General features: G+C 45.2%; 4 protein-coding genes and 3 long non-coding RNA genes across 9 annotated transcripts; 2 read left to right on the forward strand and 5 right to left on the reverse strand.

Annotated features, from left to right (window-relative positions):
* The first annotated feature begins 260 nt into the window (after nt 1-260).
* asb4 (ankyrin repeat and SOCS box containing 4) lies at nt 261-5,417 on the forward strand. Of its 2 annotated transcripts, none has more exons than XM_048992887.1 (5): nt 261-405; nt 634-903; nt 1,537-1,836; nt 2,725-3,358; nt 3,666-5,417. In XM_048992887.1, the coding sequence occupies exons 2-5, from the start codon at nt 699-701 to the stop codon at nt 3,829-3,831; spliced, it is 1,305 nt and encodes a 434-aa protein (XP_048848844.1). In that variant the 5' UTR covers nt 261-405; nt 634-698; the 3' UTR covers nt 3,832-5,417. The 2 variants fall into 2 exon arrangements, with proteins under 2 accessions (XP_048848844.1, XP_048848845.1); XM_048992888.1 differs by adding an exon at nt 3,410-3,523 and having other exon boundaries at nt 267-903; nt 2,725-3,215.
* Nucleotides 5,418-7,425: 2,008 nt separating this feature from the next.
* pdk4 (pyruvate dehydrogenase kinase, isozyme 4) lies at nt 7,426-16,427 on the reverse strand. The gene is made up of 11 exons (XM_048993183.1): nt 16,078-16,427; nt 15,208-15,349; nt 14,325-14,396; nt 13,514-13,698; nt 12,647-12,736; nt 12,269-12,346; nt 11,150-11,226; nt 10,863-10,961; nt 10,460-10,570; nt 10,219-10,332; nt 7,426-10,075 (listed from the first exon to the last, which is right to left on the reverse strand). Exons 1-11 carry the CDS (start codon nt 16,193-16,195, stop codon nt 9,932-9,934), a joined length of 1,230 nt encoding a protein of 409 aa, XP_048849140.1. The 5' UTR covers nt 16,196-16,427; the 3' UTR covers nt 7,426-9,931.
* An 18-nt stretch (nt 16,428-16,445) lies between these two features.
* LOC125718891 (cytoplasmic dynein 1 intermediate chain 1) lies at nt 16,446-65,178 on the forward strand. Its single transcript, XM_048993184.1, is given in 18 exon segments — nt 16,446-19,285; nt 22,422-22,547; nt 22,768-22,882; nt 24,432-24,522; nt 25,714-25,773; nt 26,213-26,328; nt 40,841-40,930; nt 43,022-43,184; nt 43,807-43,906; nt 44,116-44,241; nt 53,274-53,414; nt 53,416-53,421; nt 53,977-54,090; nt 54,335-54,468; nt 54,677-54,821; nt 58,210-58,350; nt 61,155-61,280; nt 64,253-65,178. Coding segments are annotated over 17 exon segments (1,899 nt in total). The 5' UTR covers nt 16,446-19,285; nt 22,422-22,427; the 3' UTR covers nt 64,364-65,178.
* Nucleotides 65,179-67,587: 2,409 nt separating this feature from the next.
* On the reverse strand, nt 67,588-68,383 carry LOC125718892 (uncharacterized). Its single transcript, XR_007384971.1, has 2 exons — nt 68,318-68,383; nt 67,588-67,929 (listed from the first exon to the last, which is right to left on the reverse strand). It is a non-coding gene; the product is annotated as an uncharacterized LOC125718892 (long non-coding RNA).
* A 1,864-nt stretch (nt 68,384-70,247) lies between these two features.
* On the reverse strand, nt 70,248-82,295 carry LOC125718893 (uncharacterized). 2 transcript variants are annotated; one of them, XR_007384972.1, is made up of 6 exons: nt 82,027-82,295; nt 79,463-79,723; nt 74,721-79,120; nt 72,518-72,593; nt 72,252-72,431; nt 70,248-70,762 (listed from the first exon to the last, which is right to left on the reverse strand). It is a non-coding gene; the product is annotated as an uncharacterized LOC125718893 (long non-coding RNA). The 2 variants fall into 2 exon arrangements; XR_007384973.1 differs by lacking the exon at nt 82,027-82,295 and adding an exon at nt 79,784-79,860 and having other exon boundaries at nt 79,463-79,635.
* Nucleotides 82,296-114,084: 31,789 nt separating this feature from the next.
* Nucleotides 114,085-117,625, reverse strand: sem1 (SEM1 26S proteasome subunit). The gene is made up of 3 exons (XM_048994294.1): nt 117,466-117,625; nt 115,800-115,893; nt 114,085-114,257 (listed from the first exon to the last, which is right to left on the reverse strand). The coding sequence occupies exons 1-3, from the start codon at nt 117,539-117,541 to the stop codon at nt 114,215-114,217; spliced, it is 213 nt and encodes a 70-aa protein (XP_048850251.1). The 5' UTR covers nt 117,542-117,625; the 3' UTR covers nt 114,085-114,214.
* Nucleotides 117,626-129,705: 12,080 nt separating this feature from the next.
* Nucleotides 129,706-134,326, reverse strand: LOC125719158 (uncharacterized). Its single transcript, XR_007385025.1, has 3 exons — nt 134,089-134,326; nt 132,159-132,777; nt 129,706-131,043 (listed from the first exon to the last, which is right to left on the reverse strand). It is a non-coding gene; the product is annotated as an uncharacterized LOC125719158 (long non-coding RNA).
* Nucleotides 134,327-144,179: the final 9,853 nt, after the last annotated feature.

The raw sequence follows: 144,179 nt of genomic DNA on the forward strand, positions 1-144,179 counted from the left end.
AAGCTCACACACGACCTGGCTAAGGTATCGGTTTTGATAGCGCTGCAGGAATGGCGTTGGTGCCCGACTAATCTGTGGTGCACTGATCGCATCCCAGCTTGCCTTTCATCACTTTGTGTTGCGAGCCACCAGTCACATGGATGCTCAGCAGGAACGGCTTCCGCATCTTTCACAAAACCAGGTTTCATTTCCCCTTCAGCTGATATTTTCCCACCGTCTCGCTTTCTGTTCTGTTTCCGATGAGACACACATCAGTTTCGCCACATTATATATATTTTTTCTCTGCTCTGTTTGTCCCGAGAGCTGTGAAGGAACTTCGGTCTATCCATACATTTTCCATTTCTGCTTCTCCAGTGCAAGGCTACAATGAGCTGGGAGGTTTTCCCAAGAAGCACAGCGCGAAAGGTAAACGTTCTGTGCGTTTAGAAAGGTACCGAACTGAATTGCTGATTCGACGGCATTTGCATCTCCTGGCTGGCTGTACCCCCTGTACGAATGTGATTTTGGTATACTGTCACCCCTAGTAATCAGCATTTCACTACCCCTCTCTCAGACATGCCTTACTCCAGCCTCATTCTCTATAAATAGCCAGTCTGTTGGACTCTCCAGTGATCATGTTACCCGCCATCCTAGTCAGCTCTCGCATGTGCCCCGGCCGAAGGAGAGGATTCACACGCGTGGCCTGAGAACACCGCCACATGCCCTCGGGGGCACAAAGAGTGCAAATGATCAAGCCCGACTCCCGAGAGGAGGCAGAGCGAAAGCTCAAGGCCCGATTCCTGCAGGCCCTGCAGTGTGACGACGTGGACGAAGTGCACAGGATTCTGCACAACACCAACATCGACATAGACGGCGTGTTTGACGTGGAGGATCGGAGTATGATCCTGGCTTCCTACAAACAAGGTACAGCACCACACCATCCTGTGGACACTCTACCGGAGGCGTGAAACACAAATCAGGAGTGTCCAGATTGATGTTTTCTCACTCAGAAGGTGTGTCGTGTCTCGGCAGCGTGTCTGTTTACAGTATTGGATGTTCATTCGTGGGTTTGCCTTACGTAAATGAAAACAAAAATGGTTTGGCTAGATGTTGCTATATGTTTACTGTAGGAGCAATTCTATGCTTCACCACTGTGGGGCGCTAAACTTCTTTAAATGAACTACTGTCGTATGTTTACGTTTAGCTAAAGAACTGAGGCTTGCAGAAAATCATTGCACACATTACTGGGTTGACTATTAGCACTTTGTCATCGTAAACGTGCAATTTACGCATTTAGCCCGGTTGTGTTGCAGCAGTTGTCGAGGTTAAGTTCCTCGCTTGGAGGCACAAAACCGTTTCAGCAACATGATTTGCTGACATTCAGGTCACATGTGAAATTCCTCAGCAGCAGGCTGCACACAAAGGTGGGGTCAGCTTCGCAAAGGATGACTTCACCTGCCATTGAAATAAATATGCCTCTAGACCACATGATTATTAATTTTAATTGCTTGTACTTGTTAACCTTGTTATTTTTCATTTGCAAATGATTACTCCTAGGCTACTGGCTGCCGGGTTACAAGCTAGAGTCTTCCTGGGCGACAGGTCTCCATGTGTGTGTGATGTACAACTCTCTGGCCAGCGGCCTGGCGCTGCTAGGGAAAGGGGCCGCCATCAACCGCAAGCCCAACGGGAAGACGCCCCTGCACGTGGCCTGCGAGGTCTCCAACAGCGACTTCGTCACCCTGCTCCTGAGCCACGGCGCCAGGATCAACAGTATCTCCCTGAGCGGCCACACAGCGCTACACTACTGCATAACCAAGGAGTCCGTGGACTGTGCAAAACAGCTCATTCTGAAAGGTGGGATGGTCTGACCTACTGACCCACACTGATCTGCTTCTATCTGCAACATTTCTGTGTTTGTCAGCAGATTGCTTGCATCTTGCTGATATAGCAGAAGGGTACATTCCTCTCTCAGAGTCATATGTTGGCCAGGATATCCCGTCTTTTCTCGACATTGCTATCAGAGAAACGGGATACTGGATACTTCTTTCACATGAAATACCGTGGTTTCCTATTCTTGGGTAAATTCTATGACAGTTATTATTTCTAGGTTGGCTTGTTTTGTTCCCTTTGTAGGGTTAACTCTTTTGGTACACTGTTTACCTGTCTACGGGTAGCTTCTGTGATACAATTTCATGTTGCTGTTGCGGGTTATGTGGCTAGGTTCTACAATACCTGATCTAGTTACTGTACAGGTTCTGTAATACACAGATTTTTATTTTAAGGGCAGGTTTTATAATTTTCTGCTGAGATTCTGTGGTTCAGTTAATCGAAGGATAGGTTTCGCAGTACATCGTTTTGGGAGCAGGTTCTGTAGGCCATCTTCTTCTCTTTCTGTGGTACAGTAGATAGGCGAGTAAGCACTTCTAGTTGTAGGAACACTTTTCTATTTTGAGGGTAGGTTATGGTTGTCTGTTGTGGTTCTGTGGTACTGTTAACCTAAGGTTAGGTTTGGTACATAGTACCTCATTTTGAGGGCAGGTTCCCTAATATCTTCCTGTCCTGGGTGTAGGTTCTGTAGTAAACTTTTTAGGGGCAGATTCCGTAATACTTTCCTGTTCTTGGTGACGCATCTGAAGTCCACCATTTTCTGTGTTGAGGGTCGGTTCTCTAGTTTTCTGCTGAGGGTCTGGGGTACATTCCCCTTGTAGTTCCTAGCTGTAGTTCCCTGCTTCCTGTGTTCAGGTGCTATGGTGGATTGTTGCAGCGAGAACAGCGAGGCCGAGAGACCCCTCCACACAGCGGCCCGGTTCGGCATCCCTGAGCTGGTGGGCCTGTACCTCACCCACGGTGCCAACGTGAACGCCACCAACGTGTACAAGGAAACGCCACTGATCACGGCAACCTACTGGGCGCTGCACATGCGCGATCAGGTCTATAGCGGGCAGCACCACCTGGTGTGCCGGATGCTGCTGGACCACGGGGCCGACGTCAACGCGCAGGAGGTGGACGACAAGGTGGCGCTGCACAAGGCCGCGTGGAACTGCGACCACGTGCTGACGCGCATGCTGCTGGAGGCTGGCGCCAACGCCCGCATCATGGACATCAACGGCTGCTCACCCATCCAATACTTGTTGAAGGTGACCTCAGTGAGACCCGGGGGAATCCCCGAGCTGTGCACCCAGCTTCTGCTCAACCATGGCGCCGTGAGAATATACCCCCCCCAGTTCCACAAGGTGCTCCGCCCCGCCCGCCCCTCACACCGGCGCTCGCATACGTGCCGGAGCATCCGGGAACACAGCCGGCACACTGCCTGCATGCAGCCACATCCAAATCCCTGTGTTTTGCATACTGACCACTTCTCAGGGTATTCATCAGGGTAAGTGACATATTAAAAAAAATATATATATTCATGGTGAGCTCCTCACAGGTGTTGCAGTCCTGTCACGAGTACCCCAGAATGGTGGAGGTAATAGTCAACTCATACGAGCATATCAAGTCCACAAGAAAATGGAAGACTGCCATTCCTGACAACACCTACAAGGTCTTTTTAGAAATAATCTCGCTTGTTCAGATGTAAATTAATGTAATAAAAATAATAAATCAGTAGAAAAACTACGTTGTTTGGACCCCTTAAAGTAATAAATAATAATAATAATAATATCTGCCTTGCTCTGTCCTTACAGCGACACCAGGATTTCTACGACTCGCTGTTCGCGGTGTGCAGCGACAGACCACGCACACTGCAGCACCTGGCCAGGTGTGCCATCCGAGCGCGACTGGGCAGCCGGTGCCACGCCGGGGTCAGGAGCCTGCCCATGCCGTTATCCATGCAGAGGTACCTGCTGCTAGAGCCAGAAGGCATCATTTATTGATTACCCAGAATCCCCCAGGGGCCTGCCTTGAACATACCCATCGAAAAACAAAACGAACAAACAAATTTTTTAAATGGCTGTACCAAAGCACAATATGCTGTAGCCCTCGGCTAGTTGAAGAGTTATGTGGGTCCCAGATGAAGCGTGATATGGAAAAGGAAATGGCTCACCGCTTATAGCCAAACCGAAAATGACTAAAAAGTGATTAAGGGAGCGCTCCCAAGAGGGCGGTTACTGCTGCTGCATCGCTTGCAGGACTTACTGAAAGCTGGACGGCTGCGGTGACGCCCTATCCAGTGACCTACGGTACTTACTGTAGATGGAAGAAGGTTGTTAACTAGCTGCACAATGATGCATCTTCATCCTCAGTGACTGTTACCATTGGAAAGACAGATAGGTGTTTTTTTGGAGCGCATTATATTTCTTGTGCTGGATTTTCCATGAAAGTAGATTAAATGTGCGGCTGCACTAAGACCTCCCACGCTGACCTGAAAAATGACTGACGTGTAGATCACTTAAAAAACACATTTCATTCTCTCAGGGAGGCATGTCCGATGAAACACAATAATGACTAATGACGAAATATTAGATCAAATCAGGATGTTACTGGAGGTTATTTAATTAATTACTTGCAAGTAGCTAGTATTGTGAAATACCTGGGATGTCCGAAGAGGGAAAACCTCCTTCCTAGACCTCTGTTGTTGTTTTTATGATATATTATAGATATGTACAGACGCTCCTCTACCTACGTATGAAATACGTTCCGAACGGCCGTTCGCAATTTGAAATGTTCGTAAGTCGTTATTCAGCATCATTTTAAGGGTACATGCAAGTACTAAGAACTAGGATGCTGGGAGTTCGCACGCTTACGCTGCTGTGCGGCGGGAGTAGCGGCCAGAAGTCGTACTAGGCGGGATTGGCGTGCAGAAAAAAAATTGATGTTGAGGACAGGAAACGGGAGCCCAACGAACACAATTAGGACTTACAGTCCTCTTTGTTCATATGCCCGAAAGTTCGTAAGTTGAAAGCTTGTAAGTAGAGGAGCGTCTGTATATATAACATTAAATGTAATGTTATGCACAAATGTTGCTCAGCAAGCAGCACTATAGTCTCCAGGGGCAAGACTGGCAGTTCTGGGTCCCCTTGTTCAAACAGCTGGCATGATCCTGGGGGGTGTCCACATCTGGACCTCCTGAACCTTTCAGGTTTCCAACTCATTTGCATCACCCTTGTTGCCTGACACCCCCAGGGTTGGGAATTTGAATCATTTTTGCATGTCGTCCTGGTCCTGGGAGTTTCCACTGGGTTCTTTGTCCCCCCCCCACCCCCACCCCCACCCCCCACAGTCCAAAGACATGCAGTTTGATGAACTGGCTTCTCTAAATTGCCCGTATGTGTGTGTGGTCAAGTAATGTGTATAGTACATTGTGGGGACCAAATGTCCCCACAATATTATTTAAAAACCTGTTATTCTGACCTTTTTCAGTCCCTACAAGGAGAAACTGAAGTTTTATAAAAATCTGTAATCGCAATCAAAAAAGTAAAAATGTGAAGTGTCTTGTATTTTGTTTGGTTACTTATGGTTAAGGTCAGGGCTGGGTGGGGGGTTACCATAGTTGGGATTAGGTTTATGCCTATAGGAATAAATGGGAGAGTTCCCGCAAAGATATAGATAACTAATCTGGCTATGTGTGGGGTCAGTATCAGACGTCAGGCGTGTGTGTGTGTGTGTGTGTGTGAGTGAATGTTTGTGTGTGCCCAGTGACAGATCGATACCCTCTCCAGGGTGCTTCCAGGCCACCTGTGACCCTGGTCTGGGAAAGTGGTTGGAAGGCAGAAATTAGAATAATTATTATATGTTGTAGTTACTGTCTGATGATGGAGAGTCATTTTGGGAACCCATGGAAAATTTCTTATTTGCAGTGGCGGCTTGGGGAAAAAAGGGGGTTAGGGCCAGTAATAGGAGGTGAGAGCAGCCTAAAGCACACAGGTGCTAAAAAACAATATCATGAGGTAGAATAATTATAACGAACAATCTGTGGATTACATTCCCCTATTGTTCTGCCGAGAGAGAATTAAATCACAGCAGCCCTGCACCTGGTCATGTTTAGTAACTTCCTGTCAACACGCATTTTTTTGTCTCGAAATTTGGCCGTAAGAAATGACAAAGTATGATAAATTAATTTAAGGCTAGTTCATGCCCTACCAATTTTGCCATGTGGTCATTAAAATGATGTAATAGTTATTGTTTGCTTAGGGATTAGTACATAGTGATACTTGTCATGTCAGCCCTGTTGATGGACGCCAACTCGCGTCGACTCGCGGCAATTGAGCCTTTTCTTTCTGCCCTGACGGTTTCCGACAGGCTGGCTCTGACTGGGCAGAAGGTCCCTTTAAAGCCAGCCCCCCCCACCCACCCACCCCCCAGCTTCCCATTACGGTGCATGATGCCAACGCCAAAGTCTACCAATCATGCTGACAGAAAACATTACGCCTTTGGGAACCAATTGTTCACCTGCCCACAAAGCCTTGTTTGCTGGTGCTGTGGGGCTTATGCACAGCGTGAGAATCGTGGGGGAGCTCATGCATACACCAAGGGGGGGGGCACCTTCAGGGTACACATGTCCAATTGGCGGTAATGAGTCAGGGGGCACAGGCACGGGCGTCACGTAGGACCTGGAAAATAAGCCAGACACATGGGCCTTCCACCCTCCAGAAGGACCTGTTTAATAAATATTACATTTAATCCCGTTCAGACAGTATGAGATGAGATGGTACGTTCTGGCAAAGCACTACTGCCACACCCCGTGCAGGGTGGGGGGGGGACGAGCTGGAAGGCCATAAATATAGCACCCTATAAGGTACCACTGGTGTCAGTCACCAGGCCCCTCGCTGTCAGTAAGGCCAGAACAATATCAGGAGAGTTAAAACAGAACAGGCTGTTCGGAGCGTGGCAGTCTTCCAGGAATAATGCCTGGAGTGGAGCCAAGAACACAGCACTGGGGGTTCAAAACAAGCAAGGGGGGGGGAGGGATAGTCGGGAAAGACGGCCAAGGAGAACACAGCAGGCAGGAAGCGCTGTAACGGGGCAGTTCGTTTTCTTTCAGGTTTGTGTCTCAGTGGCAACCAAAACACGGGATACTGTTTTCGGTCATTGAATGACACTGTAACACTGTGTAACACATACCAGTGACTGTAGGAACACGTTCCAGTCGCATAGTTCCAGCTCCGGTGACCGGGAGCGGTTTGGGTTCTGAGTCCACGGGACCTCCCGCTGACCCCATCGACCATTGGCCCTCTGGACCAGTGCCAGGTGCTACTATTTTAACAGCATGTGTAAATATTTTTCTTATATGCTTTGATAACGGTGGTTGATGTGGTGGAAAAACCAGTTTAGGATTTATCAACCGTGGAGTTAACAAGTTATCGCAGAACTCCCATGGGACCGGGTGGAAAAAGTTAATGGTTGACTTATTTATTATGCAGAATCACAAATTTCTGTGTCTTGTACTTTGGGTTATAATGGGGCAAAAAAAAAAAAAAACACACACACACACACACAGACCAAAAGCTCTTTGTGCAATTGCTTTATTTTCCATATAGTCTTGATGATTTTTTCAAAGGCGACTCCTTCACAAGTTTGCAAGGACGGAACTTTGAAAACATTGGCTAACAAAGGACAAGGCTACTTGGCCAACGCACCAATGCGATTCTTCATCTCACCGCAAAAAAATAAAAAATAAAATACACTCGTCACCCCGCCTCTCTCAAGTGAACTCTACACAGCTTCGACCGTCTGGTAAAAACTCAGTGAAATGTGCAGTCATGCAAGTTGGTTAGGGAACGATGAAATGACTGGACGTGGCGATTATTGCTGAGCGTATCAAAGCGTGAGACAACGGTGTCATGACAGATTTGTCATCCTCTGACTTGAGTGTGGAAGAGAATGGTCAAGGATTATTGGGGGGCATTTCTGGCCAAGGGTGTTGAAAGGGACGTTAGCGCTATACTCCAGACCGACGTTCCAAAGGGTCCATTCGGAAAGTTCAGGAAAGGTCGTTCAAGGTAACGGTAGCACTTGTATATTGGCATTGTGGAATCATCAGGAACGACAGTAGAGATAAGCACCAGCACATTTGTTTGACAACAACGTTAGTAAGGCAGGGTGACATGCAACACATGTGAAAGCTAATGATTGCGTCCCATCGTGCTGAACATGGAGCATGTTCGATAAAAATCAGCCGAAAAACATTTAGCCTTAGCGTCGCTTCATTTATCCACCAGGGAGTTTATTCGGTCCATCCGACCGGCACGGCCCTGAGGTCAGATATACACAAACTCACATGGCACTCATGAGGAGGTGCCACGTTGCCAACACCCTGAGGAGGTGGGGGCACGACCAGCCATGGAAAAGCAGTGCACACACCCACCGTTGAGTCCTCAATCCGGCGCACAAAAATTGCGCAAATGAGGTTAAACACCACATCTTAAAACTGCTAAACTGCTCTTGGAATTTAAGATTGATGTAGCGTTAGGGTGAGTGGGTAAGCACTCTATTCCTGTGGCGGCAAAACTGCGTTCCATCACGGGTACAAAGCAGAGGATTGTGGGTACGCACACCTCCCCCACAGACGCCTGCCAAGCTCATTCTTTCACTGTCAAAAAGAGGTCAAGTAGCACGTCTCTCCCTAAGCAGTGATGTTGTGATTCTGTCCGACTTACAGCAGCCGATATGGTGGGATAAAATACTAATAGTTACTATTCATAATACTATTTATACTGGAGGCCTGTACAGGATATGCTGTACACATAGTAACTGGGAAGATTAAGTACAAGATAAAAAAAAAAATATCAAGTTATGACAGGATATGAAGTTTTAAAAAAACTGCAATAAATCAAAAAGCAAAAGAACGAAACCATCATTTTTAGAGGTTGGAGGATGACGAGCTGAATATTTCATACTCCGTTTACACAGAACTTTATGAAAAGCTTTGTGTTTACAAGAACGTGAATGAGCAACCCAGCTGCAAAATCACTGCGAAACTTAAAAACTAGACACTTGAAGCGAGACGAGAATGGTGTGGATTTGTATCGATTACACCTAAAAACAGACACAACGTACCTCACATCCATTATGTCCACATCTCGGTCACTTTTAAAATAAACGGACAATTTTTCAGCAGAACTTTAATGGTTCCCTGGTACATTCTTGCCTAATAACATCTCAAAAACACTACTGGTATCCAGAATGCATAGAGCAAAAATCAAGGCTGCAAAGTCAATATAAACGAGTGGTCAGCTCGTTTTGTGTCCCAAACTTCAATATTAAAACTTATTGCGGGTTAAAACTCCAAGCCAATTTCAGGATACAGCAAAGCTGTGAAATGAAATTTCTAAGGAGGGTGAGGTAAAATGTTCTACAAACATCTGTTTCTGATAGTAGGTTTTGTGGGATTTGTATTCATTTTATGGATATTAACCTTAAGATTCACAAAAAAATGTCTAGCTGCCAAGGTAACATACATAAAGTATGTTTCGTTTGAAATGACCAACAGGTTAAGGATTTGGGGGCCGATCACAATGGCCGCTCTGGGATATTCAGCGAGGGGCAAACAAGATCTAAGGAACATTCCTTATGTTTACAGGTTGCACTAAGGTCTCTGCTCAGGACGGATACTATACCATCACCTGAACGGAGGGCATACTCCAAAATAAAAACATCATTTCATTAAACTGAAAAGGCACCCCTTCTCAGAAACAAAATAAAATTCGAGCTTCGGCTTTAATACTCCGTGATCACAAAACTGCACCTTCATCCAGCCTAGCGATCGCTATGAAATGTAAAATGAAATGTAAAATTAATTGCCCCCTCAGAAATTCACAAAACTCGGCATTATAAATAAATTCTGAAATTTCTGCGCCAGCCAAACGAGCTGCTAATCACAGAAAGCGTGAGCCACCCCGTGGCAATCCGACGGCCGCCATTAGCGCCCCCCGCCCCCCCTTACCCATAATGCAGTCGACTCACTAGCGTAGCCGCCGTACCTCTGTGCTGCGCATGCAACCACCTCACAGTCCTACACGCTGTACTCAAACTTCCCCAGTTTCTTAGGCTCGCTGCTGGGAATGCACCAGTCGTCGGCCTCTGTGCTCGTCTGGTAATGCCTGAGGGCTGACTTGTTGAAAACTGGCAGCCTCTCCACAGACTCCGAGGACAAGGCCTGTGAATGAGCGGGGAATTGAAGACAGGGTGCAGACAGTACTATCGTCTATGTGATTTTTACAAATTAAGCCTGACCTTCTACTGACCTCCAGTTGGTGGCATGATACACCCACTGAGTTAGATCGCTCCAGTCTTACTTACCTTAAGATAAATAACTGCTGACGTTCCGTATCCTTCCATAGAGTACAGCTGCAGGTCTCCTTGGAAATACTTAGCATAAAGACGGGAAATCGGAAGCCCATAACCGAAGCCAGCCTGAACAACAGACAAAATCGGCAGGCGGGTAGATGATTAGAGAAAGTCCTGCTGCCTCTGTAATCCGCTTTGAGGTTCTGAATTAGGTCACATGATGTGGTCACATGATACGGTTGGGGTTTCTCACCAGCGGGGCGTTGCGGGCATTGCCAGTGACGGGGCTGGGAGCCGTGGTGTACATATAGCTGAACAGGCGCTCAATCTTCCTCAAGGGCACGCCGCCACCCCGGTCTGCCATCTATACACAGCAGGTGATGGGAGAGGTTAAGCCGGATGTGGTCCACATGATGTCATGGAGACGGCGTACTAGCTGCATCCTCTACAGCAGTGTTTCCCAACCCGGTCCCCAGAGACCCTCAGATAGTCCATGTTTTTGCTCCCTCCCAATAGCTTTCCAGGCAGTCCAGCACCAGACAGTCCACATTTTTGCTCCTTCACAGGCAGTCCAAATACATGGTCTGGGGGTCCCGGAGGACCGGACTGGGGAACTCTGCTCAAGAGAAACACTGCTCCCCCTCCCCTCCCTTCACCTTTATTGTGAGGTCTTCACTTCCCAGGGAAACCAGCACTTTGATGGGTGGGAGGGTCAAGCTGGACTCGTGAGCCTCTACAGTGGCTCTCATGGCGTTCTGTGAAGAGAAACCATGGCCTCAGGGAGCCGCAACGCACAACAAGCACCGTACACACATCACAGCAATGCTAACAGCGACGCTCGGGGCATAAGCAGCGAACGCCACCAGCCATTACGCCATATGGTGTTTATCAGAGCAGCCGTATCAGACCGATGACCATAAAACGCAGCAGTTTACTGACGTACCTTAAAAAGTTCAAAAAGCATATGATAGAGGTGGGAGGGGACGTAGACGATGTGCAGAGGAGATCCAGCTGCTTTGGCTGGAAAAAAAACACAGAACCTAACATCAGATCCTGCTGCATAATTCACTGCATATCCACACTACAGCCACAAGATCATACATACTCTCAGGCAACCGCAGCAAGCTGTGTTCACCGTGTAATTTTCCTTACTGGGGAGGTCAGCACCAAGTTCTCTCTGTGGGCCGGCAGGGGTTTTAATGCTACCTAGTTACGAGAGTAAGAAAATGGTATCCTACCAGATAAGTGAAAATGATTTGGTGCAAGAGAGGCTCGGACTGCCTCTACCAACCAGAATAAAGCAAACAGCCAGCACATCATCATCTCATATCTGATACACTGCTATTTCTAAGACACTTGACCCAAAATAAACACTACAGTGTGTGAACAAGCGGCCAAATCACTGCAAATGAAATAACCCATACAAAGAACGTACAATGTCAACAGGTTGCTGAAAAATAGACGTTCGATGGGTTTTTTTTTTTTAAAACATATTCTTATTTAGAGTCGGATTTAAATGGAAAGTTCAGTTCAGTGCTGTAAATGTAAAATACTATTGAATTTTGAGGATGTTTCAGCATGTCATTAAAATGCGCTTGTTTAACATCCATAAGGCTGAGCAATCATCTTTAGGGTTAGCCACTGTTTCAGTAAGGCGTGTTGTTTAATCTGAACCAACATAATTACAGGCCACTAATGATTTAGGGAGGTTCAACAGGGCACTCAGGCAGTATATAAAGGGGACCTTCCTTACAAAGGTAGTTTATCATGTCCAACCGCTGACTGAAGGCAGAAAGAAGGAGAGGGAGTCTCTCCATCTTCACTCACGCCTTACGTCGGCCTCGTCGCCCTGGTATTCGAGCAAAGTTCTGCACGGTGGCGCTTTAAATTTAATTACCATCGACAGCCCAAAAACTGAGCATGTCCGTGTCCTGTGGTACAATAAAAAGGCTCTTACATCAGCCACGTGTCGCCCTGCGGTCAGGAACCACAAGTCAGAAACTAAGATTTTCGTGTCGGCCTCCCAAAGACCCAGGCTCGGTGCTGGCATGGTTCCACTTACAGTTCACTTGCTTGACTTCCACTTCGGGGGACGTCAGGTAATACTGATCACAGAGCATCTTCGAGTTCTCGTAAGCGTCTGGGGGAAATATCGCAGAGGGTTACCAGCTCCCGTATGATTCCGATGGCTTTGGGTAAACATCTGTGTTTCAGGCGCGAATACAACTGAGATGTGCTGTAGAGTTTGTCTAAAGCACCTCTCATAGGCACACATTGTGTTTTTTTTTACTTTTCTTTGACACGCTAACATGCAATTTGTTTCTTCCTGAACACGCTGTCAAAACAGGTTTGAACAGCTATTCCCTTGTGATCATTTGTCATGCAAGATTTACACAAAGACACATAAAGCCAGATTAATGAATGAACAGAGACTTATTACCTTTGATCACCTCGACGACGTCGCAGTTGGGGTCGATGCTCCCAATGTGTTTTGGGTGGGCAGGGTTTGCGCTTCCGCCAAAGATCAGCGCTGCGGAAGGACATATGCTCAAGATCCCTTCAGTGTTAAAAAAAACATTCATATACAGCAGAACAGCTGACTTATGACAAACAGGACTTGTTTTATGTTGAAGATGCAGATTGAGCAAAGGCAAACGTCGGTCCCACAGTAAGTTAAGTACAGGTTTAAAACAATGAATCGTGTTTAAACTCTAGTCCCAAGCAGAAATCATAGTAGCTGATTTTACAAAGAATCTAGCTGACAGCTTAAGACAAACGCTGTTTTCAGAATAACTTATAATGAACTTAAGAAAACCTTAAGATTACCATTTTAACACTCCCACAAAAATAACTTGCCGTTATCTTTAGTACTGCACATTAATATAAATGTTATTATTATTGCAATATTTTTATTTTTTAACCTTTATTTAACCAGGTTTGTCCCATTGAGACCACAGATCTCTTTTGCAAAGGAGACCTGGGCCAAGGTAGCAGAAACATAGTATCAGTAAAAAAAAAAAACGTACATAAAATTAATTAAAAAAAACATACTCAAACTATACACTTGCACACAGACAACCTAGATTCCAGAGTTTTCACCAAACCTTTAAAAATTCATTCAAAGGTATTAAATTTTGCAGACGAAGTTCAGCCTGAAGGCGTCAGGTGCTGAACATCTGAAAACTTTCCCAATTCAGTTCTTACTTTTGAGTATCCAGTGCGAGGATGAAACGCTGTAAAAGTCGTCACTGAAACTACATCAATTTAGATTTCCTCGGAGAAAGGGGGGGGGGACCCGTGTGCTTACTGTGCTGATTCATGAGCATCCGCGTCGATATCCGACTCATGTAGAAGCGGTCAAGGAAGTACTGCACGTTCTGGTTGGTCACAGGATCCACCCCAAAGGCCTCTTTGTACTCTATGACGCCCTGAGCCATAGTGGGAACCACATTGTTGTGTCTATTCCTGATGTTAATCAGCGTTTCTGTGAAACTGAAGAGACAGTTAATTGTACCAAAGAGGTAGTTCAACGTTTTATGCATTTACACTACAGGCAGACCCCTGTGCTTCTGTGAGCAGCTGCCACTTCCAAACATTACACATCATCTTGAAAAACACAAGGCAACATTAGCAGCTTAGTCGCTGACCCCCCACTTAATTTTGGCTCGACTTTGTTATAAACTCAGAGAAACAGTGGTCCAGGCAATAAGAGTTTCTGGCTAGTTAAGCACCTAAAACCTCAGTTTGATGTTAAGACCGATCACAGATGCTTTCTGACTTCAATTCGTATTAATTGCCAAGTTAATAGATGCTCTTTGTGAAAGCTCACTTGACTTCAATCAAAACATCCTTTGGCAGAACTGCTAGCATCGGTTAGTATTTAACGCACGCTTTTGAGCCATGTCACATGAATAACTCATGCTTGAACACTGTCCTGTTAACTAGAACTGCAGAATAAGCATTTTATTTTAAACATGCTTACACTCATTACAGACAGCAGAAGAATTCAATTGTCACAAATGAAACTAAAAAATTACTGATTCTTTTATTATTGTAATAGCCCGTGATATTTGTTTTAAGATATCTCTTCAGCACAATAACATGCCCCCCCAACTTACTTTGATAAGATCTTTTTATCTTCAGGATCTTTCTCCAGGAAATCCACTAATTCCATTAGACTTTGCGCATACCTACGTCAAAGTCAAACTGGTCAGTTTACCGAACACAACGAAAACACGTATTTAAGCTCTAGGTCTAACAACAAACTGGTGCTAAGTACCAAGTCCTGAGATGGGACGGTTTTATCGTCTGAGAAGCACATCACGTTTAAGGTGATGTTTATCAGCAGTTCGGAGTGCTCTAAGCTTGTACAGATAGATGGTTTCATTTGGGTACGTAAACACCCAAGATGGAATCTGTTTATGACTGTGACCATAAACAGCGATTTATGGCACCAAGCCTGGCTTTGTAGATGAATATGGTGCTACATTGGAATAGAGGACCAGGGTTGTCAATTTTGCTTAGCTGGCATCTGATTTTCAATTCGAGACAAGTCTGCAGAGACATTTACATATATGCAACAGTTTTTATAACCTTGTGAATAGTCTGTAGGGTTAAAAACTACCCAATGCTTTTGAAGCAGCTAATTTTAGGTTCATAATGGAATAATACAGATTTGCCACAAGATTTCTTGCGCGAGTATTACAGTCGGAAAATGTCACACCAGATGCGTGACAGTTGACAACCCCTTAGGACCCCTTAGTGCTGGTCAAGGTCAAAGATATTTTTCACCTCATGCTCAGTAATTTTTTAAGTTTAAAATAGACTATACCACTGCGTTGCACACTAAATATGGTGCATAGAGACTCCGGACAAGCAAACTTTGAAGTTATGTTACCACTACACCAAGAGGTGGTCATTGAAAGAAAGCTAACTGGTAATTCGAGATAAATGTCAATGTTTAGTATTATAATCAGGGTGAAAACGGGATCATGCATGTACCAGCTCTGCAGAAGTTGAAGGGAAGGTGTGCCGAGCAGTTTGTCAGGAAGGAAATCGATCTCTTTCATGATATTTGCCAATCTGACCGGGAGTTCCTGGCGCAAAAATACGAAAGAGGTCTTCTCGCATGCATTGGCAGACCCTGCGGAGAAAAAGGCTTGCATTAAAATCGTCCATTCGCAGCTTGTACTTTTCAGTTGTTAATGGGGTTGTAAACAAGGCATCAGGCGCCATTGTTGAAAATCAAAGAATAAGACGTTAAAGCAGAAAGAATCCTGCATTTTTCCGAAAGCATCCAACTTCAAACATTAACACAACAAAAAGGATGTGGTAATGAGCGACCGCGAAGTATTCAAATGCATGCATACGAAAGTGCACGACAGTGTTACTGCGTTTTTTATTCGGTAACCTTTCACCTATATTTTCTAAAGCGAGGCATCGCTAACATGGTAAAAATCGTGGGACCACCAAACCAATAGGCTACCGATGCCATTTACATGAACCATGCACTAAACATGTCGGCCAATAACAAGGCTGATTGCTTGGGTAAAATGAAACCGACAAGAACGTGGCTAGATCTGGCCACAAGTGTCCGAGAAAAAGAAGACAATAAGTTAAAGTTAAACGTAAATATCGCCTGGTCAGAATTACATTGCCAGCTGATGATATTTACGAGATGCGGCCCGGGATACTGACACTGGACAGCGAGGTAACAAGCAAAACTGAGCAGATCATGGCATGGTCTGAGATGCACCAAGCTACCTCTCGTTAAAAAGAAATAATAATTCAGATGTGGTGTAGCTACTAGGGTCGCGATCATGCGTAAGAGCAGCTAAGTCTGGAGATCATGCAGTCAAGGTGAAACATTACCGAAATCTATGAACTGCTTCATTGACAGCGGAGACGGAGAAAATTTCGAAAACCTATCGACTTGTTTCGGTATGTTGCCCATCGCGCTGTTCTTCAGCAGAAACTGTACAAATTTCATCTTGACTTTGAACTTGGATCAAAACCCAACGTCGCCTAGGCTGTTGTTTTTCTGCCGCAGCAATCCGCGAGTCGTCCGTTCGAATCGCCGAACACGTCCACCTAGCAAGTCAGCTATCCAGACTGCTAGTTATGAACAGCGTATTATGAAACGGTTTGTCATAGTGAAATAAATCAGCTTCATGAGAATGGAGCGTCCCTAGCTATACGTGCAGCATTGTCAAAATCTATGTCACCGTGTTACTTCCTCGAGCCCGCCCACACAAGCGGTTGTGATTTGATTGACGTCTAAAATAACGAATAGTGGGACGTGACGGCCGTCATAGGGCAGGGCCAGTTTCGAGCCGCGCGCGACCCCGAAGGCGCGTTGCCGCTCCGCCTAAAAGAAGCGTTTCGGCCATGTTGTGCGGGTGGCTGCGCGGCGCCTTTGTAAACACCAGAAAACGGGGGTGGGGCGGAGCAGTCGAGGGTCCGCCGAAGACACTTTGGCCGGGCGGTCAAGCCACTTATCGCTCCTCTTTGCACTTTAATGCTGCATTCTGTTTTTATGGAATGATATTTTCCTCTTAATATGAGTAATATACAGTTGCGTATGCCCGTGGACGCCACTTAGTTTCCATGGCAACAGTGCAGGGTGCTCTACGTTATCTATAGATAACGTATATTATTATATAACGTACGTATCAGCAGGTTAACAGCAAGCTGTACATGTTTTACATAGGCCATATTGCTGAATCAGTCTGCTGTAAACGGCGTGCTAGCTAACGCAGTAAAAAACTAAAGTAACACAGGCCTACATGGTACGATTTTTAGTGTACTTAAATATAAAACGAAAACTACTACTTTAATAACGATAGATAGATAGATAGATAGATAGATAGATAGATAGATAGATAGATAGATAGATAGATAATTGATTAGTATCACTCGTAGTCATTCGTCAGGTAGGCAAATAATTCCGACGGTTTACAGAATGTTTGAGTATATTGCCCTCTACTGGATACAAATGGAATTGACACTGAATAAAATGTACTTTTTATGATAAGCCTTCGTTAACAAGCTGTCGATTTTGATAATCCACTGTTTTTTCTTATAGTGAAATGTGTAAAGATAATCTTTCTAAACCTTGTTTAGAAAATCAAAAACGCAGAGAATATAAATGACAACCCACAACTTTAGATTTCTCAAATTCCTGAGTGTAAATTAGACAATCATAATGATAATAATCATAATCGTCTAGAAATCTTTAATGTTTATGTAGGACGTGTTATGGCTTAATAAGTTTTACATAAATTAATATACACTATATTGCCAAAAGTATTGGGACACCTTTCTAAATCATTGAATTCAGGTGTTCCAATCACTTCCTTAGACACAAGTGTATAAGATTTAGCACCTAAGCATGCAGACTGCTTCTACAAACATTTGTGATAGAATGGGTTGCTCTCAGGAGCTCATTGAATTCAAGCATGGTACCGCTACTAAATATTCCACGGTCAACTATTAGTGGTATAATAACAAAGTGGAAGCAATTGGAAACAACAGCAACTGAGCTACAAAGTGGTAGGTCACGTAAAATCACAGAGCGGGGACAACGCATGCTGAGGCGCACAGTGTGCCGAGTCAATAGCTACAGACCTCCAAACTTCTTCTGGCCTTCAGATTAGCTCAAGAATCTCAGTGCATAGAAAAGAAGTTCATGGAATGGGTTTCCACGGCCAAGCAGCTGCATCCAAGCCTTACATCACCAAGTGCAATGCAAAGCATCGGATGCAGTGGTATAAAGCACACTGCCACTGGATTGTAGAGCAGCAGAAACTTGTTCTCTAGAGTGATGAATCACGCTTCTATCTGACAATCTGATGGATGAGTCTGGGTTTGGTGATTGCCAGGAGATACATACTTGCCAACTGTAAAGTTTGGTGGAGGGGGATTATGGTGTGGGATTGTTTATCAGGGGTTGGGCTTGGCTCCTTAGTTCCGGTGAAAGGAACTCTTAATGCTGTAGCGTTGTAAGCCATTTTGGACAATTTTATGCTGCCAACTTTGTGGGAACAGTTTGGGGATGGACCCTTCCTGTTCCACCATGACTGCGCACCAGTGCACAAAGCAAGGTCCATAAGGACATGGATGAGCGGGTCTGGTGTGGAGGAACTTGACTGGCCTGCACAGAGCCCTGACCCCAACCCGATAGAACACCTTTGGGATGAATTAGAGTGAAGGCTGTGAGCCAGACCTTCTCGTCCAACATCAGTGCCTGACCTCACAAATGGTCTCCTGGAAGAATGGTCAAAAATTCCCATAAACACCCCCCTAAAGCTTGTGGACAGCCTTCCTAGAAGAGTTGAAGCTGTTATAGCTGCGAAGGGTGGGCCGACTCCATATTAAAGCCTATGTATTAAGAATAGGATGTCATTAAAGATCATGTGTGTGTAAATTCAGGTGTCCCAATACTTTTGGCAATATGGTGTATGTTGCTGATAAACATGCCCAGTTGCATTCATTCCTCTTCCATACAGCTTATAGTGTCCGGTAAGAGGTATTGATTAGCCTGGAGTCTGTCTCAGGAAGGGTGGGGCTCCAACCCGAAACATCGCCGGCAGGCAGGATAAAGACGCCTAATTAAATATTAACGAAATGTTATCAGATTACATTACTACTTGACTACTTATAGAATAAATCTTTAGAGCCTATCAATTAGCTGATGGGGTAAATGGAATTGTGTGAATAAATACTAAATGCCATGCTTTGAATGCATATTAAATATAATTTGTTGCATTTGTTGTGTAATTATGGTAACATTGTACGACTACTTGTATTGTTAGTCTGTTTGTGTCCTATGGGTGGCGGCACTGAGGCGGAGGCCTGAATGGAATAGAGAAGGGGATGCATTGCAGGAGCAGGCAGCGGCATAATAGACGATTTTCGATACATTTCATGCCGTACCGTTCTATTATATTAACGTATCTCTGAATAGCTGCAGATTTTAGTATTATATGCATATTTTAGTCTGCATTATTCTGGAAATGGATGCGTGACAGGATCGCTTCACAGTAATACAGCATCTTTGGAGAAGATACGCCGAAAAAAGGTATCTAGGTTTTCAATAATGACATGCATTTTAGAAGTGCGTGATAGAAACTACAGCAGATTTAATTATAATGTCGACGAATTGATACCCACATTTCGGCACCTTTTGTTGATTGATGTCTTGTTATAGAAGAACATGATTGTTTTATGTATCGTTTGTTCTATCAATACTGAGACTAGGTCGCCAAAAGGAGTGCATTATTGTACACGGCATAATCCGTGAACACATAGCTTATAAAATACGATGAGGTAATACATGGGCCTATGTACCAATTAAATATACTGGAAACGTGATAAAACAATAATCGTTACAAATTATGAAATGATTTACGATACATTATCTCAAAATCAAATATAGAACAAATTATTTAAAAAATAACGGTAAATATTTGCCACTGCTAATTAAAATTAAAGTGAATGATGTATTGTTTAATTATTATTCTAAATATAAAACCGATACGTGTATATAACAGTTTTTTAAAGATATAGCTACTTCAATGTAGATATATACCTGTAATATACTGTGTGTGTGTGTGTGTGTGTGTAGTGTATATTCTGCCAGTAATGGATTTCAACAGAATATAGACGACTGACTTAGCTAGTACTCTTTTTGTTGTTATTGTACACATCCACGACTCACTTGTAACGCACATATTTTATAGTATTTTATTTTATAAAGATAATTACTGTTATAGTCAGCGATGCTTCTATTATTTTTGGTATTTACCTTACACTGAGGAAATGGTTAATTGTTGTAGCTTTTAACTTACAAATGTATAACCATATTTTGAAAACAGAACAAAGACATTTCGAATGTTTGAATTGAGAACTGTTATTGTTTTGTGACAAACATACGCTCAGTTTGAATTTGATGCCGACAACACATTTCAGAGTTGGGACGGGGGCGTGTTTAACGCTGTGCTGCGTCGCCTCTCCTATTAACTTTCTGTAAATGTTTGGGAGCTGAGGAGACCATTTGCTGGAGTTTTGAGAGTGAAATGTTGTCCCATTCTTGCCTGATATTGGATTTAAACTGCTCAACAGTTCATGGTCTCCTTAGTCGTATTTTTTGTTTCATAACGGACCACATGTTTTCAGTGATGACAGCCTGGATGGCCCCTCCCCTCTTTAGTCTGAAGCGCGCAGCATCCATGATTTCTAAAGTGAATCTGAAATTTTGATTCGTAAGACCGCAGGACAATTTTCCATTTTGCCTCAGTCCATCTTGTATGAGTCTCGGTGCCCAAAGAAGTCAGCGGCATTTCTGGGTCACATTTAGATTTGGTTTCTTCTGTGCATATTAGAGTTTCATCTTTGTGGATGCAGCGACGAACTGTGTTCACAGACAATGGATGTCAGAAGTGTCCCTGATACCGTGCAATGCTATAGAATCCTGTCTGTTTTTACTGTAGTGCTGCCTGAGGACTCGAAGATCACGGGTAACTAATATTGGTTTTCGGCCTTGTCCCTTGTGCACAGAAATTTCTCTAGATTCTCTGAATCTTTTAATGATATCACGGTATGTACTGTAGATGGCGAAATTTCCAAATTGAGGAACATTATTCTTAAATTGTTGTACTATTTGCCCACGCAGTCTTTCACAGAGAGGGAAATCTCTCCCCATCTTCACTGCACAGAGACTCTGCCTGTCTGGGAGACTCTGTTTATACTCAATCATCTTACTGACTTGTTGTTGATTAACCTAATTAGTCATGAGATATTCAAGCAGGTGTTTTGTTACAGACTGAGCATACATTTGTCATAAAACAATAAAATTATAGTATCAAGGTTTGAAATATTGTCTTTGTTCTGTTTTCAATTAAATATGAGTTCATATGATTTGCAAATGGGGTTGTATTGTTTTTGCGATGTTTCAGCATTGTCTCTTCACATTGAGCGATATGCAAACATATTGTTATGTTTGTTTGCGTTGTGCATTTTCTGTCTTTTTGCACTTATTTTATCTGTGTTTGTCTCTTTTAAGTGTATTTTTTAATAAAGTTTTATTTGCTCTTTGTCTTGTGACCTGTTTTATTCGTTGGTTTGTGTTTCCATTTTGTCTGATTGTCTCAGCAACATCAATCCTCACTGTTGACACCATGAATGTGTGAAGATGGCAGTGCTATGCTGCCTAGCTGCCCCTGTTAGCTATACCTCTTTAAAACACTGCTAACGTCATCAGCAGCTATTAGATGTCGGACTTAGAAGGTAAGACCTGCCTACACGGGATGTCAGTTTTAATTTATTACTATCATTCTAGACTACAATGTAAAGGTAGTAGGTTCCAAAGACATTATTTACATAAATAGGAACCGTATTTACATTCGGTACAGACTGAATAAAGAAAGAAGAATGTAGACCTATTGCTATAAATGTCAAAAGGCATTGAAGGTAATGCAGTTAGCTGCAAAACTGGTGTCCCCAGGAAATTTTCAAAAGCTAGTAAAAATTTACAGTTATTACAGTATTTAGTATTATCTTTTTATCGGATTTCTCTCATTTGTAAAAATTGCAGTCTATAACTATAATTTAAAATAGGAAAATTGGAATACAGTAATTCATTGTAGCGGTGATACATTGTACCTTGATGTCGTCAGTTTGCTTCTTCCAAGCTTGTAGACTTGTGTATATATCAACATCCATCCATCCATTTTCCAAACCGCTTTATATCAACATCAACATTTTTATTAATAATATGAGGCTTGGTGCAATGCATGTTGTCCGTGATTCGACCAATCAAAGAGTACCTAGGTAATCTGCATCAATAACTCCATCAGTTTAGTCAATTTAGTGCTGAAGAATCTGAAGCAGCGACAATGGTGAGGACGTAGACTGGCACTGCGGCAGACAGCGATTCAGAGCAATAACAAGCAACATATTGTGCTAAAACACTTGCACTAGGCTCTTGCTACAACTGTTCAGATGATTCATTTCTGTTTATTGCTGAGACAATTTGTTTTGTTGTGCTAGACGAGTGAATGGTAAAGTGTAGTAATGTAGCTAACAACGCATTTTCAGTATCCTCACTGAGATGTCAGCTGCAAATGAAACAATCGAAGAAAGTACATTTCGAAAGACTAATTTTTACTTCAAGGGGCCCATTAGACACATAATGTGCCTCTTTTGTTACCTGATAGCAAACAATGGCAGACAAAAGTGACTTAAAAGCTGAGTTGGAGCGAAAGAAGCAGCGACTTGCGGAGATCCGGGAGGAGAAGAAAAGGAAGGAGGAGGAGAGGAAGAAGAGGGATGTAAGAAGTCAAGTAAGTGTAAATATGTCTCTAGGGATTCCCTGACCACATGTACCATCTTCTTCATCATTAGGCTCATTTTGTGGGATTTCCACCCACAGCATTGAGTTTCTGTCAGCATAGTTTTGATGCTGCTTTGACCTCCATTCTTTGGCTATTCATTAGCTGCTCTGTTTCCAGAAGAAATGCAAGCGGTCGCAGAGTGATCAGTATTCGCTGTCTGTGTGTGTAGTCAGAGACGCGGAAGAAATCGGAGGCTGTCTCCCAGGACTCGGATCTGGACCACAAGCGGCGGGAGACTGAGGCCCTGCTGCAAAGTATTGGGATCTCCCCAGAACCGCCACTAGGTATGGACCACACAACCAGTCTTAACCACCATTTAGAACAGACCACACAACCAGCCTTAACCACCATTTTGAACAGACCACACAAACAGCCTTAACCTCCACTCAGTTCAGGCCACATAACAATCCTGAAGCTTCACTCCCGTTAAACACAGAACCCAGAGACAGCCTTACCATCTCATTAGGTGTAGATGACACATCCTTGCCCTGATTATGTACAGACCACATGTCCGGTAAGATAGAGACCATACTCTTTTGTGTACTTCCAAGAGCTGATTGTGGATCTTTGTCCTCTGAGTAGTCAAAACCAATAACAGAGGCATTATTTTACAAGATCTAATGTTGTACCATATGCGTTTTACTTTTTGTAGCCTTTCATAACCGTTACTTATAATCAGTAAAAGTTAATATGTGCTATATTTACAAAAAATATTTGTTAAATTCCAGGATGATGTGTAATGTATGTAAAATAATGCATGATCATGGATGTATCATTGTTGTATTCTATTGTTATTATCATTAAATTACAGAAGGTATGTTTTATTGCATCATTCATTCATTCATTAACTCACTCGTTCATTCTCCATACCCGTTTTTCCTGTTTATTGTGTCATTTAGCCTTTTTTGCAATTCATGTGTCAAGATCTATTGAAATTTAATTACATTTTTGTATATAATTGATACATACCTGCCAACATTTGGCTGTGGAAAAATATGGAGGCTTTCCCCGATGATAAAATTTGCAGAACTGGGGGCGGTCCCAGCAACACAATTTTCATCGCGAAACGTATAACTTAAATACCTGCGGAAAGTGGGGGGTTTATCGGGATAATAGTAAATCGGTAGAAAATCAGCAGAAACACGGGGAGTACTGGCCAGTATGTTGTTAACAACAGATATAGTTGTATAACTTTACTACTGAAATAGCAGTAATTTTTGTAGTCCTTTTAGGAAAGACTATTATCGTAATACATCGCGTAAGACCCGAAGCTCACTCTCGCTGGGGACATCTTGTGGACAAAAAGCAGTAAGACACTCTCTAAATTTGTAATACAGTTAAGTGTTAATGTTTGGTTCGACGTGAATAAAAAAGTGAAAATGAAATGATACTTTGTTTGCCACTTGTACAAGTACCTGAAATGCTATAGGCTTTGCTCAAGGGCCCAACGATGGTGTGACTAGTCTGCGGCACATGAGATTCGAACCAGCGACCTTCCAGTCACATATCGGACCCATAAATAAGAGGGCTTCGGCCTAAAGAAGATATGCAAATCACACCATCACCGAATTTTAGAGATGCCCTAAAATAACTTAAAACTGATTGTTAAAAATGATGGGTAAAATCAAAAATTACCTGAAACACCCCACGTCTGTCTTTCACTTCATGTGTTTTTTTGCGAATAAGAGTAAACTTTCCTGCATTTCTCACGTTTTTTCCTCTTGAATTATCCCGTTTGTTTCCTTTAACCCATTTCCACTCACCCTGTTGGTTCCCAGATGTCACCTCTGCTGCACCTTCTAACATGGGGCCCCTGTCACTGTCCTTGTTCAGTCCCGACCCCTGTGTCTCCTCCGTCGAAGCCGGGGAGCACGGCCAGCGAGGTCGGCAGCCAGGATTCCACTGAGGGAGCAGTGCCAGGAAGGTGGGCAGCCTGTCTGTGCCTCACGTGGCCAAGCAGACCGTCACGTTCCACCAGACCCAGTCATGCTGTTCACCGCCACTCGAACCCCGATGACTACACTAAACATTATATGGACCCATTTCTCAGTTAGGTGATGCTGAAGCAGCACGTTCTGCTAACCTGATAACTAGCGACAATCTTCTCACTGGGGGGGGGGGGGTGTCTAAACCAATGAACAGCTGACTTATCTCTACCATCTGACAGTATGAAATCTCATAATAATAATAATAATAATAATAATAATAATAATAATAATATGTGCTAAAATGGGCTGGTAACATATGTTTGATTTGAGCTGGGAGGGGTTGGGAAGGAGCAAAAATGTGTACTGTCTGGCAGAGGGCTGGGAGGGAGCGAAAACAGGCACCATCTGAAGGGCCCTGAGGACTGGAATGAGAACACTGGCTTGAAGAACAATTGAGCATCTTTTCATGCACTGATGACATCATTAATATACTGTTTACATGCAGTCTGATCTCTATTGTGTTCTCCCCTTTGACACTCTAAACGGGGCCGACAGGTACAGGTGAGGCTCAGAATCAGTGCCTTGTATGTCTTCAGTCTCCATCACTGTCTCCATGGTAATGTGGCACTGTGCCTGTGTGCATGTGCTGCATGACTGCATTTCCATCACTGTATCACCTTCAGACAGTGCAGACAGATGGGCAATGCAACATCTCAACTTTAAGACTGCATTTTCGTTAATGGCTTTTAACAGCGTGAGGAAGTTATTGGCTGATATGATTGATAATAATGGTAACTACTGTATATGGTGACTGATGCACTTTACAGGAATATGAATAAGGCGTATTACAAAGCATGGAATCATTTCAAATTGTCATTTTCAAAATTTATATAGGAAGATTTTATAAAGGATATTGCTTTGTCTGCCAGACACAATAAGATTTGCTTCCTTATATAAAATCCGTATAATTTTTAATTGAGAACTTTTGGATATTATGTTCCTAAGCAATGTTTTAATTACTAAATGTGTTGTGAAATATGCATCATAACCAGGTTAATCTGATTTCTTTTGGTTTTTCTTTAATGCACGGGTCCATTCCTGCTAGCTTTGTTTACAATGCAGTAGCTGATGTCATTCACTTAATCAGGTTCTCCCTCTATTGTGCTGCCCCCTCCTGGCCCCTCAAGGACATTACACTGGGACACTGACCCTTCTGTCCTGCAGCTGCAGTCTGACCCCGAGCTCGGGTGCGTCTCGTCTTCTGCTCTCTTCCTGTTTAGGAGCTGTGTTTAGTCAGTTTACCACCCAGGGCATGTGGAATCCATTCGCTGAGGTTTTTTTTTTTTTTTCCCTTTGTGTTGCTGAACTTTGTGGGTACTTTGAATCAAGGTTTACTATTGGGTGCTTAGCTCATGCACTTAGCAAGATGCAGTTTTTGCACATTTATGCAGCTGATTATTCTGCTGTAACAATTCAGGTTAGGCTCCTCTCAGTCCATGTTGAAATCCACCGCTGCCCTCAGATTAGGTTGGGTCATTATGTTGGCTCTGCACAATGTCTCCCAGGCATGGCAGCTGATGATGAGTTGGGATAGGTCTCAGTGTTATGACCACTGATGACTAACACAGACAGACTGCATGACGATGGACCCCCCAGCGATGCAGTAAAACTGTTTTTAATCTCCAGATCCCGGATGCAGAGACTTGGACCATCAAAAATAACACAGGTGGACTTTCAGCCCAGGGAGCTAGTGACGTACTCCAAAGAAACTCAGACTCCCCTGGCGGTCCTCCAGTCTGAAGGTGCGTTTGAGGGCCGTGTCTGGCCCGTGCAGTTGATGTAATCCAGTGCAGATGCTTTTGATCTTCTGATCAGTGGAGATTCCTCATGCAGTGCCGCTCATTGTTCACTGTCTGAAGGCATCATGCTCAGTCACGCCAACGAGGCGGAGAAGAATCCCAACAAAGTCCTGGACTGTCACTCCATAAAGCCGCTAGTGGATTAATAAATACAGTCAAATACTTCATCTGTATGAACTGAACAAGTAGGTCTTAAACATACATACATACATCCCTGTTCTACTTGCTTATCTAGTGTAGGGTGGCAAGGGCAGCTGGGGTATGTCTGAGGTAACACAAGTGAGGGATAACATGTGCATGTACAGAAAGCCAGCCTCCTTAAACAGAATATAGGCCTATATTTTTCACAGTTTTCACGAGCACTGAAGAACAAACAAGGTTCAATTTAAAACAAATGACAAACCATGCTCACATTACTAAACATGTAATTGCTTTAATTTTGCCGCTCTCGTATGTATATGCCACTGCTGAATTTAGTTCCTTCTGACATAAACCACCCTTAAACGCACACTTTAATTGGGTATTTGACATTATAACCCTGTAAGTAAAAGAAGGCAGAAGTAATGTCACAGTCATTTAATTTTTCCTACCCATCCTTTGATTATTCAATCCTGCGCCAGTTCAGGTCGATTTGCGGGGCCGTTCGTTTCCTGTAAGGTTTGTCAGGAGCGGTTTTTTCGGGAAGGGTACCAGACCGTCGGGGCTTCTGACTCAAATCAGGGGACAGCAAACACATTCGCAAGTGCCGTAAGTGGATACAGACCGGGCGGGCACCAGGGGTGGCGCCTTTCAAAGAGCATCACCTGGAATCGGGCTGGCGCTCTTGTCCCCCGGGGGAGTCCAGGCACCATCCCATCTTTAATGGCTGTAATGGGAGCGGCATGTGTTTCCCCACCTTCTGTCCGATTACGCCTATTTATGCCTATCCACGGAGCCTTGGCTTTCGCCCACATGACGGGGGTCAGCAGTGATGGTCGCTCTCATTCTCCGCGCACCGACCACCGCTTTATCTTTTTCTACAAGAAATATACAAGATTTTTACAATAAAAAAAAATGAAATATGACTTGCAGGACAGGTTCATTAAAAGCAGACGCTTGTTTTTTTTAGATATATAATACAGCGCAGAATGTGACATATTCCTAGCCTTAATTAGATGCCAGTACGGCGATCGGCTACTCGAAGTCCGCTTCTGGGCTATTCTTAACATCTGTATGTTTAATTCCGAGTCCGATCGCGTTTAACGCACTTCAGTTCAATTATTTTTTATTTATGACCATGTAAAGAGAAGCACACACAACACCCGGCTAATTTGGTTGTATCCTCCAGACTTGCAAGCCAAGACCGGTATAAAATACAGATGGTTAGACAGGCGAATTAAGTACCTCCATATGGACCTCTAACAGGGTTACGTAGTATTTGTAGGTAGGCTAAATGTGAAACGTTTGATTTATTATGTTCTCGGTGCCGGTGGGATGTTTTTCATTTTCAAGTTAATGGGAGATGCTGATAATGGAGCATTGTTACATCAAATGTTATCTCATGTCGTCAGTTATGATGCACTTGGCTTTCGCCCTATGCTTTCCTGCATTTTACCCTCTTCTTTAGTCTTCCCCTGCCTCCGTCGCCCTTCTGCTGGCTGCAGCTGCTTGCCATGTGATCCCAGACTTCCTGTCATTATAATTGATGTGTTTTTATTCTTTCCTCTTCCTGAAGCCTGATCAGAATTAAAATAGCAGTTGGAATTTCCTGTCAAAGCGGGTCATTTATTCAGCGAGTGTGCCACTGACAAGCCTTTGATTGGACGTTGCCCTCAGCAATATTCTTTCTACCGTTTTTTTTTTTTTTTTCGTGCCTTTCACTAGGCTGCCCATCTGCCCGGTCCGTGCGCAGGCTTGAGATGGAAGCTCGTGTGTGTGTGTGCTGGGGTGGGGGGGGGGAGCTTGCTCCTACCAAATCCTGCCCACATAGGAAGAGGGTTGGTTTCTAAATATTTAAAACGGCCACCCGGGTTCTGTGTTTGCTCAAGCTGTGCAGGTTGTTCCTGCCGGCTGGACACCTGGTGCTGTTTGGCTGTTCGTCTCTCAGAGGCACGTAGGGCTTGCAGCTGTTCATGGAGCCATGGAACACGTTCAGAGTTTTCGCTCCCTAAATTGTCAAGTTCTATCACTGTAAGGTCTTTGCTGTAACATAGTGGCTCTGTTTCTCTGCACAGAACTGTGGCATGGAGAACTGACCCATTATGTCCATTGGTTTCATGAACCTTGGTGGTTTCTTTGCACCCCATGGGACCCGCTGGGCAAGCTTACACCTGTGCCTACCCCTAGTCTAGAGGTTCCACACAGTCTATTGATTAGTGAATGTGATTAAATATAATTTCTGACACACCATAGCACAATGGGTACGTTCACACTGCCAGCCACATCGCTCAATTCCGATTTTTTTGCTCAGGTCGGATTTGTCTATCTTGACGGTTCACATTCATAACTACAAGTGACCTGTATCTGACTGTAATGTGAACGCATCGGTCCTCCGAAACGTCTCGCATGCTCACATTGATATGTTTTTACACTGGTCAACTGCATCACCAACAACAAAAAACGTCATATGTGTGGGACGACTCGTGGCATTAAAAATGGAGGCGTTAGTAGCTCACACATGTATCACACTTTGCTCTGGAGGACGACAAACAGTGAATCAGCTGTACATGAGCAGGTCGAAAAGGAGAAAAAAAGCCAGGCAGCTAGCTTTTCCTGTTATCGCAGCTCTCCTCCATTTCTACCTTCCCAAACTGCCGGCGCAGGCTGATGATGTCAGCGCATCCGTATAAGCAAAAAGCCACATGAATTCCGATCTGAGCGTTCACATTCAGGTCGCATGGCCGCGAATCGGATACGTATGCGATTTAGTACCACATATGAAAGTGACACAAATCTGATTTGAAAAGATCAGATCTGTGTCACATTAAGGCAAGAAATCCGATTTGAGTCACTTCAGCATGGCAGTGTGAACGTAGCCAAAGTGTCCTCTGCGTTTAGCCCATATGTAACAGCAGAGGGCAGCTATTATTTAGCACCTGGGGAGCAGTATCTTGCTGGTTTGAGATACAAACCAGCCACCTTCCCATGACAAGTACAGATCCCTAACCATTAGGCCACCCCAGTTTGGCTAAATTGCTCTCTGCATTTCCATGCAGTGTGAAAAGCCCATTAGGAAAAGAAAACTGAATGCTTGGAGAGACGCTGTGGAACAAATATTGCTTTATAATAATATTTTTATAGGCATAGGTGACTATTTAGATTTTTAGCCACACCAACACAGGCTAGAGTTTAAGTGGTTTTATGTGTTTTTTTTTCATCCACTATGGACATTCCAGTGTTTTTGAATGGATAAAATTCTGGGTAAATTGGCTGTCGTGAATGTGAATCTCCTCAGTTGATCCCTGAGAGCGACGCTGCCTCATTAGGCCACCGTGTGTGTAAATCCCCCCTGAAACATGAGCCCATCTCCTAAGAGCCAACCACCCCCCCCCCCCCCCGTGGGCTTCGCGGCCGCTGGCTCCGTCTTCCAAAGGAGGTCTTCAAGTAAAAAGCTGTAGCATCAGCTAAAGCCAGGTTCCGGTCTCCCTAACTGTACGATAGTCTCTTTTGTAGGGACCCATTACCTCTGCAATCAAATTATGAGCCTTTCGTTGGCTCCCACCGGTTCGCCTACTAATCATCATTGAATTTTATTGTAGGCTGGAGAATCGCAGGGACACAGTCTCTCCTGTGGAAGGCTGTGCCAGCAGCCCGCTGCCTGTTTGGCTCGAGCGCTCCGCATTTTTTTTTTCCATTGCGTCGAGATTGTTTATCGTCGGGCCCTGAGCGCTTGGGTGTGCCCGCGTGTTTACGCCGGTCCGGGTTGGAAGAAAAGCAAAAAGAGGCCGCAGCTAATCAGATTTCCTCGACCAGGAGGGGCGTGATCCTGCGTGGGATACGGCCATGTTCGACATCAAAGCTGATTTTTAGTTTTGCTTCATCGAACAGAAACAATCATAAAACTGACCAATCCGCTCGCCCGGGAGAAGCATGCTCAGTACCCCGCATACTTTCCACCCGGAGGTAAAGGCCCCACTCCTCGCTGGCCAGACCAACGGCGCTTTGGCTTGTGGGAAAAAAAAGTATTGCTGACACAGCATTAACAGAGTCTCCTACTGATTTCAATCAAGAGATAAATATCAGTTTCAGCCATAAAGCCCCATTGAGCGCCCAGTCGGGTTGGACCGGTCTTGCGCTGGCCCCAGTTCAGACCGACGGCCCGATCCTGCCCTGGCATTGGTCCCGCTCGCTGGAGACTGCACGGTCGTTAATGGGCAGTGCCGCAAAGGACAGAACGGTTCGTCTGTTTCGTCTGGGCCACCGTGGGACTTGTTTGCAATAGTTATGATATTAAAGGCCTAATTGCAGTCAGTGAACCGCGCATGTCCTGCAGCTGTACAGTTTGCTCTGGGTGCTGTTGCTCTGCAAAGCACCTCAACGGAGGGGGTAGGAGTTCAGGGGGTCAAGGAAGCCGTTGTGCCGTTCTCCATCATTTTTCTGGGCCATTACCACTGGAAACCCTTCTGGGAGGGTCCGGCTTGTAAGTCCCGCATTTGGGCCATGAGGCGTCCCTCTTTCTCCAGCGAGAGGCGGGCGCGTAATGGCTCGTAATTGCAAGAAAACACGGTCTTAAGTGCTAATCTGCAAGGAATTATTGAACACTCCCAGAATCGTTACCGCACTTTAATGAAGCTTCTGGAAAACACAGAAAAAGTAAAAACGGGGAATTATCTGGGGCTTTTCCAGCCCATTAATTTGATTCGTTAATTTGGGGTTGGATCGTGTTTTACTACCAAAGCCGTACACTTTCGACTGTAAAACTTGTTTCGTAATCTCTGGGCCGAAGTCGTCGGGTTAGGGCTGAGCATGTGCACATTTCTCAGCCTGTACGTGTTTCGTCGCTCTGCTCATATAAGGAAATGCATCAATCACAGGGCCGGCCGTTCTGATGTAATGGCTCAGCAATGTGCTCTCGGTCGATATATCAGATGTAGAAATTAAACGTCTCTCGGGGCACTAAACCAGACGATCTGATTAAATTGATTTTACTAAAGAAGTTTCAACCGAACGTGTTCCTCGTAATTACTGAGATTTTTGTTTTTTTTTTTTTAAAAAAAAAACAAGAAATCAAACCTAAATCATGACTATAGAACATCAAGGACTGAAAAAGAGGTGGACAGTTCAGGTCAAGAAATTAAAAATCCAGACCAAGATTTTGTTTCAACCAACCAGTTTAGTACACTGTGACTGTGAGTTTTTTTTTACTGAACTACTCACCTCTGGAGGCAGCCTTCTTTGGATGAGCGAGTATTTAACACGCCAAGATCTCTGGGGTCTCAATAACCTCCCATCACTATTTTACTAAATGTTCTCAGTGTTTCTGAGTCCTTTCACTTTCTCCTTAATTTATTTCTTGAATTGATTAATGTATTATTTGCTTTTATTAAAACCTCTTTCTTTGGTAACCTGTACATGTGCTAATAAGTGGGACAGGCTGTATCTCCTCCAGCTGAAATTCCTCTAGCTGCACAGCAGGGGGAAAAAACCAATTCGGTGCCTGGTGTTTACTGGCCGTATTGGAGCTGTTTGGTCTGGCGGGGTTTGTAGGACTAAATACCACATCTAGCTTTTAGTATTAGCATTGCTATATTTTTCACACTTGCTACTAACGTAGGCATGAGATGGGGGCAGGATCCGTAATAGAATATGATTAGTGCTAAACTGTGAGCTAGACAGCTCAAAAGTGCAACACAATGGGAGTCAAAGTGATGAGTTAAAGGCGCTTAATGGTGGTGAGTCAGAGCGGGGAGGTTATCTGTGGCCCCAGGCCGCAGTTTGGCTGATGCTCTACAGGTGATGGCTGCCCTATCTCTCCCACGCATCTGAGCAGCCAGCCACCACACACATGCCCCTCGGAGCCACTGGTGAGTCTGTGTCACTCCTCACTCCTGAGTCAGGGGGGCGGGCACATATGGAAGCGCTTGGGAGCAGCACGATTTCGCAGATCCCCCCCCCCGGTCTACCACACCACAACCGGCTGTAGGTGTCAGCGTTCACCCAACAATGCGAGCCAGACAGGATCCCGTCTCTAAGGCACCGAGAGGCCAAGGACGGCCCCCACCTCCCGTCCCTGAGCCGCGTCCGCTCGCGCCACCCGTTTCACGTCGGCCCCGGGGTCCCGTCACGTCTGGCCCGCCTTTGATCCTGCCATCAGGATTAATCGCTCGCAGTGAGCTTGAGTTTCATTGCTCTCGGAAGGAGAGAGTCAACTCTGATTTCAGGCACAAAGAAAGCCTCCTGCTCCCCAGTGGTTAGGATCGAAATGGGATGTCAGTCAAAACAATGAAAAAAACGATATTGGAAGAAAAAAGTTTCTCGCAGTTGGAAAGCCATGCCGAGTGGGACCCAGATGATTGCAATTTTCCTCTTTTATACCACTGTATAATAAGATACATGCGGCTTTTATTGGCAAATCCATACAGCCCTTAGACTATAATAATATCTGCCATGTGATGTGTGTTGAAAATCAACAGAATACTGTTTCAGTCTTTTTTTTTTTTTTTTGGTTCGATGGTGAACCTGAGGGTTACATGTTCACATTTAGGCCAAACACTTTGAGTGAGTTTGGGCTGTTTGCTTGGGTGGTCTGTCACAGGCCTCTCGTGAACCTTCCTCCTTCTGTGCTTTGTCTGTCAAAGCTGTGATGTCTCTGGATGTACTGCAGCGCTAAGGATTCTGGGTAACACTTGGTTCCAGGTGGAAACCCAGGATCTCGAAGAGCTTTGAGAATTTATCCAATTTATAAGGCTGTGCATTTTTCTCTCAAGGATAATATAAAATCAACGTTTTAAATGAGTTTCAAACCACTGCGTATAATTCTGTAGTCCGATTGTTCTCATTTTTCTATTAAAATAAGTACCCGAAGTAATTTGTTTAACGAATTGTGGAAATGTTAATATTTACCAGCAGGGGGCAGGCGAACCACACTCACTGCTTTGTTACTTGGCAGCATCAACAATGCGTACAATACTTTGCGTAACTGTATTATTGGTGAAAAGCGCGTCCCTAGTAAAACCTCAAGTTTCCCACTAATATCCGACATTATAAAAATATGATGATATTACGAGTTTCGAAATTAATTAGATTTTTTAACTCATGCAGCAGAATTATCTTTCTAAATGTCTGACGCTGTATGCTTCAGTTTGACAAGGAAGAGTTAAGCATTAAAAATTCTTGCTCGCATAATGTAATTAAGATTTTTTTCAATGCTAACAAAATGGTAAATTAGAATAACGGGTAAGAAACGTATATAGAATAAATAGTAGGAAGCTAGTAGATGTTACGTCTGAATGTGTCGACATGACAGGCTTTTGCAGGCCAGGGTGAGGCGGGTGCGCTTTGGGATTGCAGGCGTCGCTTGGTGCTAAACAGGTAATGGGTGTGTCCGAGTAGCTGAGTCTCGGGAACGTTTGCGTGTGCGCGCTCTCGGAAAGACTGAGGTCATGAATGGCGCCCCGCGCCGCGCGGCTGGCTAGATGGAGCGACGCTGGGCGGGTTCCAGGTCTGCTGGCACCAGACGGCAGACTCGGCCCCGTGGCCCCGTCCTGCTTTATTACAGCATGGGAACTCTGTGGGTTCCCCTCTAAGGTTAATAATGGCAATATACAATTAGCATTATTTCACCGTTTTGGAATTCATTTTATGTTTTAGGATTGTTTGGCATAATTCGGTGAGTCGGAATAAAAGAAACAAAAAATAAAACACAGAAATGCCATTTTCTATGTAGTAAAATGAATAGATTTTTCTATTAAAATACAACTTTCATTGCTTTCAGTGCACAGTTTAAGGTCCAGTTTTCTGCTGGATTCACAAGTTTAGCTGTTTTTTAGTTAGTTAGTTTAGTTGTTTTTTTTTTTGTTTGTTTGTTTTTTACTTTAGGTTATACTTATGTCCAAGGTCTGGTCCAATCTGACAAGAACCTTGAAATGTAAGGAATTTCCTGCGTCGTTACCCGCATGGCGCGGCGGCTATCTGGGCTCAAAGCAAAGAGCCCTGTCTTTATCTCCATCCAGCGCATTTTTCCAGACCCAGGACCGCTCCTTGCGTCTCGGGGGAGGGCCGGCCTCGCCTGCGGCCTTTTGGGGGCAAAGATAGGAGCTGTGCATTTGCTGCTCTCGATAATTTTGAAGGACTTGGCTGAAAGGAAGCCGGTGCTTTGGGGAGCTCGGTACGCTTCAGTCATTAGGTCAGCTGGAAATATTTACAATGTACGGTTCTCTTTTTACGTTACAATTTTTTTTGGGACTGCGATCTGCATGGATGTTTATGTTGAACTCTGAAGCTGTTTCTCAGTTAATGGTTACAGAGTTTACTCGCACAGCTAGCGGTTCGTGTCGTTTAACCGAGCCGGCGTTATGGTTTGATCAACTGCCTGTCCGCCCAGCGGCTCCCCGGCACACTGTTCAGCTAGCTAGCTTCATTACAGTCGCCACCTTTAGTGCTGAAGGAAGCAGTGGGCCATACAGGAGCTGTCGTCTTTGGCAGCAATGTTACAGTGACTAAAACATCTCTGGCAGTGAATTAACAATGAACTGCCATGCAGCTGAGAGATTACTCCAGTCCCCATTACTGGAATGTGCAAGTGAAGGATATATATCCTCTGTTTTGAGGCTTTCTTGTTTAAATATCCATACACAGAGAGGCTCTGCTTAGGGCTGTCTGATTCATAACGGTTACTTTCCGGGTTTCTCAGGTGGGATTCCCCGTGTGCTGCCCCCTGTGGTTCCCTCTGGAACGGCACGCAGCCGGCGGATTCCTAGTCAGTTATCCTGATGTCTCCGAAGCAATTTCCGGCTTTAGTTTGGCGATTGGTTCAGACCTAATCAGGGTTGTTTACAAAAGGGTGATATCTGGTGATCTTTGTATCATAATGCCATGATTTATTTAACCCATGACACAGGATCTTGTATGCAAATTTCACTGGATATGATTTTTTAAATTTATTTATTTTTATTTTTGGAAGCAAGTAGAAGTATCTGTTTGATTAAACAGTTTTACCCACTTTGGAAGCAGGGCCTCTCCCTGTGGCCACATGTGGATGACCCATCCCTGAGTCACACCCCCTTTAATTTTGCTCATTTGGTGGATGGTTAGCGGCTCTGGCGGGACAGAGTACAGGCCGCACACGGCAGAGCGTGTGGCGTGTTTTTTGCGTACAATACGCCTTTTCAGTCCCTCGCAGCTGCCCTGCTGGGGCATCTCCTTGCCCCGACATCAGGGGTCAATTGTGAGTGACCCCTAATTGTCGCAAGTTCAAGACTGTTAAACATGCATGTTAAAAGTGCACAACAGATTCGCGGCGGTCAACGTGTTCCCCATCTTGCAAGTCGAGGTCATGCCGGTTTGTTGTGTTTTAAATCCGGCCAGGTGGGGAATTTATGGTAAGATGCTGGCACTATTATGCATTAAGAGAAATGTGTCCTAAATATTAATAAATGGTCTAATTATGGCTGACTGTACTGAGAAAACGGGAGCTTATCGGGTTCCAGAGCTTCCCGTTTATACACATGGAAAACAGTGATCTTAGCAGTTAAAGACTTGGTAAGCGGTGCAGTTTGGCAGGAAGTAGGACTGTCTTTGGAAGGATTGCTCACATTCAGGATATGGGGCTGATGGTTAATCGTTGTTTTCCAGGCGAGGGGTGTCACACCGGGGCCGCATCTGAGCCCCTTTCAAGTCGGCGGGGTCCACCCGCCCACTCAGAAGCCTTGCATCTGTGTTGTGGTCTGCAGGCCGCTCAGCCCCAGTTGTCTTGAAACCCCCCCCCCCGTTACCCCACCGCCCCCCCATCCGCGAGCATGTGCTGCCTTTCATGGCTTAGGGGGGCCCATGTCTCAGGGGGTTGAGGGAGCCCATCCGTCTCCCTTCACACAAACCCTGCCCCCGCACCCTGAACCTCAGCCCATATCCCGGCCGGCCCCTGTGCCGCAGAAACAGGGAGGTGTGCCCCCGCAGCCCCTTCCAGGAGGAGATCTCCACCTAATCAGCTCCATGCCCGGCCGGAATGCCTGCAGCAGCTCAGGAGTGGTGCGTAATGAAACAGGAGATGAAAGAACCTGGAGACTGCCGCCCGCCTCCACCCGAATCGCCCTCTTCTGCTCCTACCGCCCCCCACACCCAGTGTCTCTGTCAGCCTCCATCTTCCGGGGACACTGTCTATGGGCTCCTCAGTCTCTTGCACCGATGGACAGCCCTCGCGATCTGGTGTGCTTGGGACACTTTATGAACAGTCTGTCTGATGCTGGGTTGTCCCGTTCCCTGCTCCCCTCCCCTTAATACAGTGGAACCCGCTTGTATCGATAATGGTTATGGTGATCAACAGCTTATATGGATCAAAAAGCTTGGGACTGTATCATTCCTGTGCACATGCTGTTTAATAATTCACTTATAGTAATCAAGCAGTCCACTTATAGTGTTCGTTTTGGGTCTCTTTATACATGACAACATACAGAAAAAATGAAAACTACACTATTGTTTTTTTTTTTTTTTTGATAAGCACGCTTTGCCTTGTGGTAACCCGTCTGCTTCTGGCTTAGCTACCTGAGGCTAATGTTTAATGCATAGAAAACGTGACGAGGAAAAAAAAAGTCATTTTCCCTCAATGACAAATATAAGCTCATTGAAGCTTGTGATAAACTGCCAAAAACAAGCCACCAAGATGCAACGTCGACACTACAATAAGCTATATTTTATGTACAGTATTGTACTGATCAGACCAAGGAATCGCAGCAGTGAATGAAAACGACGAAAGGCGGACTGACACCAAGTTGATCTTTTAGGGTTCAGTGTGTGGCTCAGTGGGCTAAGCCTGTGTGCTTGTAATCAGAAGGTCATCAGTTCAAACCCACTCTCAGCATGTTTGCAGCTCCTTGAGCAAGGCCCTTAACCCCTCCCCCTCCCTGGGTGCCCCAACAGGTGGCTGCCTTTTTCTAACAGCTTACTCTATAAAGAACAAGTTGAGGGAGGCATAAAAAGCGAATTTCCCCACAGGGATCAATAAAGTATCAATTGTTATTATTATTTATGCTTCTCCTTAAAGGGACCACACAACAAGCAACACTAACACGAAAGCCATGAATGACAGGGAAACAGGGAAGTTACACTAAGGACGGTAAGGTGAGTAAATACACAATGGCCCAGACACGAGGATCAGGCAATAACCGAGTACAACCACAGTTAAAAGTACACGTGACAACCGGATTCAGCACGAGTACCTACACTGAAAACACCAACGGGCTGTATACATGAGCTCGCCAGGCATGCAGGACATGCAGATGCCGCCGGCGCTGTGCTGTTATAGCGCATTTGAATTATACATTCTTCAGTAATTTAATTTGTACAGCACTGTCGTTTGAAAAGCCTTTGAAACAGCTGTCAATATAATTCTGCAAAATAGTGATGCAGTCTCTTTTACCTTGTATAAATGTAATGAATATACAAATTAGATGGTAATCGACTTGAGACATACAGAAAAAGGAAAAAAATGGTCTTAATGATCGTTGGCTTATAGTGATCAATTTCACTTAAATGTAATCACTATAAACAGATTCCACTGTACTTCCGGTGACTGCTGCCCCACTGAGACTGTCAGCTGGGGGATACCTCCAGTAGACCACGTACCCTCACCAAATAAACATGCCACTAATTTCGCTCACTGGGGAGTGGGGGGAATGAAGCTGCAGTACACTGGCATTTTAAGCTCCTGGTTTTATTGTGTCCATGCAGGGGCATAGAGGCCATTGTGAGGCGGGCATGCTTTGGGATTGGCACTGCCAGTGTGAGATGGGTGTGCTTTGGGATTGGCACTGCCAGTGTGAGATGGGTGTGCTTTGGGATTGGCACTGCCAGTGTGAGATGGGCACACTTTGGGTTTGGCACTTCCAGTGTGAGATGGGTGTGCTTTGGGATTGGCACTGCCAGTGTGAGATGGGCACACTTTGGGTTTGGCACTTCCAGTGTGAGATGGGTGTGCTTTGGGATTGGCACTGCCAGTGTGAGATGGGCACACTTTGGGTTTGGCACTTTCAGTGTGAGGTGGGTGTGCTTTAGGATCGGCACTGCCAGTGTGAGATGGGTGTGCTTTAGGATCGGCACTGCCAGTGTGAGATGGGTGTGCTTTAGGATCGGCACTGCCGGTGTGAGGTGGGTGTGCTTTGGGATCGGCACTGCCGGTGTGAGGTGGGTGTGCTTTGGGATCGGCACTGCCGGTGTGAGGTGGGTGTGCTTTGGTATCGGCACTGCCGGTGTGAGATGGGTGTGCTTTGGTATCGGCACTGCCGGTGTGAGATGGGTGCCCTTCGGGAATGTGCCTGTTGGAGGGTGCATGCCATCACTGCTGCAGCGGTGGGGAGGGGGGCACTTAAGTGCAACATCCCTCGCTCCCTCCTGTTTAATGTCTTGTCCCATGGAGTCCTTCTTATTAAGCGCCATGTGCAGGAAGAGCACCCTCCCCAGCTCTGGACGAAATGAACACCAGTGGGGGGGGGATTACGGCTCAGTCTCTTTTCATTTCGGTGTCTGTCCTCAGCCCTCGCATTTGGAACCGTCACTCTCTAGAAGTGCCTTTGATATCCGACCTGTATGAGAGAATGAAATAATCGTTGAAAAAAACTACGTAAAATGACTTACTGGGGAGCCCTGGTCCAAGGCGAGAGCTGTGCTTTCAATGCTGGGGCTGTTTGTCCACAACTGTGAATCGGCACAGTGTCGACAGCCTCCCCCTCCAACGGAGCGGGTGGGGGAAGGAGGGGGGTCGCGTGAGGTCAAGCCAAGGCTCTCCTCCGCAGAACTGGGTTGGAGGCTTGGAACGCCGAGATATATTCCACCCGCAGCCGCTCCCCCATCCCCGCCGGCACAATAGGTGGTTTTCTTGGTAGCTTGGCTGACAGCTGGAACGCCGAGCACCGCGTTATAATTTATATTCTATTTTCCACCCTTCCAGAGGGATATTATGGGGTTCCTCCTTTTTTTGCGGGGCTCTGCTCCCCCCCCACACATACACACGAGGTCCATCCCTTGCTGGGGCGCCGCGGAGCTTGTGGGGGAGTCGGGCTGGACAGCCGGCCCGCATGATCCCTGGCTCTGCCGGTCTGGGCTAGCCGCAGGCTTGGGGCCGCTGCAGCACTAACCGCTGGTGATCGGGGTCAAGCCCATTGCATCAGTGGGGGGACGACGCCTGCCGAGCGACCGGAGGCGTCGTCAGGGGAGTGAGTCAGACCTGTGAAATTATAGCATGAGGCCCCACAGGCAGCGCCTTCAGGGTCGCACTTTATACGGCTCATGTGGCGTTAATATACTTTAGGCTAAACCTCACTGATCATGTCAAACTGCTGTGAGATTTGTTCTGTGCGATTTCCCAGCTGATCACTGGGTGACGCTTCAGTCAGTTTTTGGTCACATGTAAAATGCATAAATAAGACAGATGGCTGCGCTGTGACACGGGCTGAGTCGCGGTGAAACACATGCATCCTGAGGCTCATGTGTTGGGTCAGGCTTGGCCCCGGACGCGGCGGTGGGCTTTGATCCCGCGTTGTGCCGGCGTAACAGCGGCGGGCTTTGATCCCGCGCTGTGCCGGCGTGATGCCAGCGGGACGCATTCTGAGCGTGATCCCACACGCCTGCTGCGATGGAGTCATTTCCTGCTGGGAGCCAGGGTGCGCTGTCTGGCTGGCCCCGGCCACTTAACCTCCAGTGGAGGGTCAGGGAGGGGGGATGGGGCTCCCACAGACAGCCGCGTTGTGGGGCCGTCGCAGCACAGCAACAGGTGCCTACGGGAGGCGGCCCTCTACTCCATCTGCAGCTGGGGGGTCACGGGGGTCCGTGTGTGCAAGGGGGGGGGGGTTTACCCAAACACTGCCAGTGGAGGGGGCAGGTGTTTACTGGTGCCTCCCACTGTGCCTGTGTTTTCACTGGGGAGGGGCTTTCCTAAACTGTCTGTGTGCCGGCTGGTGCTGTATAGCTCACTCACACGTCGCTCCCTTCTCCATATATTAATTGTATTTATATTCACGTAATTGTGGCCCAGCCCTGCCTTACGCTGACAGGGTGTCCCTGCATTGCGAGGAGCGCGGCTGTGCTGTGATGGCGTGTCTGATGATGATCCTGTTAACGCAGAATGAGCGGATAAAGCCACCCACCAGCCCCTGTTGATTCACCACGAGCTTTATCTGGGACTAGCATGAAATCTCCAAGCACATCAGAATCGCTGCACCACCACCACCCCCCCCCCCCCAGCATCTGCCTTGTGTGTTTGTTTGATTAAAAAGGTAGGGTTACGGCCTGTTATACTGGTTAATGACCTCTTCTGTTTTATCCTCAGAGGAAGATGAAGATGAGGAGATCTCAGAGCCGGCCCCCCAGCTTGAGCCGGAGCCTCGGAAGGAAGAGGGGAAACGGGAGGCAAAGGAAGGTAAAGAAGGGCACTGAGTGACCCTTAACACCACCATCCAAAAACTCATGGAGCCTGTCAGCTTCCTCTAACACGTCTGTTGGCACTAAACCCGAAACCACAGTGCTGGTCCAGTACAGGCAGCAGCAACAGGTGCTGAATTCAGCTACAACTAACATTTCAGCCCCATCAATGATCTCCTGCTAGGTCCATCGAGAATCGACAGGATCTCCTTCCTTATGAGGTTCACGTCGGTTAAGCAGCCATGCTGCTCGACATTAAGCGCTTTGGATAGAGATAGGGGCTCTTCTGGAAAGTTCTCCCCAGGTGTGACCTGTCAGGCGAGGAGCTTCTGTAATAGCGCCGATGACTCAGTGACGGAGGCGTGGTGGAATGTGGGGTCGACACATAGTTCCCCGCTGAGCACCGAGCCCAAGACGGCCGTATTCGGTTCTGTTGGCTGCTCATTATTGCAGGAAAGCCTTCCGCTTCAGTTCGTGACTTTTAAGCATATCGGCATTTACCCAGAGCGCACAGTTAATTACGAGCTTCTTTCAGTACCGTTCTGGGTTCTTTTATATTTTCATATCTATATTTTCAAGCACTGGTCGAACAACAGTCTTTTTTGTGTTTGCTGACAACATGCATCGTCTAATAACAGATTTTCACCTAAAATATAATTTTCACCTACTATTTTGTATACGTTTCGCATTTTTGGACGTTATCATGCAGCTATTGAACTCCTTTCTACAAGAAATGCCTGGTATATAGAGATCATAGCCGAAGTGTTTAAATATATATTATTAAATTCAGGAAATGATGACGGTAAGTATGATAACAGCTTGTAGGCAGGATGCTGGCCGGTTCCTTGGTATTATCTCGATCGTCATTTCCTGGGAGGGGCGCGACGAGAGCATAGACTTCACGGCAGTTTTGTGATTCTGATCACAGTTACGACTCGAGACGTTCAGGGTCAGCAGGACAAGGCCGAGATCCGGGCACTGAGACCCAATGGTGACCTTCTGGTATTTCTCACTCCGCAATAAAGAAAATTAGATCGTTGTTGATAGCGATGACTGTCTCCAACCCCCCCCCCCCCCACCCCCCAGCAGGTCCCACCCACCAAGGAACCTCTGTCGTACTCTCAGTGGTGCCACACGAAACCAGTGCGATCCCCCCGCCCTGCCCCTGGCCCCCGTTTCATCCTTCAGCAGCTTCCGTGACGAGCGGCCGTTCACGTGTGACCTGTAGCACGGGACTCCGATCTTTGTGCCCAATCTGCCTTATCGGTCGCTGGCATTCTGGGTCAAGGCTGATTAAAAATGTGCCACTTGACCTCTGTCCTGACTTCAAAGTCTCTGCAGAGTGGGCTCTTTGTGTGAGCATATAGTAAAGAACTTCTGCACCAAATAAAGCTTTGTCAATGGGCTCCTATCAGACCTTGCTGGCTTTAACTCGGACTCTGGAAAACACTTTGATCAGCCCTTTGTCTTGCTCACGAGCCGTCGGACTAGGCAGCACAAATCAAGGAGCCGAGATCAAAGGGGGGGTCTTCTCAGAGCTCTGCTGAAAATTGGGCCGAATCACATCAAAACCCCTGCATTTTGCGGCCTGATCGTGATCACAGAAGACGCCGAGAGCCCTATGTGTTTATTTATATATTTACTCATTATCTTCCCCATGGTTTTACCATTTCCCCGACCATCACGCTTCTAGTCTGCCTCCTTTGTGTCTAGTTTAACTCTGTCATGGCCTCTCAAATTCTCACATAGCTGGAAATGCCAACTTTTGAAATGTGGAACGATGAATAAAAGCAGTGAAGACTTTGAGATATTTTTTTGCTAATTTCAATTGGCAATAGAGAAAACAAATGATCTATACCACAGATTTACCTCAATGCTTTATACAGACTGCATGCATGTTTTTAGAGGGGCTTATATGTTAAAATGTAATCTGCAATAGATAATTTCGGAATAAAGCGAATCTGAAAGTGTACTTAGATTAGATAATTTATTGCAGTTGTTCTGGTGAATTGGTGCAGTGTGAGCCAGAGTTAGCTGTACATCCTGCCTTCTGCCTCACGTGCCTATGTGTGACCTGTGTGCCGTCCAGCACCTCCTAGGGAGCTGAGTGAGGAGGAGAAGCAGCAGATGCTCCACTCGGACGAGTTCCTCATCTTCTTCGACTGCAGCATCCGTGTCGTGGAGCGGGCACTGGCCGAGGACTCGGACATCTTTTTTGACTACAGCGGCCGTGACCTGGATGCTAAGGAGGGGTGAGGTTGATGTCACAGGGGGTTGGGCTGTGACACTGTGGGTGGAGCTTTGTTATGATAGGTGGGACTGTGTCATCTGGGGTAGGATTATGCTGTGGGGGCGGGGCTAGTTAGGATGTAGCTTTTTGGGGAGGTGGGGCTGTGTTGGGAAGGGAAGGGTCATGCCAGAGGGGATGGGGATTTTCCTGATGCAGGGAGTTAACTGCCTTGGGAATATGAGAAGTGCTATGTCAAGCCTGGCTTCCTGTGTTGATGAAATCTGCCTATGGAGCCAATATAAAGAGCCAAATAATTGTAGGTAGTAGTTCTTTAATGGCTCACCCTACTCAGCTGCCCTGCTGTCTTGTTTGAAAACCATGTCCTCCCACTATGATTACTTTCTTAGAGCAGTGTTTCCCATCCCGGTCCTCAGGGACCCCCAGCCAGTCCACGTTTTTGCTCCCCGCTGGGAGGGAGCAAAAACACAGACCTCCTGGGGGTCCCTGAGGACCAGGATGGGACACACTGCCTTAGAATACCTTCCTTGCACACAGCACTGACTTCTCTAATAATTCCTTTAAATCTTCAAAGACTCAATCCATCCAAGTTGTGATGATAAATTAAATCACTGCTCAACACTCAGGGACATTCAGGCTGGATCTAATCTCTCCTTCAACCGCCTGTTCTACGATGAGCACTGGTCCCGACATCGAGTGGTCACCTGTCTGGACTGGTCTCCACAGGTGAGGACCCTCCTATGTATTTTTTCAGGCCTTTTGAATATATGTGACCCATCACCACGAAATGAGTCTTATGGGTGCAGCTGTACCAGTGCGACTTCGTGGCATTAAAAACTAATTTCGTGGCAACGGGTCACATATATGCTGAATGTGTACCATTACACCCACTCCTCAAGTTTGAGTAAATCCCCCCCCCCCCCCCACATGCCCAGTACCCTGAACTGATGGTGGCGTCCTACAACAACAACGAAGACGCCCCCCATGACCCTGATGGTGTCGCCCTGGTGTGGAACATGAAGTTCAAAAAGACCACGCCGGAGTATATTTTCCACTGTCAGGTAATCATCTCTGCTTCCCCTGAGGGACTCTCTGCAGTGGTGGCCAGCAGTGCACTGTCACCTAGCAGCGGCTTCTCAACCAGTTTGCATCTTGTTTTTTTTTGCAGTTGATGTTTTACTGGAGGATGTGTCGAATTAAGCTTTTTCGTTATGCATAAGTGAAGCAGTGTAAAATAAAAAAAAAAAAAAACACATTTTCCAGTTGTGTAACTCCAATTTCAGTGCACAAGGGAATGCTGCCTATGTGAATAGTATTATTCAAAAGTTTGGACGAGAAATATCATGCCTTTCAACAGAGCTACTGCCATTTTCCCAGTGAGAGAGAAAGTGATGTTTATACACCACGGAGAGTCCTGTACTTCTACAAAAGTAGCAACCTTCCTAAATTTTAAACAAAAACTCACAACAGCTTGGAGAAAGTGAAATAATCACGCATTGATCCTTTTACCATTTAGGTGTCATGGTAACAAATGGAAAGTGTTTGATTAATGTTTTGAGACTGATGCTTCATAGTGTGTTGCTCAACAGTTGAACTGAATTCTGCAGGTTCTGCTGCTAATTTGCAGAGGTGGAAAGTTCAGATCCAGAAAGTACAAATCCAGACTAAGGTTTTGTTTCAAGGAGCCAGTTGAGTCTCTGTCACTGTGACACTTTATACTAAACTGGCTGGTTGAAACAAAACCCTGGTCTGGATTTGTACTTTCTGGACCTGAACTTCCCATCTCTGCTAATTTGGAATAACCCCTGTTGAATTTGGGTTGCCACTGAGTTTAGGGACTAGTAACGATGATTTTCATAAAGATGCCTTTGTGATTTAAGAAGTGAAGGTGACATGCCAGACTTGTCTTGGTTTTAGGCTCAAGCCGTTGCAGGTATAAAGAGACATATGGTTTCTTTCTAATATAGATAAATAGGGAAATACATGACGGCTCATGTTTGTTTATGTTGCAGAAAAAGTTTTGCAAACTTTCCTCCTGGTGACACTCAAGGTCATGTGATTGTATGGTTATATATATTCATAAATTTTCTTCTTCAAAGTTACATTTTCATAATAGAATGCACAAATATAGGATATAATATACTATTATTTTATCTTTCCAAACAGTATCTTGACGGGATGAACATATGACAATTATGAAGTAACCAGTCAAAAAGAGAACAGTATTATCTTAATGGTGTCTACATTGGATAATCCAAAGTAATGGCAGTTCGCTAGTAGGTGGTACCGATTTTAGCTCGTCCCCTCACCTCCCGTCGACGGATTCTGTAATTTGCACATAAAAGCGGGGTTCTGCGACATTTCATATTTAGATAATGTCTTAAAAACAGCTTTGAACCCACACATCATTATCCCATTAGTGTTTTGAGTTCCCTGCCTGCGTTTTGGCAGAATGCTGGTGAATATTGAAACTAATGCAAAGGACCCTTTTTGTTTATGCGTGTGCTGAAAGTGCCAAGAAGGCCCTTTTATCCTGCTGATATTAAAATAACATCAAATCAAATGCTGGATTTTTTTTTTCGTTAGGTTTGTTTAGTAAAACGTACACATCAGATGGGTGCAGTGAATCTTCTGTGTCGTCCCTACAAATGAGAGCTTCCAGCTTGGAGAAATGAAACTGTATTCATTTTACCACTGGGCCCGGCCAAATTTACTTTTCAGCTCTTGGGGGTCATGAGCAATCATGCACGCCCACACACACACACACACACACACACACACACACACACACACACACACACACTGTCTCTGTCCCTGTGGCCTGGGGCACTGGCCCCGCTTTGGAGAAGAAAAAAAAAAGTTCATTTATAATCACTTGGCGCCCGATTTGCACTTTTAACTGGAATTGGATAAAAGAGACAGACAGCTTTGGATATTGTTTTACTCTGGGTCTATTATAAACAGAGTGGCTCCTTCTCTTGTTATGCCGGATCTGATAAATCTTAATGTGCGAGCATGTTCTGCGATTTAACCCCGAAACCACGCTTTTCTGAGGTACCCCGTGAGCGACCGCTGCTTCATTCTTCCGCGTCTTCAATCACACGCACCCCCCTCCGTCTTGGCAGCCCCGGCCAGCCCCTCTCGGCGTCCTTGAACCCTTTTCCAGATTTGGCCGCAAGGGATCCTTTCATGTGCTCCTCTCTCACTCTCGCTCTCTCTCGCTCGCCCATTCCCTCCTTCTGGAACCTTCTCCGGTGGCGGCCGCAAACCATCGGAGCCCTGGCGGCGGTAGCATGGGGGCCGGTGCGGTCGACTCGCCCTGCCCCTGGGTCTCCAGGCGCCGCTCGGCCCTCTGGGTCGTCATCGGCGTGCGCGGGCAGCCTGTGTATATTGGTAAGATCACAGCCACTCTCAAGTGGGCTCCGTCACGCCACATCAATGGCGGCCCGCGAATCCTGCCGCTCCCGCTCGTCCTGTCAGATCGCGTTCGCCGTCCGCGGCATTTTATTAGCTCTGCTCGTTTTTCATGGCGTGACTCTCACAGACTTGCTCCAGAGGAGCGTGGCCTGGGGGGGAAGAGGGAAAACCTTACTCACAGCATCCAAAGAACCAAGAATGGAGCGACCATCTTGTGGTTTGACCGGGCATTAGCTGAATTACCCTCCCCCCGCGTGTTAAAGAAGTCAGCAGGAAGACAATTAAAAACAGTTCAGCTAAAAGCGAAATAAATGCCACCACTGCCTTCATTTAAATAATGATAAGTGGTCAACATTGATAACAGCACATGGTGAGATGGTTGGACAATCTACCCTCCCTAACACTGTGAGATTTATTCAAACACAGGACCTGCCCCCTGCTCGCCTTGGTTTGAATTTGTTGCGAATGTACAGGTTTCCTTTCCAAGAACAGTTAACATTTAATAACGAGATCTACAGAAAACACACGGAGCCCCAAGTGGCGCATATTCTCACTTTGCACCACAAATTCTTTCTTACTGACTGCATCGAAGTTTATGTTGATTGGTTATCGTCGCGGTTTGTGAGTTCTGTTAAATCACCCTGGATTATGGGCGGGGGATGGGTCCGTCTCTGTAGGAAAGTTATGGGGTCAGGTGGATCTTACGCAGAACCACAGTTGACCTCAGTGTATCAACGAGGCGTCTCTGTTGGTCATAATGCAGAGGTGCTTTTTCCCCCCCGAATCTCTGAAAAACAGATCGCCTGTTTGTGGACCCTGATTTAATTTTTATTTTTTTTTTGTGAAATGGAGATATGGGCCCGCAAGGCCGGTGCCAGAAACCACACGGTGACAAAATCCACGGGGTGTCGTAAAAACGGATGCCGCTGGAAGACACCGCGGCCCATCTGGTTCTGATGAGCCGTGCAGAGAAACATATGATTGTGGTGCCGGAGAGGAGACACTGGATGGGCGCTTGTGAATATATGGTCTGTTACACGGTAATTCCCCCTCTGACAAATGGGTTTAACATTTTCAGTTAAGGGGTAACAATGGGGAGAGTGTGTCCCTGCTTAATCCCCCTGTCAGTGCCATCTCTCATCAGCGGTCTGCCTTGTGTATTATTCTCAGCAGAACTCTTCCTACCCTTATAATCAGGTCGCCCGGAACCACTTAGCGTTACAGGAAAAAAATTGAATTTGCTCCATGACACAGCATAGGTAACGAAGGTTATGATTCAGGGCAGTTTTGAGTTTTTCATCCATTCGAGATTCGTCCCATCAGCGGATCCTGCTTTGTTGAGTCCTTGGCGTTTTGCATGAAACATGAGTTTGTCGATAGACTTCATAAATTCCGTGCTCCAATCATCATGATAGCCCGCAATCAGATTGCGGTCAGGTGCCCAGGCTGGGATTCTGGGGCTCGTGTGTCCAATGAGAACATTCTAGAATGAGCCTGGGTGGTTTTGGTAGCTTGAGTGGCACGAAGCCATTTATGGAGAGTGTCATAGCTAAAATAAAATAAACACTGCATTCATTTTCGTGAGAGAGAGAGAGGGAGAGAAGGAGAGAGGGAGAAACCCCAGACCTTTGGCATTTTAAAATTAATCGCATGACCGCTTTCATACTTTCCATACTTTTGGATTACATCAGTATGGGGTTGATTTAATACAGAACCTAATTTTTATTTGGCAGAAGACTTACACCAGGCTGTCGGGACTAATTTAAGCAATTTTATTAGCTTGGCATTTTGAGGAATATTGAGGTTGAAAGACGGGGGCATAATTCTTCTTTCATGCGTAACCTATCAAGGTTTAAGTAAATCAGAATTAACCTCCTGGATAATGTCAGATTAAATTTGTAAAGTATCAACAAAATATCAAGTAAAGTTTTATTTTCTGTTTATGCATGACCCTTGCGCTTAGATCTTGCCTTCAGTCTACTTGCAGTGGTGTGAATGTCAAGGTTTGGGTGGAACCTCAAGTCTAGCTGTTCATCACTGTAGAGCGGTAATTGCTGTATTTTGAAGGCAATGTACACGGAAATTCTTGAATCATTTACCATCACGGGTTGCATAACGTTTTAGAGCAGGACATCCTACAGACTAGTTTGCCTCCATAGGTGTGGATTGTCTTTTAATGTCGTTCAAGGAGCTTCTCGGACTGAACCCCATCTCCATTTCTGTGGTCCTACATCCCCGCATCACCCTTGCTGTTCGCAATCCAACAGGTTGGCCACCAATGAAAAAAAGCATTATCGATTAATCATCTCCTGCAGTCGCCCTGGAAACACGCTGAGATCGACCAATGGGTGAGGTACCCTATAGCCCATGTGATATCGGAGTTGAGTAAAAAAGCCCCATCTTCACAAGTGTCCCCGTAGCCAGTCTGCACCTAACACTGGTGCACCTTTCATCTACATTTTCCCTAGTGTGAACAAAAATGTTCAAATAGCACTGAGTCCCTTTAGGTAAATATGTCATCTTTACATATGAGTGTATGGTTGTATCCTTAAAGGACAGCATGCGTTGGTCTGCCATCTATTTCCTCCTACATTTGACTGAGCCATGCTCCTGAAGGTTTGCTCCAGTAGTGTGATCAACCCTCTACAGCAGGGGTGTTAAACTCCAGTCCTGGAGGTCCGGAGCCCCAGTGTAGCTTAGTTCTTACCCAGTTCCACCACAAGTGATTCCACTCAAGAACTATGTGGTAATTAGCACTAGGAGTTGAATCAGGTCTGTTAAATGAGAAGAAACCCAAAAATGTGCAGGGCTCTGGCCCCCCAGGACTGGAGTTTGACACCCCTGCTCACCAGCAGTGTTTCGCCGTTCCGGTCCTTGGGGACCCACAGCACATGTATGTCCGGACAAAACAGAACCAACCCCGGCAAGAACAATCTTTCGCATGTTTAAAACAACGTCACTGCTGTGTTCATTCTGTGTCACGCTACAACCCTAGAGGGCTGATGCAACAGACCCACATACAGAGTGCAAATAAACATACTGTGGTGAGTACGTGAGTCATTTTAATGAAAGTCATGACAGCTCTTTTAAAATGGAAGTTGAACAGCCGCCATCGGTTTAATACTAGCAGCAGGCAGGCAGTGAAGCCATCGGTTTACACGGCAATCATGGTTACATGCTAACGAAACACACGCATTTCTCATGCAAACATTACATGCTTATGATATTTACTATTAACAGAAATAGATGAATATATGTATTAATTTTCAGTATTTAAAGTACAGTGCAAAGCATACCGGTAACCAGAGGTGACCAGAGATTTCCGGTCCAGAAATTTTGTTTCAACCAGCCAGTTGAGTATTCTGTGACTGTGACTCTTTATACTCAACTGGTTGGTTGAAACAAAATCTTGGTCTGGATTTGTACTCTCTGGACCTGGAATCTCCACCTCTGCTGGTAACTGCATAATGAGTCCTGGTGACCAACCCTGCCACATCACATTTATCCTGGACAGTGGATGGGATCAGAACAAATGACAAAGTTCACCGCGGCAACCCTGCACAGGCATTGTGCCGAAACAGTGATCGCCGTACTCATCGTGTGATATTATGTTAGCAAAACAAAGTCGATTTAATGTGAAGTGTAGATCCAGCTTAAATGTCCCATGGAGAGACTGAAACACATTCCTGCACCTGGTTTTAAGTCCTGTTCCGATCGTGTGCCTTCTTCCAGAGCAGGGCTAGTATAACCAACTAAACTGCACCAATATCATTCTGCTGATTATGATCACAGTTGTTAAGGCCGTACATGAGACATCAGTTTGGGGCTGTGCTGAAGGGACGATTAGTGCAGGTATGCTTCATTTGTGCACAAGAGGGTAACAGTTCTGATGTTTGGGGTGTGACGGTTTGGGGGGGGGGGGATCATGTCCCCAGACATTTGCTGGTTGTAAAAACCAGGAACGAATCAGGAGGGGCGTCCTAGGCTCTGCTAGCATGCTTTGCTTGTTGGAAGATCACAAAGAGCTTCTGTTTGTCATTGTCTCTGTGGTTCCCTTTCATCTGGCCTTGCCGGCTTCTTAAAACGATTGTTTAAAAAATGACATACACAACATTACTTAATCGAGCACGGTTAGTGTTACAAAGGGTGTATCTTTCAAATCCGCCCCATCGTAGCAGGCCGAAACGTGATACGGTGCCACTTAACCATCGTTAGTGAGTGCCACCTTTATTTTTGGGCAAACAATTATGGCATTTATTTACAAATTAACACTTCATAATGTCACTTGTGACGATCTATGGGTGTCGCATTCCATCACACATGCCAGGATTGCATTGCATGGCATTCATGAATGGCCTTTGGAGAAGAATTCCTTTGATGTGAGGAAGGAGCCTTCCTTGAGATGGAAGCTTCTGGAAACAGCTGCCATTGGTCGGAATGTTTCTTTATATCTTAGTCATAATATTTAATGAAGGCCTTGATTGATGACTTCATGGTCGATGGCTCACTGTTGTGGTAGTCCTGACTCATATATGCTTCTGACTTTATGAATCAGCATTTAATGTGGTTCCCATGCAGTGGTTACAGGACAGAGAAGTGAGTCGAGGTCAAGTAGACAGCTCTGATTGGGATTGTTAAGTATATGCTCTCACATTACAAGCTCCAGTGAGAACTGGTTGTTAGCTGGTTGGTTGGTAGCGCAATGAGTAGGTGCCAGCAAAAGACAGGTTGGGAACCAATCAGGAACAGCCACAGACCTCGCGATGAAGGTTGCCATGTAACTGCCTCCATGGTGGTTAAGGTGACAGGATGCTAGAAAATGGGAAGTGGTACAGAATAGAGGGGGTCTATTCTGGTATAGATTTTCATAGATGCAGGTCAGGGGTAGACAGGAGTATCATTGCTGGACCCCTGCTTCTCTCCAGGGCATATGTAGTTCCCGCCTTCAACAGGCAGCATGAATAGCAGCAGAAGACATTTTTTTCCATCTTCATCTCGTACTGCGTTCAAACATATCGTCGGCACGATAAATGTGGTTTGACAGGACAGTCCATATTCGTCGTACAATATATGACTGACAGGTATTTCGCCATAAAATATTGCCTTTAGGATTTTAACTTTATTATAGTACTTTTACTGTAGCCATAGTGTTTTAATTTTTAACATCTGCGAAGTATCGGAATAAGCCGATATATTGTTTTGCTAGACATATCCGTCACAGGCCATGCTTTTTATTAACTTTAATATTTGTTGTTGACATGTTTATTACTTAGTTCCACATGGAAATTTTGTATATGCTGTCAGGATTGTTCTGGACGTTTTCCGTATGTCTTCCCACTGAAATGTCACACAGTCCCCTTTATCATGTAATTCTTCGCAAATTCCTTCGCTCCGACCATTAAATGTTAAACCAGATTTCTGTACATCTCGGGTATAAATAAATCTCTCCGTGATGGTTTTTGATCGCCCGTGCGAGCCTTTCTCGTTCACCCCCGAGGCCGGGGTTTATTTTGAGAGCCCTGTAACCGCCACATATCTGAGGCAGCTCTGGTAGCCTTTCGGGAACCGTATTTCCAGAAGGGAGGAGAAGGAGAACTCGTGTTTGCTTTTGCTTTGGTTTCTTTTCCAGTCACTTTTAAAATGAACTCGGTGCACAGCACTCGGCCACAGATGAGCTACTGGGAGAGCGTGCCTGTGTCTCCGCTCTGCTGACTGGGAAGCCTGGTTATTCAAAGAAAACGGCCAGCTCTTCTCTTGGTCTTATTAGGGAGCTTGATCCGCTGCGACCTGGCCATTGTCAAGATGAGCGCCGGCTTAGAATAGTGATAAGGACCTGCTCAGATTAGCAAATTGTATGATAGAAAAAGACAGGGTCATTCCACCAGGCAGCCATGTTCAGCGACGGTCGACCTGTCCATGCACGGTCATAGGTGCTCATGGCAAGATGCATTGTTTGGATTGAGAGAAAATCCATGCGCGTGTCTGCATGACGTCCGTGGTAAGAATTCCCCATGGTATTGGCCCCTGGCCTTACTATACAGATAAACTCCATCTAGTTTCCATTCCCTCTTGTCCTGTGCAAGGTTGTGGGGGTCCGGAGCCTATCCCGGAAGCTACGAGCACAAGGCAGGAAAATCAATGCACACACATACTTTTCATACACACATTCACACCTATAGGCAATTTGTCAACTCCATTTCACCTTTGCATTTTTATGGACAGTAGGGGAAACCCGTGTATATTACACAGGCATGTTTTACATATATATGTATCCTGTGTTGGCTTTGGGCATTGGCATGTTGTATGGATATTTACATTGGAATACATGGCACGTTAAACTGGAACATGTGTATGTATCTGGCATAGGCGTGGTGTGTTGGCCTGCATGTATGTAACATATTACACAGGCATGTTAAAGCAGCCGGACCTGCAGGGAGGTCAGTTACTCCTGTCTAACCCGGAGCTTTGGGGATGGATCTTCAATTTGATGCAATACTGACATTTTAAAGATGGTAAAAACAAAAGTCTATTGAAGGGCTCGTTAACCACTCAAGAATAGCAGAAAAATGTAAAAATCGTGGGTTGGGTTGGGGGCGGCGTTCGCCTGAGTGGCCGTCACGCGGGAGCCACAATCGGCCTCATTGTCCTCCGCCCCCTCCCCATCTTTCTCCCACAGTCCTCGGTGGTATCGGTCGGCTTCGCTCGATTTCACCCCAACCTGGTGGTGGGGGGCACATACTCTGGGCAAATCGTACTGTGGGACAACCGCAGTCACCGGAGGACCCCTGCGCAGAGGACGCCCCTGTCTGCCAGCGCACCACACCGTGAGTCGGACAAAGGGACCCATTCTCCCCCCCCCCCGGGACTGGGCTGGACTGGTGGGGGGGCAGACATTGCAAATGAAGAGTACATGTCCCTGGCTGTGCCTTGGTGCCCCGCTGGCCTGGTGCCTGACAGAGCTGCTGGTTCACAGGCTCCATAATGACGGGCTGGCTGTCTTCAGTCCCGGTGTTGCCACAACCTGCTGAAAGGGGCCATTGAGAGAAAAATCAGACCTGGCTGGGGGCAGCGATCGCTTAGTTTGATGTTTTTACATGGAGCGCTGCATAAATGCCAAGTTTGCATATAAAGGTATCATGTAATCATAGACTATCTGCTAGGGGAATCTTAAAGTGAAGGTGTATGTTTTATAAAAATTGACTCTTACATTTGTTTGTGATAAACCTACGTAAAAAAATGTTTCAGGAAAGATTTGTTTAGAAATACATATAATTTGCTGGCTTGTCCTCAAAGAACCAAATCGTGTGATTAATTAGAGCGATACGATTGGTCAGTGTTTGGTCAGGTGTCCCCCCCATGTCTCTTGCGCCCCCCTGCAGCACCCTGTGTACTGTGTCAACGTGGTAGGCACGCAGAACGCCAACAACCTGATCACGGTCTCTACCGACGGGAAGATGTGTTCCTGGAGCCTGGATATGCTCTCCCAGCCCCAGGTGAGCACATTGGGGGGGGGGGGGGGTACTGACAGGCTGCAGTCGTCAGACACACACAAAACTAAACCCTGGTGACAGGAAGGTACCAGAATGCATTTTTGGAATGATGTAGAAGAGCTGCTAGTAGCTGCAGTGTCATAATATACTTTTTAATGTTTTCACGGTGTGGGGGGGGGAAGAGATTGAGGTGGTTTTACACATGCTGACACCCCCCCCCCCCCACCCCGGCACCCCTATCCTACAGGAGAGCATGGAGCTGGTATACAACAGATCCAAGCCGGTAGCAGTGACTTGCATGGCCTTTCCTGCCAGCGATGTCAACAACTTTGTGGTGGGGAGCGAGGAGGGGGCAGTATACACTGCCTCGCGACACGGCAGGTCAGGGGGCACCTCCAGGGACAGCCGGGGGGGGGGGGGGGCACACACAGCACTGAGGTGACACCTCACATGCTCACACTGCATTGGGCACCATGTGATCTGCGGGCTCCTCGCTCCCATTTACTGTGGTGACATGGTCATTTCGCCGTCCCTCGGTTGATCCCAGTCTGTTCCAGCCATTTAACTCTCTTCTGTCTGCTATGTTCAGCAAAGCAGGAATCGGGGAGATGTTCGAAGGTCACCAGGGGCCGGTGACAGGGATCAGCTGTCACAACGCTGTCGGCCATGTTGACTTTTCTCACCTCTTCGTGACCTCATCCTTCGACTGGACTGTCAAGCTGTGGAACACCAAGGTACCATGCTTGCACGTTTCCTGGCATGTCCTACCCTAAAGTCAGCCTCACGCCAGCTCTTCAATGTCTCCGTTCGCCGCGGCCCACCTGGGTGCCGGTCGGCCATGTTGTTTTCACGTCCCACGGAAAAATAGCACGTCCACGATGGCACCGATAAAGCATTTCCTTATGATGGAAAGGAAAGTGGGCCCTGGCTAGGCCCCGGGGGCCGGGATGAGTGCCTGTGGCTGCGTGTTTGCTTAGGCGTGCGTGCAGTCTGAGAAAAAAAAAATGTATCCAGTGACAGAGGAAGGAAGGAGGGCTGAGCTCTTGATAGAGGCTCAAACCACAGGCAGAGAAGCGGGCGGAGTCACTTGTACTGACATAATTCTCCGTTTTTGCCCTTCACCCCTGGAGACAGAGGTCTGGCCCGCTTCCATGGTGGGGTGGAGGGGGGGGGGCTGTGGGCTGGGAGAGGGTGGGCCCATCTTAAAGGCCATGGATGGGCCTGGTAGATAAAGATGAGAGGCCTGCACAGGGAGGAAGTCCCAAAGTTGGCAATTTGGACCCAATAATTCAATAAAACAGGCAGCAAGGCACCACGTCCCCCTATTCCACCCTGCTAGCAAGTGCATGAAATGCCAGGTCATCAAACCTCTGAGATCAATGCCATAGCGCTGTCATCACTCTGAATTCATTATAACGGCCATGTTGTACAGTACTTAACGCGTTAGTAACGCCGCTTTATGATTGGGAGAACGCTGGTCTAACGTTTCAGATAATCCTCCGCAGGCAGGATCTTGTTGAATGTGTGTCCAAGCGATTACGCCGAGGTGTCAGCCGTGAATTCTCGAACGAGGGATATCGTGTCTCCAGGGACCGGGGCCTTGCAGATCTCGTTGTGCTTCTGCAGAACATGTCTACCCTTCCCAGCTCAGCAAGAACTCCTACTCCTTTGATAGAAACCACAAAAATGCAGCCTATTGACTGGGTGCCGGGCACACCTTTTCTGAGTGACTTTTGCTTATTTCTGGCTGCCCCAGAGATTTACAGCTGCCCACTGCTCTGTGCTGCAGGAAATGTTGTATACATTTTCCAGTGGCAACCTTCAAAAGACGTGTAGGCACAAAAGGCTTTTATTGCCTCCTGCCAGCAGTAGTGCTGTGAAAATACGTGTCTCTTGAAAATATTGAGCAGTTGACAAGTTTGACAAAGTTTTATTTTTTTTTTATTCTGTGTCGTATAAAGATCTAGTTTTTTGCAGGCTTTTGAAAAAGTGGATGGAAAAACACCGCGTGATGTTGTGGTGTTATTTTAGAACCTACTGGAAATGAATGACTTAAAAATGAAACTGGATAGCAGTAACTGGCGCGCTTGCTTAACATCCAAACTGAAAGGACTGGGATGCTTTTTACTCAAAATTATCCTTAAAGCTGGAAACATTTTCATCTTGACTGTATCATAAGCACATCATAAGTATTTGCTGAAACGTTAATCTGAGAACCACCTTGTTGTTCGTGCTGGGATGATATGTCGATCTCTCTGGAGGCTAACAGACAGTATTGTCTTTGGGGATTTTTTTTTTCTTTCGCAGGTCTCTTGGGATTAGGCTGCAGAATCACTTTCTCCATCCCGTCCTGACCTGCAGCTGGGGTGGAATCCTGTTTTGTGGGGGATTTAAGCATGGTGTTGCACGGCGCCGTAAAGATTTAGCGGTGTTGGTACAGATTAAATTTACAGGTGATACTCGGTGGAGCGTTTGTTCCGCACACCTTTCGGCGCGACTTCCTGCGTGATCGCTGTAATCGGGTGTCATTTTCCCTCTGGAAATGCGTGTTAAGGAAGCCTAATCTGAATCAGGCTGGGCAGGACAGGGCTGAGCTGATAGGGGATCCCTGAGCTATGTTTGTTCTTGACACTGTGGCAAACCCAGGGGCAGCCGATACTGGCACCGTCTGGGACCTGAGGGGCTCATAAGCTCATTATAGGTCCTGCAGCACAGCGATGAGTCACCTTCAGATGCGTTTTCTGCTGAAGTCTGGTTCACCTCAATCTTTACTTTACCGCGAGCAGAAAGACGTTTCTGTGAACTATGTTGAGTTTCAGTCGTGTGTCATCTGCAGCCTGCGAGGCAGTAAAACAGGATGTTTTATTGATGTGTAACATGCTTTATTGTTTCCTTAATACCTAAATCGTTCGGATTGGGCTACTCTTTGGGTCCCTTGCTGTGTGCCTCCACAGCTGTTGTGAAACGGGCTTCAGCCTGGTGGGAAGGCATGTCTAAGTGGGTGGAGGATTGGTGAGCAGGTGGACCAGCGACATTCTGCTGCCCCCATTCCCTCCCCCCAGTCCCCCCTCATTCCCTCCCCCAAGTCCCCCCTCATTCCAAACCCCCAGTCCCCCCTCATTCCCCCCTCATTCCCCCCTCATTCCAAACCCCCAGTCCCCCCCCAGTCCCCCCTCATTCCCTCCCCCAAGTCCCCCCTCATTCCCTCCCCCAAGTCCCCCCTCATTCCCCCCTCATTCCCACCCCCCAGTCCCCCCTCATTCCCTCCCCCAAGTCCCCCCTCATTCCCTCCCCCAAGTCCCCCCTCATTCCCCCCTCATTCCCACCCCCCAGTCCCCCCTCATTCCCTCCTCCAAGTCCCCCCTCATTCCCCCCCCCCAGTCCCCCCTCATTCCCTCCCCCAAGTCCCCCCTCATTCCCTCCCCCCAGTCCCCCCTCATTCCCTCCCCCAAGTCCCCCCTCATTCCCCCCTCATTCCCTCCCCCCCAGTCACCCCTCATTCCCTCCCCTCAGTCCCCCCTCATTCCCTCCCCCCAGTCCCCCCTCATTCCCTCCCCCAAGTCCCCCCTCATTCCCCCCTCATTCCCTCCCCCCAGTCCCCCCTCATTCCCTCCCCCCAGTCCCCCCTCATTCCCTCCCCCCAGTCACCCCTCATTCCCTCCCCCCAGTCCCCCCTCATTCCCTCCCCCCAGTCACCCCTCATTCCCTCCCCCCAGCCCCCCCTCATTCCCTCCCCTCAGCCCCCCCTGATTCCAACCTGCCGGCCACTCTTCTTGCCGGATACGTTCCCCCCAGCTACTGAGGATTCAGGAGGTGTTTTGGTGGGACTCAGGAACTCAGGCCCGTCTACCTGTCTAGAATCATGTTGAGTAATGGCGACGGCCTCCTCCCCTTCCTCCTCCTCCTCCTCCTCCTGCTCTCCCTTCAGCCTCTCTTATTTATTTGCTGCCGACAGCTGTTACCCTAAAGTTACAGTACACCTCCGGGAGGCTTTCATCTGCTGCAGCTTTATGACACTTTATGAATGTGCAGAGTTTTTAATTAGGCCGTTCCAGACAGCCCCCGAGGCTCCTGTAGCGCCACTCAGTCTCCCTGCCCCCCCCTCCCACCCGCCCCCTGCAGCACAACAAGCCGCTCTACTCCTTTGAAGACAACGCCGACTACGTGTACGACGTCATGTGGTCGCCCGCGCATCCTGCGCTCTTCGCCACCGTGGATGGGATGGGGCGTCTGGATCTGTGGAACCTGAACAGCGACACAGAGGTGAGGCTCCTGCCCTCGAGGCCCCGACGGGGCGGGGGGAGGTGGGGCGGGACGGTACCGGCGGGGGGGGGGCGTTCCCTTCTTTCAGCTCCAGAAAAGAACCACAGCTGGCTTGTCGCCAACATGTCATCAAAACAAAAAGAGGCACTTGGCCTTGAGCGACTCCCCTGAGCTCCTCTCAGGTCGCCCGGCTACCGGCTCGCCGCGGCCTATCAGAGCCACAGTCACCTGCAGTCCCACGAACTTAATAACGCGAAGGCGTAAGGCAGCCAGCATCAATATTTATATATACAGCTGGCTTGAAAAAAGCAATTTTAACAGCTCTATTAACGCTGAATAAATACATTTCTTGACACATGAACTACAATATAAAACACAGTAGTCTGTGTTGCAAATTAAAAATCAATTTTCACTTAGCAGTAGACAAATATGTTGTACAGTACAATAAAATAGGTTGTTATTTGGGTAAACAGTCTGTCTTAGCTGTGATTGTATAATGCTGGAATAAACTACACTGTGCAATAAGTGTTAGTGGTAGAAGCTTGAGTTTACATGCCCCTGCTCTGAGAATATGAGTCCGACATCATTCCAGAATAGGAATTGCACGCATTGCGGGAGGACGAGAGCAGCCGCCGTCGCCGCTGATGCCCAGCCAGACTCCCCGGCCCCCTCCAATGCCCCCCTCCCGATCTGACACCTGCAGCGGGCGCTTTTCTGTCAGAGCGGGATTGCGGCTTTGCCGTGGTGAAACGGCCTACGGAAGTCAAGGGCCGTCCTCACCGGAAGGGAGTTAGATATTAATCCCGAGGACTTCGTATCGTGTAGCAATGCCGTATTTATGAAATTAAGGGTGAAGCAGCTAAATGCATATATAAAATGAATGAGTGGAAATAAATTACAGAGCACTTTTATCATGAAGCAGAGCTCGGACAGACGGAAGCTAATGTACACCTTAGGTAGTGGAGCATTTACAACATAGCGATACTGTAAAATACTTACATCTATTAATGTAATTATACACAATATAAAGCTGTGATGTGTTCATGAAACACCACTATAATAGCCACAATAATGATGCTAATTGATTTTCCTAATTAGATTTTATGGCTGTGTAACGTACAGTACTGTGCAAAGGTCTTAGGCACTGAAAAGAAATGTTTAACGCTATTTATCTGGGTAGTAGGTGCACATTTTCTTACAACAAAAAAATATAATTTAACATACAAACATATGAAAATTACAGGTAACACAATAAAAATTAGTAAAGATGTCTTCTGTTCTCAAAAAGTTACTGATATCTACTTGGATAGACAGATGATCACCACTTCAGTTCCCGACCTTCTCCTCAGTTGCAGCCGAACCATTCTATGTATTTATTAAATTTCACCACCAGCTTGCTTAGTTAATCAATCAATCAATTCATTCATTCATTTAATTAGTTAAAAAAGTGAACGAGATAATTAATAGATATATGAGGTGGGCTAGTGGTCAGGTCAAAAAGTACACGGGCGTGTTGTATGGTTGCTGGAAATAACAGGGTTATTTTAGCAGAGGTTTTGAAATGGCTAAGATGACACACTTTGTTAGGTGTAACAGCATAGCTTTACACCAACATGACAGTTATTTAAACATATATATTTTTTTGCCTGCCTAAGACTTTTGCACAGTACATAACATATAGCAAGATGTTTCAGCTCAGGATGGTGGTGTGGTTGATTGTAATGTAGAATAAATACACAGTTCAGCATACAGATGCTCTTCAGCCGTAGGTCACATGGCCGCAGGAGCTATCAGTGCAGGCAGATGGAGCATCCGGCAACCGTGCAGTTATGCTGCGCAGTCGCAGCCCATCGCTAGGGACCCGCTTCCCAAAAACCGCCCCCCCCCAGCCGTCCCAGGTTTAATCTCCGCCACCAGCATACCCGAGTCAAAGTAAGTCAATTAACAACCCGTCAGAGCCAGGAGACTAGGTCCATTGCTGCTGGACCGGTGGGAAGAGATCCGGGACCCGCCATTTTGGAAGAGAGACCCCAGAGCCGGTCACTGCTGGCGTTAACTGGTCGCACCTCAGTGTCCCTGGCAGTGGGTTTATTGGCAACAGTGACACTCGGCCTGTAGCCACGTGTACCTGCCGCTGTCAGCTGAGCGGTTATGCCGTTAGGAGCGAATGCGACAGCAGCTTCCAGCTTCCATGTGGAATGGGGAGACCCCGACCCCCTGTAGCTTCGCTCTCACGGCACACAGCTGCAGTTCGGCCCCCTCCCAAGGTGCCGCGTCTCCAACGCTGCTCTCTGGGTCGTGAGCTTTCGGTTGCCATGGTGACCTGCTTCCCATGACCTCCCCATGTGGTCAGTGTTCTTCGGCAGTCTGTGACTCTGTACCATGCCTGTCCCTTGGGTGCTGTCTGTATGCATGGTATGCATTCTGTTATAATGTGTAGTGAACCTCCCTCTGTTGCTCAGTGGGTGTTGCTTCACAGGGTTGGGGGTTTGAATCCCTCCTCCATTTTCTCCATCTCCTGTGGGGGTTTTTTTTTTGATACGTAAGGATCTCTAAATTGCCCGTGATGTTTGATTTGGGTGTGTGTATCCTGCACTGAACTGGCACCCTGTCCTGTACCCTTCCTTGTCCCCTATGCTGCCTAGGAAAGGCTCCAGAATCCCCCCCCCCCTCCCCACCCACCCCCATGACCCTGACAAGGATAAGCAGATGGAAAATGGACAGTCTGATTTAATATCAGCCACATATGAGACCCATATGACCGATGCCGGCTCTCAGCTTTAACGGCTCTCTGTGATTGGCAGGTTCCCGCTGCCAGTGTGACCATTGAGGGCTCCCCCGCGCTGAACCGTGTCCGATGGGCGCCGACGGGCAGAGAGGTGGCCGTGGGCGACTCAGAGGGCCGCGTCTGGATCTACGATGTAGGAGAGGTGAAGTAACGGGTGTGGCCTTCTGCACCAGCATTATTGCAGCCCCTGAAGCTCAAGTCTTACTGTGTTCATATGCTGAACAGCTCCCACTACACTCTTTATATCATCCAGCGATGCCTGGGCGGACAGTTCAAAGACACACAGTTAGGTAGCTTAGAATCTGTGCATTGCCTGCTGTTTTTGAGTATATTGATGAGAAATTCTACCATTGAGGCACGTCACTCTCTCAGCAGATTTCATTACCGCACACCCCGTTTTTGTTCGGGGACTGACAATCCTAGCGGGGGCCCAAGCTCATATTTTCTATAAGGGAATTTCTAGCTATAGCCTTTAGTATTAATGGTTTTCGAGGGTGGATGGGGTTGTAGGGAACAAGCCATTAGTAACTCTTTTATTTAGGTCCATAATAATATAGTGTTCAGAAGTTGTTTCTATATGAAGTAAATTAATTGAAACATTTTAGTTATGTCATTTTTACTTGTGACACATGTGTAAGCACATACATGAACGCATGTTGGGCAGCTCCCCCCGCTTCGCCTTTACACGCGTGTGGCTTTGCTATCTTTAACCACCGCATAGCTGTAATTGGAGAGCACGGGGCGCGATGTGTGGTCCCGGGTTAACGAGGCCTGGGCGGCCATCAGCGGAGCTGCTGCCGCTGAACGGTTTGGTGCGCGAGCGATGCTGCATCTAGCCATCTTCACTGCATGGTCTGTTGTCGAAAGGCTACATCGCTTACGTTACGAGAGCATGAGGCAGGGATTGGGGCAAAAATGCTGAAATGCTTCCTCAACACCAGTTGCCTTAAATTCTCTTATAAATGATCTAATGAATCTGCTCATGGATGAGCATCCAAACTGACGACGGTCTCGGTGCAGGGACCTCACACAGCCGGCTAATTTTACACGGGTTTCTGCATTCTGTTTTATGGGCGGCCTTGAACCGATTTCTGTTCTAAAACGGTTGTGCGCTAATTTCGTGTTTAAGAGCCCCGGGCTGGAAGCGACTGCAGCGTGTCGATTCCTTTCTGAATGTGTGTAATTACGGCCCGCGGCGTCTCCGCCTGTGTGGAAGCTGTCTTGTTGTGTCGGATTTTCACAGCTCGGGTTTCGGCGAGGAGCTCCGGCACAATGGCGCGATTCACAGCAGTCAACATGTAAATCCGGCTGCAGTCGCTCGTGCCTGGCATGGTAAGACCTGGGACAGTAAGGCCTGGCGTGGAAAGGAATGGCACGGTATGGCCTGGTGCCAAAAAAGCCTTGCATGGTAAGGCCTGGCACAATAAGGCCTGCCACGATAAAACCTGGCACGGTATGGCCTGGGGCCATAAGAACCTGGCACGGTAAGGCCTGGCGCAATAAGGCCTGCATTGGTAAGGCCTGGCACGGTAAGGCCTGGTGCAATAAGGCCTGCATTGGTAAGGCCCTGGCACGGTAAGGCCTGGTGCCTCTAGTCCTGGTGTGGTGAAGCTTGGAACAGTAAGGCCTGGCACGATAAGGCCTGGCACAGTAAGGCCTGCATTGGTAAGGCCTGGCACAATAAAGCCTAGCATGGTAAGGCCTGTTGCCTCTAGTCCTATTGTGGTGAGGCTTGGAACAGTAAGGCCTGGCGTGGCAAGGCCTGGCACTCTGATTGAACAGGGGCTGCCTTTTGGATGGCTAGTCTTTCCTAATGTAGAATTACTTTTAAAAAGGCCGGCTAAAATTAAATGAAATTAAATTAACAATCTGTGTCGTTTAGCATGTATGTGTAGTAAATGGCTTGAAATGAAGTTGTCAGTTTGGGTCTCAGGCTGCCCCATATAACATACGCCCTCAGATCTGGGCAGAGCGATAAATGGGTCACCTTGCAAGACTAATAGAAACATTTTTAGTTTAAAATGTTAGGCAGGATACTAATGTACATGGCATAGGCAGGACCAGTAGAAGCAGCTTGTGTTTGCTTTACTGATTAGCTAGGCTTTGGGTTCTCTCAGGTTTAATCCATAACTGTGCGTCATCCAGGGATGAGAAATACGTCTTTGTGGGAGCAGCAGTGGCAGCGTAGATTATCGCGTGAGGCACAGAGCGTGAAATGGTAATTGTGCACATGCAGTTGAATGGGGCTAATCCAAAGAGATCCTGGGTGGGCTGTGGGGGGTTGTTGGGGGGGGGGGGGTCCGTCTGTCCAGCGAAGAGGACAACAAGCATGCAGACCTCTGGCATGGTTGAGAGAGGTACAGGAATGGGCGGCAAGGGGCTCGGGAGCAGGGCTCAGGACCCCAGAGGTACAGGAATGAGGGAGGTACAGGAATGGGCGGCAAGGGGCTCGGGAGCAGGGCTCAGGACCCCAGAGGTACAGGAATGAGGGAGGTACAGGAATGGGCGGCAAGGGGCTCGGGAGCAGGGCTCAGGACCCCAGAGGTACAGGAATGAGGGAGGTACAGGAATGGGTGGCAAGGGGCTCGGGAGCAGGGCTCAGGACCCCAGAGGTACAGGAATGAGAGAGGTACAGGAATGGGTGGCAAGGGGCTCGGGAGCAGGGCTCAGGACCCCAGAGGTACAGGAATGAGGGAGGTACAGGAATGGGTGGCAAGGGGCTCGGGAGCAGGGCTCAGGACCCCAGAGGTACAGGAATGAGGGAGGTACAGGAATGGGTGGCAAGGGGCTCGGGAGCAGGGCTCAGGACCCCAGAGGTACAGGAATGAGGGACGTACAGCAATGAGCGGCAAGGGGCTCAGGACTCCAGAGGTGCAGGATCTGTAGGCCTCCATTTGAGCTGTCGTCATCTCAGCATCCGTCCAGCAGACCACCATGAGTCAGAGAGCCTCATCGCACTAGACACGAGTACAGAGGTTTGGCTGAGCCGTGCGTGATCCGCACCACTAAACATTCCAGCCTCCTGGCGTCTGTGTTGGGGATGGGGGGGGGAGGCGGGAGTGGGGGTGGTGATTGAACAGGAGCTGGCATGATGCCCGTTTGTGCTCCCTGCAGCTGGCTGCGCCTCACGCCGAGGACTGGACCCGCCTCGTCCGCACGCTGGCGGAGATCCGGGCCAATCGGAGCGACGCTGAGGAGGAAGCAGCTTCGCAACTGGCAGGATGAGGGGGTGCACCTTCGCCCCCCCCCCCCAAACTCGACACTAGACAAGCAGGCACCCGGTGGCCCCCGCACGTATCGAATCCCCGTCTGCTGATTACAGCCAACCCTGCATATTTACCCCGGCATTGCCGTTGGTCGTAGTTTCCCTTTATGCATAAATCCTCTGAGTCCAAGCGCTTTTTTTAGTCATTCATTTTTTCTTTACTGCCGCACCGGCCAAACATTTGAAGAGGTTGCCAAATATTGGTATGGGATCCCCCACCCCATCTCATATAGTAACTTTATTTAGTACCGGGAAACCTCTGGTGAAGCTCATATTTAGAAACTGCACTTGTGCTATTAAAACCAGATGGGCCCCACGACAACAATGAGCAGATGGGTGTTGCCAGGCCGCGTGGGCGCACAGCAGATCTGGTTTACATTCCTCTGTCACATGTGGGCTTGCTGTGTTTCACGCATCGCTCCGCTCGGCTTTATGCATGACGCACCTTTGTGGAGAAAATCCTGTTAGCTAGTTCTGTTTTATATATATTTTTTTTTCTTCGTGCTTCTTTGCTGCCTCAACATTTCACCTCAGCACGCGAGGATCCCGAGTCCAGCGGACAGGATGGCTCTTGCTGTTGATGTAATGCACTGAAGAAGAGATTTGTTTTATTTTTGTTTTTTTTTGTTTTTGTTTGTTTTGCAATTTAATGAGCGCTAATTTGTCCTCTTCTGGCTTGAATTGTGAGGACTTCTGCTTTCGTAGTAAATTGACAGTGTGCTCTGTTGTACTACAGGAGAAACGAATTCTTGATAAAAGTTTAGTTTTCAATGTTGACGTGGACGTCCCTGTCATTTGTGCAGGCTAACATGTAAACAGATTCTCTTACAGCTTTCAGAAGTGCAATGGGCATTAATGCATAGAAAATTACACAGTACTGACTACCCCCCCCCCCCCCCTTTAATGGATGTCAGACTAATGCAAATCAACGTTTTCCTGTCTGTGCATGGCATGTCTTTGCCTCATCGTGTTAAGTGCAGCCCCCACCTCTTTGGCTGGAGAAAGGCCTGGCTTTCCTGCCACTCACCGGGCCTGCTGTCCGCTCCTGTCCTAGCTATGCATGCTGGGTGCTCTGCTCCACTCCATCACGCTGCTACTACACAGCTGACAGGAGATCTGCCCATCTCAGCATCCCTGGAAGGACCACGACCCTCCGCGTTCTCCCTCTGACCCCCGTCCCTATCGGACTATGTGGAGCATCCTGACAACCTTTCCATTACCACCCCCCACCTCCCCCTGATCAGGGACTGTGGGGAGCCAAAAACGTGCCTGAGCACCAGGAAGCTCTCTGGGGGTGAAGAGGAAGAGAAGGGTTACGTACGCTGGTCTGGGAGGGGGCCAAGAGCACAGAGTCAGTCCCAGGCAGCTAGGTTTTCAACCCCGGGCCAAGCAATCAGGCCGAGCCAGAGAGAGAGAAGAGAAAGGCAAGAAAAAAGCTATTACGGCTGGCATAAACAAAATGCTGCCATCAGCTTTCAACAAAGAAAAAAGAACGAAACACTAGATGGAGAGCACAAAAGAACCTCAACCAATCCTGCACACGGTGCGAGAGCACCTAGGAAGGCTTAAGTCGGGGCCTTTGCTCGAGTTCAAAGACATGACTTATCTGTGTCCTACAGTGGCCATCGACACGGGGAAAGCATCAAGTCCTGAGAGAGATAATCACATGGAAAATCACCAAAGGTAAGTGGATTACTTTCGCTGAATAAAGACCATCTAGATTATGAGATACAAATAATCTTAATTACAACGGAGCTGTCCGTCCGCTGGCCAAGTCGACGTCAGCCATCCTTTGACAGCTAACAGCCAGGGGAATCGCTTTCGCAGGTAGATTCGGTTTGATCTGACGAACCGCCGGCGCCGAGGACAAAGGGCAGCTCTCGGATGGGGCGGGCTGAGCATTTGCTGCCCGGCAGGGTGCCTGCTTCCTCGCAGCAACAAGCTCTCTCTTCAGCCTGCGGGAGTACAGCTGGACCCCGTCCCAGACAGTGTCATGGTGACAGCATGTTGGCTGCTCTCTCACAAAGAGATCCAGACCACCTTAGCCGTCCCAGTCCAGGGGCCAGGAGGACTCGGTAAATATTGACACTCGTCTGGTTCAAATGAAGAGGGAGTAGGCATCAGCAAGAGCTCTTCACTTACAATTGATTAAACTTTAACAGTGCTAATAAACAAAACAAAACAACTCATTTGTATTGGTAAGTGCTACTTCTTGTGCTTATAGTCCATCTAACTAGATCCCGCTTAGCCCTGCTCTGTTTAAATGAGAACAGTGACTCTGCGGTGTTAATACCACCATCCCTCCATAGCTGATAGTTTAGTAAAAATGCAGGCATAAGTATGTTGTGCAAAGCAAGAGTTACTCAGCCTAATATGACAAACCTCGGTGGCTGCATTTGCTGCATCTGTCACTCCTTCCGCTGTTTTATGTCTTTGCAAGTGAAATGAAGCCCTGATTGGGTAGTAGAAATAAAATGCAAGCCTGACTGGGGCTCCGGACCAGTGTTTCCCGACCTGGTCCTCTGAAGCCCCAGACGTCCTACGTTTTTGCTCCTTCTGGTTCCCTGCAACACAGTCCCTACTAGGAGCTGGGTGGGAGCAAAAATGCGGACTGGTTGGGGGTCCCCCAATGACTGGGTTGGGAATCACTGCTCCAAGGCGAGCCAGTAAAATGTTATTTATAACTTAAAGTGTGACCTGATGTGTAGCAGTATGTTTAGAAATCCATCCATCCATCTCCTAACCGCTTATCCTGGTCAGGTCATAATTAAAAGCCATGGGTATATTACACTTATCATAAAACTTCCAGCCCATCGCCCGCCCCTCCCCGAAGTTGCCCTGTTCTCTATGGGGCTGAGGGACCAAAGCCACCTGCAGGGGGTGCTCAAGAGCAGCTAGGAAATGGCGCTGCTGCTGCTCGGAACTGAGGCAGATGGAGTTCAACTTTGCTCTTGTTCCCCACAAATGTGACCGCAGCCAACTGGAATCCTCTGACACGGCGTGGCCTGGGGGCTGGCAGGTCCTTTTCGGAGGGAGCCGCTATTCTGCGGCCAAAGCCGGAGCTGATCTTTATGCTTTATACTTTCGACCACTCAAAACAAACATCTTAACTCAATATTAAAATGGAGTAAGGGCTGCGTTTCTCTGAACGTAAGGGGAACCATGCAATAAATAATTCCAATACTGGTTTCATGCCTATTTATGTTTCAGCACACATGACCGTCCCAAAAGAACAACGTGACCTCCATGTCAGACATATGCCAACATAAAAAAAAACGTAAAATCACAGTCACTTCAGTCGCCGGTTCATCGACTGAAAATTAGATGCCACCGATTCTGGTGCACAAAGACAATTAGTTTGCTTTGTGATTGCAAGCTGAGTGATCTACCAAGAGTTCCTCGGATCTGGAGGTGTCGAAGGAGGAGAAGGACCCCTCCGCTTCTGAATGTTTGGCCAAGAAGAATGTTCCTTCACAAGGGCCAAATGCTTCCAGATGACTGTTTACAGTGGTTGTTATTCTGATACCTTTAAAATAAAAGTAACTGCCTTATAACTTCCATCATACTTCCAGGTCCCAAATAGGGATGTATTACATACACAACTAGATATCACTCAAGCAAGATGAGTTGACCCCTTACTAGCTCTGAAATGCCCACACCATGTCCCCTTGTTGACAGCAGAGGTGGAAAGTTCCGGTTCAGAAAGTACAAATCCAGACCTAGACTTTGTTTCAACCAACCAGTTGAGTCCTCTGTGAATGTGACTCTTTATATTCCACTGGTTGGTTGAAACTAAACCTTGGTGCGGATTTGTGCTTTCTGAACCTGACCTTTCCGCCATTATCTCACAGGCACACGCGGAGGATTCGTCTCCAGCGGTTACAGTAATGGCTATGGGGAGATAAATGACTCACCCGTCGATCTGGAGTCGTCTCCACAGAAGCTTGCTGAGTCTCCAGGGTGACGCCGGGCCGGGGGGGGGGGGGGGGGGGTGGGGGGCGGCAACTGGAAGAGTCTCGCTGGAGAGAAAAACAAACCATTTCAAAATTCAGGCCCTCAAAAATCCAGCCTCAGTCAAACGCGCTTTTACTTGACTTTCATATCCTTCACTGGTTTATATTATTTTCATAAAACTTCTACAGCCAAAATAACTTCAATAAAGTATATTACCTGGTTATATAAAATTCAATAACTAAATAAATAATACTAAGTTAAAAATACAGGAATATTAACCAAGCACGTCTCTCGCTATTTTAATATTTTTATATTTTTGGTTGTTCTTGTGATTTTTTCCCCTCCGAATTTGGGAATCTCATCGCCTCTCCCGGCTTCTAGCTGCCAGAACCACTTTCCCTCTGACTGCATAATACTGGGATCAGCTTGGAACACCGTGGAAATCCTGACATGCATTCCAGGGTTATTCCACTCTGGGAATATTACGGTTTCATCCCCAACCAGCCAATAATGTAAAATCCCGACTTCCACAAAACCTCATTTATAGGGTCGAGGCCCATTCCTGGAAATGGAGACGGAGACGTTAAGATGTCGAAACAACTGCCGCGGCCTGTAAAAACTAAAGAAGGTAATCTGCAGGAACAGGCTTGTGGCCCCGTCCCAGTGTTCCGTGCGGGGCCCTTCCTCCTGCAGAATGACCCGGAAGCATTCAGCATGACCGCTGTGCGTGGCCAGGTCTTGATGACATCGACAATGGTCACAAGGGTCACCGGAAGCATGCCTGTAGGACACACTCACTGCATTTATCCTCTAAATCCAGACAGTCGCAAACGCATTGTGCAGGTCAATTATGAAGGTGCTTCTTTGCTGGGTTTCGAAAAGAGGGAGACGTTGTGTGAAGTGAGGAGGCAGACGGGGAGTGCGTCACTGAACAGCGTCAGGCTGACACACCCCTGGCTGGGCCACGCTCAGATGCCACCCTGTCCTGTGGCCCCACTCAGACACACCCCACCCTAGGGCCCTCTCAGATGCATCCCTCCTTGGGCCACGCTCAGACACTCCCTGCTCTGTGGTCCTGCTCAGACGCACCCCACCTTGGGGACCTCTAAGACACATCCCGCCTTGGGGCCCCGCTCAGACACACCCTGCCCTGGGGCCCCGCTCAGACACACACACCGTCCTACGGCTCCACTCAGTCACACTCCATACTGGGGTTGCTCAGGACATAACCCACCTTAGGGTCCAGCTCAGACGCATCTTGCCCTGGGATCCCACTCACAGCGGCTCTGGGTCAATATAGAGAATGCTGACCGCATGTTAAATACCCACATAAGCTTCCGTCCACCCCAGGGGGCCTGATGCCCCACTAGCCCAGGCGCCATGTGTGCGAGTGGTGCACTCGTCTCCACGGCGTCATGGGCCGTCCAGCGCCTGTCTCCATTTTATAGTTTTTCCATTTGGCACTGAGTCTGGCCCAGAGCTGGAAGGAAGAACCGACACATATACGGACCCGAAAAATTACACATACATACATCCATCCGTGTTTGCAAGCCATCCAAACCACAGTGGTTTGGCTGCATTAATTGCCGTTAAAATGGTGTTTTCTCTGAAATTACCATACAAATAAAATGTTGAAAATGAGGTAAATACAGATCCTATTTCCACGGGCTTCGGTAAGATCCTCGTTAAGACGGGGAGGTCTCTCGCTGGCTCCGCCCCCTCGTCATGGGGCCTGCCTGCTGCGCTCGGGTGCCCGCGTCCTTGTGCTCACTCTGCCAGCCGCTATATATTAAAAGTAAAAAAAAAATTCCAAAGTGCCTGGCAGTGGCTCCGGCAGCACTTCAATCCCAAGCCGGGATCGCCGAGCACTCTAATTAGACGACCGCAGTGGAGACAGCGGTGGGAGACGGCTACCGGAGGCCGTGTGGGAGCTCGCCTGCTCCCTCTACCACGAGCCGCGGCCTGATGGGCGGCCTGGCATGCGCATAGCAGGCGGTGGAGAGGGGGCAGGTCCTGGAGGAAGTGGGGATTCGCACCGTGATGTGGTTGGGGGGCATGGGGGGGGTCGAGGGAGGAAAAGAGAGTCGCGGTAATTACCATGACTCTGCTATAAGCAGAACAGTAACCTCATGGTAATGGCAAGGTTATCACTGCCATAACCCTATCTGTAGAGATGTCCCAGCAGAACGCTCTTACTCCTAAACGACAGGGTGTGGTGGCATTTCCCATAAACGGAGAGTCATCCCCGATATTTATTCCCCCCGCTGTCCCCTTGGTACCTCCCCACGAATGAGAAGGGGGCAGGCATCCCCTCAGTGGACACATCGGAGGGGCCTCCCTCGTCTGACTTGCAGGATAATCCGCAGCATGGACTCCCCCCGTGATCCGGCCTCAGCTCCCCTAAGCTGCCAGGAAAGGACGACATGCTCAAAAGGGACAGATAATATCAGCAGGGAGGAGGCTCGCCTACCTGGCCGGGCCCGTAAAGCCCCAGTGGTCCCTGACATCACAAACCGCCCGGCACGGGCAGTTTAACCGCTTGAAGTGTGTGCCAGAGGCAGGTCCCAGCAAGGGAGGTGAAGGAGAGGCTGGTATAAGGAGGTCATGGGAGAAATCGGTGGGCCTTGGGCACCTGAAGGGGGCGCTGGCGAGCAGAACCCCCGGCAGCAGTTTCCCGGCAGAAGGACGGGGGGTTGGGGGGGGTTGTGTAATTAGAGGGACAAAGGCAGCTCTGTGCAGGGGTACGGCCCCAGGAGCCAGACGGTCTGGGGCTGCAGCAGGACTCCTGCTGTGAATGCGCATTGTCTGCGGGGGGGCGGCCCCGGGCTCAGCATTCTTCCACATGCTCACCTTGTCCCCCCACCATCGCACTCTGCACTCCCACCCCCCCCCACCCCCCCAAAGGCATTTTTTAACCCCGAGACAGAAAGACAGGTGAGCTCTGCTAACAATGGCTCAGGAAAGCTTGGCGCCGTTTCATCCTGGGGGGTGGGTGGGGGGCAGCGAGTCGCATGCATCTGAGGGTGTTTCGCTCTCAACTTCAAATTCGTTGGAAATACAGCATTAAACTGCAGCAGCATCAGCTTTCCCCTGGCCTCTCCGAATTCCCTTCACCTGCCCCAGCTATAGCCCGGGGGCTGTTGCCCTGGTTACGCTCTCTGTCCCTCCTTGCGGACTGTTTACCCCAAACAGGCTCCGCGCTCAGCCTTTCCCACTCCTCAGGAATGTGGCCCAAGCATCTCCTGGGAGCTGAGCTCAATTCAGCTGCAAAACGGCGTCTCCGGATTTCACAGTGACCCCCCCCGAATCGGGCACGGAACGGGGACCTCCCCTGGGGGCTAGGCAGCGTGCTTTAGCATCCGAATGGTGGGGGGGGGGGGACATTGTTCCCAAGGAGAGCGGCCAGTCTGATGGTCCATTGGTAAGCTAATGGGGGTGTTATAAATGGGTCCCTTCTCAGGACAGAGCCAGGGGGGCAGAGCAGTAAGCAGTTATAACAGCCAGTGACTAATGGGTCGTTTTGGGTGCTAATGAGACCCCACTGTTCTGCTTTAAGTGGAAAACAAACATCACAACCCCAGCACACTGGAAGCCGTACCTGAAGTAAACAGGTATGAAATCTGACTCTTTCTGAAAACACTGGTTCTCACCATTATAACGCCATTTTCCATGATAATTGCTTTCCTGGTATTTTCTTGATGGTTTTACACAACAAAATATTCTAAGCTATTATTATTAAAATGACAATATCAAGTTAATAGAAGACGTAATATATACCTATTGACAGCAAAACATTTTGTTAATTTTAGCTGAGATTAGCAACGGACAGCAATGCGTGTAAGAGATCAAGTGTCTTTTATAAAAATGAATTAAATCGAATTGAATTTTTCTCACCTATGACTCGTAATTAATGGTCGAGTTCATTTTCTTTGGTATACCCAAAGCAGAACAGGGTAATGAAACGCCTCAGTGTTCTTGGGTGCATGGCAGGCTGCGGACTGCAGGAGGCGCTAACACCGCTGGGAAACTGAAGGGTGCATCACACTGTGGGGTCTGATCCCCCCATAGCTGGATCTGCACAGCAGCAAGAAGAATCACTTATTGGGGGGGGGGGGGAGTCACAGAGTGCTGGACAAATGCTGATGAGCTGACGGGGGCACCTGTCAGCCTTCAGGTGACACCGCCATGCCGGGACTGTGACTGATTGATCAACGGCCACCACGAGTCGGGTCACTCCTATGAAAAATAAAGAGAGATCCAGAAAGCCATTAAACACACGAGCGATGTTATGGCTAAATTTCACATATACATTTCGCATAAATTTAACCAGAACCTACAAAAAAATGGGGTCTCTCTGCCCCCATCTACAGTAACACAAAATTAATAAAATGATCACCCTTAATATCTAATCTGTTAGCAGTGCACATGAATCTCCCCAGTAGTTCGGCATCAGAAACAGCCACAGAGTTTAATCAGCATCACACCAAATCCACTGGCGGGTTCAGACGGCTCCTGTAAAAGCGAGTGAAACTTCGCTTTTAAACACTTGTCCTTTCAATTTCAAACTTAGGTCATTTCGGTATAAAGCCTGGCTGCCTTCCGTCTCCATGCGGTGAAAGAGGAGTATTTTTAGTGTGGCGCTATCTCTCCCGTTGCTCCTAGCTACCAGCGTCGTGCTCAGAAGGCCGCTGAGCGCAATTAGATAGAAATCAGTTTCCATGGATTTGCCGCCATGCCTGTGCTCCGGAAAAAACGCCATTTGCCGTTTGTGTTTTTTTTTCTCCCCGGACCAAATGAATACTGGATTGTTTGCGCCCTTCCATCTTACGGGAACTTATTAGATGACGTTTAAAATGTATGCATATTTAAGAGTCAATTCGCCGTCCAAAACTGCTGTCCACTCCTAGCAAGGAACATAATTGTTAAATTGGAGGTACGCTTGAAATAGAACAGCAATGAAACCAATGCCCCCCCCCCGGTTAAAAATCACATTAATTACAATGTGGGGTTTTCCCAGCATTCTCCATACACTGAAATTTTTTGAAAACATTTGCAGCTATTTTTTGCCCACGCTATTTAAGGCAAATGAAAATATCAGCAGAATTAAGTGGAGAAAGTGAACATGATGCATTATGAATGGCTGTGTCACCTGTGACTCCATTTTTGCCAGATAAAAGACTTGATAAGATAATTAACATTGTTGTGCAGGTAATTAATGCAAATGGCCGCTGCCAGTGCTACGTGGGGGAATCAGGCACACTGGCCGATTTGGTTTTAACTGAACGAAGTTTACAAAATAGAGGACAGCTTGTTGAAAGAAAGAGAGGATATTTGATTACAAGTGACAACATCAGTGGGGGCTGATAATTCCTGGTAATTACAAGGCAAGCTGATCTCCTGGGGGGGGGGGGGGGGGTTACGAGCTAGTGGTGAGACACGCATGAACTGATAGCTGGCTGGGGATACCAGGGTGCCCCCCCCCACACACACACACACACACACACCGTCACAGGAAAACCGTGGTCTTGTGCCAGAACATGACAGCACCCATTCTCCACTAATAATCACTAACGTGTTCACCTTTCAGGCCAATACTTAGTTTAGGGGAGCCAATTAACACTGGGACCTGAAATTAAATTCGAAGAATGAGAGCGGCGACGCTGTCGCATCCTGACACGTGTGAAAACGCACCACGCGTCACTTTGTTCCCGATACAGCGCGGCCCCTCTGCAGCAGCCGCGTTTTCCCGTAACCTGGTCCGTCGGCGAGGTCCGGAGGGTGCGAGATAAGCATCCTGCCAAGATCTCTGGCAGCGGACCATGACGTCTTTACCAAACGGTCATTAGGCCTCGGGAGACTTTTAAAGATCCGATTTAGAAGTGCCAGTCTGAGTTGGATGGGCGGGGGGGGGGGATGTGGTGGTAGGCTTTGTGTCTGGGGAAAGGGGGGGGGTGTCATTAACACTGCTTCATCTAGATCTAAGCCCAGCCTATTCCTCCCAAAGCCACCTTCCTGTGGAAAAACCCACTGTCAGGCCTTAGCTCCATGACATAAACTGCGAGAAAGACGGGGAACAGAAGAGGGGTCACCAACACAGAGGGACCCCAGCATCACGAAAGCGACCTAAAAGCAGGTACAGAGGCCGAAAGGAGACACAAAAAACAGCAGGTCCGAATGGTCCATCCACAACCGAGCCGCTTCGGTTTTAATAACCATTTAACACGGATGAATGTTTTTTTCTCGTTAAAAAAAATATATTTCCGCTTAAATAACTGCTTATAATGCAAGCAAACGGTTCAGCATCATGAAGGACGTGTGACATGAATGGGCTCTTTAAGTGCGGAGGCCGCAGTCTGGGCTCACCTGCCAAGGTGCGGCGACTCGCTGATCAAACACACGAAGTGGGAGATCGCATGTCGGAGTCTGACCAACGCGGGAGCTGGGCGCTGAGCCTCCGCCAGGCCGCTGATCTACCGCAGTGGCTGTGTCACTGGCAGATTCTGTGGTTCTTAGGGATTTATACACACCGGAGCGTGAGTGAAGGGTGGCCGCCACAGGTGTACAGTCCGATGGCCAGTGTGCGCCCCCACACAGAGCCACACTGCGGGTTTTCATTCCTCACGACTGAAAAATTATATTCTTTTAAAACCTATAGATGAGGGGGAGGCAACACACATGACAAAATCACACGACAGTACATTTAAATTTATACTCCAATACTTTCCTTGGGTTCTTGCAGAAAATAGCACATCAGACGTAGAGCCACTTAGCTAAGAAAAACGGATTGTCTTTTACAATCTGGCGGGAGAAACGTGAAGCACTGTATCTGGAAACACCGAATCCCGCCCCCCTTCAAAGCAGACGTTAAAGCACAACTGTCCTACCAGGTTTCTTTATACTGAAGCTTTCTACTTCCTCTCTGAACAGTCACTGGATAGTGGGTAGGCCGTGGCTCAGTGTGATTGGGATCGGTGTCCATCTCCAGAAGGTTGTGGCTTTGCATCCCATACCCTAGCCATATCCCTGTCAGGTCTGTATGAACTCTGAGGCCAGGCTTTGCTGAATTATACATCACAGCAGCACATTAACTAATAAAGGGAATATTTACTGGAAGGGAAGCAACATTGCAAACGGTGCCCGAAAAGCATAGATCTGCTGTTTTTGTCTCACGCCAGCAGCCATTTTGGCACAGTTAGCGTTGCGAGAGGCTCACGGGCGCATAACGCTGGAGGCGGACGGCATCGTGATTCTTCGGCGCCCATTCGGGAGTATGACATAAGCGGCGTAATCAGCATTAGCAGCGCGCGCGCGTGCACAGCATTTACAGTAAGTTTTACGGTCTTCCCCGGTGCCACACCCAGGAGCTGCGGTGCGAGACCTATAATTAGGAAACAAGCCGATTAAACGAGACGGCACAAGGCGGCACGAGCAGCGGGTACCAACGTTTTCGTGGCGCGCGGCTTCCATGCTGCCACCAATATTCTGTTATTTACGCTAATGGAAGCGAGTGGCGTGGAATGCTGGGAAATCAAAACTTTAACAGTGTCACGTCCGACCACGAATCACGAGAAGTCCAAGGCCGCACGGCGCTAAATTACAACGGAAGGCTCTGGGTGGTTAAAAATAAATGAAGTAAACTAATTTTGGTACGGAGCCTTCCCCCCCCCCTTCTGGGGAGTAATAAACAAACCAAAAGCGGGGTGAAGAGAGCGAGAAGCGGACCACACAGAAATAGCGCAGAAACGTATCATTACGCCGGCTCCCAAGCGGCCATGGCGACGTGCAGATGTGAGGGAAGGCTGGCTGAAGCTAGCGAAAGAATCGCGCGTTTTTATCACCGCCACAGCTCGATTTTGCGAGGCTAATTAGAGCCCCAGCACAATCGCACCATCGTCCGGCTACTGTTTTAGCGTTAATCTGAGCCATATGTCCTCGCAATTCACTTCGGCATGAAAAACCTTCACTGGCTTGAGTGTGATTGAAAGCGACAGGAAAATATGAACTTCGTGTTTTGCTTTTTCGAAAATGACCAATTTTGTGCTGCCCAACGCTACTTCAAGGCGTTTCTAATATTTCAGCCCAATATTTAATTCTGTTTCCACAGGACACTGAGTAGCTTCTCGACAGCTGCGGGGTCAGGGGTACGATGCACACGCTCTCATCCTGGAGCAGACATCTTCCTGCGGTGTCAGTCACGTAGGCGACGAGGGGTCAGCAGCCGTTAATGGCTTGCATGTGTGGACGGGTCTTTCAGTAGAACCATTAAGGTAGCAGGCTGGCTGAATCGAGACTCGTATGGTCACTTAAATCAAAAGAAACACCAGTAAAATGCTTAGTTTATCGCACATTGCTGTCATAAACTCTCTGTCATTGGCTCATTATGAGTAATTATTATCTAATCAATTGCTCTACCTGGGAGGGCTCAGGGTAGATGCAATACTCAACAGCATGGCCAGGCATTGATGTGTACGTGAGGTCCCCGTTACATGTATGCGCCTGAATGCTGTATTTGCGCATGTAAGACACTGTCCTGCGCACTTAAATTCTGTCATGTAATGGGAGCCACACAAATTGAGCTCTGAGCCCATAACCTGGTCCTACCTGCTGCAGAGACTGACCTCTGTGAAGCCCAAAGAAGCTGTCATAAGACAACCAAAGTAATCGAAGACTTCCTCGTACATGAACCCCACTATGAACCATCCTGGGGGTCTGTGGTTCTGCATGTGCATTCTCACCGAGAGGAACTAAGAATTATGAAAAGAAAAAGGACTGAAGGAAAGAAATTATATGTCAATGACCTGGGGGATCAAGAAAAACAGAGACGTTAAAACGGGAGAAAATCAAAGCTATCACAACATTTCAAACTCATCAATTATGTCTTATCTGACGACCTGCGCCGGGTGTCGAGGTATGCGGGGCTGACAAGTTTAATTAAGGGTGTCGCAGGGCTCTACCTCTCTGCTGACCTGTCTGGAGCCAAACGGGGAACAGGCACCACTGAAGCCTGTGATCACTGACAGGTACAAAAGAGAAGAGCCCACACAAAGGCTCCCATGGCACAAGCCCACCTCCTCGCCGCTGTGAGAAGGCGCCTTCTGAAGGCAATAGGGCAGGCTTTGTGTTACCTGCTCTTCACAAGCCCTGGGTAGGGACATGGGGAGGGCTACGGGGGGGCACGACACACAATGGGCCCTGACCCACCTCCAGCACTCGAGCCCAGGGCAACCCGGTGACTTCGCCTACCTGGATGAGGGTGAATCTTGATTGGCTGCGGCCAACCTGTCGCCCCATGGAGGAACGCGACAGAGACAGAAAGTGAGATCATTATTACAATGGATTGCTGTCAAAGGCATGGGTAGGGAGCTGACACATGAGTGTTTGTGCATTTTAAAGGCAGACAAAGCCCACTCCAGAGAATTAGCTCAGCCTTTCTAAGTGTCCTGCTGCGAATCTGATGTATCTGTTGAGTCAAATTCGTATTAAAATTCCATTGTGAAAAATTCCCTTTCTGTGCATAATCCCCTTAGTCATTTTGACTGGGTTTAAACTTGGGATTTGTAACTTTGGATAAACTTTGGGGACTCACACAGAAATACCATTTAATTACACACTACGGTCTTTAATTATGCAGAGGCGCTTGCCAATCAGTAATGTGTGGTCCACATTTCACACTCCATCATTTATTGCCCAATTGCAGTTGGTTGTGAATGAATTTAAGTTCTACCATACATTCCTGGCAGTTTATTATATTTTTTTTCCTGATGAGTTAACAGAAAGTGCCAAAAATTAAAACCAGCTCTTGTCTGCATGAATGGTGTTCCGTGCTCCCCCGCCCCCACCCCAGGGACCTCGGTGACATTCTGCAGAGTGTTAGAATCATGGGGCCATGTCCGAGCCTACCTAGTGCTGAAGCCAGGTGTTAATCAGGCAGGTAAGCAGTCAGCCCTGCATTCGCCCCTCCCCCTGCACACCCCATGCTGCAGGTACCTGTCACCTCCCTGTGGGCCCTCAATCTGGCATCATGCCACCTGTCCAGCGTCATCTGAGTATTACCAGGCCCCCCTTGTTGAGGTCCCACTGGCTCACAGTGGCTGGTGACCATCCATCCCCCCCCCCCCGGCAAAGGGGGTGGGGGGCAGGCGGCTCGCAGCCGGAGAGGCCAGACCGCAGCCCAAAGCGAGTCATTGTGGCAGGACAGGCGTCTGCATGCAGGCCGGCTCTGGACAGCCAGGCTTGCAGGAGTAACTCACCCCGAGCCGCGGGGCTGGCAGCTTCTCACTAGGAGGAAAAGCGAGGCCCTTTCTGCTCTTTTTTCTTCCTTCGGTGTTTTCAACCCACTCTGTCATTTTTCATTTCCCCAGCCTACACATTCAAAAAACGAAAACCGTCTTAGACGGCTGCCTGCATGAGATTTTACGGCTCCTGTTTTTTTTTTTGTTGTTTTTTTTTTAGACCGTGTCCCTGTTCGATGTAGGAGTTTCTACAAACGTTTTCCGTAGCACTCTCTCCGCAGGAGATTAACCGTATGAAGAAAAAAATTCGGTAACGAGCGGCTTGCTGAACAGATGACACTCCCCACCAAAAGCCGCCACGAGGCCCGTCCCGGTCGTCAGCGGCACTCGTACGCAGACGCCCGTCGGCTCTCGGCCGTTCTCTGACTGGCAGCCAGGACGCTGGAGGGTTCCGTTCTTTTCCGATAGACGCCGTCGAGTGAGTGACAGCCGGGGGCTCGGATTGTTGGCCATGTTCACAGCTCCGGGTTTCTGAAGCGGTGGGTCGGCATGGACCAGAGACACAAAACAGAAAAGGTTCTGGTAAAAGCAAATGAAGGGTTCCAGCAACCCAAACTAAACTTTAACAGTGACATTTGTAAGCTATGCTTAATGTCCACTAAAAATACATCCACTAAAAATAAAAAATGGAAAAAATACTCAAGTTAAAATGCTGCTTATATTAAGTTACCTCGAACACAAATTTATATGGATTAACTAACCCCCTCCCCTCCCCCCCCCCGAGCCCAACAGTGATTCTTCAAAGAAAAGCAAACAAAGATCACATGCATCACAACTCCCTGAGAAAGCCTTTTGGCCCCAGGGGGTACTTACCTGCCTAAGAACCTCAGCCAGTTTGTAGGGAATGATCTCCTCCTCCAGGGGGCGATCTGCTCAACGTCGCCTAACCTGAGACGCCAGCAGGGCGCCGTGGAAACAACCAGGCCTGGCGTTCGGATGCCGTCCACCTCACCGTCATACCATCTTCACGGCACCACCTGACATCCCTGCCACATCCCAGGGATTGGGGGGGGGGGCACCATTCCAACAGCGATGGGAACAATTATCTTTCGCATCTCCAATCAGGGTCAGCGCCTATTAAAGTATAGCGTTGCAAAGAAATAATAATCAGGTACATATTAGAAAAGTAATTACCGGTATGCAAGAACCGTTCAGATGCTGGTAATGTGACCCTGTCCAGTAGTATCTGTTTTTACTGTCTCCGTTTCCTTCGCAAACAGAAAAAGCTGATGGCGTAGCTGGTGAGTGCCCTTATCCTTGGATCTGGGCAGGCCAAGCTGGGTCTTTTGATCATCCAGGCCATTTCCAAAATGATTTTGTCCCTAAGGAGAGTCTCTAGCTGCAGCCTCAGGATCAGTGTAATAGTTCGAGCTTCGCCAAGGCAAACACGCACCCTACGCACGCGACCCGTAAAACGCCGGTGCTCACCGGGCGACGGCCACAATGCAGGCCTTCATTTACGTTTGCTGGGCATTGAGGTAATAAGCAAATGCTCAGGATCGACACAGGAACTCAACACGCTACGCAGCCTTAAAATAGCAAACCTGCTAGCTCAACGGCCTGAACCGAGACGAACCAGTGAGTCACAAAACAAACAATTGCCTGCGTGGGACTGTTTAATGGGGAAAAAATACATTTAGAAAAATTATTTGAAGCCTTATACATAAAACTAATATACTCTGCCTTTTGAACATTCTATGTATAAACAAGTTAAAAATAAAAATAATGGACTGGCGGAAATGGCTTTCTCAGCTATTGCTTTGCACACACTCTCCCACAAGGGATGGACAGGTCTGCCAGCTAGAACAGGACGTTTACCTCTATGGGAGTCACATGACCAAACCTCTGGGCAGGTGTTGCAAACTCCCCAGGATCAGGAAACACAGGACATTAATAGGCAGGATTAATGCGAATCGGAGAGGTGCGTAAATGATCTCTTGTGCTCTTTAGCTTATGTAATTATTTTAAAACTCCAAGGTGTCCCCTGCCTCGTGCCCTATGCTTCCTGGGATAACCATGTACTAGATTAACTGTTTGCAGGATGACTGAATGGATCTATGAAGTGGAGAAGCACTGCAAGGATTATGAGGCTAGAAAGTTGCCTCTAATGTATATGTTTCAAACACATTTTAAAAAGAGATTAGTCAATGTGTCTTCTTACCTGGGGCTGAAATACCCCAGAATTAGCTCTGCCCACTGAACCCTTTCCCGGTCCAGGATGAGGAGGCCGGAACGGTCAGCGCGTTGGCACTCATGACGCGGTGCAAGCGGGGGTCACGAGGCGGAGGAGATGGGGGAGAGGGACGTGGAAACTCGCACGCACTGTTCCCAGTAGGTACTAATGACAGGCCGGATCGTGCCCAGATAAAGGCGATAGCATCGCGTTCCCAGCATGCAGCGCGGGGCCGTTCCTCTCGGCTCTCCTCCCGTCTAGCTGGACGTATCGTTTCTCAGTTCAGCAACTGGGCAGAGGCCCCGGGCAGCTTGGGGGGGGGGGGGGGGTTGGGGCTTTTACAACCATCCCTTGGGGTTTCCGGCCGTCGCAGCCCCAGCGCGGACAAGGATGACGTCAGCTGTCCCACGGCTGCAGAGAGGATGCATCACAGACAGGCCAAAGAGCACAGACTGCCTCCCCCATCCCCCCCAATCTGGTTCTTTTAACTGCTGTGCCAAGTCAGAAAGTACTGGAGAACACAGAGAAGAAGAAATCTGCAGCAAACCCTTAGTGACTTCGACACTAGCGACTCCCATCCAGAGTGGTGTCGATCTTTCTAATGAGCTCCATGTTGTTCGGCGGAGAATTAAAGCCATTGAAAAAGGAGAAGGTGGACCTGGCGAAACCATATTCCACGAGCATGCTTGTTAGAAGAACGGGCGTAGAAACATGGCGGCGGGAGAGCATTTCACCGTAAACACGCCGTTAAACAATTAAATACTCTGGATGCGATTTGGAAAAAAAGGGAAACTGAGAATTCCTAATCATTAACAGAATTCTTAACAGTCAATGAGGAACTAAATAAATGCACATGTAGGATTACAGCGAGAAGACCGGTAGTAATTTAAGACCATCTGACGTCTAGAGCCATTTTAATTAAGATGTTTTATGAGAAGTGGAATCTAATAAACAGGAAAAAATAGAAAAGGGGGCCATCTTAAAATAGCTCAGACAGCTACGCTATGCACACATTAACATTCCTGAAAGCCACAGCTCACAAGGTCCAGCTAGACTGAATCTCAAATCTTGCCCCTCTTTTAATAAGTTCACATGAGTCCCATATTTTTGGGTCAGTGACTTCAGACATGTTACATTTTTCTCAGGTTTTTAATTTTGCGTCAGCACTTCAGGGACAGCGCTGTCATAATGGAGTAACTGGTACCTCTGGTTCTGCTGGTCGGTCGGAGAAGAGTGCCTCCAGGCTCTGTAGGTGAGCACCTTCAGGCTGAAGATCCTCTACAAGGCTGCACGTGATCATATGTCAAGGCTCATTGTGTCTGTACTGTTTTTATGGTTTTAGTAGAAAACAAAATCCTATCAATGCCTCTTGGCAGGCTGAGGAAAAATCTACGCACTGCCTGCACATGAGGGCTGGAAACCACAGGGAAAGCCTTCCTCCCTCACTAGATGGCAGTACAGCCTTTACATAAGTCACTCGACGCTTGCCGCCGTACCAGCATGAAGCCAGTCTCAGCATAGGAGCCTCCGTCCGCTCCCTGCCTATCAGCCGAGTCCTGAAGTCACATATAACCACAATCCGTCAAAGTCGAACTAAGCGCCTTATTGTTTTGTTAACAAAAAACACTTTAATCAATTGTACTCTCCTTTAGGTTAATTAAAGAAAAGCTTATATGAGGCACATTGGACGAAAGAATCTTTAATTCATTCCTAATCACCTGGAGAGAACGGGTGTTTACCTACAGCTCCAAAGTGCTGTCGTGTTTGAAATAAACACTGGCAGCAAATAACAGGCCACTAAATTCATGGTGTTTATGGTGATGACTGAACCCTAAAACCTCTGTGCTTGTGTCTGAGGGCTTTTGAGGGGTTGGGCTGGGTGGGGGAGGGTGAACTTGGAGGAAATTGGCCACTTGATTTTAGTTCATTGTGTGATTAAAATGCTTCATGATTAAGAGGCCGGTCTTAGAACTCAATGTGACCAAGCTCTCCTCTGCAAACAGGGTGTGCATGTGAGACTGAACGGTGACCATGATGTCCTGGAGATCCAGTGTTCTGGCCTTGTCCCGCTGGATGAATTCCTGCCTCACATGCTCTAGCAGCATCTCTTATAGAATGGCAAACAACAAGGAACCTCTGACACCAACCCCATGACTCTGGTAAGGAGAGTTGTGGACTTGGAGGAAGACAAGTTCCGAGACCCAATCAAGCATCCAAGGTATTCGAAACACCATATTTGGGTATTTTGGGACGTCAGAAGCATTTTGAATGAGGGGGAGGGGGGACACACTGGCATAAAACTATTTTATGTTAAATTTGGGGGGGGGGGGTCCAAATGAATAATTATGAAATGTGAGGGGGACACGTCCCTCTCAGATTTGACAGTGGCGATGCTCATGAGAGCAGCTATGTTTGAATCAGATTAGTGCTGAAAGTGCTGTGTAAAGAAGGACACTCCTGAAATTATAGGATCTAGCTAAAGCAGGGAAAGAAGAGCGTGACTTAATTTACAGCTCCAGCTATTTGTTGAGTTCCGCTGAATCCATATCTGCTCTTGAGACGCATCTCCCGCTGATGAGGTCGGACCCTGTTCATCCCCTCAGTTACTAGCAGCCAGCAGTTGGTGGAGCTGTAGTTATTTCTTCCCGGCCAAGACGGCCGAATTCCGGGCAAACCGGCCAAATCCCTGATTAAACTCACCCCAGGGTGTACGCGTTCACCACGCCGCCCTTCCATCCAACCTCACCCCTGAGCTTGAGGCCCCACCACAACAGCTCCACACCAAAGGTCATGATAATGCCGTTCCGGACGGGCCGGTTGCACGGAGCGATTCCTTCAGGTTTGCAAGAATTCATCCATAGAAAATGAAATTCTAATCAAAACTGAATCAGGGATCGTAACTTGTCCTCTGCAGCTGCGTGCGACAAACACAGAATAAATTGCGCGACTGAATTTCAATCCATTATTCCACGCGGCGCTCATAATATCCATGCAACCCCATTTCAGTCTTAAAATAACAAATTTCAGTACCTTGTTGCTTGCTAAACAATTTCATTTTACGCTCCATAATAATTCTTTAAACCAATTCTTTTACAATAATATTGCATATATATATTAAGCAAATAGTAGGAACTGAAGACTACTGTGGTTATTTTTTAGATCAAAAATAAACATACCTGTTTTATTGTGTTCACTTCAGAATATCTCAGACACTATTCAGAATATAGAACGGCATTTTAAAAAAGTACAGACAGCGTTTGAAAAAATGGAAACAAATTGGTTGATGTTAATAATAACTTTCAGACCATCCCATCCCCTGACAGGCTGTCAGGGACACCTATGTCTCTGCCAAAAAAAAAATCCACTAGCCAGCATATAGCTCACATTAAAGAGAAACCTAATTAGCTATGGCATAATCATAATCATAAATCATAATCGCCGTAATGCAAATGAGAACCATGCCAGGGAATGTCATAGATACATACAAGCACACCGGACAACGGTTTGTAAGTGTAAATGAAAAACATAATTCTGGTGACAGAAACTGAATTAATTTAAAAACACAAAAGCAACAAGTCACTACAGAAATGAGAAAACAAGACAAATCTTTAGGGTAAACATTTATAACCTTATAGTAAATTTTACGTTACATTTTATGATACAGAGTGGTTATTTTATATTGTGCATTTCTGAATGTCACTACAGCGTGAGAACACTTGTGGCTCGGAGCCTTGCAGTTTATTGTTCAGCCTTTATGTACGTGAAGCTAAGCAGTTAGACATGTGCTGAGCTGGTGGGATTTATATATCAAGGATGCAGGTTTATTTTTCAGAACTGTGTTGACAGGACCATAGAGTTATTATATCTAAAGGTCCATTTTAAGAGAAACCATTTGTCAAAAACAGCAGATTTTTCATGCGATAGTCTAGTTTGACTGTTTACGACATCAGGCGTTCGGATTTTCGCATTCAGGGCAATTCTTCAGCCTAGTAAATATCCCTGTAAGAAAGATTTCTGTACAAACATCGGAAAATAATGCGCAAGTAGCACATAAAAAGATAAACAACAAAGAAAATTAGAGACACGGAACAAACCGAAGACTCGGGTGTCCACACATGCTGTTGATGCGTTAATTGAGTGAAAAACATCAAAGCGCCGTTAGGGCCGTTTATAAAAATGTTGGGCATGCCTGATGCTTATAGCTACATAGTTAATATGGCTGAAACAAGTGGCTTCACTTGCATTAAAGAAAGGAGGATGATTCAGGTTGTCTTCACTTTCTAGCGCTAGACAACTCACTGATATTTCACAACCGTTTTATAATGTGATACCAGCAGGGAATCCTGAGAGAAAGACATCGTCAGTGCAGAGAAACAGAGGGTTCAACATATACTCTATTAAGTCAAAGTGCGAGGCAATACAGGCAGGCGGTCAGAGGTCAATGGTCTGCAAATGGAAACCCAGTGTCCAAAGAGCGCAATCAAAACAGCTGCACAGACGTAGACTTTATAGTCAAGTACAACCCACTGCTCAACTCAAATCAGGCTCCGTTGTTGCAGTCCAAGCAGGCAGGGAGACGTGAGGAATTGGGATGAATCAGCCCACTTCCTATGGATCTGCCTCTTCTGCTCATAGCTCTGCTTCCAGTATGACTGGTTTGATGCCACTGATATCATGGCTTTCTTACCAAATCCAAACCTGGTTAAAATATCCGAGAACAACACCTGAGGCAGCATTTTCTGGCTCCATCAACCGGCCACACGTTGGGTACTTCTTTTTCCTAGCAGAAGAAGTTATAAGCCATGGTAACAGTAAGTTCTCCATGTTAATCCAACACATCATTGAGTGACTTTACCTATTTAAATCATAATTAGTCTAGATTTATTTATGTAGCCCAAACAGCGAAACCTCTATCTATACGAGAGTAAAACATCTATCTTATCTACAAGTCACTTGAAAGCACTTCCAGATACATTGGGGTAATATTTATTGAAGAGACAGTAGAGCACGTGTGTATTAGCTATGCAAAATTGGGTAATTATGTCCTGTGCAAATCGGTTAAGCATGGCAATAAGATTCAACAGCAGACGTCTTCGTAGAAGGTCGACAGAATGAAAATGCCACATAACAGAACACACTGTGTGGGGATCCTTCTCATTTTCACAGTTTTGCTAAGTAAACTAAGCTAAGGCTCCAGCTCTGGCACTACACTGCTCTGCTGTACACAGTGCTCCAGAATTCACGCTATTTGTACATAACAGCCTGCTGCCGCAGTTAATTAGAGGGAAAGTTCCCAAATGCCGCAGTAAGCATGGGATAAAATGAACACGCTTTGTTTGTGTTACTTTAATAAGCAACGGAGACTACAGATAATGACAAAACGGCGTGCGGGAGGAAACGTGCCGTTCACACTTGGCCGTTCACACTTGGACTAGCACTGGAAACTTCTGGAAAGTGCAGAGACCTCGCGACTGAAGTATGTCGCCGCTGACTACACAGCGTCGGTGTGTTTCACAGTGTGATTCCCCCAGCCATCTGGTCCAAGTTAACTGTAATATAAAAAGCTCATTCAAATATAGTGAGAGTAGATGCAAACTTGGCATCTCCCGACTCTCCCACAGCCCGAGTTCAGCTCTAGACATTATATTAGAAAATGCTTCACACACCACAAATACAAAAAAGAGTACGGCATGACTGCTGATAATATCATTTATAGCGAAAAAAGATCTCTACCTGTTTGTAAAAATTGGTTGGTATTACTGACGTCATCCAATAAAGTCCCAAGGCCCCCCACAGAAACACAACCTCAGTGTTTCATTAATGGCTAACAAAGTCAATATGTCTTGTTGTGAGGAGAAATGCCGACACGCGTCTCTGTGGCGGCCGGCGTACGCGACGAATCTGTGCGCCATGGGGACCGGCGAGGCCACGCGGGGTGACTGGAGAGTCCACCGTTTCACCAGTTGCGTCTCAGAGTGGCCGTATTAAAGGAAAATGGCGGCGCGGGCAGGCAGGTAATTTGCGAAGGTGTGGAACCGTTAAAGGGACAAAGGCCGTCTGGAGATGCTGTGTGAACTCTCCATACGTGAGAGATTTCTTCCACTCCTATTCAGGGTGCAGTCCTGCAAACTTGATGTGTCGATGGGTAGTGGTCTGGCCCCGACGTCCTTGGAAAAAAACCCCAAAAAAACAAATGAGACGATCAGTATTCGGGGGGGGAGACAACTGGGCTATCGGGCTCCAAGCAGGGTTAGGGGACGTTATCTTTGGATGGCAATGCGTAAACTGGCGCCAGCCGTCCTCGTGATCATGTGACATGCAGGGGGGTATAAAATGAGATCCTTGTGACAATGACTTTATCCACTGTCATCTCCAGAATCAGTTGTGGTGTAAGGGCACTCCAGGAATCATCTAGTGAAAGTCTCATCTTAAAAGAGACGCTTGTCAAGGAATCAACACCTCTCCTGACTATTACTTCAGGAGGAGGGATACAATGGAGCATTGTGCATGGCGAGAGGATGTGCCGTGGATTTTTTTCCTGCGGCCTTTTGAGGAATGCCCTTTCAAGGTTCTGGGTACATTCGCCGTACATTCGTCGGTCGTACCAGCGATTTTTCCGAGGCTCGGCCTCCGAGTGCTGCTCTCTAGCTTCCCAGCAAAATTTCGGGGAACGCAGGGAAGAAAATGAAGCAGGCAGTTCACACTTCTGGGTCTGGCAAGAGCGTCTGGTCGGCCACATAAAAAGGCCTCCACTGACCTTCACAGCCGCTTCTGAACCGAACAGACATCGGAATACAGCCAATGGACGGCCGAGCGGCGCGGTGCCGGGAGAGTGGTGTGGTCTAGAAAGTTCTCAATGGACTACCAGCACACGTCACGCTGGCACAACAAACTCGGCTGCCCACGATGCCCAGTTCCAGCAGTGAAACCTTCAAAGAGTCATGTTACTGGAGAGCTTCTGATGCGGTTCAGGGAAGCTGGAAAATGCTCTGAGCAAACAGAACTTCCTCCCGGTCCCGTGCTCATTCTGGGGATCTTGTTTACTTCTTGAGCTTGCATACTATTTGACGGGCAAAAAGACAAAAAAAGTTTATGCAAAACTATACTAAAAATAATTAATGGTCATAAAAAATATCCAGTAACTATCTCACACTTTACTGGTTTTTGGGCCTTATAAACATGAGTAATTTCGGAATATAAAAGAAAAAAATATGCCCAACTTCTAACTGGGAAGTGAGAAAAGGACATGGCACACATATCAAGCACTGAAACAAAACAAGACAATAAGGAACAACCTGCATCTTTTACGCCTGATACGAACAAGGCGCAAAGACCCAGAGGGGGGATTCTTAGTGGAAACCGCTCACAGACCGTACATCTTGGAAAAAGACAGCTCAAGCCGTTTGGCTCTTTAATGAGGCAATAAATATACAGCAACAGAGTAACACTGTAGTTTTATTCCAGTCCTGCTTTTATATTATCAGCTTTTATGTACCTGTCAACACTCGAGAACGAGCTTTTTTTTCATCTTTTTATCTAGTTGGCTAAAGTACAATCAGCATTGTGTGCGTCTCATGTCATAACTTTTCTAAAAGTTAATATTCCTCCACTTACGGTGCTAGAAAAAAGAATGACCTACAAAGAATTCACTACAAAAAAAAATAAAGGAAATGAAATATTATAGTTTCAGAACAACCCATTTATAATAACCCGAATAGCCAAACCCTAGTTAAGTTGAATAGCATTGAGCCAATTAACCCTTTTAATGTGGTTATAGAGCGGCAAATCTTTTTATTCAGGTGGAACACAGGTATTTTAATGCAGGGAAAGCCAAGAAAATGGCATAAAATGTTATAATGCATTAGATATAAGGACCTAAACATTATACTAATTAGAGTTGTACAGTGATTCATTTTTATTTGAAACTGTGGTCGATTCATTACCAGTTCTTCCAAGTATAGTGCGTACAACGTTATTCGTGTTATTTTTAACCTCGACAAGGATTTCACTGTACTCTTCATTATACCGCGCAATAAAGTACATTCATTAACCTTTAAGAGACATGAATAAACAACCAACCTTTTTAATTACCAAACCAAAATCTCTCAATTAAATATTTTAATTAAAGCTTTTAAATATGAACATTTAAATATGTGCATAAAATCAGCCGTAATGATCACACTCCCCGCGGTCTGGAACAATTACAGTGGAATTTCTTCACTCTCCCTGTGTTGCTCTGCACACAGTACATTTCAACAACAGCCAAGTTAATGTCACATACACAAGGCAAAACGAGGTCATTTAAATGAATTAGGGAATTGCGAATGTGTAATACACCTATACACCTATTCTTCTCGTTTATTGCTTTTGCTACGGTGCTCAAAAGCATTAATGCCGTGGTGTCAGTCATGGCCTATTCAGGTATTCTTAGACGAATGTCTTTGGTGAGCCAAAATTGTTAAAATCTGCATTTTTCAGAAGCATTCTTGAATTTAAGGAAATATGCTCAGGGCATTCCAAATGTTCCAGTGCAGCTTGAGAAATCCGCAATAAATTAATACATTTATCAATCAAAATGTGTAATGTGTAATGTGTAAAATCACTGTGTAATCCATTATTCTTATAGAAGAAGCCAAACAGCTCCTTCCCAGGCTGGTGGCAACGTTCGCAGTTGAGGTCACCATGCAGAGCTGTGAAGGGGCCCTTTCCAAGGGCCCACCTTGCCAATCAGCTGGGGAAAAAAGCCCCACGCTACCACACCGCGGGTGGCTCAGAAAAAACACACAAACTAACATGGATCTACTTTAAATGCTAACAAAAATACTCCCTCAGATCATGGTTTATTTAGGAAACGCACAACAGTGTATGCAGACAACTAACTGTGTTACTAGGAAGCCAACTGCTGTAAGTCGAGCCAAATTTTCTGCAGTCACAACACAGACGACCCACCACTGTCTGATCATGGGAGACTATGCAGGGCACAGTGGGTTCGGGGTCCATTAACTACAGGATCACTGTGTTGTTAGGTCACATGATTCTGGCATCATTTCTTGCACAGGAACAAAACAAACGCTGTGTTTCTGGATGACATATGACGCCTAATGTAGTTCTCAGCTGAGTGCAAAAACATCCGAGGAAAATGAAAGCATCTATAACGCTAAATTTAGCACATGTCCAATTAAAAAGAAACAAAGTTCACGTATAATGGTGCCAATTACACCAACATATGCCATATTAAGCTGTACTGTCCTGACCTTGCAGAAGGTTTGTGGGTGTAGGTGTGGGATACTGAAATCTGTGTTCACAAACACTGAGCTTACAAGCGATGGATAAGGTCAAGACACGTGAATAACTGTTTGGAGGCTTTAAGATGACATTATTTTCTTCGGAAAAATAAATCATGCAGCGATCATCATGCCGTCACCATGTTATCCAGGCCAATCAGCAACTCCGAGTCATTTCAAAATGCCCAGGGGAATAAGAGCATGAGGAACAATGCAGCTGTTTGTAAGCGCAGTTCAAAGATGCCTGACATCCAGTTTGAATTTCACAAATGGATATAACAATTACATGAGGTCAACGCTAACGAGCAGCGCTTACACTGTACATCTGTAATCTATTTCAATTACCGTAGCGCAATGACTACAATTTTGCGGCCGCTAAATTAATTTTGTTATAGACAAGCATTTGCAAGCATTTGGAGAACAAATGCCGCATATTTCGAAGGCAAGATCGGTAATATCATTAGCAAAACTTGTCACTCTAAAACACGGGCTGGCGGAAGAGTTGGACAAAGATCCCGACAGTTCATTAAAGATCCCACATCAGCATTGTTGGCATCAGAGTGTGTTTCTGCACATTGGCAGTTTAACAGATGCTGGAACTCATTGGCCAAAGTGCAGCAGATGACAAAACATGAATAAATACATTTAGTGTAGCTCAGAATCAATATACACGCATAATGTTACCGAGGTAGAAGGACACTCAAGCAGCATCATCTAGACAAACAGAGAGGATCTTCAGACAATAGGTGTGGATTTTTGTCGATAAATGCGTAAATGAAGGAGCTGGTAGCCATCAACCTAAGTCTCCCCAAGTGGTGATGAAGCCTGTTTCCTTCAGACATGTGCAGTATGTAGGTCTCCATCACGACAGAATACCGAAAAAAAAACAACCTCAGCATATGGACTGAAGGGTTTTCCTTACTGATATAAACTGTTTTCTAACCGCTGTTCCACAGACCAAGACACACAACGTTCATTGTTCTCCTGTGATTGCGCTGAGGGATGAGCCCCATGATGGTTCATTAACTGTGCATCAACTACCAGAAATAGATTTATGGGCAAAGAAGATGCCAGCATCATTCACGGCACTCGGAATCAAGAAAACAATAACAAAATCAGAGTGAGGTATCTCCCAGCCATCAACTAGTACGGAATCAGTGTAAGGTATCCCCCAGCCATCAATTAGTACGGAATCAGAGTGAGGTATCCCCCAGCCATCAATTAGTACGGAATCAAAGTGAGGTATCCCCCAGCCATCAACTAGTACAGAATCAGAGTGAGGTATCTCCCAAGCATCAACTAGTACGGAATCTGAGTGAGGTATCTCCCAGGCATCAACTAGTACGGAATTAGAGTGAGGTATCTCCCAGGCATTAACTAGTACGGAATCTGAGTGAGGTATCTCCCAGGCATCAACTAGTACGGAATCTGAGTGAGGTATCTCCCAGGCATCAACTAGTACGGAATCAGAGTGAGGTATCCCCCAGCCATCAATTAGTACGGAATCAGAGTGAGGTATCTCCCAGGCATCAACTAGTATGGTATCAGAGTGAGGTATCCCCCAGCCATCAACTAGTATGGTATCAGAGTGAGGTATCCCCCAGCCATCAACTAGTATGGTATCAGAGTGAGGTATCCCCCAGCCATCAACTAGTACGGCACAAAACCAGCCTCTTTATTTATTTGTTTGTTTGTCTGACTATTGCATACATCATATGCCGGTTTGCACAAAATATTTGGTTTAGCTGGTTGTATCTCTAATATATCATAGCGTTCAGACCAAAAGCGTGCACTTCAAAAGTGTTAGATGCTAGGTGCCTTTCCTGTTGTTAACTTGTTAATGTTAGTTGTTGATTTGTGTTGGATATTCTCAGTCTATGTCAAATAAGGAGAAAAGAACATGGCAGATATTAAAACACTAATGGGATACAAATACTACAGTTCTGTCTCTCTTTGGGTGTACAGTGTAGCTTATACAGGCTAGATTGCATTTGCGTCTTGTTAAACACGTGTGTTGGCTCTGCTTGCCCCTTTTGTTCCCGCAAGCGACAAATCAGATGTTTCAGTTCTGAAGAGGCAAATATCTATAATCATATTTGCATCCCTAGAGAAGAGTAGCGTTACTTTTAACAGATTTCCTTCTATATTCATTTTATCTCTGACCTCTTGCCTCGTTCCCTGTTTTGGCCTTTGTATAAAGACTTATCCATCCCTCCATCCATCCATCCATCCAACATCCTGTTTATTATGATTATTATTGTGGCTAAGGACTCCCCCGCTCAATCTAATTTTCTGCATATCAAAATCGACAATCTTGGCTGGATGCTGTGTTACGCGACTTTTGCAAAGCATGAAATTTCCTAGACAAGCAGTTGGACAATGGATGGATGGGTGGACAGAAGAGTGCATTGAATTTCCACTTTTTGGTGCTCTGATGATATGGTTATTGGTCAAACGCTCGGTGCCAGTTACTGAAATGGCCCTAAAATGTCCGCTGTGGTAAAGATCTATTTCACACTGGCCAGCTGGCAGTCTAGAAGCTACTGCTTGCAGACCCGAAAATACCAGCCGGCAAGTAGAAAAACACAATCCATGAATAAAACACCCGTCCATCCATCTCCCATAAGTGCTCCTTCAGTACAGAGTTGTGGTGAGTCTGAAGGCAGCCCAGGAAGTGCATAGCATGAGGCAAGGAGTAACACACCATGAATAAAGCAGAAATAATAACGATAATACATACATAATATCTATTATAATTGACTGAAAAACTAGAACCAGCAGTAAGCTGTCATTCATTTCGTATTTTGTATACAACACAAAGTCATAACCACACAGTCTTCGCACAAATTACTTCTACTCTTTGTAAATTCTGTGGGAATTCAGCAGTGAAAGCTATTTCAAGCGAACTGGATGATAATGATAGACAGCAAGGGCAGGTAAACAAGAGGTAATGAATCGCTAGGTAATTTAAGCCAGTCAAACCTTCCTCTTCCATTCATACAGTTTCTTTTGCCTCTGAGCTTCCACCGTGTGTCAGCGCCGTTAATAACTCTTCACCAGAACCATGCCTGAAGCATTATGGATTATTTTTTTTACCATTTTATTCAACTTACAATACAAGAACAACTCAGAACTTATGTGTACCTTTCCATATTCTGTAACTCTCACTGCTCGACTGATAAATTGAAGACCTTTGCTGGTCTTATTTTTCACAAGTTGAATTTGTGATTTATTTGAAGGAAAACGTGTTTATCTTTTAATCACACTTCAATATGAACTTTCGCAACAACATAGCAACGCTTAGCATGAGTACGTCATGTTGTACATCTGAGGTGGTGTGCAGACCTTCCGCAGCTTCTCCCCCGTCGTCATTAGCGACGGCCCCCGAGAGCAGACGGCAGTGGGGTTCGCCTCCTGGAACACCTTTCTCCGACCAAACGCGCACGGTCAGGCACTGTTATTTTCCCAGCAAGCAAGCTTTAGAACGTTTTAACCCACAAGACTCAATACTTTCACTTTAGAGGGACTGTGGAAAAAAAAACGAAAGAAAGAAAGAAAGAAAGAAAGAAAGAAAGAAAGAAAGAAAGAAAGAAAGAAAGAAAGAAAGAAAGAAAGAAAGAAAAAGACAACGACGTCTCAGCGGGGAAGTCGTGCACTAGATTTCTGATTTCCATTTTCCAGCACACGTCTTGGAGGGAGAGAAAGGGCAAACATGAAATCAAGAAGATCTCACACGATGTACATGTGTACCCACCGGGACAGGAATGCTAATAGGTCACAGAGTTAATGAGTAGAGGTGACGTCGGATTTAGGCCTGGGCTCAGAATCCTGCCTACGGCTGCAGCTTATCATCCCAATATCTATCGCGTGGTAGCAGTCAGTATACATTTTTCATATATTCTTGATGATATTTCAAAATATTTAATTTCCGCCTTCTTTCCAGAAAATTCTTCATAGTTACATCAAGTGGAGAGAATACTGGAGGCAATAATGGTGATCAAAAGAGAATGACAGTTTACTGCAGTCCGCATTTATGTGTGTAATGGGTCTGTTTCTCCAAAACTCCATTGTAGCTCATGCAGGAACTGAGTCAGATAGTCAACACCATCAAATTCTGCTGGAAAATTATCATGACGAGCTTCTGGTAGCAATTAATTAGCTGTTTCAAAGCTCTTATGCAAAGTATATTAGCCCTTTCGAGAGTCTTCTGTTTTAAACGTCCATTTGAATGATATAAAGCATACAAACCACTATCAAATGTGGGGTGTGTGGGGGTGTGACCGTTCCGGAGACGCATGACAGGGCTAACGACTGTCATGTGTATGGTCCATTCGCTGGCTAAAGTTCTACCGCTAAGCTATAATTCCAGCTGTCAGAATCAATTGCGCATCCATGCTACAGGACAGAATGTTAGGGAAGAGGAAAATTATATTGAGCTTAAAAAATATCATATTTCAGGTATCAATGCACATAACAGGACTGATGCACACCTGGGAGAAAAGAGCAGAGGGGCAAAAACAAGTCAGTTGGTGTAAAGATTAAACGTAAGTACATATAATAACAGACCCTGAACAAACACATGTATGTTCAAATACCTCATAAAGAATCTGAGGATTATTTATGGTAGGAATCAAAGCACATTATGGAGATTAAATATATAGCACCAGGACATATGTAAATGAAATCAAATTTTGGGTTCATTAAACTACCAATTTTTGTGCTTGCGATTTTCGCCCCCCTCCCCCCCCCTCCACTCTCCCCACGCACCCTCACACACACCCACCCCCACACGCACACAAAAATCAGGTTTATGCACAGTTCTGCTTGCAGATTTATCCCTTAATAGCAGTAATATGAGCATTTATCCGCATTATACACCAGACAATGCTAGAGCTGAATAGCACATTTGCAGAGGCAATTAAAGTGCATGTGTGACTCCCTGTTTAAATCAGCTTTAATAATGTGTGCATCATGACCGCACGCACACTGTCGTGTGCCGAACACGGCCTCGTTGCCCGGGCAACGTATTTTCTTTCTGACTTACCCTACCTAACATTTTATTGGCCATCATTATGTATTATTAAAAACATACATATTAATGTAAAAGATTAATTAGGCCATTGAATGAGCACCTGAAATGCTTGTGTATTATCGTTGCGGTCCAGCCCTAGCAGAGCTTCTTCATCTTACACTCGTAATAGCACATGTTTTTTCTTGAAAAATAATAGAATGGTAATAAATTGTTTTTATATATATATATATATATTACACTTTCAAAACAGCAGAGGGTTGGGTTTGGAAACTGGATCCGCATTTAATCCTGATGTAAGGTTAATTCCCATTTGGAAGAAAAAAAAAACGCAAACCCGTCGTGCATCGCAATCTGAATAAAACTCAAAAGCACGTTCAGAAAAGCCCGTTTTAGGTCTGGTTAAACGCACAAGCTCCCCCGGCCTTAACTTGCTACAACAAGTCATGATTTCACGCCAGCCAGTCGCGTCGAGGGAGGAATTAACCAGGAAAAGTGATTCAAGCAAACAGCACACCCCAGAAACTCCACGTCTTTATTTTCGTATGTATTAATTTGGTCCCTTTGTTTCTTTTCTTCTTTTCCCACAGACTGAGGGGGCGGAGCTGTACTTCTGCCACGTGATTGGCAAGAGCTCCGGAGGCAGCTGTGACCATAATCTTACCCTAGGGCTGAATGTCCCTGCTGGTGGTAACTGATAATTACTAAAAGGAGGGGGGGGGGCACGGGACAGTACACTGCACATAAAACACACATTTTGCACAGCAAAGCCATGCACTACAGCAAATACAATGCTCGATGTATGAAATAATCGGGAGCTTTTGCTTAATCGCTAGCATAGCAGTTTAATGGCGTTCCATTTGGTGATCGAACAAAAAGGGCCCAATCTGCACCTTCTGGAATATGAAGGCAGGCAAAATTCCAGCCACCAAAGGTCCTCGGTGGGCAGACAGCATCCGTGGACATGTATCTGTCTCAGGGCAGGAACATGGCACCCGCCAGCATAGCAGGATTCTGGGGACAGTGTGATGTCTGTGTGGGTGAGGATGAGGTGGGACAGAAAGCCATCTAGGATCGTGTGGCGTTTGTCATCGTTACAGATGCTAATTTAACCCAAGGCCTTGGGGGGGCGCTCTTCCAACGTGGCACCACATCGCTGCCCATCGTTGTCATTTCCCCTGCTTTCCTGCTTGGGCGATACTGACACTTTGGGGCGGCGAAGCAGTGAGAGGTCATTAAAGGCAGCACCTGCTGCTCGCAGCCACTTTGAAGATGTCCCACTATTACATTACCGCAAACGAAGCCTGCTTCCACGCTCCGGCCCTTTCATCGCACGTTCCGGGGGTCATCGGGCTAATAATGCTTTTAAAGATTTCCAAATGTTGTGCTTTTTAAATGTGCCGCCTCACACATCTTAATTATTTTCCATGATTTGTTCCCGGGTTTGCCCATTTCCCAGCCAAAAATCAAATCCAGGATTAGGTTTTACACTCAATTATCATAGCGCCAAATTCATCCAGCATGAAAATGCAGCACGCTAACGACATTAAACATTAAATATATAAATAAATAAAATAGATTTTTCCCTTGCAAAGCAGGGCTGAAGTTTAACTTTAAATAAAGTTTATATAGTCTAACTTTAAATAAATAGACTTCAGCTCAAGTGCATAAGCCCCCCTAGGGACAGCAAATTTTTAACAAATTAAATACTGATTTCAATATTCATTTATAACATGTTTTTAAACTTCTCTGTTTCATAAATTAAAATGAAATAAATGTCAATACAGCAGCGTGCTCAAAGATTAGCAGAAAGACGTTGAAACAAAAGAGATACCAAACGTTCTCTACTATCTACTATTTCTCTACTATCTTTAGAACATAAGAAACAGATTTCGCTTGTTAAAAGTCAGATGTTACACCATTAGGGTACATTTCAAAGTTTTGATATGACTCCAAGGTTATAAAATTCCATCCATCCATTTTCCAAACTGCTTATCCTACTGGGTCACGGGGGGTCCGGAGCCTATCCCGGAAGCTATGGGCACGAGGCAGGGAACAACCCAGGATGGGGGGCCAGCCCATCGCAGGGCACACTCACACACCATCCACTCACACATGCACTCCTACGGGCAATTTAGCAACTCCAATTAGCCTCAGCATGTTTTTGGACTGTGGGGGGAAACCGGAGTACCCAGAGGAAACCCCACGATGACATGGGGAGAACATGCAAACTCCACACACATGTGACCCAGGCAGAGACTCGAACCCGGGTCCCAGAGGTGTGAGGCAACAGTGCTAACCACTTCACCACCATGCCACCCCAGGTTGTAAAATTGATAAACCTATTAAAAACCAGATGCAAGACAAACATCATGGGACACCATTCACATTATTTTGTGCTCCAGAGTTTAAACAAGCACTGCTATGGATTTATTCACGACTCACTATATTGAGTGAAAGCTTTAGCTGAACAATGATGGTGAATCTCCCTGCTATGGAAGATATGTTGATTCACAGTCAAAATGTATTGCCACTTAGAAACAGTAAGGCCGATGTAATTCACTGGCATGCCCTGTCAGGACAACGGTGAAGCCGCCTGTGGTAAATAAACAATGACAAATCTAAGATTAAATGAACTGTATAACTTCAAAGTCAACCATAGATGAAATTGCTAACGTGTGTCATCTGTCTTGGCATCTAGGCTGGTGTGCTGGCAGGCGATCGAACAAGAACAGTATCAGGGATGAGAATTTGTCAGCTAGAGATCCGTCTATCACTGCTCAGTAGAAAAAACATTGTAGCCAACTCATGCTCATGGCAACAGACAGTGTGAACTTGAGGGCCACCTGTACTTCTGGTTCTGCCTTTATACCGTTTACGGGCCAAAAAGAGCACTGCAGGAATTCTGGCACATTCTATTTACGATCATTTCAAGCTCCTAATCTGTTTCTGAAGGTGAAAGTTAAGGAGCTGACATTTCGATTGGTTTTTCGCACATTTAGTGCTGGAGAAAAGTAGCATGAAACCTGTTGGAATCTCAGGGAGGGGGGGACACATTGTATTTTTAACTTCACAAGGTCCTTGATCTGCCTACAACTGGTAATCAGAAGACTGCGGGGCTGCAGAGGACGTGCAATTAGGGAGATGAAGATGAGAACCTGCACAGTGTCTCGCGGTTAACGGCAGTGAGTGGTAAAGCGTCCCCTCGGAAGCTACAGTCATTCACACTGAGTCATGCAAAATTTAGCAGAAGGTAGTGGGCGGCTTTTAAGATGTTTTTTGTTCCATGTTTAATATGCTCTCATTGGATCGGTACATTTACGTAATAGTAGAATATCGCACATAGTTTTTTTTCCAAGGAAATAGCTATCGTAGGTCTCATAAATGACCTTTTATTGTTAATACAGCTGTTATGTTCATAAAAAAGTCCCTCAAGGTTGAGTCCTAGACAGGTTTGCTTTTAAAATAAAAATCAGTTATCTAACTATCTAGTAGTTGTCATTAGCAGCTTATTCAAATAAGTCTATTGTGATCCAGAGACTGTCTGAGGGAAATACAGGCCTTAACTGTGTACCAAGGACTGGGGCGTCGTTTCATCACAAGGCGAGGAAACATATCCAAGTAGTCAGGAGAATTCGGAGTCACCGCTTTACCCTAGATGTATATCTTTGGATTGTGGCAGAAACACTGAATGCTAGGAGCAAAGCCAAGTGTGCAGAGTCAATACAACAGAGCAAAGCAAAGGAGCTCCGGAGCCCCAGAGCTGCATGCGAGGGGCGTAACCCACCGAGCTGCAGTGTCACACAAACACTCGCTGTACATTCTCCACTCTTCAGCTAACTATATACAACGAAGAGGCTGGGAACTATAAAGGAACATATCACTGACAAAGGCAACAGCACCTAGATTCTAATACCTAGATTTTTTTTTTTTTTTTGTAAAAAGTTTCAAAAATAGTTGTTGTCTCATTGATTTAAATCAGTTGATAATACTATGATAATTTTCAAAAAAATGTTCAATTAATTTTAAATTATCAATATCATAACATTAGCTGTCCGACGAGCACCCTTTTGTCAAGGTGATTTTAAAATCTTAGTTATATTGCCCAATGTGCAACAATATTTTGACATGTGAATGCCTGCAAATATGAGTAAGTGTGAAGGTGTTGTCCAATTTAAATGACTGCCTGGATGTTTTTAGCTAAAGGCTATATTGATGCTGGCTTTAAAGGCAAATTTACTCTTTATCATGTTCTAATACGGTCTGTGATTTAGAAGTGGGGTGCTATTTTAAATTAAACATTCAGGGCCACTTGGAAGCTGATTAACAACCAGACAGTGGGGTCAGGCCTGTTGGGGATGGAAACTGGTGTGAAGCTGAGGCATCGCCTGCTGCACTGCAGCCCATCCATCCATCCATTTTCCAAACCGCTTATCCTACTGGGTCGCAGGGGGTCCGGAGCCTATCCCGCAAGCAATGGGCACGAGGCAGGGAACAACCCAGGATGGGGGGCCAGCCCATCGCAGGGCACACTCACACACCATGCACTCACACGGGCAATTCAGTAACTCCAATTAACCTCAGCATGTTTTTGGACTGTGGGGGGAAACTGGAGTACCCGGAGGAAACCCCACGACGACATGGGGAGAACATGCAAACTCCACACACATGTGACCCAGGCGGAGACTCGAACCTGGGTTCCAAAGGTGTGAGGCAACAGTGCTAACCACTGCACCACCATGCCACCCGCACTGCAGCCCTCTGGCCCTAATCCGAGGAGGCCCATCCAGATAGGTATGTGGAACGTCTTCCTCTGCTGTTGGAGGAGCTTCGTAAAGTCCGTATTTCAGTGACAGCAGACCGGGGAATGGCCAGACCTCTGCAGGTAGGTACTGTTTCTATCTACTATTCGTCTGCTGACTGGTGGCCGCCATACTCAAGGAATAGCTGATGCTGTGGCGGATCGGCTCCTCCTGATGGTGTCTGATGTCACTTCTTTCAGTGACTGTATTATGAGACTCCAATTAAGGCCTTGTTTGTTATCTCAGCGTATGCGCTGACCACGGTGAGTGATGTCTTGATGAGGGAGACATTTTATTCACAAGTTCACTCGGTGGCTGATGGGTGCCCATGAAGTGACACTCCTCTGGTCACGGGTGACTTCAATGCAACGACCAGCACTGTGGCAGAGCTGGCTATTACGACTCTGTTGGCCCTCATGGGTCGGGTGAAATGGCGGAAGTGGCTCCATGTTCCTTGACTTTGCAAAAGGTCACAGGTTGCGAGTTGCTGGATCCTGGTTCCAGCACCTTGAGCCACACTGTTGGACTTGCTATTCCAATACTGGTAGTGACCAGATGACATCAGATGCTGGAGGCATCTGATCTGCAAGGTGCCCAGAAGTGCCCAGTTTGTGAATTCTGACCACAGACTCCCCATCCTACTCTGAAGATTCAGCTTAACCAGTAGATTACATCAGACAAGGTGAATGAGAGCTGAACCAGGCCAGACTCCAACACCAGGCTGTTTCTAATAAATCTGCACACAGTTTGTATGAGGAAGTTGCAGACTTGGATTTGATTGCCGATTTTAATGTGATGCAGGAGACTTTCTGCGACAAGAACCTGAAGGTTGCTGAGGGTTGAGTTGGTGTTGCTGGTGTTCCCAGAAGGAGTTGTTTCATCTTGCAAGGCACCCTGGATTTTATCGAGAAGAGTCACAGTGCATGACTTGATGGCAACTAAAGTCTGTACCAGGAACTGAGAAGGTCAGCTGCGAGGCCAGTTACTTTGAGCAGCTGTTTAAAGCTGATCTTCCAACTTGGACGTGGGCATTTCTGGGTCCACAGCTCTTGAGCCTAAATCTCCAATTAGCTGTGAACCACCAGGTCTCACTGAAATTGCACAGGTGGTGAACCAACTGAAGGTAGGAAAGGCCACAGGGTTCCGTGGAATCTGTGGTGCCCTTCTCCATGCTGGCGGTATGACTGTCCTCCTGACACTGCAAGCAGAGAACAGAACTTGTTCTCCTTGTGTGGAAATGGAAGGGTGATTGCCCGAATTTTGGCAACTGCAGAGGAATAACACTGCCTTTAGTGCCGGGTAAGGTCCTTGCTAGGGTCATCCTCAACAGGATCCGTGATCACTTGCTCACCTACCAGCGATCGGAACAGTCTGGTTTTATGCTTAAGAAGTCACCCATCGACCATGTCCTGGCACTGAGGGTCCTCATCGAGCGTAAACATGCATATTGGCAGAGTTTCTTTGCAGCCTTTGCAGATTTTCATAAAGCCTTCGACTCAGTTGATCGAGCTGCCCTGGTTGACATTCTGAGCCTTCAAGGGATCCCAATGAAGTTGCTTGACATCATGCCTGAACACTGTTACTACGAGTGCTGTGCAGAGTGGAGGTATAACCTCTACGTTCTTCCCAGTTGATTCTGTGATTCATCAGGGGTGTGTTCTTGCATGAACTGGGAGTTGGGCATGGTTGTGGGGTCCTGCATCTGTGGGGCATCTTTGGTGAAGAAAGATTCTCCGATATTGACTTTGCTGACGATGCTGTGATCTTCACAGAGTGAATGGAGGCTCTGACTGGACCTCTCGAGAGAATGAGCGTAGAGTCTGACTATCTGGGCTTGCGAGTCTCCTGGATAAAAAGCAAGATCCAGGCCTTTAATAACCTCTCGGGCACAGCCATCAGCAGCGTGTCTGTCTACAGATATAGTGCCGACTGCATTGAGAGGTTTAAGGCCAAGGGGACACCCACATGACACCTGGCTGCAGTAGATAGATGGCCATTTCTGGAGGGTGGGTCAGGACCACGTATCACCCTGGGCGGCCGCCAACTGGGATCGCAAGGCATTTTGTCGCGTGGTAGGTGGGGCAATATGCTGTACCAGTGCATGTTCCCCAACCTGATGAGACCTGCTACTATATGCCTAACTGGCTTAATTAGACAGTGCAGTCAGGTAAATCAGCAACACTTTGGACTGGCTAACTAGCCAACTGTCTACCTAAGAACAGGCAAGGAGACCTGGCAAGGAAAGAATGTCACTGTGACAGAAATTTACAGTAGACAAAAATTTAATGTGTAATAACCTGCATTTCTGTGGACTATAAAAATGGCTCATAGGTCCCATTGAGTTAAACTCCAGCAACTAATGCATTTGCAGTTTGCCACCTGTAAGCAATGTTACTGATATAATCCAGACCAGAAGGCTGTGATCTATGAGCTGTGTATGACAACAGATGAAATGCATGTTAGTTGTGCATATATTATAATTTTTCATTTAATAGCGCATTGCAGACATTTTTCATTATATTCGAGCTTGACTTTGCTTAGCCACCTATCTAGACCGACACGTTTCCTGATTCTTGATGATGTTTCCATGGAGATAAGGTACAGCGCAGGTATCTTGGAATGAAAGGAGACAAGCAGGGATATGACATGTAAGGGACTTGATCAGGTGCATAGCCAGACCGTGTCCAATGGGGTGGCCAAATTAGACCCAATGATTTTACTGGGGTGGCAATATGGTATTATTTTGGTAACTGGGGGGATCAATACATTGTTATATTCTGCTGAAGTTTAATCGTCTATCTGAAGACCAAGTTGGAGAGTTCTGCTTTGCAGAATTAAATGCTCCATATTTCGTTTATATTTTTTGGTGAGGGGTGGACACTGGGGCGGCCACATATTCACTAGTGGGGGCATGGCCATCCCTTAGATCTGGCCCTGGACATGATGTTGGCGGAGGGTGCAATGAATATTGTCCAGATATTAAGGTAACATGTTTCTACTACCTGTGATGGATGGATGGATGGATGGATGGATGGATGGATGGATGGATGGATGGATGGATGGATGGATGGAGGGATGGATGAATGGACGGACGGACGGACGTATCAAAGAATGTTCTGAATTCAAGCACAGTGCTTCAGGTTTTTTGATCTAGTGCAAGATGCTTGATATTAAATTGTTTTGACTGCTCCTTTATCTTGTTAGCTATCAAATTATTTGGCTTACAGAGATAATTTACAAGCTCTGGACCTTTTAGAGTGTGCGTGGGTTGAATGTGAACTCCCCATCCAGCAGGTATGAACAAGAAACCCCAGCTTGCTGAATTGTGAAGGTATTCAGCTGGTCAATTAACACAAGCCAATAGTTCTGCTGACCTCAAGAAAGGTTGAATGATGGGTACCCTACAGGTCGTTGTGGAAAGTCACATCTGACACCAAATAAATCAAAAGGCTTTGACTGGTGGTAGATTCATTTGGCCAGGATGGACCCTACTTTAAGAATTTACCATAAGCTTAATTGCGTAATTATTTATATTATTGAGTAAAATCAAGTTGCTTTTGTTTGGCCAGACAGCAAAAAAATAATTATGTTTTATTACTATTCTGCAAAAAGCACCATTCATTGTGCCAGTGTATATTTTTGGATTACATTCACCTTAATTTAATTTATGTGCATGAATTGGCACATGAGAGCCATGTAATTTATTTACTGAAATGATCAATTTATGCTGTAAATTGAGAGCCGCACTCAGTGTTTTTATGCGACACACTATAGCAAAACTGACATTTCAATGTGTTTCATAGCTCACTTGTAGTTTATTTAATCATATTTTTCATTGATTTCTAAAACGATATCAGATGTCTAATAAAACCCTCTACATTTCAGTTTCCTGAATACCACCACAAGCATTGACATCATTTTCCCTACTGGGATGACATATGATTCCCTGCTATCTGCTTATGTATGTTTTAATGAAAAATTTGCACACAGAAATGTATTCTTACAAAGGAAGAGAAATCGGGCATTTTCTGTCAGTTCGATTCAGCCTGAAGTGTCTTGCTAATGTGGTTTCAGTCCCACTAACCTATAACGTCTTATTTGAATTAAAGGGTCTGACTTTCACATTTGTTGTAACAACTGCAGAACATAAAGAACAAAAATAATTCAGCACTGAATCCATTTCTGCCTGAATCCATTTCTTCAGACTGGGCTTTTTTTGGCCTTAAATGGTTCTTCTACTTTATTTCCCGGTGTTTCGGCTGCGCTGTGCTTTGTGACGGAAAAAAAGTGAATTCCATAACTACAAAAGCAAAGGTTAACATTACTAACAGCGTAAAAACAATTTTAAAGGGAGCAAAGGGCTTTAATGGCAGATGGTCTTCAAAGAAAATGTATTTTGCGCACAAAATAATTCTCAGCATTTTGTTTGTTTCTTCTCAGATTCTCAGAGTAACAGCATGAACCGGAGTATTTTTCTCAGCAGGCTACCTTCTCCAAAATGGGCTCCAGCGAGGAAATTCCTTCTCCCCAAATATTGATGCCACTGTTCTATCTAATAAAATCCTACAACCTGTATTTGATTTGTACAGATGGCACAAGTCCAGAGATTGAATGTTATTTAATCAGCTGACACTGCATAGGAGGAATTAAACCCATCGTGCTTATTGCCTATTAAATACCTCAGATGGTTTATTTATGTATTTTGTCACTTATTATTTTTTATAAGGAATGCCATGGCATTTGAGTGTTGCTTGGACAGATTGATGTTTTAGACGTACCATTGCTGATTTGACTGATTTACGATTATGCAGAAATTTTCGTTTTTGTCAACCTCGGAACAAGAAAATGCATGAGGCCCTTCATTGATTTGTTGAAAACAAAACAAAAAAAGTTACATTCACAAACAGTCAAAGACTTAAAGGTTAAATTCTAAAATCACCACATATTCTGTGCTCGCATCTTCTGCTCCCAAGGAGGAATTTGTTTTGGAAGAGAGTGCCGACAAGCATCCTTCTCTATTTTTAGCTCAATGTCTTTAAGCGGCCTTGTTATAAACAAATAATTAGATGACTTGTGCTCTCAAGCAACCCGCTCTACGAATGGTCAATGATTGGGGGTCTCAGAGGTCATTAAGTTAAATACTTTCTATTAAAAGTAACCAAGTGATTTAAAAGTGTTCCTTCGCTCAGAATGCTGACAGGCTAATTGTTTTGCTTTCAAAATACCAGCAGAATTGTCACTGGTCCATCCCTCCTCTTTTGTACACTATGTGTTTATAATCGCTCGGTACCTCCATAGATTAAGCTCAAACAGGCTAACCATGAGTGTGTGATGTGAAAATGACACACACACGCTACTGTGACCTGAAAAAAGGTCAGTAATTTTAAAGACAGGGGGGCTTTCCATTGGCAATGTTGTGTTATGTAGTCATTGTTTTCCGAAGCACATCGCCTTGCATGTTCCTCGCAATTGGAATTTTGCTGGTTTACACTTATAGAAAGATCGCATACTGTAAGATGATATTAACCTGTAATTTATTATTTATATAGTACTGTGCAAAAGTGTTAGACAGTCAAAGAAAATGATGTTTAAATGATCTTTATGTGGGGGTAAACTTTGATATGCCTGTAAAAGTGTGTTAACTGTGCCAAAACCTCTCCTAAAATCACACCAAGAATTGCTGCAACCACACAATTCACCCAAGAATGTTTTGATTCGACCACTGGCACACCTCATATGGCTAATCAATACCTCATTGACTTTTTGTAACTAATTAAATTAATTACGCAAACTGGTGGTTAAGTTTAACAAATACATGGAATGGCTGAGGTTCCCCTGAGGAATTACAGTGATATTATTCTAGCAATCCAACAAGATATCCGTGATTTTTGAAGAACTGAATTAATTTCTAAGAGTTTCGATTGTCAAATTTTGCAGTACTGTATATTTATTTTATCTTATTTTATTTTATCATGTGTGAACATAAATGGAAATGTAAAGTGGATTTAAGCTCTCCATTACTTTTTATTTCCCATAAAAAGAAAAGTTATGGTGTAGTAATATCTGTCAATTTTTTTTTCATATTGCAATTCCTATGAAAAGGCTGGACACGGAACACTGCGCATGACTCTATCACGATAATATGATATGATAACTTTAAAAAAATTATTGACAGGACTGAGATAAAACAGATTTTCCCCACAACATGTAATCTAAATTACTTATTTCCTGCACTTCAAAACAGCATAATTAGAGTTCAGTGATTGTGCCCAGAGAAACTTCCTCTTGGGTGGAATGTATTTTTGATGGTGTAAAATGTAAAATAATGCAGTCAGAAAGGGTGGATGCTACTGAACAGACGGCCTGAAGAACAACCCGGGAAAGCAAAGCTAAAATACATTGTCTGGGGAATTAACTGCAAAACAAAAATCAGGTAAAGCCGAAGGTTTCCTAAAACGTTCTGTTTAAATTCAGGAGGGACCAAATTGCGACTCTACCATGCAAGCCGGGATGAGAGAAATATATCAACAGGAACTTAATCTAGACCTTGCAGCAACTGCAAATTTCTAAGAAATCAACAAATGCCACTTGATTAATAATTTTCTCTGTAAAAATATATGTGCTTCTTCGTCTCAAGAAAAATCACATGAGAAGCACTGTTTTCCTAAAGAGAACCATAAGAGGTTACTGTTTACAGAGAGCCATGGCTAATGTAACACACTGCTGACTGACTGCACACATATATTTCTGTTGCTTTGTCTCAACACGGAATGCACTAAATAAACCTGACATTATTTTTACAATTAAAAATGCATCAGTGTGTGCAGTCACTCGGCGCAGAGGAGACGTTTGCAGAACCTGAACCCTTACAGGCTGATTAAGGTTCCCTGACCATCCCAATGACGTTGAGTAGTGTGTAATATCACCAATGATTCTATTTATGTTTTCATTTTTGTTTCTATTACTGCCACCACCCACCCCCCCAAAGAAAAAAAAAAAAAAAGAACGTAACGGAACCTAGCTTCTGAATGACTCTGTTTAACATCTTTCAGCTCAAATGAGGAACTACGCTAAACATGCGTGGGGCATCTGGGATGGGCAAAACTGCCCCTCTGGAGGGCTGGGCGGATGCACTCGGCTGTTTGAGAAGCTCCAGACGGATGGCTTTCTCCCAGAAACAGAGCCCACACTGAAAGCGGCAACCCGAGAGCACAAAGGTTCCCCCTCTGCAGCTCGGCTAAACGAACCCAGATGCTCCACACAAACACTGAGCCCAGGCCCTGTGGTAGGAACAGGCCACAGAGCCCCCCTCCCCCCCCCCCCCCCCAGCCCCAGTCAGGCAGTTGTCTTTGAGATTCCTGCGCTTTTCTGTAATCTCAGATCACAGCAGTCGCTGGCCTGCATGCGGAGAAATTATCAGAGCAGCGCTCGCCTTTGAATGAAACGAGCATGCTGGCTAATCTTTAAGTCCTTCCTTTTTCCCCCCCGAAAACATGCCACCTGTTCGGGGGGCATAAAACCGCAACTGATACTCCAGCTTACTGCTTAGGAACTACTGATGAACGAGATGGAAACGAATTCACCACGGCCTCCTGGGTTTTGAATGGTGATACTGAAGATGTACACAAACAAGTCACAACCGTTGCTGAATATATTCATGCGATATGTATTTACGGGGCACTAAATATTAATATTGTATAACTCTTCCATGCTTGGTATACAAGCACTGAATGGCAACTGCCAGAGTGTACTGCCTCTTTTCAATGTAGAAAATATGTGTGCATTAATAACAAGATACCAGAAATCTCACCAAGATAAGAAATCTAGCAATGGATGGATAGATGGATATGTACGCATGCATAGCTGAAAGTCTGGTGTTGCAGTACATGGTAAGCACAGCCGAACATTTTGTCTGTATTTTGCTTTTGTGAAGCACTGGGAATGCAATTTCCCTTTTTTATCATTTGAATAGGCATTTTACCCTCCTCTGTGATGGAGAACAAGCAGAGTACAGTCTCTGGTTCTCATGGTTACAGCCCCATTGCTAAGAAACACAAAAAAAATAAAAAATTAAGGATCTCTAAGGCAGCAGAGCTGAATTGCCTTGCGAACATGCAAACATTCTGAATGGCCACTCTTATTGCTCAAATGGAAATTCAGCCCTGACAGGCATACTTTCAAAGAGAGAAACCTTTTTCATATTTCCATACAAATCTCATATTTAATGTCAGTATTCCTTGTTGTGCATGTTATTAATTAGCATTTCCATATAGCAGAAAAACATGTGGATATTGGATGTTGTCTGGATCACATACTGAAGGTGCCAGACATAACCCCAACGATGGGCATAACCCAGTAATAGGGTGTCACAGCTTCTAGAACCAGTAAGACTTCCAGTAATATTTCCACAACTCGTTCTCATCAGAGAGCTACGTTGGTTATCATAAGCGATGTGGTTCAACACACGTTAGTGCCGATTATGTCAAGCATGGACGCATTTTAATTATCCTCAAAATTAAGGTTTCTAATACTGCATATTCCAGTTACCTAACATTACGTCAGCAGCACTGGAAGGGTATTGCTGAATACTTTGCAGTTACATAACGTAAGATACATAAGGTACATAATAGTGTTCCATCCCAAGGTATGCAGGGTCCCTCAATACCACTGAGAAGTTTTCTCTCCACATGGAGAGAAAAATTCTAATTCAATGTTATTCACTTTATAGAAGTAGCACGTGTTTCCGTAAAAAGATTTTATGCAAAAGGGTGCAAAATGAATAAAAGAACAAGAAATTCAACATACAAGTGTTTGTGCCCTTTAAATGTAACCAGATTTCTACTTTGTAGAACTTAAAACATTTTTTGCAAAGATAAATAAGATTAGATTCCCTGCCCTTTGACATAAACGGACACCACAGGAGCTTGCATTCGGCAACTGCCACAAGGCTCGCCCACGTGTTCCAGCCAGCAGACAGCTATTGCATGTGGCGCACATGGCTGAACCCACCAATCACAAAAAGTGGGACATGGATCATATCGATTCTTATCACATGAGAACGGCCGATCCGTCTGAATGGCCGCTTTCGAGTTGAAGGTAAGGCCAAGAGCACAACCTGCAAAACCAAGTAGCCAGTTATCGCAGTCATGGCTGTGAAGAGGTGCAGCGAAAAGCAAGCTTTGAAACTGGTGCATTCCTTTCCTGGCTCCCCGAGAACATGTGACAGAGGGTTTCCAACGATTCTCTGCTGTTTTGCCACCAGGCCTGAGAGTATTTCTCTGCAAAGACCCCTGAGCAACCTGTGTCACTCCCAATTTCGGCAAGTTTGGATGATCCAGTCCAGACACCCCCTCTGAAACATACACCAGCTCTTTGTTTGCTAGGCTCAAATTTACCTTTTTTTCAATTCCAGGCGTAGCAGTAGGAATAAACTTCGAATTTCCTATTTCAGTCTGGAGGCTCAGTCTGCTTTTGCTCATTTGAAAGAGCGCGTGCCACTCAAAAAGTAGATGGCAAAATCACTGAGGAAAATGAATCCGTGTTTTATCTTTCTGAAAACGAGTTACAGGAAATTTAAATCTGTTTACTGGTTTGTGTCACTGACAGGTATTGCAGGACATTTCTCTGCATATATATATATATGTATGTATATATGTATATATATATATATATATATGTATGTATATATATATATATATATGTATGTATGTATATGTATATCATAGAGACATCAAGGCTAACAGTCATACATATCTTCTTCATATAACAGTAATATTACCATGTGACGACTGATGTGCGACTGAGGAATGATTTCAATGAACTTTCAACACAGAAAATTGACATAGTGTGTCAGAACTTAAGAGAGACAATATCGGAATCAAGGCAACCACAAATAAGAATTCTGGTGGATGGGAAACACAAGATTGCCAAGCACAAGCTGTAGTTTGATAACTTGCAGGAGAGCAGTGGACACATACAAATATCAAATACAAATATAACAAAACAAGGTGATCTGGTGCCTTGGATGTTGATGGTTGTCCTATGAATAATGGATTGTCCCTCTACTGGGCAAACGCTACAGATGGCCTCTCTTTGAGCTTCATGGACTTTCAGGTCCAAGGCCAGGTCCATCCCATTCATGCCTTTTTTTCCACTTTCACTTAATCTGTTCCAGGATCCCTCTTACAGGTTTCCATGTGCCTACACGTGCAAACAGGTTCCTTGTTGTCAGGGGGGCAAAATATTTGGAGCAACCATAAGGAGCAACAACACAAAACCATAACAGGTCAATATACGGCAGTAATATAAGAAAAACATGAAGCAGCCCACCTCATTCACCCATTGTCATCATCTACAAACAGCCATACAGATCATAACCCAGTGAGGTGGTGCTGCCCCCCCTGGCCTGCAGTTACAATGTACATCAGCGCAGTCGTGAATCCGTTAGATGATTAATTAGTAACAATTATCAAACGAATAATAATTCGCTAGTGATGCTAAAATTAAAAGCAGCTAATTGCTCTTTGAGGCTTAAATTGCTCTATAAAATTTTCCCTGGCTGCCTTGGCTATTAGTTGCTGGGAAATGACTTGATATGAATGCGTATGAATACAAAGGAAATTAATAAAGACGGAAAACAAAATATAATGACTGGGTATCGGTGTCCTTGCGCATGCTTTCAGAGTCACAGAGGGGAGCTTGTTAAAGCCGTCACATCAATCACCGCTATCTTTCAAAGCCCATTTAGCTATCTCACACGTTCGAGCCTTAATGACTTCATAAAGACAATTCTTGTGGAATATTGAGCCAATATTTACAACCCATAATTATGTCGAACTCTTCTGACCAAGGAACCAACCATTTTTCCTCCAACTGGTTACATTACTTAAATGCTTAATATCCTTTATTTAAAAAATAACAAATCTCGTGTTTTGAAATGGTGTCAAGTGGGAGCGTTGCCAGCTCAGAATGGGCCGAGAGACACAGCTCCACTTTTGACCCGAAATGCACCATTTCCCACCTTGCAATACTCAACACACACGGACACCTCTTTAGCCTATAGCGTATCGGCTTTGGACGGAATTTGGTCCCTGGTTCTCATGGGTCAAGTGTACTAATCACAGCTAATTCCAAAATCGCAGCATAATTATCTGGCATTTGGACTAAGCCTTGGGGTTGCAATTAATGTATCAAGCTTGCGTAAACCACAATAGGGTTTTATTCGCATTTTTGGGAATATTGAAGTCTTTCAGAGCAGGAAGACAAAAGGAAATAAGAACTCAGGCAGCAGGAATTACTGCGTGTATCATGAAAGCCTGCCCTAATATTGGCTTTGTTAATGATGTCTCGCAGATAGATTTTTTTGTATTACTAATTGAGCATCAATGAAGCATTATTCTGCTTTTGCATATTAATATCTCATCGTAAAAGTATTAATAATACTATTGCACACTTACATTATGGGAATATTCATACCTTCTGATACATAAGACACAATGTGTCTTCGCTCTATGCAACCAGCTACCCGGGCTACATAATTATAGTTATTGTTTTAAAACCAATATTGTCTTTAAGAGTTTAACGTTTCAGATAGAAAACGATCTGTTTGTTTAAACGGTCCGAGTTTGAGACCGATTGAGGTTGCCCTTGGACCGGGAATCATGGGAGAGTACCTCATATGCTGCGGAGTCCTGTAATATGGATTGACGTTACACTGGAGACATTGTTATTGCAGCGACTAAACTGCCGCCATTGGTGTAAATAAACACTACCTTCAGCTGCTCTGTGTGAGAGCCTGTCAGCTCACCGTAAGCCCAGGCCGCTTCTCGATGACAGCAATGCAGCGTGCCCGACCCCATGGACAGCCACGGCCAGCATCGCATTTGCATTGCTTTAGGAGAGAAGCAAATGTCACGCAAGGGATCAGGAAGCGTAACGTTCAGATTGTGTTGTCGCCATTATGGCGGTCACAAAAACAACAGAATGGAGGAAAACGAGGGGGGCTGGGCGACCCCAGCGTCTTGGGGCCTTTTCGGGTAGGGCAGAGGTGCCCCTCCACATCTTGGTGAGATATCGTTCCTCCTGGCAGCACACAGTCACAGCATTGTCACATGGGGAGCAGTTATTATCATTTCTGCAGTAATTATGCCTTATTATGTGTGTTTACTTTGGCATGGGTGCAGGTGTGGGATTGGGCCGGTGGGTGGTGAGGACGCACCACCCCAGGAGCACGCTCGGTGTGACTCATTCTACCTCTGCCACCGATTTCATCGCCATAAAGGAAGGTGTGTGATTGGGCGCTCCATTGCAGCGGGCGTACGGCCGCACCACCACATCCTCGACCGGTTAGCCGCGGCTTGAGGAAAGAGTGGAATACCGCAGATCCCACCATCTGGTGATTAGTAGACTTCTGCCTCTTCCTCTACTGGATTCATTACACTTACTCACACCTGACCCAGACCACAAAAGCCCAGGGTTCATAGGTCTAACCCTGTCCTTACGAAAGGAATAAAAGTATAGGAAAATGATACAATATGAATAAAATCCACAGGCGAACAGAGAAATGCCTTTCAGGGCCACGAAAGCAAATGTTACCGTCTGTCTTGTAGTAGTATTTACTCGTTTACTTTTACAGTAAACATTTGTATACCATGTAAAAAAAACAAAACCCCTCTGAGCCAGGCAGTAAGGCCACAACAGAAGCTGATCACATTTACAGAATATGCTATCGCATAAAATCAAAATAATTCTTAAGTTAAGAATTAACTGGCGGGGGGGGAGAGGGGAAGCATTACCTCACTAACAACTAAACAATAACACGTAAGTCATGACTGCTGCTGAGATACAAGCAACCAACAGGAAGTAAATGGAATCGGCTCATAAAAGCACAAAACAAAACATATTGAAAAGCCAGACAAACGGCTGCTTCATGGGCTCAGCCTGGGAAGCTGGGAGGATGCAGGGACACAGATGGTGCTGTATGTGTCGAACACAAGAGGCTCATCTTCAGCCTCCGGCGCAAACAAAATGGCTATAGATTCACCAGCATTGCCCTCACTTACTGATTTACACACTTCAACAACTTTCCGACAATTAAAGTAATGATCCGGCCCACAGCAGCAACCGAAACGGCCTGGGTGGATCTGCTCGCTTTGTTGTTTTGGTCCCCTGATCGGCCTGGAGACCTGGTTGCAGCACCACTCTTAAGCTTCTACTCGCTATTTGCTTTCAGAACATGTCCTGTGCTTTGGGGATGGATGAGCCAAAAGACATGTTTGCCTGTTAAAACACTCACACTGCAATTTGACTGCAACCCCTTAAATTAAGCACTCATTATAACTAAAAGGGTATTAAGGATTTAAAAATCACCAAAAACTGGAAGCAAACAAGGGTGTTCAGACATGAACACTCAAAGGAATTCCAAACTAACCCCTTGTTAGAATAAACGCTGAATTTCAAACAACTACGGTTCAGCATATGATGCCTTATTTACTATTGTAGAAACACTCCCCTAATAAAAGACAAAATAGTATTAGCCTATAGTATCAAAGGTTTCAAAGAGTCAGCATTTTAAATCAACCAGGAAATTTAAAAAAGAAATTCGTACAATAACTAGACAGACCCCCACTCAAATAGGGTTTCCCAAGGCAAGCGATCCTTCACTGGCATGGTTTTCAGCTCATTAAAGGATAGAGCCTCAGAGCCCAAACCCAAGCCGATCATTCGCTGGGTGCGCAACTCAGCAAATTGGCCCATGGTTGTGCAGGAGGACCTGCTGTGAGGAGGAAGAGTATCCCGGGCTCCACGTGACGAGAGGCAGGCCCGGGCAGGACCAGCCGGGCCACACGCTGTGAGCACCTCCCTCGCTCGGCAAACACCACGCTGGATAATCTGCCCATCAGAGGCTCCGCGGGATGCCGGTCTCAGAGGGGATGCCGTGAGCACGAGAGCAGACACAGAGCCACTCATTTCACAGCCCTGACAACAGGAGCCCCGCGAACACTCACCATCTTATCATATCCCAGCTTATTACAGCACCTCTTAAGGTTTAACGCAGTGCATAACCTTTCACATCACACTAAACATAAACAGAGACTAATAAGACTACACCATTTAATCATTTTCATTGAGAGAGAAAAAAAGCCATGTGTGTTCAACACTTTTATTTAATTTTTACAAAAAAAAAAAAGGTGCACATAACTCCGTTGTGTTTGCTCTCGTTTCTGAAGATGCCCAGAGTCCGTATCCCTGATAGATCTTCTGAAGGTGTGTGAAAGACTAGGACGTCTCCATTTTGTAGCCGTGTTTTTCGAGCTCAGCTCTGCGGGGAGAGAGAAACGGGTCTTAAAGCAAAGGACGCTGAGAGTTCTCAAATAGCACAAAATGAATGTACTTCATCTCCCCCCCGGTTCAAACACATTACAGCTATACGTAATCACTTCAGGCAACTTCAAGTGATTTAAAAAAGAAAAAATATGACTTTCATTACATGTCCCATAACATATGCTTCGTAGTAAATTCTTCAGAACTGTCAGGACTCTCCCTAACGGTCACTAACCACCTGAGATGCACAGCAATTTACAGGCATAAAATAAAACGAACAACAAAAAAATGATGGTTACATCATCACAGTGCACATTTTTAATGCTACTTTGTACATTGTTCATTTTCTGTCCACACTACATTAACTACTGTAAACAATGCACAGTAAATGCACTGTAAACATACTGTAAATAACTTCATTACCTATGCACATTATCCCACTAACGCATCATAGTCCAGCCCCGAATCTTGTATATAATTTATTGTTTTATATTTCATATTTTTATTACATGTTATTTTTCTTCCTGATTGCTTTAGTCTATTAATGAATATTTTTTATTTAAAATTTGTATTGCTAGCTCTCTCTACATCTTTTTACTGCACAGTCCAGGAGTGACTTAGGTAATACATTTCACTGCATAAGATGTGACAAAAAAACGATCTTGAATCTTGTATTGCAGTTTAATCACCAAAAAAATAACGTTGCACCACACAGCAAAGTTTAGAGTGACATTACATTTCAGTGAGACCGACTAAGTTGACAGACTGCTGAATACAATTTCAAGGCGTAACTCATAGACAAAATAATATATCTGACACAAAGTTTTTAGAGAAATGGGAAACCAAAATGAATCCTGAATCTCACATTGGAAAAAACTGGTAAAACGTGAGGCAGTCTTGAATGTGCTGAAGACCTGCTGTGGGCTAACCCAGTGTTAGAATTACCACCAATTACTAGGAAAGACTTCTTCAGTTAACTCAAACCCTACAATTGACAGCATCTCTTAACTCCCCTTAGAGGAGTCATTGTGGTTTAAGACCACCTACAATATGCCAGTTTCCAGCTTGTCCTGTAATCCCTAACTACTTAAAGATTTAATTTTATATTTGAAATCTATACAGTGTTTTGCCGAACTTGTAATGCCTGTTTTTCATTTGTGGTTTTTTTTTCTCATTTTACAGGAAAACAAAGAGGATCTGTATGACTTTTCAAATGACCAACAAAAAGGGAAAAAAACAATTAAATCCCAACATAGATGACAGCAGAATGAAATGCTTGTACCACCTAAAAACTGTAGAACAGTACTTACACTTTATAATAATAAACACACCAACACATGTACAATTACATAAGAATTTTACTCAGCTGAAACATGCAAATATTGAACGGTATTTTTCTATATTTGAAATCCAGTTACTATGTTCAACTGACACACTAATGCCTACACTGTAAATACAGATTATCACTTTTTCCCCTGTTTTGATTAAGTAACTAAAGCCTATTAAACAGGTATTGAAAAGAACCAGAGGATCGCTTTACCTCAACTGATTAGAGAAGTCATCTTCTACGTTGTCATCATCCCAGTTATCCTCCCACACGTGAGCATCTTCATCCTCGTCCAAGCCAGTCCAATCTAAAAACATCAGGTCACAAATTTAACTATGGATGTTTTTCAAAGGCATTACACAAAAGCACAAACCTGTAAGTATGGGACCAAAATGGTTTAAGTTATTTGGAAATGCAGTCCCCAATGACTACATAACTCAAAGAACAAGCTCCGTAGTCTGCATTCTGAACTTTAAGAAAGTAATCCCACATTATAATCTCCAGTTTTAGTTTTAAAAAAAGTCACTTTAAAGTTAACTTTATAATGATTCCACATTCAGACACCAGCAGGATTTTGGAGTGTGCCATATTTTAATAAGTTTAGCTACAACACTAATGACACAAATCTAACCTCAAAATTTAACACATGTACCATCATGCTTTCAAAGGTAAAGAAATTGTGTCCAAAACGGGATTTATAACCTGCAATATATGTGAAAATACATGTCTAGAAACACAGCAAGCAGTCTAGTTACACAATTACCAATATGTCACAATTCGTAAGTTTTGAATATAGCAATGACACAGTGTTTTTAAACATAAAGGGCAATACAATCATCTACGGATCCACTAAACAAGTAACTTCCCAAAGATGTATGGAATTATAGTTTTAAGACGGGCAGGCGACATCCATTTCTTGCTACCATTTCTGAAAAACAAGAAACTGAATTATTGGTTATTGTGCACATATGACTACTGTCACCAAATCCAGGATTCCAACTCCCCAAAATATATCAAAATTGTGCATTCAGAAATGTATTCGCCCCACTGTACTTCTGGCATCTTAAAAAATACTTGCATTAATATGTAGAACACTATTTATGATAAGCTTCATAACTTTCAGTATGGGATGGACAGGATATATAGAAGTGAGCCTAAACACTTGTCAATGTAATATTTCGAAACAAGGTCCTGTAACCCGAGAGGAGACACTAACAAAAAAGCTTCAACCTTAAACACACATACATATTCTGAAATTTAAACATTTTAATACGAGTTTTATGTTTACGTTTCTTACATCAGGTAAAGGTTTTTATTAGTAATATCTTTAGGAACGTGTAGACATCAGTCTGTTGCTAGGCCACCGTGCAGGCTTACAACCTACCTGCCAGGACTAGATGATTAGCCGTTAGCTGTGTATAACAGGACATGGCTGTACACAGCCAACCAAATACGAGCGTATAAAGAAACGAACCCAAATGCCCTATATTACTCTTGTAATTAATAGAAATAGCAATTTATGCTAACATCGAATACATTCTAAATATACTTAGTTTGAAATGACGAACACAGAAGCAGCGCTAGCGTGCTAACAATAAATACACAAATGAGTTAAACACACAAGTGGTAGGACTTAATACTTATGAAATCATCCATTTAATTACACTATAGACGCACTGTCAGATACTTCACCAGCGAAGTTACGGTATTTTCTTATCAAAGCGAGTCGCTCACAAACGGTAACCAGCTAGCTAGCTAACCAACTATGACACTCCTCACTCAGCTGAGTCACTCTCCAGCGCAGCCAATACAGTCCATCGTATACTTTTAAAATACTGGCTAAGCATTGCTCATGTCGCTTCGACCACAAGTGATTTACCTTCAGCTGGAAACTCTTCAAACTCGTCGTCCTCCTCTAACAATCCTAAATCGACCGTTTGTTTCTTTTCCGACATGTTCGCGTTTTCCCACACCGGACAATTCACTTTCTCGAACGTGTTTTCCTGTGGAATTATGGGACGCTGGCGGTTGTATAAAATTGCGCATGCGTATTTAGTGTTTTTAAACGATAACATTAACTAGGCGTCTGGGGCTATAATGCGCAGTTTGTCATAGGTTAAAGAACGGATGATCTCAGGTGGCTAGATAGTAATGTAATCCACTGAGTGGTTGGGGGGGAAGACAGTGTAATTTGACGTTTTATCCTTAGATAACATATAACAGGAATATGTTTTCCACTGAGAAGATCTATTTTTTCTGATGTTTTCTAGATAGGTATCAAGTAGTTGTCTATAAGTAAATGAGAGTGTATCACTACAGAACAATATATACTTCTATATATGACAAAATGAGAGCTTAAATATCAGTACAAGCAGGCAGTGACTAGGCAAAGAAACAGCAACATTATGGTGTTCCATTACTTCCTTTGGCCTGCATTTACAGAAATACAATTTTTTAGCAGTCTTATCCTTGAGATGCTTTTCATCCAGAGAACTCTTCAGCCACGTGAAAATATTCTGTTATAAAGAGCAAACACCCACATCATTGTTTTTACAAATCCAGACAGCTCTGCAACACAATGTCTGTCAACTAAGGGTGAAAAATAAGCTATAAATCACAAACTGAGTCATACGATATTAAAATTACCATAAAACTGTAGCAGGGATGGGACAGTCCCTCTTCATAAACTTTGTGGGCTTTGCAATTGTGTGTCTCAATTAGGAGAAGCGTGAGTCTAGATAGATCAGGAATATGAAAATTCGAAAGTATTTGTGGTACATGTAAAAATGCATCTTCTGAGGAATGTGTATGAAAATTTCACTGTTTAGACAACTGGAACATAGTGAGATTATCCATGGGCATGGGATTTATTGGAACTTTGTCATGTGACTTCTGATGTAGCAGTCGCAGAAAGCCAAACAAGCTGAATCTAACGATTGATGTGGGAAAAGACCTAAGTGTTGGAATGAGCACGAGGCCAACTGAACGAATCACACCGGAGGGCGATGCCGTAGACGATTAATCACATTAATTTGTTTTTTATTTGAATAATCCACCCATATCAATCCCACAGTAATTATCAATGTTTTAGAAAGAATAAAAGAAGTAGAGAGCTATGACAACATGTCTAGAAACACAGCAAGCAGTTACGCAATTACCGATAAGTCACAATTTGTAAGTTTTGTATATAGCAATGACACAGTGTTTTTAAACATAGAGGGCAAAAGTAACTAAAAAATACTGGAACAACAGACAAGATAATATGATTAAGAAAAAAAATCGAGTTTGTGTCAAATGCGTATAAGTTCGAGAGTGAATGAATTGGCTGGGAAAAGAAGTTGCCGTGCTTAGTTTAAAAACAGAGCAATTACTGAGAAAGTACAGTGGGCAGGTCATTTCTCAGAGAGCAGATGCTTACGGTCTCTGAGGGCCTGGGAAGCAGTGCACCACGGCACTGCATACCGCTGTCTGCTGTTACACCGTGGCGCCTGCAGTCTCCTGCCGCAGACACCGGGCTGCCCAGACGGACTCCCGGTCCTTTCTTCGCCATCTGAGGATGCCTTTCATAGACCTTCCAGGACAGACTCACGCTAAGTCTTCGCTGGGACCTCAGCCCAGTCTGGCAGCCTCTGCTCTTGGCCCTATCTGGCCAGGTGATCATGATATCACCCCCGCGGCATGGGGGGGGAGGGGGGAGACCCTTAGAACGGGACCGTCATCGCTCTGGCCCCCTCCTCGCTGATTCCCCCCTCAGATAAGGCAAAGGGCTCCTTGTCTGGCAGGGAAAGTTACAATAGCTTGGACAGGGACTGCCTACCTGTACTGGAGCCATGAAACTGATAATCAAGCCCTGTGCCCGATCGGGAGCTAGAAGCCAGTTTGTCGCACAGGACGGAATTTATGGTGATGGAGATTCCGTAGAATCTGAATCCCAACTCTTTGTAGACCTTGCAGTTAATCCTGTGTGTCCCTCTTACGAGTCACGGCATTGTTTGTCATTTTGAAGGGTAGACATATGGGGGAAAAACTGGAATATTATGGGATATATTGAATTATGGGCATGGATTAGAGTCTTTTAGTCATCTAACTAATGAGATTAATTTCAGAAAAACATGTCGGCTTAGGTCTTAGGAAATCTGCCCAGGTTGATATTCTTCCAGGGTACATCTGTCAAGATTCTGTATTAAACTTAATCCCTAAGGATAGGCCATTGTGTTTTGTATGAAGGCAACCATCATTCAAGGAAGATGTATAATTCCTAAAAGAGTAAATAAACAGCATTTTTCTGAAACATGATCAGAATTATTTAATGTGGTGTGAGAGAAAGAAGTGTTTGCTTTAAGTTTATTTTCAGATTTTTTTTTTTCATCCTGCCTATTTCATTTAACTGTCTGTCATGAAGAATTTAAGTTTCATATTTTCTTCTGTCAGTCTTGAAAAGGTCTGTCATCTGAGGCTTGAAGTACAGTTTGCTAACAGGCTAATAGCCTTTATAGCGAGACAATCTGATATTTGTCCTTCCATACCTTCGGTAATCCTGTCTACCTTCGCGGCTCAGTTATGGTCTGGCTTAAGTTGCATATTTTGTTTTTATCAGGATTTTGCTGATAAATGCTATCAGCGGGAGTGAAATGAAATATGGGAGGTCTATCTCATGTTGCAAAAACAGACAGTTACCATTCCAGGTTAAATTGTTCATATTTCAAACAACAATGCTGCCTTTATTGTAGGGGTACTTATAAATCGGAAATTATTTGTAATGTGGGCCGGATCAAATAGTTAATAATGTGAACCTGGCAGCGGTTCAGCAACTGTGATATTGAATTGTTCATTATTGTTGTGATCTTAAAATAAATGTAAGTGTGGTTATAAATCAGGCATAGATCTTATATTGATTATAATGGACTGAATTTCTAGTTTTGCTATTTCATCCAAATTCAACAGTGCCTGTCCAAGTGCTTCAGTAATATATGGGACGTATATCGCACAGATAGTTTATCTCCAATTTTTTTTTAAAAAAAGAATATTCATCTATTTTTTTCTAACAGCCTGACATGCGAAGACCCTAAACATACAAATGTTGAAAATGGATCAGAGGACCACAACAGGTGGACAGTGATCCGTCACTGTTTTTGAAATAGACAATTAAAGAGACTGGAACATTTATTACTGAAAACCTTACAGATATTAATGTATAAAAGGTGAGGAAGTCAACAGATGACCAGCACAGAGAACACTTATAATAATTATGATAATAATAATTATGATAATTGTTAATAATAATAATAATAATAATAATCAGAACAAGGATATTAAGAGCATACATTGAAAATGGAATAAATGTAACAAATTTGCCGATACATGGTTTGATAGGGAAAATTGTGATTGTTTATTTTTATCGTGGACTTTGTAGCAATTTGCTCATTTGACTTTAGTCTGTAAGCTTGGAGACATCCACGCTGTTGTGTCAGAAGGTCCCGTGCCCCAGTGCAGTCTGTCCACAGGCCTGTTACCCTACTCGCTCCAAGGTGTGATGTACACTTCCGTACTTATTTAATGACTAACGCGTTACGTCCCGCATAGTCATGGTTAATGTTGCGTCCCACTGATATTCAGCAGGTGTTTGGCACCCTTGGCGTTTCAGAATATCGTGAAGAGACCTTGGGAAACCGAACCAATTTTCCGGGTCGCTTCTCCGCGACACGGATGACATTCGGGTCAAAGCGGCATCTCAGAGCTTCGAAGCCTCAACAAAGGTCAGCACTTGTATAAACACGCCGTGATACACCTTGGCATCTGACTCTTTCCCATACAACCTCGGAGTATTGATCCGGTGCCGAAGTCGGCCTCTCGTGTTACCGCGTTATTTCCTCTGCACGCTTAGCTTTGGGGAGCTCCAGGCTCACAATGGGGGCCTGTGTCCCCCAGGCTCACGTCGCGGCCTGGGGTGACTGTTCCCCTTTGTCATACCGGCCCCGCATCTACCGCTCCACCCGGGTCCCACCCTGACAGCCTCAAGTGTCCGTCCTTCAGCAAGTGCTTTGCTGAGTGCTGAAGGAGTCCCAACTCTAATACCCATCCGTACTTCATATGTCATCCCAGGCGTATTAAGAACAAATGACACAACATGGCATGGGTGATAGTGATGGCCTTTCATTTATCCTCACTAATCACCGGCATGGTCTTTAATGTAGCCTCACAGTGTGCTCTGCTATTTGCCCAGGCATCTAAAATACATCCCTGGTAATATAATTACGTTGTTTCCCCTGGCATGGGGTTGATATTTATTTTATTCTCTGTGTTAAATGTGTGACGCGAAGGCAGCATGCTCTTTAGGACGAAACATTTAATGTAATTTTTGATTTTGTGGGCGGCTCTGAGGTTTAATGCTTCGGTATGTTGCCTCGAGCCCCCCTTGGGTTAGGGGTTCGAATCTCGGCTCTGCTCTTCAATTTTACACATTCTTTTCCCCCCGCGTACCAAAGGCATGCAGTTTGGCTATTTGTTGTCTCTAAATTGTCTGTAGTGAATGATTGTATATATGCTCTGTATAAATGGACTGGCATCCGATCCAGGGTCTACCTCAATCCTGTGCCTCCTGGGACTGGCTCCAGGCTCACCATAACTCTTCACTGAATATGCAGTTAGAACAGAGAGGAGTGAAATATGTCTTTGCAGTGCAAATGATCTGAAATCTATAAACCGTACGAATGCATTAAAATTATTTTATAAAATGAAATCACTTTTAATTGCAAATTACCAGTGTTAAAGATTTGAGAGGAAGATGGTATAATCTCTTCTGTCAAGTCGATTTTAATAATCTTTAATGGTGGTCTTGCACTTTACTAGCTTGGCTAGGTCAGGCTATTCAGGCAGGTGCAAGGTGCACGTCGCTGTCCCCCTGTACCGTGTCCACCTGTCCCACCATCCCATTTCCACTGCTCCACCAAATCCGTACATAAAACAGGTGTCAGGCATAAACAAGGCATTCAATGGCCGTGCTTCTGTTCTATGTAAAAACCTCCAGCGATGTCCTCAAAATATTTACTGTCACTACACAAACTCCAAATCCAATTGTGGGCCAGTTAAAAGGAAAAAGTTTTGGTTTTATGTAAAGCAGTGAGATTTTCTTTTCTCTCTTTCTCGAGCATATGGAATACAATTTCCCACCATGTGGCTGTCCCAAGTGTAGTGGACTCTGTGTGATAAAGAGCCCTCTCTTTGTTCTTGGGAATGCCTCATGAGGCCTCTGGGTCTGGACTTTGTCCAGGAAGCCTCTAACAGCCACTTATTAAGTTGTTAGACGTACAAGGCGAAGATGTAGGGGTCCAGTTGTCACCTGAGGTTGTGTTTATTGGAACAGGAAGCCCTACCTGATCCGGACCGCAGCCCTTTGGTGCATGCAGAACGTTACTGCCGACCTGCTTCTCTTTCTTCTCCTTCTGGACCCCAAACCTCATGTTTTCACAGCTTGGGCCGTTCATTTAGCCATGCAATTATTAGCATTTTGTCAAAATACCCTCCTGCTGCCACCAATAGGTTTCTACCCCGTGAGAGAGATCTACACAGGGCTAATGACACCAAGAATGCAGCGAGGTAAATATAGAAGCACAGGCTGTTTTTGTTTGAAAAGGACTGTCGCCGGCATCAACATGTGCTCAGACGTCTGGTCATCTGGAGTCAGGTTTCAGGTGCAAGGTCTTTGTGACGGATGGGGCTGTAATGTAACAATGTGAAGCTACTATAATGTGTTTTCTCATCTAAGCAATATTCCTAATTCCAAGTAATTATTGCATTGATTCTGTAGTTTGAGACATTGCTATCCCTTCAAGAGGACATTGAAAAGGAAAATGACCCCCAAGGTGAAGTATTTTTTTTTTAAAGTATAGATTAAAAACAAGTCTTTTACAATTTCAGTTGATTGTCAGTTTCTGTATCTGATCAACAGAAGAAGATCAGAGGACTTTCGAGTTTACTCACCTGGGCAAAAACACAGAAAACGTCACCTGCCTGAAGGAAGCTGAGGGCCAATATCTTACTCTTTTTAAGGTGTTGTCAGGAGATTAAGATACCTGAATGACACAGATTTGATGTTTAGTCACTGGAGAAAGAATGTACAGTAAAGTCTTAGGCAGTCAACGAAAAATATTGTGTAGATCTTCATGCATGATATTGCAGCTTAGCCATTTCAAAGCATTTCCTGAAGGCACCTCAGCATCTGCAGTAAACATCCAAAATACCCACGTTTTTTTTTTATTCAACCAGTAAGCACAGCTCCTTTGGCTTATCAGTACCTCATTATTTAACCAATTAAGTTCATTATTTAATTTAAGCAATGGTGAAATTTAACAAACACATGGAATGGCTCTGAGGAGAAGTTTGGGAACTGAAGCGGTTCATGTAGCCATCTAGCAAGATAACATTGATGGGGATATAATTTTGGAGAACAGAAATTCTAGGTATACATGCAGTTGCTGGCATTTACCAACAAGAAACATGCCTGCTGTTTCCTAGGTTCACCTTGATCTTTCAAGAGTCCTCAGTCATGTTAGATCAGGAAAAATGTTTTGCCATGTTCGTCCAGTTCAGCTAGATTGCAACTTGCTATATGCCCTGATTATTTTCTTGGGCATCACCTCAATCTACATGGACCTACTCTGTTAACACAGACTGTGTTTACTCTGCATAAAGTATAAAAATAATAATAATAATAATAATAATATACTTCCAAGGGAAAATAATTAGTAGAGTACAGCCAGGGGCAAGACTAAATCAGTATGACCAGTGCAAAGTGCCTTTGCTGAACAGAAAGGCTTATCGGAGCAGCAGAAGTAGCGAATGGGCTGCGGAGAAGAGCAGCAATTTGTCTGCACTGTTCAAAGGCATGGGAACCCCAGGAGGCTGCCTTACATTTTGTCCCAAATGGACGTCTCACTCCTTTCTCGAAAGGCGTAGTGCTCGTGATTAGAAATAATGCAGCTCGGTATACAAAACTCAAAGGTGCAAAAGTACAAATGTTCTGTTGGTTACTGAGCTATTGTCTGGGCAGCGAGTGATTATATACGGTTTCCAAGGAAAATATTATAACATTGACAAAAAATTTTTTAAAAGTATGAAAATGACACAGTAGAGGTCAGAGACAAGATTACAACTTAAGACACATAACACAGTGGAACTTCAGGACCACATACTCCAGGGAATGGATATCTTTTATTGACACTTCTGTTGGGCATTTGAAATATGGATTGCTTTCCATTTGGACGAAAACATTTCAAGCAATTAAGGCCTAGAGAGTGATGCAGAGTCAAAGGGCACTGTGTGTCCGCACGACTGTGCACGCTCTCTCCGTATTCGCAGAGGCCTCTCTTAGAGCTGCGTTTTTGCCCTGTTTTGGCTGAGACCAGAAGTTCCCACCAAGATTTGTTTCCTGGTTCAACGGAGGCAAGGTCCAAGTTTTGGAACCAAGAGCTCTGTTCCTCGGTTGATTGTTGGGCGTTTGCAGGAAATTAAAGTTTTCGTAGGTCGCTGTGCATTCAACAGCAAAGTCGTTTAATTACCATGCGACAAGTTGCTTTTGAACTGTAAGAAATGTAACCTTTTACTTTATTTCTAAATCGTTATCTGCACACACTGCCTAATCATTTAAAAATATGAATATGGAGGTGAGTACAGAATGATAATTAAATTTAACTAGCTAAATACTGCCTGGAACAAGAGCAAGTACAGTGCAGTATTCCAAAGGAAACCACAGTATTTTCACTGTAAGTCAATTTCTTATACATAATGAATAATTGAGACTAATGAAAATATTTCCATTGAAATGTGAGCGTGAAGATTCTCAGTATAAGAGCTCCTGCTCTGCATCCATCAGTGATGAAAGGAACATGAGAAATCAGTCCATTAACAGCAAATATACTGTACAGCTGTAAACTGTGAAGAAACAGCTTTGTTATTAAAACTTGCCAGTTTTGAAAGGGCTAGATAACTGACACATCAAGACCGAAATGAATTGTTCTTCTTGTAGGAAGAGGGGTTGGTGTAAAAAAAAAAAAAGAGAGGACTTCCTGTTCTTTGTCGAGCTAAATCGGGCGAGTTTGCTAACTGAGGGTGATTGATTCGGGGTGCATGCGAGTGAGCGAGCGTGCATGCATGCATCCTCATCCCCCGGAGCCGGCAAAGGCCCTGCAGCTGTATCTGGCCAAAGACATAGCGTGAGCAGCAGGGCAGCGTGGGCACTCCTCAGGCACTGTAGTGCACTTGTTCGAGGAGGGGATGAACAAGTGTGGACTTTCATTTGGCTGTTTACACAAATAAGGCCCCTCTGTGCCCCTGGGCTCCCCCCCCCCAGCTGCCTGAGTACTTCTTACAAGCTCGGGGGGGTGGAGGAAAAATGGGTTAATTGATGAGTCTCCATGACATCAATGCTATTCTCTTCACCCTGACAGTCTGGCTTTTCTGTACAGTCTCAGTGTCCGAGTCTCCCAGCTGGTTGCAGTGCTGAGCCAGGTTTCTGCCCGCCATGCCTCGATCTTCACAGACAGTAACACCGAGGCATACTGTGTCATGCGATGTTCAAACAATCGTACTTCCCTGAGCCAGTCTCTCTGAGAAAAAGAAGGTAAGGATGTTTTATGAAAAAAAACCTGGCATGTCCACCATCATACACAGTCATTTTGAATATTTAATGAAAACACTGATTTACAAATATTGCATGATAGCATCCGATAAACATCAGATGATCAAATGGATTAAAAAGCTAAAAAAAAAAATTTTTTTTTTCAGCATGACAATCAGAGCAGATTTTGTACTCAAAATGTAAGAAGTAAAGTGGATTATTTTGTAGGCTGGAGTAGGACTGCAATCACTGCGACTCTCAAGATGAAGTAGCGGGTCCTAATTTTCATACCCAGGCCATTTAAATTGAGGAACAAGCGACTGTATTATCAGAAGACTTTGAAAATCCCTCCTGTTTACAGAGAAAGTCCAGACAATTTTATTGACTCATAACCTCCACACTCCAAAGAATTATCCATGAAGTGCCATATAAAAATATTTTTCTGAACGATCAAAAAATACTTGTCTGTGACGTATTTTTTTTCCTCTAGATTATGGGCATGCCAGTCCACTGGCAGTAAGGGCAGTAAGCAGTCCACTGGCAGTAAGGGCAGTAAGCAGTCCACTGGCAGTAAGAGCAAAGAGAAGGGTGGCGATAGCAGAAATTTTGGGGTTTGGAGCCATGATCGAAAAGTTCCAGTTCAATAAGAGTATATGTTGTTTTGTCTGTGAATTATTAATATTTTTTGTTGTCTTGCTGCAAAACTGGTTAAAAATGAAGGACCATTAGAATGAAAACGTTAAACAGCTGAAAGATACGGAAAGCTTTCATTTCTTATCTGTGGATTTTAATGACGCTCAGCGTTTTTGAATGATGCGGAGTGACACATCATGGTCAGGTAGTCAGGTGGCATCTGGACAGTGGTGCCTGTCCTCTCCTGCAGTGGCTAAGGTTGTGAATTGAGAGCCAAAACAACCACGGGAAAGCCATGTCCATGTTTGGTCAAAGCTCTAATCATGTGCTTCCGGGAAGCTGGGGGAATATTTGGCAGGCTGGGGGGGGTTGGGGAGAAAATTGTCCTGGGAGCAAAAGAGCGATACGTGCAAGTCAGACGCGTCCGGATGACAAATGGCTCCCCAGGACAGCAAGGTTCACCCAGCTGGTTGGCCCTCTGCTGCGTGATTGATGGTGTTGATGTTCTAAATTGGCCTAAGATATGCCAAGTACAGGAATCATAATAACGGGCTTTAGATTTGCACTGTAGATAGCAGGCAGGGGGGGTTAGGGTCATGTTCCCGACACGCAACTCTAACCGGAACCATGTCCTCGCCATTCTCTCTCCCCCCGCTCTGAAAAAGATTGCACTGTGCGCTTATCTGGGGGCTCGTGAGGGTCACTGTTGGGCAACTAACGTTGAAAAGCTGGCGGAGTCCCGGAGAGGCCCGCTGTCCCCCCGTGACCCAGAGCGTCCCCCCACCCCCGGCTCTGGGGGGGCCCCAGCCGGTGCTCTCGCCACACTGCGGCTGCGTCCAACGCGTCCCAAGAATAATATTGGCATTCGGGCCTTTGTGAGAGCTGTGCACCGCGTAAATAAAACACGGGGCCTTTGATCAGGGAAGCGACCCTTTGTGGAGCCATAATTAAAGCCAGTGATCCCTCTGAACGCACAGGAGCACTGCACTGGGCCACACAGTGCACCAGAGTGCACTGAGGCACTCCAGCAGAACATGGGGTCGCATATGCCCCCCCTCAGAACACTCTTGGTCTGCTCCATTCATCCCCATGCATGCTATCCCCCCCTGAAATACATCCTATTATTATTGGGGGTGGTTTGTGTCTCGGGAGGTGTGAAAGCTGTACCTGTGATCGGAAGGTTGCCGGAATCGTTCTCAAACCTTCTGTTTGGTTCTGCAGGCTTCCCAATGGCATTTTCATTGTTGTGAGAATCATTAAACTTGATGACATGACCTCAACAGCAGACAAGCTCTGTGCTTAAGAGCTGTAGCGGCTATTTACCATATTAAATGAGCTAATCTGAGTGTATTTCAACCCTGGTTTATTGCTTTGGAAGCTGGGCTTTTTATCATAAGGGTGCAGACGTCCTCGCATGATTCAAGCAGGCCACTCGATCTTTATTGCCGCAGAAATGCCTCATTTTCAGCTGAGGTCGGATGAAGAGGGGAGCGGTGAGGTCCAGACAGACAGGGGTTAGCAAGAAATGGGAGCACTTTGACCCAATACGCGTCACATCGTTCCTAACCTGGAGATTTCCATTTATTTTCTCAGTGTGCTTGTATTTCAAAGGTCTGTTCTCATCATTCAAGAGACTGTAAAGAGTTTGGAATTATTAGGCTGTATGTTAACCTCTCTGTTAAATGCACGCTGCTTTCATTCGGTGGATGTGGGCAATTCAGGATGATGGCTATTTTTAAAAAGATCAGCATGACAGGGCTGGGGTTTTAAGTGTTTAATAAAATAATTACTTTTGCCGTGACTCTCCCGTGTTAAATTAAGTTTAATAAAAAGGTTATGTACAAAAGGGAACCACATGTTTAATGGGCTGTTAATAACATTATTAAAATATTAAGTGTTCTATCCTTTGCTATTAATTTTCATAAATTTAGTTAAAACAGCAGCTTTCTTTTATTTAGGTGAATTGTTTTTTTCCCACTGCAGTAATTTTTAGATGTGTAAATAAAATGATTTAGTAATTTTTTGTACCTAATATATGTGCATAAAGGATGGATTTGAAATCATTGCTGCTGAAAGCTCTTATGTGGGAAGAAATAAAATTATTTTAAATATATATTTTAATTGCCCGGCTCTGGCACGTAGGCGTGTGCAGCTGTGTGCGTGTCAATGGCCTTCGACGAGCTTCCTATCTGCTCTCTGACTAGGTGAAACAATAGAAATATTTATTAGAAAAGAAAACACATTTGTTACTTATTTGTTAAAGGCTCAGACAGTCCTGTCTGACTCCAGAAGGCTATGGGCCTTACGAGCCTTCCGGCTAATTTCCACGACCAGCTCCTGTCGTCGTGAGGCGAGTGACATCGTTTGCCGATAATGGATCCGGGAGATGGCCCTCCCCGTGAAAGGACCCCCGTCCCGCTCCTGGGCTTTTCTGCGAAGGAGGAAGCTCAGGATGGGCCACGACCTGATGCATTTTCTCTGGCCACGTGTAAAATTTTCACCCATCGTAGTCCAGCCTGGCCTCAGATTCTTGAATAATTTGCCTTCCTTTCACAATAGCACAAACATCTGAGGAGAGGGACCGAAGGGGGTAGAGAGGTGGGGTATGCAGGCAATGCATCTGGTGATTCCTGTACACCCCCCCCCCCCACAATGCTCACCCCCCACCTTAATGTACACAGCAAGGGAGGTAGGACAAATGAAAAGGGAACAGCCTTGGTCTCATGTTTGATCTCTCCACAATATCAGTCTATAATTGAGAGCATTTAGTGAGGCGTTTAAATACTTTACTTTGCTTTATTTAGCAGACACTTGTGTCCAAAGCAACGTACAAGTGAGGCAAATAGCACATTGCAAACATACATGCTGTCAAGGAGTTGACTGGGAATAAGTGCAGCTAGGCTGAGCTTTCAATGAATGCCGAAGTATAAGAGTAAGCAGTATTAGAGCAAGAGCTACACAACAGCTTCTAAACAGAGTTAGAACCTAATAAGACAGTTTTTTAAATAAGCTGACAAAGTGAACACTAAGAGCATTCAGGGAACATGGCACAGAGAACCAGCACTGGCATCAAAAACAGCACTGACAGGGTTAAATGTTCGCAATTTTTTTTTCCATTCCCGCTGCAATATTTTTATGTGAGTATTTCCCAGATATAAAAATCCCAAAAAAAACAATAGCACGCTTTGCTCTTGTTGGAGGAATAAAATGTGAAGGCGCGTCGGAATGCCGTAGTAAGACTGATGATTTGCTCCAGGGTCTAGGAGCTCGCTGATTAAATAACAGAGTTCCCTCCGTACTGAAAAAGTGAGAACAGTGCAGATCAATTCCCTTGGTTTAAAATGTGTCCCCAAATGCCATTAATAATTATATGAAAGGACCACATACATCGCAACTAATCGATTCCATAACTAATCTACATGTGCGCTCCATTAATGGGCCCTAGGAATGCTGTAAAATACAGACTTCTGGTTTTGGTGGAAGGGGTCTGCCTGTTCTGGATTTAAAAAATAACAGTGTGTGGTGACACCGCACCATCCCGGGTTTAAACTATGCGCAGATCCAAAAAATAATATTCTACAAGCTTCGTTGACTGTGCTTCATGACGTATTCTCTTTCCAAAGTGGCGACTTCAGGTAGCAGCCTGTGTACTTTTAGTTATTTGTTTTCCTAAAGTCTTCCCTTGTCCTTACGTGGCTCTGGATCTTCCGTGCCATTCCGTCGCAGACAGAAGTCCTGCTTTTAGGGCATTTTTCCTGTTAACGGCCTGATGGTAGGCGTACCTGCGGCCTTTCGCGATGATGTCACGTCTCGTACGGCGAGACGGCAATGATTTTGAATTGCGAGTCATTAATGCAAAATTGTACAACATAGTAGGGGGACAATAAAGGAGAAACATATTGGATTACTTTTTGTTCATCTGGAATGTAATTAAGATATTTAGTTGGTCTCTAAAGCAATGGGGAGCTCCTCTGGCAAAGGGATGAAAAAAATACCTCTAGAGGAACGTGAAACCGGAGATAGAGAGGGCCGTCCATGCTGCCTCCGTGGGTGGACCAGACCTTGACTGGTGTGACGGGGACGCCGGTGTGTTTATTGTTTGCTCGGCTTCAGGAATGTGTCTCCCTGGCTACCTGCCAGCCTGCAGAAGGGGCTTCCCTCGCCATCGCTGCCATCCGCTGACTCAAAGCCAGTGCTCAAGTCTTCTTCCTACCAGTGAGATGAGCTTAGTTTGGAATTATTGAAATAACTTGTGAGTTTTGTGCACAAATGGCCCGGGGTGGCATCTTGCTCGTATGGAATTCGGACTCCTTTAGTCCAAAAAGGTTCCCGTCACTGACAAGTATACACTATATATAGTACAGTCATACTTCATTAATACTGTCCATACAGGTGAGAGCAAGCTTGGGGGTCACAGTGAAGGGGCTGTCACCTTGTAGCACCCAGGAAGCTGGGGGTTGGGGGCCTTACTCATGGGCCCGCAGACATGTGAGTATTCCACCAAGACTCGGCTCAAACCAGAAACCTTCTAATGACATAGATGCGTAGCCCGCTGAGTCACATACACACACATACAAACAAAATGTACATATAGAGGCAGCACCCAAGTTAAGAATATCTCACTTACGGACAACTGGTACTTATGAATGGACTACCATAAAGCCTATCGTATAAAAAATTGAGTTAAATACAATGGTTGTTAAAAATGATTTGCTGGCTCGAGGTACCGTATCGTGTGTAATCACTACTGTATAATAATTATTATCATTATTATTACGTATCGTGTTATTACTTTTACGACTTACCTACAAATTTGACTTGAAGACTGACTTACGGAATGGATCTCATTCGTTACCTGGGGAATGCATGTATATCAAAATATACACGGTATTTGCAAAACTGTCCTTGTACCAGTCGTAGGTTCACTGAAGCAAGTAGCAGAGCAACAGATAAATGTGATCCAATACTATTTTAACATCGCGTTCTTGTTTTTTGCATAAAAGAATTGAGCCAATGTCGATTAAAAACGCCTCATAATATCTCCTGTTTTCCAGAATACTACTGCTGGCGGAAATCGTAAAAGCATGTGAAGGTGGAATTCAGTGATCATGATCGTGTTCTAAGTTAATTCAAACAAAAACACATGATGTGACCGATGGAAATGGAAGAGAAAGCCAATTCCATAGAGGTGAATGATACTTCCGAGGCCGTGCAGACAGTATTGTTCATTCATAGAAATCAGAACTGCAGGGTATTGTCTTAGGACACATGAAAAGACATGACAGGACCCTCTGATGTCATGTATAGATACAGAGACTCTTTACTTTTTAAATGGTCAGAGAGGCTCCCAGTGAATGAGTGTTGAGGGGGGAAGGCAGATGTCACTTGGTCATCTTGAACTGGTGTATCGTGCCCCTGAGCTGAGGACGCGATGCTTTGTCCCCTCATCCATGCTCCGCAGGGCTCGTGGTCGCTCGTCCCTGTCTTACTGCAGGTCGAGTCCAGGGGAAATATCTGGCTGGAGAAAATAATAATTTTAAAAAATGCCAAAAGGTGCACAACCAGCGAGTGGGGGGGGGCGCCATCTCAGAACAGGGGAATGACATTATCACCTCGTTCACGCTACTGCTTTGCTGCCCCTTCGCCTTTTACTGTGAAGCCCAGAATTTGAGAGCTTTCACAAAGTGTCTCCAATCGGAAGGGGAGAAAATTAGGAGCAGAGGCCTTACAGGTGCATAGTGGGGGGGGGGGGGGCAGAGAATGATTCTTGTGAGCTTGATTATACTTCCTTGGAAAACTGCCGAGGAGTCGGGCCGCTGATGTAAAGTTATTGCTGGTTTCCTCTCTGTTGCTGGGCCAGCTGTTTAAAGTTAATGGGTCCGATCCGCCCTCCACCCCGCCAACGGTAGACTGGCCTGGCCCTTAGCGATGGCATCTCATGGCCTGCAGATGTGGAAGCAAAACTCCAGAGGACTTCGTGTTAATCCTAACCCAGTGCTCCCAGTACCCGCAGCCCCCGTGCCATATACCTCACCCCCCCCCCCCAGCCCCCACCATGGTCTATGTTATTCTTGACATCTAGGAACACATAAAATTAATAGACATCACTAATTAAATCACCTCAACATGGACAAATGGGATCTTAACAAAGCAGCCTGTTACAGCTCGTCATGAATCAGCATGTCATTTGCGCGCCGTCAAAATGAGTTAATCCTTCCTGAGCCCAGCAGCAGACAGCCTAGCTGTTAGATGTAAATTCCTAAAGATTGATTTTTTTTTTTTTGATAAATGGGACCGCGGATCACAAATGGATCCATTTAAACAAAAGACTCTTCCCCTCTTGCTGTCATGTAAAGATTTTATTCTAATCAAGCAGACAGAGACACAGATTATTCCTTCATGCTTGGCTTCCAGTCTCTGCATAAAAGGAACTATTGCAAATCCAGGCCTACTGTAAATGCTAAATTAATACATCATGTCAGTTTCAAGTTTTCTTGTGTAATAATCATCTTGTATAATTTAATGCATAGCCCTAAAAAATCTCGCATAAGCCAGCACGTTCTGTGCAGTCTGGTTTCTGTAACAAAACGGAACCATAATCAGAGGTCATTTTTATTTAAATCCTGGGATCCTAATAACCTTTCCAAAGTTTGCCTCCAGACCTCCGTTTTTTTTTTTTCTTTTTTTTTTTTTTGGAGTGAACATTCACACACCTGTTCATTAACATGGCATATAGATGTTAAGAGGTTATTTTATTAAGTATTTTATTCTTGTCATCATTATCTCGTTGCTGTTAAATTGACTGTTGATTTGCTCACTGTTCATTATCTCAAATTGTCACCTTATTTACATACACCTAAAAGTTTAAAACTTAAAAAATTCTCGCTGTATTCTTTCTAGAGCTTGGAATCTATTTATTAGTCTTAAAGTTAATCGTTGCAGTGTGTCCTGTGTAATGTTTGTTTGTTTGTTTTTTATAATTAAACATTAACAGCAAGTTTCCCTTGAATAAAACACTCATCATTTTCCCACAGCGATTTCAGCCAGTTAAGATTTTCTTCGCCCTGCTAAGAGGCGCGATTTTGTGCTGAGGGTGACTTTGTGGCCATAAACCCAGTCGCTCCCAGAGATTGCTGTCCCAAAGTGTTACGCGTTTGCGGTCCCGAATTATCGCCTGGCACTCCACCCTGCCATTCTGACGCTGATTGTTGGCTTGTGCCACTGGGTACAGGGGAGACATGTGAAAGATATTACCTGCAGGGTGAAGCCCACATGATTGTGTTTAAGAGGTTTACAATGCTCATTAACAGCACCCCACCACAGGCTCTGGCAGGCTTGTCTGACTGCTCTAGTCAGCGGCTACGCTCCGCCGCTCTCCCAGCCCAAGCGTCAGCCAGCCGCCTCTGGAACGGCACGAGCGGGCAGCCAGTAGAGGGACGGGGGAATTAAGCGGCGGCTTAGCTACGCCATTTCTCCCTACACGCGCGCTGAGCGTTCGCAGCAGCGCGAGACGGATTGCGCGGGAACAAAAAGAGGAGCTATGAAGAAGTGCAGGCTCGAGCCCAGTTTGTTTTGCTTGAAACGCTCCGTGTCGCCTGTGCTTCGGATGGACGCGTGTGTGCGCATGTGCGGCTCGTACAGTAGGGCTGTTTTTAAGCGGGTCTAACGGAGTCCAGATATAATCCAGACACTTCCTCCTGCCTCCAGTGTAGGCCAATGAATTTTGTCAAAGACACTTGGGTTATTTTTAAAGAGATTATTTAGCGCCATAAAAATAAACTGCTTCTTGCTCACTCGTTGCTAAACGGTTTAAAAATCAGTGTTGAGTTTTTTTTTAACCATATCAGTTTAAATGTATTTTCATTATCTGGTTATTATCATTATTCTGACTTTGTTTCTCATTATTGGCATTCTTTTTGTTTGCAGGAACAATTACAACCAAAATTAGTAGCAGGAAGCTGCAGCCTGACTAGTTATTATCTCGAGTTTTATCTTCGACGATTCATTGTTCTCGGAAGCGTATAACATCAATCAACACAATCGCGACCCTTATGCATCTGACTCCATGCAAGTGCCATGAAGCATCGTCCTAAAACAGCTTTGATTAGTTAAATAGGAGCCTTAACTCGCTAAAGTGTGTGTGTGTATGTGTGTGTTTGTGTGTGTGTAACTGATTAAAAAAATACTCATATTGGTTTGTTATTTGAAGCATTTCCTTGACAGTCCATTTCCATGACACCACAATGTCTTCTTGACACGAGACACTCCTGCGGTTTCAACCTTTATTGAAAATATAAAGGGACAAAACACCGAGCATTTTCTCAAGTGTAAAAATCACCTTTTTGCTTTGCACTGGCACTGCTTGAAGTGTTCACTGGAAATGTTCAGTGCTTAAATAAACAAATACATGTACTTGGGGACTTAAGAAGAGCAATTTGCTCGAAAGGCATGACAAATTGGTTTTAATCTCTAATAATAATTTTAGGATACAGATAATTTTACCATGTCATTGCCCAGAGAACATGAAAATGGTCCTTCTAAATGTCTAAATCTAAGTGCATACGCAGCTTGCCTGAAATATGACAAAGTATGCAACAGTTCCTGGTTCATTTGTCTAGATTTAAGGACCACACTCTAATCCACTTACTTAGTTTAATTAGCAGTTTTTTTATTTAGAGGAACACTTGAAGCCTTTTTATCATTCTGAAAGCATGATTTGTTAGTGGCTGCAATAGGTGGAACATTCAGGTTCATAGTCTACAAATCCAGATCAAGATTTTGGTTCAACCAACCAGTTGAGTACTCTGTGACAGTGTCTCTTTATGTTCATCTGGTTGGTTGAAAGAAAATCTTGGTCTGGATTTGTACTTTCTAGACCCGAACCTTCCACCTCTAGTGACTGTATACCTCATTGGGGACACCGTGGGGTGGAAAAAAAACATTTTTTTTAGCGCTGTCTGGTTCTTCAATGCTCTTAATTAACATCCATAAAATAAAATGTTACCCTTTGCAAGAAGTAATTTCTTGTTGGGTTTTTTATTGTAATTTTCCTCTGTCGAATTAGTAGGGGCCATATCTTAAAAACAGTTGTTCCTGAAACGGCCACCTCATGCACCATAGCGTGGTTTGAGGCACAAAGGGGTCTTGTTGGCACTACCAGACTCCGAGATGTGAGACTTAAGTCTTAACCAAATCATAATTCTGATCCGCCGCCTAATCACTCACATGCGCACCAGTTTTTCCTGAACCTGGTCTGCTTATGAATAGCAGATATAAACATGTGACTGTAAGGGAAAACATTGCCTAACTTCAGGCCTGTGCATCATGAGTAAAATGCAGACTGAGATTTTCAGTCTCTTTTGTGTTCGCTTTCGTTGCAGTCATGTGGCTTTCTGCCAGGCTTATTCTTAACCCAAGTGTGTGTTGGAAAACTGCAGTCACACTAATGTCTTCCTTTTTCCCTCTTCCTGGATATGGAAATGAATGTACTTACAAGATGCCCTGGAGTGTGAGCACCACAGAGTTTTGTATGACATCATTGTCTTTGTGGGAAGTTGCATACAGCTTCGCCCAGTCTGCCGCGCATGTAATCAGCAATGGTCTTCTAGCTGACAGAATGCAGACGTGTCCAACCAATGACGTGTTAGTTACCTTATGGTGTCGCCTATTAAGCTGCATAAGGAACTTCTTTATTTTAGGGAGATTTACATGTGTTCACATGTAGGTATAGTTACAAAAAACACTGACAGTATAAATTAGCATGTCTTTAAAAGAGTACCTAGGTGTACAGTTAATGATGTGTTCCCAATATTGATACTTTTTAAACATCTAATTTCAATTAATTTAAAATAAAACAATGCAGATTTCAATGAGATTTACAGGTGTGATCGCCATTATTTTAAAACAGAGGTTTGTATGGCTGTGTTGGGCACAGAATTTTTAAATCCTGAACATTAAGTGATTGCTAGTCCTTTCCAAACGATACTACTCAATTTCCCTTAAAACATGCAGTAAAGGCAGCATGTTAAAAGTCAGGGTTATTTAAAGTAACTGACAACAAGGAGCACAATCCCATTTGATGGATGTTTTTATATAAATCCTTTAATGAATTTTCACATAAAAATTGCAATACTCTGACACATTAACATTTTATATATAAATAAAACTTACATTTCAAATATATGCTACCACGCCATTTTGTTACAATGATGTGATATTTTATGATATATTTCATGTTATAGAAATTCTAAGTAAAACATTGTTTAATAAATTATACATTTTAAATTCAAATGAAATACAAACAACTCAGATATGTGCAGACAGAAATTTAAAGCACTAAACCAACAGCAATCAAGAAGCTTAATTTAGGATTTGATTTGCTGATGCAGGATATGGTGGCACTATGGCATCCTCAGACATTACCTGATCATTCACTGGGAAACTGATGTGCTGTTGGCATGATGTTCGGGAACCTCTGCTGAAAAGAAGTATAGCAGTATGGAGACAGAGAAGTAGCTGCATGTAGAAAATACAGGCCAAGTCATTGATCTTGTGTGTGTTGTTTTCATACGCCAGCTTCTTCATCACACATTCAATTTAGTATGGGTTTGTAGTATTGATTGAAAAATGCTGAACCTAACATTTCACATTTCTGGATGAAACTGAATTATCAGCAGTCATTTGTGTCTGTCTATAAAAACAGGTTTGTTGTATCGGTTATTCAACAGAGCAGATAATACAGATTGTTTTCCAACTATTCTCATGGGAATTGGTGTAACCTCTGAGGTTTTTGGCACACAATATATGAGAAAGCTCAGCTGCATCTTCAGGCATCTCCTCCTGCTGAAGGCATGTGGAAGCCGTCTGAAGGTGTATGGATGGATGGATGGATGGATAAAAAGATCACATGATGCCTTATAGGCTGGAGTGTGGAGGAGGCGGGGCTTAAATGAAGACAGGCCCTCACACTGGCTGGTGATTAATGCACAGACGTAGCAGGCCACACTTCTGAAGATTTATTCAGCGCAGAAGCCTAATAAACTTATTTTAAAGCTGGAGTTGAAAAATTGCAAAGACGCAGGTTTGTTTTGGCTCGACGGCATGTTCCATTTTCCCGCGGCAGACTACTGGTCTGCAGGCGGCCTTTTATTGCCCGTGTTTCACTGCGAAAGCAGGGAAGGAATGGCTTTGTGTAATAAGCTCATGGCAACACACACAAAAAAAATGCTGGCAGCCATTTGGAGTGCATACTAAAAAAATTCTGACCACAACTCGTAAACCACACTTTATTTACACTGGCTCCTGCGCTTTATCTGTTCATAGGCTTTCTGTCTCTGAGAAACGGCTGCCAGTTGTTGCCGTGACGCTCTATTAGGCGGGTCAGAATTGCCCCCCATCAGTGACTGCGCACCTCTGTGGTAGCAGTGGGCATGGAGAACAGCTGTGGGTCATATATGCCTACAGGAATGCTGTGTATTACCATCAGGGCTTGGTGATGTATGGCCGACCGGGGAAAATAAGGCTCAGGAATAAGATTTCTTGCATTCAGACCATTTGCACACAATCACAGGAACTGCAATAACTGCTTTGTCCATTTTTCTACACTTATCCTTGCTGGGCTCATTAACGCTTGGCTTGTTCATTACATTTGTTTTAATGACATAAATGTAGGAGACTCGCCGTATATTATGTATTATAGGGAAAAGGCATTTTCATTGTCTGTTTTGAATTAGGGATATTGTCACTGTATCCTGTCCAGGGAGTACCCCAGCCTTGTGCCCTGTGCTGCCTGGCAGAGGCTTATAATGCACCCCACCCCCCAACAACCATGTCCTATTCCACTATTCCAATATAAAAGTTAGTGGTTAGAAGATGGAAGAATGGATGGATGTATGGATGGATGGATGGATTGACAGTTGTGGTTTTTCTTAGCCTTCTCATAATGTTTTATGTAACCCACATAATATCATTCTCCTACAAATATATCTCAGGAAATAGGAGAAATATTTGTTGCTTCTCTGCAACAGATAATTATCCTAAGATACATGTATTTCTATCTTTATAGTCTTTAACGTTTTAAAATGATTAATGGCTTATATTAATTATAATAATCATCGTCGTCACTAAATTCTGAAATATAATGTCAAATACGGCTGGAACCTACTACATTAAAAAAAATCACTAATACGGCCAGGGGAGTGATCCATACCGCAAGCCACTTAGCAAAACCGTTCTTGGGAGTCATTTTACACTTTACTTTCATTAACATGAATACCATTAGCAATCTGCGAATCCCCTAAATTAAGAATTAGTTCCATTAAATATTGTCTAAAAAGAAATATATTCACGGAAAACAACAAGAAGTCGACAGGGTTCCAGCTGAATGATGATGGCACGTTCTGAAGGGTTTAACACTGCTAACATGGGGTAGAAGCCCGCGGCATCGCGCATTCTTCCCGCGGCTCATTAGTAGAGCCGCTTCGTGTCGCTCCCACGCTGCCGACGGGATGCCGCAGCGTCTCCGCCACAGTCTGCCTTCGGCAGGCTTCTCCCAGGCGCGGCGAGACGCCGCCGTAATACCTGTTTGCAATCACAGCGTTTGAATATGTGTCTGGAGAGCGGAGGGGTGGGGGGCACTGCAACTTCAGGACGTTTACCACAGCGCTTCCTGTTCTGTTTACCCCAGTAGGGGGGCAACACGTGGTTAGGGGTAGAGGGCTAACGGCAAACACCGCGAAATGAGCAAAATACATGCATACTGAGGTTTTGCATTCAGCCTGCGAAAGTCATTTTAATGTAAATCGGAGAACATAGGAGTGGTTTTACATAATTTTGAGTAGTTTTTTGACAGTCTAAAATTATTCAGAGTAGTTTTATGGCTTTGGTGTAGACAACTGCAATTTCCTTCTGCTGTTACTGAGCCTTCGTCTCTAAAAGAGTCTTTCCTCTGACCACCAGACTTCGAAGGAATTTATTTATGATTATTTATATGACAGACAAGGGTTAAGCTGACGAGTGATGAAAAATAGCGGAACTACGGGATACGTAACAGGATGTCGATGATCTTCACTGAAAAAAAAAAAATCTGTATCTGTTCACTCTTGATTGTTGTGTACTTGGTTTCTCAGTAAGTGAAACACCCGCATATAGATTCCCTGTAACCATTCATTTTGTGCTCCCTGCCAGATATCTGAGATAGTGAAGCGCATTTATGGTCCATACATTCACGTAAGTAATACATCATGACAGTGGCTGTATGACTAGAGCTGTCAGGAGAAAAAAAAATAACTATTGAAAGCTCCGAAGAGAGGCTGAAATAACCCGGGGCTTGAGCCTGTTACTTATTTCGCTAGCAGAAGTATTACAGATTGTGCTTTAAAGCGAGAACGTCACCACAACGGAGGCAGGGGACTCAGAAGCAGGCCGCACCGTGCCACACTGCACCTCTAAGGCTATTCTCTCCGCCTCCTCGCATCATCGCTGACTGACAGCCGGCGCCGGCGTGCGAACAGTGGGGACAAAAGGTCTGGACCGGTGTGCGGGTGCTCCCTCCGGCAGGTGCCTGGGCCTTTAGCAGTGGTGCGCTCATTACCGCGTCTGCGAGCTCGGCCCTGTGGCCCCTGTCGCCGCGCTCTCATTACCCGCCCGCCAGTGTGCGGGATCCACTCCCCGGACCTCCAGTGAAGGCAGGCGGGCCAGCCAGCGGGAAGGGGGGGCTCGTCGAGGAAAATGAGTCTCCGTATGATGAGGGAAGGTTCTCGTCGCCCGGCTGGGCCTCTGCACCGTAAACATGTTCCATAAATGACAGATCACGGGGGCTCTGAAACTGAGCCTTATCCCGACGTGATAGCGCATTCATCCGGCCCAACCACGCACTCACACAGTTTGGGATGTACCTCGAGCATCTCGGAGACTTACACATGTTTGTGTTTGTGTGTGGGAATTTTTTTAAAGGAAATCTGGAATATTTCTGCAGCAATGACTAACAGACTTGGGGGCAAATACATTTGAGACCAAATCCAAAATATTCCTCCTGCTACTAAATTATTGCCTTTTTCTGATTGGCACTGGTGCATCAGGGGCACCAGTAACACATCCAGTGTCGACAAAAAAATTCTTTTAACGTCAAACTAGCCAAGTAAAGTATGAAAGTGTGCCTGGTTCCAAAGAAACCGATTTCTAATACTTTCTAAAACCCTGGACAGGGTTAAATTTAAATGCAAATGCATTTCACTTCCAGGACGCAGAATCAAAAACAAGCTATTATCCTACAACGGTATACCTCACATAAAGGCGTCTAAGCTACTGTCAGATTCCTCCTGAAATTTCAGCACATAAGAATCCTTTGCAGATTCTTTATGCAGCATCGCATGAGCAGGTTTGCGCATTTTCCGTTGCACTGAGTATGAATTACGCGGGACTGACACACACGCCGCCAACATGCGCTCGCACGTCACAGATCTCACCTTTCTTATTGTCTCGGAGAGCCACGTTCGTGCATCTGAGCACATTTCCGGAGCGATATTGGCATTTGGAGCCGCTTGATTATTTTCTGTGCATATCTAAGTTAGTAAATTAAGTGAAAGTGGCGAGATAAGAGTAGGCCTGAAATGACAGGGGATTTGGCCCTGAATCCTTTTAGCAGACCATTGACACATGAATGAGAAAAAATGGACAGCCAATTTGGAAGTAATGCAACTAAAAACAGACAAGTGTAATTTCATCCATCTGGCCAGATGTGTAAAAGTGCTGCTCTGAACATTCGCCTTGATTGATCTTCCCCAGACTGAAACACCTATTATTAGCTACAAGCCTAATAGCAGCAGGATGGCTCACTGCTCTCCAGGGCCATTTCTCCGGTCATCTCTCCTCCGCTGCAGCTGTGGAAACTGGGGTGGAGGAGGCTGGTGGAGCAGTTGGGGGGGGGGAGGGTGGTGGATGACAGAGGGAAAGCCGAAAACAGTTCATCAGACTTGATCGATACCTTTGAACCGAAAGGTTTGCGATTCCAAGGAAAAGCTGGAAAAAAAGGTTATAATGACGAAATGTGTTCTAGCTACATTAGAGCAATAAAATGGAAAGGTTAACATCAAGAGTGGGGATCTTGCTTTTGTTTACAAGTGTTAATATGTGATGCTTCCATGATGGTTATGCTAATAGCAATTACTGCTTATTTTGAAAATATACCGCTTTGTATATCATTGTTATCTATAAAAGTGTTTTATTATCGGAATAGTAGCATTTAACTTTTCATTACTTTTGACTCTCGAACTGGCTTCCAGCTGTAAGTGTGGCAGTAAATAATGTGCAAACCTTTAAACTGCAGTAATCAGTAACAGATTATGTTTATACTAAACACAAGTTTATTAATTTTGCCATAATCACAGCCTTTTACATGGTGTACTGTATTAGAAAAAAAATCCCAGGTCTGGGTTATATTAAAATTTTATTTAGTTCAATAAAATTCAATTTAATTCAATAAAACATTACAGTGACCCTGTTTAACTGGACAGAAATGAGACAGTTTGTTTGGGGCACGTGAAGCTACAATGTGAGTTGGCGTGAGTTTTGAAGGCAAAAAACGTGAAGGAGAGGGGAGGGGACCGGTGGGGGGGGGGGCATCCTTTCGGCTTCGTGATGTGATATCCCAGGCTCAGCTGAATGCTGTCATTTCGGGAGGTCTCTAAATGTGATCATCCTGCGGTCTATATACCTCGGGGGTCTGTCTCCTGACCTCTCCTGCATTTTGATCCATCAGTGAGGCCTAAATACCATGTCTTTAGTCCCGGTCCACTGCTTTGCTCTCCACAGCTGACATTCCCCTGAGCCCCCCCGATCGCCCCCCACCCCCCGGGCTTCAGCATGGTGCCTCAACGCCACGGCAAAAGGCTAAAGGACTGAACACTGCCTCAAGAAATATATAGAATGGTAGAAGTATGTTCTGTGTTAACTTTTATTTCTCTGATGAACATGCCTTAATTTCCTTCACCATTTGATTGGGTCAGAATGACCAATGAAATACAAACTGTAACAATTGTTCTTTATGCAATTCGCAGTTAAAACCACGGGCTGATAGCTTGCCTTTGAAAAATATTAGAGTTTCCTTCCAGAGTAATTGATAAAGATTTTGTCCATTAGCTTAGCCTCCCTGTGATCATTAAACGAATGCTTCTAACTTCTGAATGTCCACATTTACGCAATCAATTATTACGGCGTGATTCCCATCTTCGCGAAATGAAATCCAGATGAGTCAGAGGAACGTCCGACGCAAGCCGTGCGACTCATAACTTTCTGGAGCGTCCATGCGAGCCGGATTCATAAATTTCTGGAGCATTTGTTCAATAAAAGTCCTGAGACAGATTTGGTGCCGGGAAGACCCGGGTTTCACGCATGATTCAAGCAGCCTGGAACACCTTCTAAAAAACAGCGAAATCGTTACACAGGAAATACTCGACGTACTCTTCCGGCAGGTGCTCCCCGCTCACAGGTATACCCTGTTAGAACAAGGTCAGCAGAGACTCACGTCCGTGAGAATGAGGGGTTATGCTTATAGAAACAGGTTGGATTTGGCATCTGACAATGGGATACGGTGCCAGAACTCTCCTTTCACTCCGGCCGCCACACTTCCACCAACACTCACCAGGTGTGATTTATTTTCTTGCTTCTTTACGCACCAGTGCATTCTGGCCTCTTAGATTTCAAGCGCTTCTTTGTTGTTCATTGAACATTATGAATGTTCCCCCTCCCATCCCACGCACCCACTCCCAGGTATTTCAGTAATGTCGATCTGGCCAACATCTTATTTTTTAATTCCTAGACACAAAGCAATCATTCCACTGGCCCTTGTTCAGGCTGGTTGCTTTCACATTTTTCCCCAACACAAACAGAAAAACAAACACGCAACACTGGATCTTCATACAGAAAGATAATGTCAGTCACAGACGGTTTTTGATTGGATCAAACCAGTAATTCCAATTTTTTTAAGCCCAGTGTTTCAGAACCACACATGGCAACGTATTTAGGTTACATTTCTCATATTAGCATGTGGTCAGGCTTTGTGTTTGTAGACAGAATGCACTTATCTGTCTTGATGTGTATTGCAGCCATATGCTGACGAACGGGTTGCAGACCACATATGTTAACATTACCCCCTTAATGGCTACACCCAGAAGTTAAACAGGAACATAGTTGCTGAGTTTTAAACAGCTGTACCGCCACTGCACCTAAACCAACACTGGCCGGGTGCTAACTGAGTCGCCTAGATCACGGCCGGCTACTTCACTGACCAGATGACGCATATATATACCGCCACCCACCAAAACATCAGATGCAGTTAAATAAGAAGG

The sequence above is a fragment of the Brienomyrus brachyistius genome, chromosome 23 (assembly GCF_023856365.1).
Source record: "Brienomyrus brachyistius isolate T26 chromosome 23, BBRACH_0.4, whole genome shotgun sequence".
Taxonomy (NCBI): Eukaryota; Metazoa; Chordata; class Actinopteri; order Osteoglossiformes; family Mormyridae; genus Brienomyrus; species Brienomyrus brachyistius.

Bases quoted from the DNA above. Each gene is read 5' to 3' on its own strand.
- pdk4 (XM_048993183.1), bottom strand. From the start codon at position 16,195: ATGAAATTTGTACAGTTTCTGCTGAAGAACAGCGCGATGGGCAACATA. The intron at 12,347-12,646 runs GTAATAAGTCTC...TATTTCCCCCAG, and splicing joins CGTCGTCGAGGTGATCAAAG to ACGCTTACGAGAACTCGAAG. The intron at 10,571-10,862 runs GTGAAGGGAGGG...TGCTGTGTATAG, and splicing joins GTGAAGACCTCACAATAAAG to ATGGCAGACCGGGGTGGCGG.
- asb4 (XM_048992887.1), top strand. From the start codon at position 699: ATGCCCTCGGGGGCACAAAGAGTGCAAATGATCAAGCCCGACTCCCGA. The intron at 1,837-2,724 runs GTGGGATGGTCT...TCCTGTGTTCAG, and splicing joins AAAACAGCTCATTCTGAAAG to GTGCTATGGTGGATTGTTGC. The intron at 3,359-3,665 runs GTAAGTGACATA...CTGTCCTTACAG, and splicing joins TTCTCAGGGTATTCATCAGG to CGACACCAGGATTTCTACGA.
- sem1 (XM_048994294.1), bottom strand. From the start codon at position 117,541: ATGTCGGAAAAGAAACAAACGGTCGATTTAGGATTGTTAGAGGAGGAC. The intron at 115,894-117,465 runs GTAAATCACTTG...TGATGTTTTTAG, and splicing joins TGAAGAGTTTCCAGCTGAAG to ATTGGACTGGCTTGGACGAG. The intron at 114,258-115,799 runs GTAAAGCGATCC...CTCTCCCCGCAG, and splicing joins GACTTCTCTAATCAGTTGAG to AGCTGAGCTCGAAAAACACG.